The sequence below is a fragment of the Aythya fuligula genome, chromosome Z (assembly GCF_009819795.1).
Source record: "Aythya fuligula isolate bAytFul2 chromosome Z, bAytFul2.pri, whole genome shotgun sequence".
Classification (NCBI taxonomy): Eukaryota; Metazoa; Chordata; class Aves; order Anseriformes; family Anatidae; genus Aythya; species Aythya fuligula.
The window spans coordinates 84,409,978-84,551,552 of NC_045593.1; the positions used below are offsets into that span (position 1 = coordinate 84,409,978).

The 141,575-nt window shown below is 41.8% G+C and overlaps 3 protein-coding genes across 5 annotated transcripts; 1 reads left to right on the forward strand and 2 right to left on the reverse strand.

Annotated features, from left to right (window-relative positions):
- The first annotated feature begins 29,706 nt into the window (after nt 1-29,706).
- CAST (calpastatin) lies at nt 29,707-91,255 on the forward strand. 3 transcript variants are annotated; one of them, XM_032205403.1, is made up of 30 exons: nt 29,707-29,790; nt 35,079-35,141; nt 41,929-42,000; nt 58,785-58,844; nt 63,225-63,275; nt 64,578-64,634; nt 64,792-64,908; nt 66,501-66,608; nt 67,057-67,158; nt 67,653-67,733; nt 67,833-67,886; nt 68,496-68,591; nt 68,764-68,856; nt 69,426-69,527; nt 70,623-70,706; nt 71,470-71,517; nt 73,066-73,170; nt 73,452-73,553; nt 77,954-78,055; nt 79,091-79,174; nt 79,986-80,033; nt 80,158-80,253; nt 80,820-80,918; nt 82,077-82,178; nt 84,170-84,262; nt 85,150-85,203; nt 85,671-85,760; nt 88,620-88,694; nt 89,927-89,993; nt 91,085-91,255. In XM_032205403.1, the coding sequence occupies exons 1-29, from the start codon at nt 29,758-29,760 to the stop codon at nt 89,975-89,977; spliced, it is 2,322 nt and encodes a 773-aa protein (XP_032061294.1). In that variant the 5' UTR covers nt 29,707-29,757; the 3' UTR covers nt 89,978-89,993; nt 91,085-91,255. The 3 variants fall into 3 exon arrangements, with proteins under 3 accessions (XP_032061294.1, XP_032061295.1, XP_032061296.1); XM_032205404.1 differs by lacking the exons at nt 29,707-29,790; nt 35,079-35,141; nt 41,929-42,000 and adding an exon at nt 47,471-47,571 and having other exon boundaries at nt 88,615-88,694; XM_032205405.1 differs by lacking the exons at nt 29,707-29,790; nt 35,079-35,141; nt 41,929-42,000 and adding an exon at nt 47,471-47,571 and having other exon boundaries at nt 58,788-58,844; nt 88,615-88,694.
- Nucleotides 91,256-94,082: 2,827 nt separating this feature from the next.
- On the reverse strand, nt 94,083-110,185 carry ERAP1 (endoplasmic reticulum aminopeptidase 1). Its single transcript, XM_032205402.1, has 18 exons — nt 109,732-110,185; nt 109,067-109,205; nt 107,496-107,630; nt 106,794-106,914; nt 106,278-106,432; nt 105,612-105,725; nt 103,932-104,063; nt 103,255-103,386; nt 102,998-103,081; nt 102,481-102,638; nt 101,902-101,981; nt 101,441-101,624; nt 98,447-98,603; nt 98,175-98,359; nt 97,251-97,412; nt 96,206-96,346; nt 96,017-96,098; nt 94,083-94,714 (listed from the first exon to the last, which is right to left on the reverse strand). Exons 1-18 carry the CDS (start codon nt 110,169-110,171, stop codon nt 94,568-94,570), a joined length of 2,748 nt encoding a protein of 915 aa, XP_032061293.1. The 5' UTR covers nt 110,172-110,185; the 3' UTR covers nt 94,083-94,567.
- A 12,565-nt stretch (nt 110,186-122,750) lies between these two features.
- On the reverse strand, nt 122,751-140,724 carry LOC116500987 (endoplasmic reticulum aminopeptidase 1-like). Its single transcript, XM_032206348.1, has 6 exons — nt 140,714-140,724; nt 131,036-131,174; nt 129,396-129,530; nt 128,694-128,814; nt 128,178-128,332; nt 122,751-122,924 (listed from the first exon to the last, which is right to left on the reverse strand). The coding sequence occupies exons 1-6, from the start codon at nt 140,722-140,724 to the stop codon at nt 122,751-122,753; spliced, it is 735 nt and encodes a 244-aa protein (XP_032062239.1).
- Between the last annotated feature and the right edge of the window lie 851 nt (nt 140,725-141,575).

Consider the following 141,575-nt stretch of genomic DNA (forward strand, 5'->3'; position numbering starts at 1 on the left):
GACTTTTGTAGTGTTTTCTTTGTAACCCTTTTCTATTTCTGAATTATAAATTTTATTTGTCAAGATATCTTAGAGTATGGAGTTTTTTATGCCTCTTAAAGACTATGCTCCTGTTTGTCATTCATCTTTCCAATATGTAAGATCAGTTTTCTCTGTCAGCATGGCTACCTGATATACCCTGTACTTTGCTTTTGGGGGTGGGGGCAGTAGTTTTTGCCTAGTAACTTTTTTATTATTTTAGTATGGACTACTGAAACTTCTACCTCTCATGAGGCATAAGTGAAAGAATTTAGAAACTTCTAGGAACACTTTTTTTTTTTTTTTCCCAACTATTTAGAACTATTAAAAACAAACAAAACAAACAAACAAATAAACAAAAGCAAACAAACCCTGAGGTCAATATATTTCTTTTATTTTGTACTCTGGAGGAAAAAAAATGAAGAAAAGTGAAAGGCAAGTTGTGCTTTTTGGTAAAGTGCTTTTGCTATATGTACACGTGAAATTAATACCATGTTTTAAAGCATTACTCATTCTTCTCTACAGTTTAATTTTGCCTTGATACAAGATTTTATTAGAATAAATCTAAATCTCCTCTTTTTCCTGGTGGACACAAATTCAGTAACACTCAACAAACATAGAGTTCCTTGGTGAGCAGGAAATCAAACAAGTGGATCAATCTCATTATGTACACCCAATAACTGATGCAGAATCTACTTTGTTGTACTAATCATTTTTAACAAAGTATACAACAGAATCAGGCATTTTCCCAAAGCAGAATGCTATGAACCCAAATCACACATTTGCAAGATTTAGCAGCTGAATGTAGAGAATTAACATTTCTTTAACTGCCCTCAGATTATAAGTCTCTATCACCAGGCATAAGCATACTGAGTCATGAGAGGCCATAATCACCATTGGAAGTCTTTTTTGTTTGTTTGTTTTTGTTTTTGTTTATCATGACTATTCTTTGGCAGCCTTGTGGGACCATCTGAAAGTGTCTGCTATATGGCCCACCAGGAAGGCTGGCTGCCCTCACAGTAACGTGTTCGGAGCCATCACATCCAACCAGTAACCATTTCTATATGAAATCATTTTTATTTCATTGAGGACTAGATTTATCTTTCATAAACATGAATTTGTTTCTCTTATCCCATGATCTGAAAATAAGTTGGTAGTAGGATTGCAGACGTATGGCTGTGGATCCTCCCCAGCTATCGAGTTTTGCTTCCGTTGATGCTTCTTAGATCTTGTGTTTTATAACTGGCTCAAAGGCAAGTGCTCTTTTTCAGTACATGGTCTTGACTGACCAGATTATTCACAGTAAATTTGCTTATACTAAAGCAAGAATTGCTGTGCCTTGGGCATGTAGGACCAGAAGAGAGCCTTGTATGCCCTGAGTGCCTAATTGGTATGTGTGTGAAATGAAGGCACAGTGTGACTGGGAACAGAGAAGGCTAAGGCTGTCTGCCAGTCCTAAGAAAATAAGGTGCAATGAAAACCTTTAGAATCCCTACAGTGATGTGTTTTAGTTTTCATTAAAAAGAATAGAAGTCAAGGTATGTGTATGGTTACCTTCATTAATATTAACAGCCATGGAGGGTTTACTGGATATCTTATCTTCCCTTTAAATAACAAATAGAGCACCTTTTTTAGTCCTCTGAAGCCCCCAGGTAAATTCAGGCAGGAGGACAGTGACACTGCTCTCAGATAAATGTAAAGGACAGTCACGTTTTAGCTTGCTAAGCACATCTCTTGTTTTCCGAGTATTACACCAATGAAATTCCCATTTGCCCAATGTAGAACATTCATTTCCTCATGGGTTGTTGCCAATTATTGGAAAGAAATGATCAATAAAATAAAATTATGGGATTCATGAATGTTAAAAAGTCATGCATAATTTACAGAGCATTTTTAATTCCAACATGCTGGAAGTTAGTCTGGTATACATGTAAAAGACCATAGCTACTATGCACTGCAGATGTTAAGAAAAACAAGTTGAATTACTGCATTTGGTTAAGGTATAGAAAGTATTGTCCTGATATTTTTGAAACAATCAGGAGATACAGACATGGACAAAGATTTATGACTGTGATTATCTTTCTGCTTGCTGACGTAAATTAGCCTTCTGGGAAACCTAAGTTATTTCTCAATATGCTTTTAATGGTCTGAGTCAGAACTGCAGATGATCTCTCTCCTACAAGGGATTTATAGTAAAAACAAAGGTGAGAGCTTCCGTTGCAAAGGACAATAGAAGTGGGAACAGAAATACTTCGTGGGTGTTAGCTCATCCTTCAGTGTGTCACAGGTGCTACTGCTAAGCAAACATGACTCTAACATGAAAATAAAGTGTTTACTTTTCCATCTGGATCAGGCTGATGATTATTCCAATCATTGACATTATCTCTGCAAACAAGGAATTATGCCTCAAACTGACAATGCAGGGTTTTCAAGGCAATGGAAGGTTTTTTTTGCCTGAGATCATCCGTATGTTCCAAACCCCATGTCAAGTGGGTTGAATGACCGACGTACTTCTGCATCTCTTTTTCCTATTAATACTATTATACCTCCAAATTTGTGTATGCTATCTGCCCAGAGTCCCACCACACACGACCCAGCATTGCAGCAGATGCTGCTTTGTACAAGGTTAGCAATTCTGGCAGTCATGACAAAGATAGGAGATGAGGGACCCATAAAGCCTGAGCAGTCTGTGTTCTGGAAAATTCATTTCTGTCCAGATGGTAGACCAAGAGGTTTGCCCACTTTTTCTATTCCTTCCTGCTGTAACTATTGTCCTTATAAGCATGGTAAGCATGGCTGCAGCTGTGAGTGCATGAATGGGCTTATAAGACCACCCCTAAATGCAATGAATAAGAAGAAAGCTGATAGAAAATATTTAGATATGCTTATCTTTCTAACAGTGGACATCTGCTCTTATGACAAACTTCCTGGATAATTTGCATAGTATATAGCCTCGACACAAAAGGAATCACAAACGTCATAATCAGATGCTAAAGCAAGAACGATAAAATAGCATGGGGCAGCTGGGAACATTGGTAATTTATATCTTGGCCCTAGATGTTGCTGTTATTTGCCTGCTCAAGGGCAAAATGTTTTAAGAAATGGTGCTGGGACATTTTTGCAAAGTGCTTCTGTTCCATTACAACATCATAGGTGGACTAGAAAAGAAAATTAACTTCAGATTTTCAGGTTTTGGCTTAAAACCAGGTGATTGGAGAGCCTTCTATGCTTTCTTTTTTTCAAGTAGGTAGACTTTGGCTTTGGTTCAAGAGACCCTTATAGGCAATCCATTTCCAGCACTTTATCTTTTCCTCACATCTGGATCTCACAAATCCTGGTGATGTTGCACTGGTAACACACCAAATAACTTGTGCACAGCTGCTGAGTATGTAGCTTTTGTGCTGAATGAATGGTATTCACCCTAGTAGAGGTGCTCCTGGCATTGCTTACTAGAACCTAATAAATACTCATCTGCGTGATTTGAAGTCAGACCTTTTGCTAGTCAGACCTCTGCCCTGTGCTCCTCCTGTTTGTGCCCTGCCTTGCAGAGGCTTCCCTGTCCTAATGCAGGGAAAGAGCCTTCACTGCCAAGGGAGACATGGGGGTTCTTGCACTGCCTACAGGCACTGCACTTGCAGCGATGCCCAGGGGCAGTGCCACATGTGTTCTCAGATTGAATTAGTCAGTTTTAATTTGTGCACTAATTCAGTGAGGTCTGTTCTGCTCTTCTGTAGTTTAGCTTGTTAATGACTCTGATCAAAGTTGTTTTCATGTGAAGAAATTCTGTTTGGACTAGAAAGAAATTTGCTTGGACCCTTAGTATGTTTTCCTTCACTTATACAACAAGTTTCCATCTGGTCCTAGAAGAATCATAGAATCATAAAGGTTGGAAAAGACCTCCACGATCATGTGGTCCAACCATCACCCTACCACCAATGTCACCCACTAAACCATGTCCCCAAGCACCACGTCCAACCTCTCCTTGAACACCCCTTGGGACGGGAACTCCACCACTTCCCTGGGCAACCCACTCCAATGCCTGACTGCTCTTTCCAATCTAAACCTCCCCTGGCACAACTTGAGGCCATTCCCTCTAGTCCTATCACTTATTACCTGTGAGGAGAGGCTGACTCCCAGCTCCCCACACCTTCCTTTCAGGTAGCTGCAGAGAGCACTAAGGTCTCCCCTGAGCCTCCTCTTCTCCAGACTAAACAACTCCAGGTCCCTCAGCCACTCCTCACAGGACTTGTGTCCCAGGCCCTTCCCCACCTTCATAGCCCTTCTCCGGACATGCTCCAGGGCCTCGATGTCCATCTGGTAGTGAGGGGCCCAAAACTGAACACAGCACTTGAGGTGCAGCCTCACCATAGCAGAGTACAGGGGGACAATCACCTCTCTGCTCCTGCAGGCTGCACTGTTCCTGACACAAGCCAGGATGCCGCTGGCCTTCTTGGCTACCTGGTCATGCTGCTGGCACATGTTCAGGTGAGCATCAGTCAGCAAACCCAGATCCTTTTCCTCTGCACAGCTTTCCAGCCACTCTGCCCCCAGCCTGTAGCACTGCATGGGGTTGTTGTGCCCCAAGTGCAGGACCCAGCACTTAGACATGTTGAACCTCATCTCATTGACCTCTGCCCATTGACCCAACCTGCCCAGGTCCCTCTGCAGGGCCTTCCTACCCTCTGGCAGATCAACACTTCCCCCAGCTTGGTGCCATTTGCAAACTTACTGAAGGTGCACTCAATTCCCTCATCCAAATCATCGATAAAGATATTAAAGAGGATCGGCCCCAACACAGACCCCTGGGAAACACCACTGGTGACCAGTCGCCAGCTGGATTTCACTTCATTCACCACCACTCTCTGGGCCCAGCCATCCAGCCAGTTTTTAACCCAGCAAATAGTGTATCTGTCCAAGCCACGGTCTGCCAGCATCTCCAGGAGGATACAATGGGAGACCATGTCAAAGGCATTGCTGAAATCTAGGTAGACTACATCAGCAGCCTTTCTCTCTTCCATCAGGAGGGTCACCTGGTCACAGAAGAAGATGATGTTGGTCAGGCAGGACTAGCCTTTCATGAGGCCATGCTGGCTGGGACTCATCCCCTGGTTGTCCCACATAAGCTGTGTGATAGCAGTCAAGATGACCTGTTCCACCACCTTTCCTGGCACTGAGGTCAGGCTGACAGGCCTGTAGTTCTCCAGGTCCTCCTTAATACCCTTCTTATAGATGTCTGTTACATCAGCAAGCCTCCAGTCATCTGGGATCTCTCCAGATGACTAAGACCACTGATAGATGATGGAAAGCGGCCCAGCAATTACATCCACAAACTTCTTCAGCACCCTCAGGTGAATTCCATTCAGCCCCATGGACATGTGACAGTCCAGGTGGAGCAGCAGGTCTCTGACAGTTTCCATCTGAAGTGTGTGTGGGGGAGGTTGTTCTTCTGCTCCCTGTCCTAGAGTTCCATGTCAGGAGGCTGAGTACCTCAAGGATAAGTGGCCTGACTAGAAAAGACAGATGTAAATAAGGCATTAAGAACCTCAGCCCTTTCCTTGTCCTCAGTAGTCATGTTCTCCTCTGTGTCCAGGAAAGGATAGAGATTCTCCTTTGTTCTCCTCTTGCCATTAATATATATATATATAAATGTTTTTTGTTATCTTTAACCATAGTGGCCAGGTTGAGCTCGCACTGGGCTTTAGCCTTCCTGATTTTCTCTCTCATATGCTGGCAACTTCCTTGTACTCTCTCCAAGTTGCTTGCCCCTTCTTCCACTGGACATAAACTTTTTTTCTCCCACATAAAAAGCAAAAGTTCCTGGTTCTTCCCTGCTGGTCTTCTTCCCTGCCAGCTCATCTTAAGGCACACAAGAACAGCCCTGCTCCTGCACCTTGAAGACTTCTTGAGGATCATCCAGACTTCCTGGGCCTCTCTGCCCTTCAGGACTGACTCCCAAAGGACCCTCCCTACCAGTGTCCTGAACAATTCAAAGTCTGCCCTCCAGAAGTCCAAGGCAGCTGTTTTACTGATGCCCCTCTTGACTTCACCAAAGTACTACACATTTTAAAAAATCGCCCCAAAGGGAATGGTGAGGAATTTAACTCAGTCTGTAAAGTTTGCTTTTGGTGAATTATTTATTTATTTCTCAGGAAAAAAAATAGAGACATGCTCTCCCTATCACTTACAGGGTCCCTTCTGATGGAGCTCCTTGTCTTCTCCTGTTCTGCTGAAGCATGTTAATGCAGAACAAAGACACAAAGCAGTCCATGACTGCCAGACATTTCCTGATAGCATCTGCCTGGCCTGCTGGAGGGTAATGAAGATAATACTTCTTTTGGCTTACCTGAGTCTTTGTGCAATAAGCTCAGTGCTTCTTGTTATAGAGCACTGCTCTGCCACAATGCTGTGTGGTACTAGATGAGAAGACTAGGCCAAAGTTAGTTCTTACTGGTCATGGTATTTGTTGCTGTTCTGGAAAATAAAAATAAATAAATAAATAAATCCTTTCCCTGTATTGGTTATCTTTTATAACTTATGCCTCCTACTGATACCTGTAAAGCATGTGTCAAAGCACTCAAGACTTTTATGTACATTAAACAATTTTAAGCACAGAACCCATTATTAACCCATTATTCAGATGAGAGAGGAATGCTTGCACTGCACTCAGGAGCACAGTGACATTGCTGGGTGCTGCCAGAAGCAGGATTTGCTGCCTCCTTCCCTATGGCTGAGACAAAAAGGGCCAGTGCTATGACGGGCAAAGCCATCACACAGCTTCTTGGCTGCTGCTCTTCCCGCTCCAGACAGGCTGGGGGAAGGCAGATGGCTCCCACAGTTTGTCTTTGCTCCTGGCACAAATGAGGGAAAAATTGTGACTGTAAAACATTCCACATCTTTTTACCTACGGTTTCCAAATCACTGCAGCTGTAGCTTCACAAGCAGAGTGTATAGAGAACAAATCATCTCACATGAGAGGGAAACTTTTCCCAAACCGATTTTCTACAGACATTTTATAAAACACTAAAAGTTGTCTTTCAGTAACATGCCCCAAAGGTATATTGAGAAAACATAAGCAGAGATGCAGCAAAGATTACTTTGGGGTCCTCCCGGTCCTCCTAAATGCAATGGGGTATACATGTATGTTACAGATTGTGGAGAACCAGTTTCACTTAAGATTTGGAGTAAGCACTGCACAGCTTTTTCATGGTACAAGTACAATTTTACTGTACTATTGAAGACTGCATAGCTCTGTCTGAACTGTGCCTGGAAAGGGTAGAAAAGGCCACAGATGTTTTTTAGATGTTTGCAGCTTGACAGAACACAGAAACTGGACAAACAGTCATAAAGAATTCTTAAATGAAACTGGTGCAAAAGGCATGTTAACAGACTGGCAGCAGAGATGATGGGCAGTGCAGGAAGAAACATGTGGCAGGAAGGTGGCATGAAAGACAAATTTGAAACCCTGTCTCCACAAAAATCAGAAGAAAGTATTTTGCTGACTTTTGTCAATCAGGACTTCATTTTTGAACCAGACTTTTCCTGAAGTGAACTAGGCTTGCTATGTTATGTTCAGTCTGAGAAACCACATTTTGTACCATTTTTGTCAAGACTGGATGCAACTGTAACCAGCACGACTGCTTGGTGCTCATGTGCACACACACACAAGATGGCAGGATCAAAACCTCTGTACACTGCTCTGCTCCAAGTCAATCTGTGGTGCCACTGATCCCTACTGACTGTCAGTAGCACTGTGCCCACTACACACCCAGGTGAACCTGTCCCTTAGGGTTTGACTACAACTATGGCTCCACAGACAGTTTAAGCCTTCTGTGCCAGTTGCTGACATTCCTCTGATCCACCTGATTATTTTCAGATGTTTGGCTGCCAGCATAGTGGGAGGGAAGTAAGTACAACTGCCCATTTTTAACAGAATTGTTGTTTGTACATCATCCCATCTGAATTCAAGACTGTTGCTATGACTGTGAAACAGACATGTCCTTTCACATGCACTAAACAGGGATGTTCACCACAGACCCTTCAGGGTAGCTGGACAATAGAATTAGAAACTCTCCCATGGTGTTCTACAGGAGAGGGTTAGGGAAGAAACCACTGTGGCAGCTTACAGAGAGACTGTTGGTGTTCTGCTAACAAGCCATGAATGTACACCCTGATAGGCTGGTGAGTCGAACAGATTATTCTTGCTCCTACTTAGCAAAATGATCATCTTTCCAAAGATGTGACAGCAGGGAGGTAATAGCTTCACTCGTCCAAAATAACATTTTTATATAAAACAAAATGAAACCAAACCAAAACAAAACAAAACAAACAACATTCCCCCTCCCACCACCACCACCACCACCAGCACAAACCCACATGAATAGTTATAGGCGTATTTCCACCAACAGGCTGGAGTGTTTGCAAAGATCCAGAAAAAAAATAAAAAAGAATAGCTTGGTATCAGCCACTCTGTATCAGGAAATACATTGTAAGATCAGCTGTTCTTTTTTTTTTTTTTTTTTTTTTTTTGGTGCAGGAAGAGATACAGGTACCATTAACAGCGGAGATTCCTGAGGAAAGATTTTCAGAATAAAATTTGTTCTGGAATATAGTCCCCATGCCTGAAAAATTCAGATCACCTGCAGATATAGTAGTTAAATTCCTTTGATCTCTAGTTTTGTTGCTTCTGTAGGATGCAAATGATAAATGAAGCTTCACAATAGAACCTGTAGTGGTAAATAATGCAAAGCTGATGCAAAGTAAAGATGCAGTAGGTATTTATGCAATTGGTGTTAATGTCACATTACATGGGAAAACCTCTGCTTTTGACAGGAAGGCATAATGAGAACTGATATGAGGTTTCTCATCTTAATTTGAGGAACATCTCTCAAAAAGTAGTTTGTTCAAGAGAAGTACTTCCCACATTGGTATGTCCTTTTTTCTTTTCTTTTTTCTTTTCTTTTTCCTTTCCTTTCCTTTCCTTTCCTTTCCTTTCCTTTCCTTTCCTTTCCTTTCCTTTCCTTTCCTTTCCTTTCCTTTCCTTTCCTTTCCTTTCCTTTCCTTTGTCAGAAACACTTGTATTACTGCAAGTGTTAGAAACCAAGGAATGCCATTAAACTGTAGTTCCAGGACGAAGGTCAGACTCATGTGCTTCTGAGAGATGAACAGCTCTAATTCATCATTGTCAAGCACCTTGGAGGCTCTTCCTCAGCAGGTATACTACTCACCTACTTTTGGTAGTGTGTCCTCTTTGAGGATGGCATAGGCTGTCTGTACTCTGAATCATCAGGTTAATAGCAACAACTTTCCTTCACAGAAGCCACAGTTCATGACCTGCTATTACCAGAGGGTTCACATATGACAGAAATGCAAGATTAAGCCTCGTCTAAAAGGCAGCCAAAACCCAAAGCAAAACTAGGGAACAGGAAATCTTGTCTAACATGTTAACTATTGCTAAATGTATTTATTTTTCTGAATAGTGTTCTCATAAAACAAACTCTATCTCATTATTTTAGCCTGGTTTCTGAAAGACCTTTGAACCTTTTGAAAATCTGTTTTCAAAGTCTGTTTTCATTTTTTTGTCTAGGTATAATGAGAAGGACAACAGACAGAAAGAAAGCCATATGAACTATCCATAATAGGTATATCTCCTAGCTGTTATCAGTTGCCATTATAACTGGTATTAGTTTAAAGTAAAACTTTCAGGGATCATGTTTTATTAGGTTCCAGAGAATGTCCTGTTAAGTTTCTCTCCTATCTGTATGTTTTGACGTCAAGAAGGGCATTTTGACATATAAAAGGCTGAATCTTCTCCAGATGTCTCTCATGATATCTTGCTTCAACCTTAATGTAAGTCAATAAAAAAGAATCAAACAAAAGGCACAACACTATCGAAAAATCATCCCTAGGATAATGGAGCAACTTGTTTTACTGGATTTAACCTGTGACTTTTTTTTACTTTTTTTTTTTTTCTTAAATTTTAGAATTGCTATTTTTGTTCCCTAAGAGAGCACAAAGTCTTGTTGAGATGAACAGAGTTTGTGTGTCAGATAGCTCATTCTCTCCCCATTTTCCATCTGCTGGAACTCCAGCAGCTTGTTCCTGATGAAATGCTGTCACTGGATAGTCACAGATACCGTGGAGGAGCACATTCGCCTGGCCTTAACTTGCAATGAGAAAAATTCATTTATCATGGATATGTGATGATTCTGACCAACTAGGGATAACATGCAATTGAAAAATATATATATATAAAAAAAAAAGAATTCTGTATTTATCCTAGATTATCACAGTGTGTCACCCTTGCTCCATGTGTTGCTCTTCTAGGTAGCATCTGTAAGGAGCTGGAAAGGTGAATAAACCATCTGCACAGCAGAATAGTTTTCATTTTGGAATTTGACCTTCTTTATCAGTGGCTTGTTTGCTTTTGTTTGTCTATTCTTCTCTACAGGAGAATATGCAAACACTGGAAAAGTGCTCAAAATCCTTACATATGTATATTGACAATTCCTTGTTCTCTAAGCATACAAATAGCTGCAATAAAGGCCTGAAGCATGTATTAAAAATACAATATTGTTACAGATTCCAAGAAAGGTAAATACACTGAAAATACTGACATATAGCCATGATCCATTAAGGCTACCATGCATCTATCAGATTCCATGCTTCTTACTTGCAGGACATATGAGCTTCTGGTGTAACCATGAAAACAAACAAACAAAACCCGAGCAGAATTAATCAGATTCTTCATTACATGCAAATGGTTCCATGCAAGCTAAATGCAAATTTAGTTTCAATGCATTTGCAAGTGCAATGAGGAGCAATTGTAATGACAGCCAGAGTTAGAGTCATTCTGGGGGAACAACCTGTGTGGTACAAATGTGTTATTTTCACTTGGTACTGACACTATATATAGCTCTCCCTCACTGCAGACGTTTTCTTTTTCATTCACAAAGAAAAAATTGCTTGAAAATAGTCCCATCTGAATTATTTTGAACTGTTTGCAAAATAGGCATCTTGTTACATTTTGCTTTAGGAGATAATTCAATTTTTATTTTAAGGAACAATATTGGTTGGCATAGTGCTTTTACCCACTGAATTCAGGCTCATTTGAGAGAAAATGACAGTTTTACTTTGAGTTTTGAAAACTGGTCTATGAAATTGAATCAATAAATTTGCACTGGATATGTAGTGGTGATTTCCTCCCTGTTGTTAATGCATAGCATTGAACAGATACATCTCTTAACTAAACAGAAATAATGCCACAGAAAGGCTAGGAGTCTAAAGGAAATTGCTGATAATATATGACAAGGATCCTCGTTGATTTTTCTAAAAAAACACATTATTCTACACAAAGTCAAGACTAAACTTAGTTTCCTGGTGAGATATAGTTACAACATATTTTCACTTTACTGCATGGCTCTGGTGACTACAGCTACAGACATATGCAGTTCATTTGTCCACCTCCACAAGAGACAAACAGAGCTATGGCAGAAAGTACAAGCCTCTGCTGCTCCACATGGCAGCATCAACAATCTGCCCACAGACCTCTCTCTTTGGATAATATAAAATTATTCTATGGATTACTCTGTGTTACCAGTGTCATCACCTTTTCAGCCAGTCCAGCCTCATTTTCCCATCTAGACCGCAGTAATGGTTATGTGAACCTGGAGAATTGTTGTTTTACTAGAATGTCATTATATCTATGGAAATGCTTGGTATGCCAGCCAAAGGTAGGTACTTAAGCACATAGACATAAAGTACTACAGACACTGAGGCCAGGGAGATATGAGATGCTTGTGAAGACTTTTAGCCAGCCTTTGGAAATTGTTGATCTGCGGGTGTAGCAATGTCTCTTTCAGCAAAGCTAAACTGGCTCCCCGGGGAGCCCAGAGACTCCCCAGAGACGTCTGAAGCCACAGCTGCTGCTGACAGAGATGCTTTCAGGTAGCAAGAGATGAACTGAAGAAGGTGCATGCTGGAGATGGAGGGAGCCATGCCTCTCACCAGGCTCCAATGAGATGTCCTTGTGACATCCACCTGTCATCTCAGGTCTTCTTGCAGCAGCTGGCCCCAAAAAAGATGCAGCCCAAAGAAGAAGCTGTCTGGGCCAGGAGAGCATGTGAATTTGTTCCCTAGTTTCTTTAGAAAGACAGCACATATTCAAGGTAATTAAAGGACTTTTCACCATAGACATTTGACTATATGCGCAAATGAATAGGAACCTACCGAAAGTCCTAACTAACGATTTTCATTAAGAAATCATCATTATGGAATTTTCAGTGAGGTAGGCTAGTAAGACAGCAGGAAAACATATTAAAGAACAACCTGACTAGTGCAGACAAATGACTGTAATAACAAACAACTGCAAAAAGCCTAGGAACAAAATCCCAGACTGTGCAAGTCCCTTCTTTTAATGTCTTCAAACCTTATGTTGCAGCAGGATTAAATCCCTTTTTCTCCCCAGCGTATACATCTTAACGGAAGACTTATTGAGACAGAATACGTACTGTGGCAGAAGGCTCTGTGTGACAGCAGCAAAACCAAGTTTTGCTAATTGCCCTTCCGAGCAGAATGGTACCTTTTCTATGCCCAGACATAATCAGGTGTCTCCTCCAGCCTCTCTGTCCACCCTATGGCCTGGGCACCAGCACCAGGCAGCAGCCTGCAAGGGGATGCTGCAGCTCGCAGCGGGTGGCAAGAGCCAGCACAGGGTCTGCCCGCACCCAGCAGTGAGTTGCCATGGCTACAAGGTGAGCACTTTGGGGAGAAAACGGAAAGATGAACACTGGCTGGGCTGCCAGTCAGCAACCCACCCTTATTACAAACCAAAGCTGCAGTATGGCCTTGCACAGGGCAGGCAAGGGAAGGAGATGCTCCAGCCCCTTTGGAAGCTGCTGAGCACTGTAGGGTGTCCAGCTTTTGATGAGCCAATGTCTGTTTCTGCATGCAGATGAGGCTCTAGGAAAAATGATTGATTTATAGCTGATGAGTTCATTTTCTCTTTCCCTCACGCACACTGTTTAGCCTTTGAAACTTGGTTAAAAATAGAGGAAGAAAGGTTACAGTGCCAAGGAGAGATCAGAGTTTTTTCACAGTAAACATTACAGAATCTAATGTTACAAATGCAGCCCCTCTGCCTCTCCCAGTAAGGCAGCAAAGAGCCTCTTTCTTCCCTAAGTTGGATTTCCAAGCCATGTTTGCTGCTGGCTCTTCAGCAACAGATATGTCTGACATTGTCATGCTTGCTTTCTTTTTTAATACTGATTTTTATAACTAGTTTGAAGGCCACAAAAACCACCATTGCACTCATATAGAGTCTTTCAGTATAGGATGGGGAAATCTAGTGTGTGAGACTGAGGCTGAATGCAAAACACCACTGGTGCCAACAAACAGCAGATGAAAAATGCCACGTTTCTTACTCTGAAAGAGGATCACTCTGCATAAAAAAAGTAAAATCATTCTGGGTTACCTGGACTGAAAATCATGCAGTATTTCGTTGTTGGACCCTTTCTGGTACAATCCAATTTCTCACATTGAGCCCTTTTTGCTACAGGGCTGAAGTGGGAGTGCCCTGCGCCCCTGAGAAGCAGCACAAATTGACCCAGGACTTCTGGCAGGAATTTCAACCCCTGACTGAGTGCAGCAATGGTAGAGCTGTGCTACTGGCAAGTGACAGAATTTGGAGGAGCATGAAGGTCCCAAGATTACCCATATTTTATGCCAGAGTGTCAGTGGCAGCAGTGGAGATTCAAGCGTTTGTGCGAAAGATTTCAAAACTAACATCTGTCCATAAGAAATAACAAAAGAGGCAAAACTTCAGGAAATCTTTTGTCAGAAGAAGGAAAATGCAGTGAAAATATCCATGAGCTCTTTATTCTATTTATCCATTTCCTCTCTTCTTTTTTTTTCTCTAACCAGAAGTTAACTGGACCTTGGTTCTCTGAGAGCATCCACCTCCCTTCAGGCTGGCAGCAAAAATCCCTAATAAGTGCACAGCTACATATTTTCTTGCCCTATTTCTCTTCCTTCATGAGTGAGAGGAGCAGGATGCACTGACTTGCCCAGCAGCCATGTCACTTTTAAATTGTCTCCTTGTAAACTTTTAGTTTGCCTCTGAAAACCCCTCTCAAAGCTTTTGTTTGCTGGGGCCGCTGTCTCCCAGAATATCTCAGGACTGAGATGGATTACTTCATATCACCCAGGAATAAACCTCAGCTTTGTCACTGTCTTATTCATATTTGATAGCATGAATTGCTAACAGGCTTAAATTTGCATACTAGATTAATCACATGCTGTCTTCCTGGTCTTGCCTGAAAAATTTTACAATGTGTCAAATTAAAGTCTACGTGGATTAATTTCACACTCAAATTTTTCCTTAATGTATGTTTAATTTTCATTTTAATGGAAATTAATGCTGAGTACAGAAAGGTCAGGTGATGGACACATTGCTGCGTTGGAAGGGAGAATGGGAAACAACACAAAACTTGCATTTCTCACACAAGCACACAGTTTCTGCAGGCTGCAAGGCACACTGTCCAGTTGGATGCCAATCTGCAAGTGAAACCTGTAGGAAGGTCTTTTGGCTGAAATCACAGAGATCCTCAGCAATACACAGGGAGCACTGCCCAGGATGAAGACAGCTTTGCCACAACTGTCCCTCTCCTGCCCTGGCTGCCTGTTCCCCCGGGGCCAGAGTTGCTGGGAATTGATGCACCTCTGTCTCTCATTCTGTGCTTCCCCACACTTCTCTTCCTCTAGACCTGCTGACTTCACAGCATTGATGCTAGTGCAATAATTAACCCAGGGTAGATGTTTCCCTGAGTACCAAAAAACAGAAAAAGTCCCAAAAATGCAAAAGGTGGGTGAAGCATAGAGATCTGACAGTAAGCTAGGACAAGAAGATTTTTCTGCTAAATCAAGCAGACATTTTTCTACAGGCTTTTTTTCTAATATGAACTTGTACTTATGTCATGTATGCAGTCTCTCACATCTCCTGTAACAGTCAGGCTGAGGAAGGTTAGGACTGCAGCAGTCTGCAACTGTTGACAGAACATCTCAACAAACTACAAAGGCTTTGTGTGGCATCTTGTTTTTCTGTTGTTTGTTTGTTTGTTCTGTTTTGTTTTGTTGCTTTGGCTTGCATTAGATGGCAAATAATATAGCCGCATGCAATCTTGTTTGCTTCTAAAAAAAAAAATTTGACAATGCCTTCACTGCAGCTTATGCAGTTTATCCCTGTTTATCCCTGAAAATCCTACCTGGGGAAGGAAGATCCTGGCCAGTTTTCCCCCAGTCTGTCGATAAAGAACTACAAAGGAACTCTGCTTGTTGCATTGCAAGTGCAGTATATTGGATTCCCTGGGGAATGTAACCCCAAAAGACCTCAAGACATGCAGACAGAAAGGACTGGAGGTTTTCCAGTGCTTTAAGTAAACTTGGACAAACACTCAAGCTGAGCAGCAAATCATACCTGAAGGAATACAGTTAATTTATTGTTATTATTGTTATTATTAATTACTGGACTTCCCTGTACAGCAGTGGGTATGCCCTCCTCCTGCAATTGCCCCTGGAGGTTACTGTTCCTTCACCTGGACAGCTCCCACAAAAAAAGGGAGGTACTGCCTGCAAGCAGGTACCCCTGGAAATCCCTCCTGGGGAAAGGATGTATCACAGCGCATTCTAAGAACAGCACAGTAAGGAATCTGAGTCTGACTAGGAGTCAAAACTTTCTTTTAGAGAGAGAACAGCTGGAGAGAAATTTGGTGGAGCAGCCTTTTCCCCAACTCAGTTGTAGTTCACCAGGAACTCCTCAGACATCAGTCCTCCCTTGTCAATCAGTAGCAGCCCTAAAGGGTGAGTGTCAATAGAAATACACCCACATTGTCCTTGACCCTGCAGTCTAGGCTCTCTCTCTGGGGCAGAACAGAAATTTACATTCAGGAAGGTACAAGAATGGCAGATTAGGTGGAAAATAACAAATTCCCTGCTCTGAAACACAGTCCGGAGAGAAAAGTACTACGCAATCAGAGAATCCAAGAATCAGAGGAGGCACCAGGGAGAGGTTTGGGTTGAGCACTGAGTTCCAAAGTCCTGCCATGAGCAGGGACATCTGCTTCTAGACCAGGTTGCCCAAAGCCTCACACAGCCTGGACCTGAGCACTGATAGGGATGGAGCACCCACAGCTTCTCTGGGCAGCCTGTGCTGGTGGCACACCCCCCTCAGAGTAGAGAAGTTCTTTCTAGCTCATGTAAATCTACCCACTACCAACAAACGATTCTGGCCATTTCCCAAAGGCCACAGCAGGCTTTCAGTCCTGGCATGGCAGTGCCCTGCTGGCAGCTGCAAATGGAGCAGAGGATCTCCAGAAGGCTGCTCCAGACTCCAGTCCTTGTCCCTCGGTCTCTTGTGCCCTTTGCACAGGATCCTCCAAGACTTGCCATCCGATGTCCTGGGGCTTGCCCCAAGCCAGCCCATCCCATGGCCATGGCCAGCAGGCTGGCAGGGGGCACGGGAGCCTGCCCCCTTTTTCCTGCCCTGAGCCATAGTGACTGGGCCTCGTTGACTGGTGGCACGGTGACACGTGGGTTCTGGGGTGCTGCTACAGCCCCACCAGCACTTGTGGGCCCAGTGGTGTCCTGAGGAGGACCAAGGCCATTGGGACTTTTTGCATTAAAGGTTTAAGTAATTGGAATTGATGTCCAATTAACTCTTATAATCCAGTCATGTTCGGGGTACTGAACTATCACGTTTATGGATTCACAAATATCCTCACACCCTCAATTTAGTAATGTTCCATGAACTTCCACAGCTACACTTAAAGTGTTTGATCACGTTCATCGAGAACTATCATGGTTATATTTTATGAGTAGTACAGCTTATTAAAACAACAGGTTCACAGGTTCTTTGGATTGCCAGTGATAAATTCAGTCTGCAATGCATGTGCAAATATCAAAAGTATGAGTAATACAGGCTGGCTACAAACATGTTTAAAATATATGAAACGACTCTATAGAGATTTCTAAGTTTCCCAAAGAGGCACTTGGTATAACCAAGTGTTCAAATCTTACCAAAAGGCATCCCAATGAGGAGAAAGAGGGGATCAGCCCATCAACTGATTGCACAAGTCAGAAGATACCTTATGCAATGATATCTGTCCATTTATGATGGCATCTTTCCTAACCTCTTCAAAGGAGAAAGGAGAGGAGAGGGAGAGGGGAGAGGGCAGAGGGAGAGGGAGAGGAGAGAAAAAAGAAAGAAAAAGAGTAAACACAACCATGACCTCATCAGATGGCACATGTTTCAGCAATTCAGGAGAAAATACGGGTTGAATGAACAGACTGTGCCAGAATCTCTCTCTTGCCAGTTTGTGTCCTGTTTATAATTAATACTAAATACATTTTAAAATATTAAATGGGCTGTGCATTACTGGTATTTCAGTTATTTTCATATGGTCTTTTTTGTATACTGGGAAAAGTGCCTCTCTCTGCATCAGATTTCAAGTGCAATCAGTGCTGAAGTTAGAGCCCTGCAGATAAATATGCTAGCACAAAACATCCTCTCAAAGGAGTTTTCAACCTTGGAAACTACTCCTCTGGTTGTTGATCAGATTTTATTTATTTATTTTTTTATTTCTGAGGCACCCTGCAAGTCTGATCAGTTCATCTGGACTATTTCTAAAGAAATGAGGTACACAGTGCCCTGTTTTCTATTTGAAAAGTTATATTTCTCCCAGGCAGCACAAAAATTCACAAATGCACAAGAGACTTTTATGAAGTATTTTTCTAAAAACACACACATTGAAGGACAACATGGAAGCTCATATTTCAGTTTAACTTCTGATAGCATCTGTGGCATGAATCATCACTGTTACATTGCTATGTTTTGTCTATTAAAAATTAATTGAAGACTGTGTGTAATTGGGATGCATTTGACAGAGTCAGATTGTTGTTTCTTGGTTCCAAGGACTGCAGATCTTTAGGACAGGTAGTTTCCAGACATGTCTCTCTCCTCATGACTTGAGATTGGCCTGCACACTGACTTTCCAGTCCGTCTTCATCTGCTGCTCCTTTTCACAATACTACTGTGCTGTGCCTTAAGTATAAAATCATGTCATTCCCTCTACTTTCAGCCTCAGTATCCAGGAGTGCACATCTTTGCATATAGCAAGATCTCATAACTTTTCACAAAAACTTTTTGGCACTTGTTGAGCAGGCTGTTCAAATAGATGGGAAAAAAAAAAAAAAAAAAGACACCCTCAAATCCTTACTTTCCCCTATAGTGGTAGGAAACCAGATGCCAGTGTTTAGTTATGCTAAATGAAGACAACAGAACATAATTTTAAGATTCCTACCATTCATTTTTCATTGCCTTTTGTCTTAAAATTGATATAAATAATGACACACACTGTATCTGAGTGACGGGTGCAAACTAATTTAAGAAGAGCAGGTACAATAATTAAAATTTTATCGCTGTCAAACACAGAAAGGATCGGCTTCCTTGGCAAGAAAGAATCACATACCTTGGAAAGTATAAAGATGGAATTTCTGCTGTACGACACACGTGGAGCGAACAGCTTCGCACGGAGCAGGGAAAATGCACGCACCGATTTCCGTGCTAGTTTCTAGGAAAAGTGCCTCTCGCCATGCCGTTCCCAGCAGGTGGCAGTGCAACCCCAGCGACCTTTCGCCTTCACTTCGTTTTAATTTATACTAACTAATTTCAGGAGACTGAAGTTTAAGACTACTTTACTTTTAGAGTGACTGTCGCTGGTGCCTCTGCATGCTCACACTATGGTAACATTAAACGGGACTGTATGGATATAAGAGGATTTTTTACCAATCTTTCCTTATTTACCAATCTGTTTATGAAGCTTCACTGAGGGTACTTACAGAGGGCTGACAACGTGCTGAGGAAAAAAAAAATACATTCCTACAACGTGATAGCTTCACTTGTTTTTTTACCAAGTTTTGCTGCTGTGGAGGGGAACAGCAAACGATAAGTTCAGGCAGCAGACAGGATGAGATGAGCAGTACAAGGAAATGAGTCACAGCCCCAAAGGGAGGAGGAGGGAGTTCCCAAGAGAAGAGGCAGCAAAAATCAAAGCCTGTGCACTGATTGGGGCATCCTAAAGAGATGGAGATAGGAGCTGAGGCCAAATGTGCCACACGACAAGCAAAACCCAGTATCATCTTGCAGCTGATGTGCAGAGCCATTTTTGAGCACAGGAAAGGACTGTGTAGATCTTACAGCTTAAATACCTCAGATTTCATCATTCTTCCCATCTTTGAATATTTCTCACTACAAGGGGTGCTTGAGACTTCCAGATAGCATCATGACATCAGAAAAAAAAGCACTGAATAATATTATTTAACCAAACTACTGCATGACAACTAGTTCATCCTGTTCTGATTCCTAGTGGGTTTCAACAGGGAGCAGCTGAGACCAGGCTACTAATCAGGGGCTATTCACAAAGCATTTAGGAGATGAGGAAAAGCAAGCCCATATGTGCCTTGGAAGGGCCTGCATTACTTGTAGGACATTTATAAGCACCCTATAAGCCAAAAAGAGAAGAAAAGCACTGCAGTGAAGTTTATCTGGCAAAATCTAGAAGGGGCTTGGCTGCTATCATAACAGCCAAGGGCAATAAAGGCTGGTACCTCTGGTGAGGATTTGCTGGACAAGCTGTGGTGTAGCCAGTAGCTTTTCGGGTGTCTGGGTGCATGTGGTGGGGAGGAGAGTGGGAGGCAGAACAACCCCAAACTTGCCCAGACATGCTGTGGTGCTTTGCTTAGGGTTTCCCACCAACCTGATTCTCTAAAGAGGGGGGATTATCAGGACTTGGATGTCTTGACTTAAACTGCTCCTTTGCATTTCTTCACCTACCTGAGGCCTTCTCCCTTGGAACATTTACTGGTGCTGGTATCTGGAACTAGCTCACTAAAAGCACCATTGTTGCATAAATAATGTTTTTCTGAGCTTCATCTAAAACTCACCAGGGGCAGTTGGAAACTATTATTGCAACAAGCTTTGAAGCAGGTTCCTGGCAATAAAAAGTGACTGCACTTCCTCTGGTTATGCCAAATTTTAAGTGGCAGAGGAAAATTTTCATTTTCCCTGGAGCCTGGAATAGGACATGTGCACTTGCCCTCAAGAAGTATGTTTGTTTGTTTTTTGAAGTGCAAAACTATTGTCAGTTTTAAGGGTCTTATGTCGGGGAACATTTATTTTCTCACTTGAGGCCATTGTTTTTGCCACATCTGCTAATCACGCAGCTATTCTCTAGCTTATTGCTCCACCCCCTATGCTGCTCTGCAGTTGGCCTACTGCCTCACCAGCGCAGAGCAGAGCAGATTTGTCACCCGACATCTGCAGACTCTGAATCACAGCAGAGATATGAAGCCAGTGGAGAATTTCTTGCTCTGCCATCCAGCAGAGACAAGGCTGAGGGAGAGATTTGCTTCCCAAGCCCACAGTCCGGCACAGCTCCGCTGCAAGGGGGTTTCTCTGCTGCTTGCTCTGGAAATTGGGATGTAACCCGGACACCCTGGGATGTGGAAAGGCACAGGAATGGACTACTTGTGCCAGGGAGGTGGCTGGGGCAGCCAGGCAAGTTTCTGCAGAACAGGCCTGGGCAGGGTGCAGCTGTCCTGGGCCAAGTAATCTCAAGTAGTGCAGGATGAAACAAATGCATTTCCTCAAGGAGAGTACTTTGCTCAGATTTTACTGCTCTTCTACCCTGCAGTTAATCGAAACAGCTTTCTTTTTGCAGCTCTGGGGCTATCTGTGTCCCAGATGTGCCAGCACTGATGAGTACAAAACATAAGTTCTTGCCTACCTCATATGAGAAACCCAGTGCCTGTGCTAGCCACCACATTGCTGCAGTTGCTGTGTATTTGCAAGTGGAGCTCATGTCACATGCACGTGGGAGGCTTGGGGCAGCCTGTGCTGTGCAGCAAAGGGCATCTGAATATCTGTATAAAGCTGTCTGGATGGATACTGCTTGGAGGGTATCACAGTGGAAGCTTGGGCAGCTGGGCTGCTGGTCTCCTGCAGCCTGGCTCAGAGGTGCAGCATGTTATTCTGGATAGAAAAGGTGGATTTGTAGTTCTGTGATGTGCTCAGGGCTCTGTTACTTCTGTAATGTTTTGCAGATCAGCTGGAATTAACTCATACTGGACTTCTGCACTAAGCAGTTTCATGGCAGAACAACTCTTTGCACTCCTGTACTGCAGCCTGGTCCTGAGCACACATGGCAACAGGTCTCACTGCAAGAGACAGCCACCCACAGCGCATTGCAGCACAAATGTGAAACTAATGCATGGCTTAGAAAGGAGAAGTACTCCCAGGAGGGAGTGGTGCAGTCTGTGAGGAAGTTTTCCGTGCTCCAGCACCATTAGTGCCACATTTGCTCTCAGGAGCATGAGCTGGAAGGATTGCCACTGTGAGCAGGGCTACCCTACAGCAACATGCTGCAGAGGCTCTTGCCCAGTCATTGCTGCTTGGCCACTCAGGGGAATCAATGGTTTGTTGTGCTATTCTACAGCTACAGAACATCTGTCATCAGTTCCTAAGGGGGCAGTGACTTCTTTAGTGACTGAAACACAGTGAAACTAGACTTAGGGATGCAGCAAACAGTGAGGGCTTCTTTTCCCTGCACTGAGCGCTGTAGTCCTATTTCCAGGTGCTCACTTACCTCTTATTGTGTTCAGCATTAGTGCTTTCCTTCTTATTCTCATTCTCATTCTCATTCTCATTCTCATTCTCATTCTCATTCTCATTCTCATTCTCATTCTCATTCTCATTCTCATTCTTATTCCTTTCCCTTTCCCTTTCCCTTTTCTTGTTCCTTTTCCTTTCTCTCTCTCTCCTTTCTCTCCTTTTTTTTTTTTTTTTTTTTTTTCCTATTGTGAAAGGTGTTTACCACCTTCAAAACAGCACACAACTGTGAAATATTTGTCACGTTACCCATATTTCTGTTCAGACCGATACCATTTTCTTGTTTCCCACACTTTTGAAACAGGAAAAAAAAAATCCTACAAAACATTGTTGCAGTTTTCCATAAAATGTAGTTTTTACTTTGACTTCCTATCTTCCTATCTGTGGTTTTGACTGGAAGCTATGTAGGTTTTTTTTTTGTTGTTGTTTTGTTTTGTTTTGTTTTTTGAAAGACACAAAGAAGAAAAGACTGGGACAGGAGAGATTCAGTCCTGTACAGAGTGTAGAGTCTCCAGTGAAGAAGAGCTTAAACTATGCAACCCAGCAAACATTGGAGCAGGGCAGTAATGGCAAAGTGTCAGATGGCCATAACTGATTCAGGAATGTCATGCTGCAAGCAGACCTCTGCTTCGGAGACATAATGATTAATATTAATTAATTAATTAAGCAGCTTGTATCATGTTAATCTCACTTCCAGATCCAAGTTTGTGCAAGACAAACCAGAGAGTAACAAGGCTGTTAAATGCATGACAACACGCACTAACCCCAATGCAGCCAGCAGGAGGTGATTCAGCAGTGCGGTGCTCACCTGAGGGGTGGCATTGTCTTCTCTCATTCCTGTTTTCAGGAGTACAGTCCAACTGTGATCAGAAATGTAATTGACAAGATTTGATTGATTTTTCTTACTCTAGAATGTAACATGTAGATTATTTGTGAATGTGTGTAAAATGTGTATATGTTTGCATGAATGTGTGTCTGCATACTAATTCATTTTGCACAGATAACTATGCCCATATGAAAGAGCAGACACTTAGATGAAAATGACAGGTTTCTCATGGTCTGCATGCCAGAGAGGGCAACTTATATAACAACATTTTTCTTCATTGTTGATATAACCCTGTTTTTAAGCTTGATAATCAGAACAGAAATGTGGTGTGATGGAAAGTGCTGTGCATAAACAAAATTCAGGGTCACTGCCTTTGTCCACTACAAGCACCCTGTGTGACCTTAGACTTTCTCACTCCTCCTGAGCCTCCGTTTAACAATAGCAAAGGCAAAAGCCCCCCCTTTCTTCAGAAAGGCTTGTGAACAGATGAAAGCCTGTGGGATTCACAAGCTGCCATGGCAGGTGCGGCATCCCTGCAAGAAGGACAGGTGTGCTGCAACTCACAAGAACAGACAGAGCAAAGCATTATAATTTCCTTCCCTATCAACAGGAATTTCTCGTTTGCCCAAGGTTTTTATATAGCCTGCCGCAAGTGCAGAAAGAAGCATTATGGAAGTACTTCTGCAATTACTAACATCTTGTTTCACAGTCAGCTGCAGAAAATAAGTAAGAATGAGCATCAGCTCCCAGCCATCACAGCACTGAGGAAGAGTTTTTAAAATGCTAGTAGGAAGAATATATACGTATATATATATTCAGCAAGGTTTGAAAAAGAGAATTTTGTGTTTTCTAACCAATGGTAGTTTGTGCAGTGCATGCAGGGCTGCCCTCCTACCAGCATGCTTCTGCAAGGCCCCAAGGACCAGCCACAAAAATGACCATCTTTTGTGGTGCTGAATGAGTCAGGGCCACCTTGAACTGCTGCTACTCCTGGTAGCTACAAGTCAACACCAAAGCAAGGGCTCAGGCTGTGGCTGTCCATTATGAAGACAGAGCAGAGGTACGTGGAAAAGCTGTTTTTCTCCCTTTTCTGATCACTGCCTGGCCTTAGAGATTTTCTAAGATTTCTGCCAAAATTCCATATCAAGGTTAATATTCTGTTATATAATTATAAGTAATTATAACTTTCACTGCTATTTTGCTGTGAATGATTATTATTTGATATTCAGTCTTTAGTCTTTTATTTTACCTGGGATTCATGGTTAGTGTTCTAGTGCATTATATCATAGAATTGTGTAAAATCATTGCAAGGCAGACACACATACATACATAGACACACATATATATAAAAATATACGATAGATATAAAAACATATATGTTATGTATAAATACACTATTAATAAATTTAACATATAAAATATTCCAGTGTTGGTTTTGTTTTTTCTTTTGAATTAGTTATAAACTCTACTTGCATCTGTCTTGGGCTTCTTGAGCAGTAATTGCAGATGGATCTGTGCATAGGCAGGTGAGAAAGAGAAAACATAAAACAAAATAGATAGAAAAAAGACAAAATATATCATGATGTGGTGGCACTTAAAAGCTTATCTTTGTTACCCTGGGATGGCCCAAGGCTAGTCACCCACAGAAATGATTTACTGCATCATTACAAACCAATGCAAACAACGTTTCAACTTGTTTTACAGGATGTGTTTTCAGAAAACTGCTGTTTTTCATAACCCTGCCTCTGTTAAGTCTCTAATAATACCGAGAACCTCAGGATGAATTTCCTCTAGAAATGAGTATTTTTTTTTTCTTAGAAAGATGGAAACACTGTGTCCAGAGTGGAATTAAACGTCAGTTCCTTTCCTTTCAAGACATTGTCCCAATGTCAAATGGAGATTAAGACAGAAAATGTCCAGGAAGTAAATGAAAGCTTTAAACTCTCACCTGGATTTTATGATTTGCAAGATAAGGCATTGGCACAAATAAAAACAGTTTGTTAAATTCTGCATGGTGAAAATGTACACTGTGCTTAAAAGGCATGTATTTGATTTCACTAGCATGGTTTTATACTGATTTTAAGACTTACTGGTCTACAAATACTTTAAAAGGTAGTTCTAAACACATGGAATTTTTTCATCTCAGATTACATGGTACTCTCAGACTTCCTTATGAGTAGTTTCTAGTTATAAAGTAATCTCAGATTTGAGAATCTGAGACTGTGGTCATTTTGATATGTACAAATACAGCATTCAGCCAACCTCCTCTAGGATTATAGAAGATCAGAAACATCAAAGACATACATTTTGCAATAATTTTATAATTTGCTTTACACTTGAGAGAATATAATTCATCTCAGGAAAGGTCTTTTTAGATAAAACCAGCAGACAAATGAGCTGCAGGTTAACCACTCCTGCATAGTTGCAATGTTTGACATTCATTAGGGTAACGCCTTGCTCGTCATACTTCCTTTTGGACCTCACTTTAGAGTCATAACCTTGTACAGTTCATATCTATATCAAACCCAGAGAAAGGCCTGCATTTCAGTAATTTATATTGAAACGAATAAATGGCTTGAAACACACATTCCCAAACTGTTTCCCATTCAATGGCTAGAAGTATTTGGGGAATATGGTGGTCTTTATCTTAGTTGCCTGGAACCTCTGCTGACTCCCAGAACTGACTGCACTCTTTGGTTTGTGCACCAGATAGTGGCTGTGGTAAAAAGAAAGTGCTTAACACATGGCAGTGGAATAAAATCTTATGTCATGAAGCTTACAACGTGTATTTATTTATTTATTTATTTATTTATTTTCATTGACAATGTGATGCATTCTGCTTAAGCTTTGGGATTTTCTCTATTTCAGTGTAATGTGCTTCAAACCACTGAATAAATAAAAGCATTTGTACCTATCAACCAAATTCAGTTCTAATGATTATTGAAAGTTAATTTCAAAGTTTTTTGTTTGTTTGTTTTAAATTAAAGACCAGATTAGCATTTTGTGATTTAAAAAATAAAAATTAAAAAAAAAAAAAAATCAAGGAAAGCTATGGAATTAATAGTTATTTTGGCTGGTGTAAGGTTTAAGACTTCTGCCTGTGCAAAGCAATTTTCTATTCAGCAGAGGGGTGGAATCCAGCAGGAAATCTTCAAGCCAAACTAAATGAACAGAAGGTGATAGAATTTATATGACAAAAGAGAACACTTATGATGTGTAGAAAAATATGGACATTGATATATACAAAAATAAATACTTATTTTTCAGTAATAAAAGTTTGAAATATTGCTTTACAATGCAAGGATTGCTTTACAGTGCAAACTATTTGCCTGTACCAACAGATAGGATGTCTGTAACTGAAAAATCCAATTTCCATATACCAAACATTTTGTGAACAAAAGCAGTAGAAGAAGAAATGAAATGTACGTTGTCCATCCTTGTTACTGTTAGTGTGTGAGGACAGGGTGGGACTACATGTATCTAGTGGAAAAAGAAAGAAAGAAAGAAAGAAAGAAAGAAAGAAAGAAAGAAAGAAAGAAAGAAAATCCTGCAGTGGCCATAAGAAAGAGATGTTATGTTTTTTGGAAGAAGAGAACAGAAAGAGAACTTGTGAGAAGAGTTGCTTGGTCAACCAGAAGAAGAGGAGGAAAGTGGGTAAGTGAGTAACTTGTCTGGTTTTTATACTGATTTCTGTACCTTTTTTAAACTGTCACAGATTAATATCCAATTATATGAGAGGTTATGTATTTCACTCGTAAATTTGTTGAATGACTAGTAAACTTGCAGCAATTATGCAAGTTACATTATATTATACAAGTTACATTAATATTATACATATACTTGGCAAAAAAAAAAAATCATTGGATCCTCAGAAGTTTGAGAACCTTTTTATTCATAGGCATTTGACATTAACTGCAGCCCTTTGTTTGAGTATGGTAGGGAAACATGAATCTGTGATTCTGATTTCCAGTTTTAGTCTGCCAATACCTTGAATTTAATGTAAATGTGTCCGTACAATGCATATCTCAATGACTGCTAAAGACATAAAACTAGTGGTTTTTAAACACTTGTTTACATTACACATTGTCACAGTAAAGAACCTGTGCTCCTGACGGGGCTGCCTGCTCTTGCTCCGGCTAAGATACATTGAACAAAACGTATGCCTGGGCTACCCATCATCTCTTTTATCTGTTTCTGATCAGTCCTGTGCAGAACTACCAGTGCCATGTAAAATCTTGGCAGGCATCCGTGAGTTTTCTCACTTGCACATGGCAAGTAGAGATGCTGTGAAGGAATAATTAGAAAATGCAACAGGAAAACAAACAAACAAACATAACTTTCAAATTGCACACTTGTACAATACTGAAAGCGTCATTTTTTCATGACTAAAGGTAACAAGTATCAGAGTGATTTGGATCATTACTAGCAACACCTCCACCCAAATACCCAGACTGTACCCAAATGAGTAAACTTTTTGACTGGTGCTTAGGTGTGCAGCAGTTCAAGATATGCCTTAGGCACCAGCCAGCTGAGATGACTTCTGTTATGAGAACAAGTACCTGCTTTTTAATTCTCTGGTAAACATGTGGAGTCTACACCCTTAACATGTAAAAGTTATATAAGCTAGTTAAGAATAAATTATGTGCAAAATGGCCAAATAACAATGGTTTCCAAATCAGTGGCAAACTAGAGAAGGCATCTAATAGAGAAAACTGTGCATCCCACTTCTCTCTAAAGCACAACTTCTTTGTAAGTCTGGAAACTGGTCAAACTGCAAAGCACTGCAGGCACACACAGCAGCTGCAAGGTCTGGATTAAGCAGCGGGAAGGCTCTGCTCCTCCCTGCAGCTATCCTGTGCTCAAGGGCATCTGTCACACCTCGCTTGCTGGGGTAGGGTGCCATTTTAGGCATGGTGTGTTAGAGGCAGGCTGAGTCCTTTTGGAATGTGTGGTCTGTGTTTATATACAGCAGAGCTGAATGCGATTTCTGACAGCTGCTTCAAACTTCATTTTGATGCCTAGCTTCTTCCTGGGCCAGCTTTAAATTGACATTATGCTGGATCAGCAGAACCTTCAGCACCTAGTACGACGCCAGACAATGTCACCAAGTTTTTTACCATTACTGCCTTGTTACCATAACACTCCACAACTTCAATCACTGACAGCTTTGCCTGCTGCCACAAGGCATATAGCAAGAGAAGGGGTGAAGCAGACAAAATGCTTCCCAGAGCACTGTGTCAGCAGGGAGGGTCCTCTGCCTGCAGCTGTGGAATGCAGTACTCTCTGTCAGACCTGTTGCAGTGACCACAGGTAAAGCAGCACACAAAAGGCTCGTGCAAAAGTAATGCAGCGAATATGTCTCTTGCCCTCATCTCTCCTGGAGCACCTTGTCTAGATGTGGGGCCCTGTAAGGTGCTCCTGTGAAGGGATGAAAGACAAGGACTCCTGATGGCTCCTGAACAGGAGACATTTATTGCCCTTTTTCACTACTACATATACTTTCCCATTAGCACCATGTGCTGTCCACACACCCGAATCTGTCATACAGTTGGTTGTATGACCCTCAGATACATGCCTTGAGACTCTCAGACACATGCCTTGAGCCAGCCAGCAATTGGCCATTGCCCAAAGCTCACCCTTAACACTGTAGCCAAGTTACTTTATCTCAACCTTGCTCAAGTTTTTGTTTCTACCGCTTGTTTCCTCATCACCTCTAATTCAGGGACGTGGGAAACAGCGCAAAGCCACCTGCAAATTCCTTTCCCACACCCCTGTGTAATTGCTTTATATGTCTATGGTCAGATGCAAGACAGAGTTCAATCAAGTGCTATGTGCTTAAAATTTTAGGCAGGTGACCTGCAGAGTGGAAAGCAAAATGCATATGTGCTACAGCCCATCACTTCAAAGGCCAGCTGTGAGTCTGCACTGAGTACAGAGGTAAACAAAAAGGAAAAGCAGGGATTACTTTAGGCAGGTGACGTCTTTGAACCATCCTGGAGGTTCAAACCTACATTCTGGAGGTTAAAGCCATTCTCCGAAGGCCTTGAGAGACCCACCTGCATCCACGTGTCTCCTCCTATCTGTCTGTGGAGGGCCTGAGCACTGGCTGGGGCTGCTCCCCACTGGGTGACTTTGTCCTGCTGCCTCTTTCAGGTGTCAGGGTACAGCTGCTGAGGGGGTGAGAAGTCCCCCCAAACCCATTGGCTTCCTGCTGTTGGCACACACGGCCTCCTCACACGTGTATGTGTCTAGGAACCACTGCTGATAATGCTTCTTTGAAGCAGTTCGTCCAGGCCAATTGCTGTTCTACCCAACCAGCTTACATCTGGGAAACCTGGCAAAGATTACCTTATCTTCCCATTTCCTCTACCCCAGCTGTGCACAGACAAGACCTGGGAAGCCCAGGCAGGCCAGACGTGCTGGTTCACGTACATGACCTGTGTGTGAGCACGCATGGCCCCACACACAGCTAGGCACACCAGCTCACAGGCAGCTATTGTGTTTTGAACCCCTGCTTGCTGGAGGTTGACTTTATCGTATTATTTACACCATTCTTGCCATAATATTTCAAGAATGTTTATTTATTTACTGCATTGCTTTGATTCGTTCCTTTGCCAAGGTGGAGGCAAACTGCTTTCTGTCGGCGGCCAGTTTCTTGTTGCAGCCACACAACCACAGGAGCAGATTTGCCCCAAGTCTGTTTCCTCCAGGTGCAGGATCACACTGTTCCTTATCACTTTTTATCACTGTCACTTGGACATGATCCCAGTCTTCCGGGCGCAGTATCACATGCACAGAGGATTTATCACTCTTTCATCAGCGCCACTTGGTCATGGCCAACCTTCCAGCAGCTTTGCGTGACCATGAGCAATCCCTGACGGACTCGGAAGGGGATTTGGGCACCGTGTTTCTGGGCAGTCTGAGATTATTTCTGTCAGGCTGGTGGCCGGGGGAGGGCGGTGGGTCCGAGCCTCGAGTGCCGGCGACTCAAGCCCCCGGGGCGGGCGTTAACGGCGCCCAGGAGGGCGAGCAACACCCCCCCCCCCGCGGCCACAACACCCTCCCAGCGATCCCTCCCCAAAAACCACCCCCAGAGCCTGTCCACACCGCCCCGTCCCGCCCCGGGGCGGCCGGAGCCCCCCGCCGCCACCGCCCAAAGGGGGAGGAAGAGGCGGGCCGGGCTTCGCCGAGCGCCGACATGTCGCAGCCGGGGCCCAAGGGCGCCGCGGCGGTGAGTGGGGAGGGGGCGGCGGGGTAGGGGGCAGCCGCGGGGCCGGACCCCGACCCCGACCCGCCCGCTGCCCCCCCCGGGGCTCCCCGGCTGCCCGCGGCCGCTCCCCAGCCCCGCGGCCGCCGCCCTGCCCCGGGGCCCGGCGGCGGGCGGGGCGCGGGCGGGCGGCTCCGGGCTCCGGGCTCCGGGCTGGGGGCGGCGGGCGGGGCGCGGAGCCCGGGCGAGGCGAGGCGAGGCGAGGCGAGGAGCAGCGGCAGCGCCATGGCTTTCGCTCGGTGGTGGTACGCCATGGTAAATGCGGGGCAGCGGGATCGGGGCCGCCGGGCTGGGAGGAGCAGGGAGCGGCGAGGGGAGTGCGTCTGGCTTTTTTTTTTTTTTTTGTTTTTTTTTTTTTTTTTTTTTGGAAATGTGCTCTGAGCTGCAGGTACCTGACGGAGGTGCCAGGAATAGCTGAGCCGCAGCTCTCTGATGGCTCCGTGTGGCTGAGCTCAGCTTGGGTCACTGTTTGTCAGCGCGATGGGTCCTGTAGTTGCTTTAAAAAGTCTTTTAACTTATTGCTCCAATGAGGAAGCAGTTGGTCTTGCAGTGGAGTGGCGAACAAAAAAACAGCGCTCTGCTAAAGTGTTAAAGAAAGTATGCGTCATGTAAGCTAACTTCTACAGAAAACACCAGTTTAGAAACAGAAAACACCAGTTTAGTTTATTTCCTGAACGTTTAAAGAGGTAAAAGGAATCAGTTTAGGTTCTGATTGTGCTTTGATCGAAGTAGCTCGGTTATGTGGTCAGTAATGTTTTCAAGTGTCATTCTTTGCGTTAAGTCAGATCGGGACAGTGTGGTGACGCTAACGGAGGGTCAGAAATAGGAAAGTTTGGGAGTGGCTGCACTAAGGGACGGCAGGGACATTAAAGCTGTTGAATCCAGGGTACAGAAAGATACAAGGACAACCTTGCTACCAACCTTGCTTCCCAGCCTTGTTCAGGTAGGGAAGCTGCTCCCCCACGTGCTGTGTGGGAAGTCAGCACTCACAGCTACTGGCACCAGAATGTTGCTGGCTGTCCTCTGCGTGAGACTGGTGTTCACCCGTGTCCGCTGTACACCTGTCACACAGGGCAGTTTCTGCCTGCAAATCTAACATCTGAAAGATGGTCTAAAAGACAAGGAAGTGGAGCAGAAGTGAAAGAGACAAAAAGACACATAAGAAATTCAGCGCTTGTTTTACCTTTTTTTTTTTTTTTTTTTTTTTTTTTCTGGTTGGTGTGTGTAAAGCAGAATGTGATGACTGTAAGGAGCATATATCTTTCACCTGTCCATTCCATTCATTTCTCAATGCTTGAATGTAGCTCCCTGATGCACCCCTTTCCAACTGGCAGTTTTCTTAACAGTGTCAAAGATGTGTCTAGGGGGTCGGATTCCTATCAGCATAAAGCAATTGTCTTCTCTAATACCCACAAGGCAAAATTAGTTGACTTCAGCTGAGAATGTTGCAAGTAGACTTCCCTTCTTACCCAGTTATTGCATGTGTCGTCACTGCAGACGTCTGAGATGCTGTGCAACATCTTTGAACCGAAGGGACTCGTGGGGTTTGGAAGGAATGTCTTGAAGCAAGACCTTTAGCTGAATTCTGATTTTTGCAAGTGCAGGCTGAGAATGCAGTTATGCCTTCAGTTTTTTGCTTGGTGCTTTTTGCTTAGGTCAGTTACTTTATAGCTTATGACTGCCCTTTGAGTTGGAAGATAAAGGTGTGTCTACGAAAGAATAGTGTTCTGATGTTTTTGTGCACTGTAGAGCATGGTGAAGATTTTGGGGTAAACTTTGTTGCTTATGTTACTTCTTCATTTATTTTGGCATAGATTTTTTTTTTAAAGATGTTGTGATTATGAATGTTGTCCTCAGGCAGTAAAGTTGCAAAATATTCTGGACCAATTTAATTTTCCAACAACTATAAGGAAGTGTTATGAAGTCATCTGGTTAAATTTAAAATCTAACTTAGTTGTATCTTAGCTATTTTCTTACTGTGGAGCAGGAGCTGCTGCTGCCTACTAGTTTGGTTATGGATTTTTTTTACCGTGTACATACATTTCTTTGGCATTGTAACAAAAGATGAGCAGGGGAAAAAAGGACAAAAAGCTCAAAGAAAAAGCAATCTCTCTCACCTATGTGGGGATGTAAAGGAGCAAGTCATGTGTACCTTCCCAGAACAACTTAGCTTGCTAAGCAAATTGTTTTATTTATTAATTTATTTGTATAGGCTAGAAGATTTAAAGCTTGGAAGTACAGACAGACAGGAGCTGTTGAAGGGAATTTGTAAAATAGGGTCCCTTCTCATATCTTAAGCCTGAGCTCTTTAAGGAACCAGTGTGATCTTCCTAGAAAGTATATGAGATAATTGTGTGTAACTAGGCTACCTCCTCAGGATGGCAGGTGAAAATGAAGTAATAATTCCATACATTGTTTGATTATCAGAGGGCGGAGAGCATCAGTACTTCATATGTACACAGTGCATGACTCCAAGTGACTGCATAAAAATTACTTTGGGTGGCTTATGTCCATATGTGCTTTGTTCCAAGTGTTAAACTAAACAGTTTTCGGATTGTAAGTCAAAACCTCAGTATTGTAGATGTTGTTAGACATAGCCTTCTGGTGTCCCTCATGGATATGGAGCTGATCTGTGTGAGGGGTGGCTGAGGGAATCCTGCCGGTCCCCTTGTCCTGTCCTCTACCACTGTACATGACAGCCTGGTCAGGTGGTGGGAAAACAGCTCTGACAGCTGAGAGGGGATGCTCTGAGCTCCAGCCAGCTGCTGGGACACACTGTAGCAGTGCAGGGACTGGTGCTTTATTGATGGTGTGTTCCCATCTGGCACAGGTTTCCTTGGTGTGAAGATGAGGAAATGGAGTTAGGGAGGAATTTGTCACTGCCCAGAGTCTGCTGTACTCAGTAGGAATTAGATAAGGTTCCTGCTTTCTGTGACTTGAAAAGTTTAAAATAGATTGGGAAAAAAAAAAAAAAAAAAAAGGATTATTCCCGACTTGAGTCGGTGTTACTGTTTTCATAGCTGTGCCCAAATCTGAGGAAACAAACCAATGAAAACAACAAAATACATGCAATGTACAGGAAGGCGTGCTTGCTTTCTTGGCCAACCTCCATGACAATAGTTATGATCCCCCTGAGATGCCAGCGAAGTTTAGCATGCCATGCAATATGCTTTCGCAATTGTGTGCAAGCTGGATGTTGTCTATGTTGGTAAGGGCTGCAAGTGGACTCAGCTTCTAATGTGCTGTGGTGAAGGGTCTGGAGGGGAAGATGAGGAGCAGCTGAGGTCCCTGGGTTTGCTCAGCTCCAAGCAGAGCAGGCTGAGGGGAGGCCTCATGGCGGCCTGCAGCTCCCTCACGAGGGGAGCAGGCACTGAGCTCTGCTCTCTGGGGACAGCGACAGGACCTGAGGGGACGGTATGGAGCTGGGACAGGGCAGGGTCAGGCTGGGGGTTAGGAAAAGGTTCAGCACCCAGAGGTGGTTAGGCACTGGGACAGGCCCCATCCTCAGGGACGTGGTCACGGCACTGAGCTCAATAAGCATTTGGGCAGCGCTCTCAGACACAGGGTTTGGTTTGGGGTGGTCCTGTGTGGAGTCCTGAGTTGGACTCAATGACCCTTGTGGGTCCCTTCCAACCTGGGATATTCTGTGATCTTATAATGATATGCCATTCCATTTAGGAACAGAGCCTAGTCTACCCTAAAAAGTTTTGCTGGGCAACAGAACTAGGTCCCAAGCCTTGCAGCTGTGCTGCCTCTGGAGTCACCATTTTGTCAGTGAACGCATGCTTACTGACATTGCTTTCATGGGTGTGCACGTTGCGTGTGTGTCGCATGCTTTTGCTGTAGCAATAAAAAGCGCAGATAACTAGGTTAATTGTGCCTGTACTGAAAGCACTATTATAGGGCTGTGAATCAATTCACCTGTAACCTGAAAAGACAGCCTAAGTGGTTTGTTTTTCCACTGACAAGACAAAATTGGAGTGTGAGAGTAGTACTTCCAATTTTAAAAACTTGTCAAGTGAACCCCAAACTTATTTTAAAATCTTGAATTATTAGGGGTTGTTTAAAACAATTCCTGAAATTTTTGTTTTGTGCTATCAAAATAGAAACAGTTAAGAGACATGGTGCTTTTTTTCCCTAGTTTTATTTGTTCACTCAGCTCTAGTGTTTTCCAAACCTTTTTGCTGATGTGCTTGAATAGATTCCAGTTGAAGATAGTGCAGTGATACACGATCATTACTTTCTCTCTATAGCCATGTGAAGAAAATGGTGTAGGAACTCATTACTTCAGTGGCTTTACTTTGTTACTTTTCACTGTTTACTTACTGTTTACTTTGTTACTTTACATAACAAAACCTAACAGCTGTGAATCCTCATTCTCAGATGTCTGAGTTGCTGCAGGAAGCTATACTAACAGAGATACTAGATAATAGCTTTATAATCTTGCTTCTTACATTCAAGGGAAAAGATCTTGCTTTTTACATTGATTTTATTCTGAGATTAAGCAAAGAATTTTTTTGAGGGGCCATACTCACCATTTTCAGAGATGCACACAGTAAAGCTTGTTTTGAATACAATGTGCTTGCTGAATAAACTGTTATTTTGTCTATTGCCACATGTTGGGAACAAATGGGATCGCATGTCAATTTAGATGAAAACAAGAAGTTTAATGTCTTAGATGGATTGTAAGATACAGTAGGATTCAGAAGGAACTAACGTGCACCCGTGCCTGAACTGTAGCAGAGTTTTTATATACCGACATATGAATCCTAGAAGTTGTAGTAACAGATTTCTCCCATGCAAGGAGGTCTGGGCATCATGAGTATTTGAGTGGTTCTCAGGAAAGTTCAGGTGTTGGAGTGGATGGTGATGATGGGACATGCAGTGTTGGTCTACTGAAGCCAATGGGACTTGACAGCATTACTGAAGCAAGTATCAGAGAGCACTGTGCTAATCAAGAATGAGTGATTCTATGAATGGTGGTATCTTCCTGAACGTTCCACAGGAACAGTCTTGTTAAATGTTCTGCCATGAAGGTCATTTCTTTTCAACCGATTTTACTTGAAGTTATATAGCATGTCATTTAGAAATCCTGTCCATTAGCAAGAAGGGAAAGGGAAACTGTGTTCCATTCTGTCGTATCCTAGTGGGTGAAAGTGATCATACGTGCACTAAGATATTTGGGACTTTCTCTGCATAGAAAATATAATTTAAGATCTTAATTTTTATACATCTGTTTTCTCTATTTACAGCAAGGTGACAAAAAGGCAAGTGAAGCTTCTTCCAAATCAGGACAGAAAAAGGCAGAAACAGAGGTAAATTCAACTGTTCAAATATATTGGCAAGAAAAGTTTGGTAATGCAATTCTTCTGGTACAGATTTATAGTGAAGTGGTAGTTTTCAGATAAATAACTAGTGACTGTAGTCACATGTAATTAACTCCATGAACGTGTAGTTTTTTCTTGTGCTGATAAGCAGCCTAATGGAAATACTTCTTTGCTGTTCTCCTTTCCTAAATACTTCATGCTAATATCAGTGGAAATTATCTCTGGATTTGTCTGTTTTGCAGTGTAGGCACACTTTGGTATGTATCTGATGGTTTTGGCTTTTTCATTGTCCAGAAGCAGAGATGAAGTAGAGTGCACTGTGGCTCTTCCAGCCTTGTCCGTATACTGGATTATCTTCAAAGGGAAGATTCATACACAAATTTTGCACATCTCCTTGACGTTATGTGCAAAATCAAGATATGTTGATGGAAATATGTGCTCAGTACTGTGTTTTCCAAAAATACTTGTTTTTGGAGATGCTTCTTCAGGAATGGATATTTAGTGGTCAAGAGTCTATGACAGGCTGTAAGGTTGAGTTTACAGCAGGCGATTTTATAGTCTGATCAGCCAGTGTTAAAAAGCAGAACCCGTGTGGGTTGCAGACAGTGTTAGGAACAAGGTCACCCTTCTTGCAGCCTCCAAAGCTGTTAGCCATGCAGAGAGAGTGTGCTACAGTGAGTCATGCTGGTAATGCAGTTGAAGTAGCAATTCAGAACCTTTGCGCTATTTTTCCAAGAGTTTGCAACGCAATGTTTTTGTTTAAAAGATGGAAAATATTCCTGTAGTCTTCAGTTTTTGAAGCAGAGATGTGTCTGTAGATAGCTGTGGATGCCCATAATTAGAATAATGAGTTTGTTCATCTTGCTCCTAGAAGAGCTTGTGTAAATGATGCACAGGATAAAAATGGTAAGGAAATGATATGATATTTGAAAAGCTCATGTTCATATTAAAGGGAAACTTTTAAAAGCCCATCTACTCATTGCTTATCTGAAATTAATAAAAAAAAAATGACCTTGTCTTTCACATTTTTAAAGTATGCAGTCCTCAAGAAGTAAGAGATAATGCGTAAGGCTTTGAAAATGAAGTCTTCAAAGGTCTGACGCTGGTTTGAATAGGAGACGCTAGTTAGCCATAACATCAAGGAGAATTCAAAATGAGTACTGTCAAGGTGTAGAATAGCCTTTCTTCTGAAGCCTACTGAAGCCCTTCCTTCTTGGTGGCTTAAAAGTAGACTGAGAAAAGCTCAGCAGATTTACTGTACATGGAAACCTACTTCGGTAAGACATGTTCTTGCACAGAGAGGTGGTGTTGAGACACAGGGTTAGAATTGCCTTACTTAAGGCTATCCTACTGCTCGGTAGGAGAGAAGAGAAACCAGGTCAGCATGTACTAGGCTGGCGCAAGCAGTACTAGTGTAGCTACTAGTACTAAACAGCTTCCTCAAAGCTCAAAGGGAAAGCCATGAACATAAAATCAGTGAAATATGGATCCTGCTTTTCTTCCTGCATGGTGTCAGTAGCCTAGCTGGCGGCAGTAGGCTGTGTCTACTCCCCTACAAATTAATCTTTTACAATCCATTTTCTACTGCACTGAAGAGGCTGATGCTGGATTCACACAGCTAATGCATGCCAACAGACTGACAGGAAGAAACAGTGAGGAAGTGAATTAAGTGTCTGTTTCCAGCAACTTGCATTCTGCTTGATGTCTGTCTTGCCTGGGAAGTAGCTAAGCTTGGTCCTTCCCAAGGGTCCATGTTAAATGTAGTCTGTTTCATTTCTGAAAATAAAAACTAAGATGTGGCCTTAGAGCAACATGCCCATTTTACTTGAAACTCCTTCATGGCAGCCAATGATGGTTACTTGGAAGTATGTTGTTTGCACTAATATTCGGTACTATTTTGTCTAGCAGGTAGAGAAATATGATGAAACTATTTGGTAAGGATAAGACTATGATTTCCTGCTCTACAGGGCAATGTTCCACTTGGAAGGATTGATCTTGTCTGTCTCTTTATTCTGTGTACGTTATCAAAGGAAAGACACCTTCTTACTGACATTCAGTTGCCTCGTTTCAGTAGTGCTACTCAAGCTTCAGGTCAAGATGAAGGCAATCTGCTTACCATGGAATTGGTCAGCTTTAGGTTGAAATACGCATAATTTGTCAGTCTAGCAATGAAGTATAGAACGTATAGCTGTATACAGTGTCTTGTACAAATACACAAAAGACTTGCTGAAGGGACAGAGCTGGAAAGTTCAGGTGTGTTAGAATAAGTAAGTGAAAGGAGATATAGGTATCTCTTTATCAACGTAGTCCAAAGTCAATGTATTCATGTGTAGTGGTTGTGTTGGGCACTGTTCACGGACAAAGATTCAAGTCACAGGGCATATTCCTGAACTCTTTATATCTTGCTTTTCGGAACCTTTAATTTGTGAAATTTGCATTCTGAGAGAATCAGACACTTGAGAATCTAAATCAGCTTTAATGAAATGTTTTCATTGCTTGCAGTGGTAGAAATTGGCATAAAAGAAATGATCATTACAATTTGCATCATGCCTTTGCAAAGTGTATAGCAACTTTCCTTTCTTCTCCTTTCCTCTTGATGTTTCAAGCCGTTTGCAGTTTTGGATGTGAAGTTTTAGCAAGTGAAAGGCAACTGGTGTAGTTTACCTCTTGATATCATCTTCACTTTGCATGTGCTTTTCCACCAGTTTCACATCACTTTGGATCTTGTATGCAGTCAGGGTATTAGTGCTGTATCAGTTTTTGGATGCTAGAAGATACAATTCAAGGGAAGATTGGACAAATTCACTGCAGAGAAGCCCAGGAAAGTTTATAAAATACACTGCAGTTAAAATCACTGGGACATACATTGAGTCTGTTCTCTGAGAATGCATTTATAAGGTCTATCTGCATATGTCTGACCTATTTTTACATCACTGTTTTTGTTTTCTTTTGTACACACTGTTGGCTACTGCTAGAGAGAGGGAAATGGGTTGTGTGAAGCTTTGGCCAAACTCAGCAAGGCAGGTCTTGTGACCATGCAACTCCCTGTAACACGCTGTCATGCTGCTGAACACTATGTTCAGTATTGCCAGGGCTGCTAGTGGAGGTGAAGGGTTAGCAAAAGAGGGAAACTCTTTTTATGGGAAGCTGGGCTAATCTGATTCCAGCACAAGTCCTAATCCTGTCCTAAACTGCTACAACGCATTCCAAAGTGATGTGCAGTTCGGTTACATTTGCAGGGTTCATGGTGAGACAATTTGTGTTAGATACTGTATGGAGCTTTTCTTTTAATTATACTTGGACATAAGGCATGATAGATAACTTTGAAGTGTGGGCATTAAGTGCAGCAATACTTGTAGAAAGAATAAAGGCAGTAAATTTAAATTCAGCTGCCTGTGATTCAGATTAGCTAACTTTGGAAAAATTAAGTTCTGTTATTTTAAAAATATTTAGGCTGAAGTGTACTTCACTACGTAATTTACAACTTTGATGTAAACCAAACACTACCATTGTGTGCAATTGTGGTTGAAATGCTCTGTTTTGAATAGGCTCGTTCTTGTGTTATTAACTGCACAAAACCTGGAAAGAGCTGTTGTCTTGCTGTTGTAGAGTGAAATACCACGGTGAGCTTCTCTATCAGTCTAAATTTCTAGTCTGTGCAGCACTGCTGTCTCAATGTAAAAATGAAGTATTAAAAGGAAAAAAGTCGTATGTTTTAGGAATTTGAGGCCCCAGCTTAGAGTGTGGGAATATTTTAACAGAGACGGTGTGAGATGATCTCTTTCTAACACATCCTGCCATCTCAAGCAATGCTTTCAACAGTGTAGACAAAACATACGCCACGTGTTTAAATTCATTTTTCTTCACTTAGCACAAAATACATTTTTTTTTTTTAAGTTACATTTATGTACTGTTACAGATGTGTTCATATTTTAGAAGCCACTGTAGATGAGATCTCTCTGTTCCTTGAGTAATGGTTAATGGGAGAAGGTGGTCTCTCTATGGGGAGGTGTGGCTCTTCAGTGGATCCCAGAGGGAAGCTAGGTGCCACCACCTCCTTTTGGTGAGAGGAGTGCCTGCCTTTAAGTGCCCTCAGAAGGCTGACACTCCGCCCAGCACTGAACCTCAGGGCTGTCTGGGGGCCCAAGGGGAATAAGGTATTTCTGATCAATCCTATGCAGAGAAGTGGAGTGATTTGGGGGAATAAAGTACTGATTTGTTTGCCTGTTTTTTTTCTGCTCTTTTTTTCTTTTCTGCTGTCTTTTTTTTTTTTTTTCTCCCTGTGGTCAATATGCAAAAAGTAGTTAAAAAAATCAAATTATTCCAGTTAAGTTTTGGTATTACTTTAGAGCTGTTATGATGCGAGATTCCTCTCACCCTAGGAAGGAATATAGTGGTTTTTGCTCATGTAAGTTATGAATCAAAGATTGAAAGTTGTAGGCTGAATTGTAGGCTCAGGGTTGTTAAAAGCATTTCCTGGACAGAGATTGCATATTCTTTCCTCCTGTGATGATTTTGTCATAAAAGAAAACTACATTTGTATGGGAAAATTTGCATATCAAAGGGATATGTATTTCATCTCTGCTTTATTAAACATGGGGCAATTAAGATTGTTTCAGAACAGAATCAGTGTTACGGCTTTTCTTTTGAATCTGCTGCAAATAATGAAGAATAAGTATCTGTAAGTATCCGTATGCCACAGCTTCATTCCTTCATACACAGCCCTGTACAGGCTGCTGATTCTTCTAATTTGTTTTGGAAAGAAGGTGTGCTTTGATAATTTGCTAGGTGTGTTGTTGCCATGTTGGAAATGAGGCCTGAGTACACCTGCAAGGTGATTCCATAGCTGACTGGGTCTGAGACTGCCACAGGAAAAAAAAAATACTCTCCTGCCTCAAGGAGGGGGAGAGGATGGGAAAAGCATTGATGGTTTTGGCGACAAAGGGCATAGGAGCTGGTGTGCCTGGAAGCGTTGTGCTTCCCGGTATCCTTCCCACGTACAGTCATTATTTTAATAAGCCTAGAAGGATAAACCTACTAGTTTGATGTTGCCATTTTTGTCTCCTTTTAGAAATGTCTTAAGGGGTAGATAGCAAAGAGGTTGGTTTTGAAAGATGACGTTGGGAACTAACAAGTATTACTCAACCTTTCATGTTCAGTATTCAGCAGAGGATAGAAATCTGGTGGTGTGGTATATATTCCATGTAGCTTATCTCCAGGTAGCCTTTCTTATTCAACAGCAGAAAATACAGCTTATTTTCCTGTTCTGAACACCACAAACCATGATGTCCCAAGGCAAGGACTGCAATTTCAGCTGAGTTTCAGGTGCAAATAGAGAACTGTGGTTCTGAAGACATACCCAGAATCCTGGTTGCTCTTTAGATGTCTGCTCTTCTTCAGAAGACGTTTTTGAGAGCATCTGTAGGTACGCCTGGTCTGTGGAGTCATCTACTGGAGTGAGCGGCGGGACCACCCACTGGTCTGTACTGGGCGCCTGCAGCTGGGCAGGCAAGGTCCTGGCCAGAGCTGCTGGGAGAGGCAGCCATGTCCTTGCACACTTTTAAGGGGGGAAGTCACTGTTGCTCTTGTGTTTTTTTTTTTTTTTGTGACACACTGTGAAGTCCTACTTGGGTGTTGTTTTCAGCATGACCAGTACTAAGCATGGGATCTTTAAGGTAAATATCCTCCTGCATGTCAGGGTCTGTAGAGTTGATCCAGATTTTTGTGATGTTAGTCTATGTAAATGGCCACAAAATACAGCCCTCTGCCCCAGGCTCTGACTGGAGGTTGACAGAGGAATGTGCAGCTTTATTTATGTGAGATGCTTTCCTGTATTTTTGGAGCTAAATTACAAGGAGAACGTGACATGGAAATAACCTTAGTACAAAAGACTCTGAGACTACAGTCTGTTGCAGTAGCTATTGTAGGATCATTTGGAAAGTGTGTTTCTGAATTTGAATGCAAGTTTGCCAGTAGGATCTCCTGAGCCATCGTTCTGCAGACTTCTCTCCTGTAGGGAATAATCAGTGTGATCTTGAGTTTCCACTTGTCAGAGAAAATGGCAAAGTCTTACCCATCTGCTACCTCCAAAGACCTTATGTTTTTTGCTGTGTTAATTACTAATGACCGATTCTTCCAGTCTTTACTATGTATGACATAGGCAGTTGCTGAGTTGTTCCAGCAGTACTTAGGGGTCCTTGCTAAATAACAGTCCTGCATTAATGCAAAAATGGAGGTTCAAAGGGGATGTCCTATTTTGTTTCTGTTGCAAGTTTATTAATTAGCTAGGAACGCCATTGTTTTGCTCTCACGTCTCTCAACTTCCCTGCCTGAGGTATAATATCAACCTTCAGTGTTGCTATTCAAGTTATTTCTGTACAGTGGTAGCATACCCATCTTATTTTAATTGATACTTGTCATTAAAGTCTTACTCATAAGTTGTCCCTGCTTGTATATATGGCTACTGTTGGTTTAACTCTTTGTTAAAATGAGTTGCTCTGCCACAGGAAATAGCACAGACTTAGGTTTATTCTATGAAACAGTACTAGAATACTCAGCCTATTCTGTGCTGGTCAAAGCCATCTGAAATAAGTCTATATGAATTGAAGATACATAACTTACTGTTTGGATGACTTACCTTTTTAAAATGTAGTGATGGACATTTTTTTAGTATTTAATTTTTAATACTATTTTTGAGTCTACAGTTTAACTTGGCTTTCCTTTTTCTTCATCAACATTTCTGTTGTTTATTATGTTCCTTTCATTTATTTTGCAGAAGAGTTCAACTAGTGCTAATGTCACTCAGCCCCCCAAAACACAGACAAGCGGAGCACCTTCTACTGTCAAGGTAATGCATAGTGACTAAATGGTCTATTTGAAAAATGAAGAGAGTATGATGTTAGTTCATCCCCTTCACTGGGATGGAAAACGGTTTGTTTGCCAGCATTTAGCATCACTAAGAGATGATTTTTGTGTCTTGCTAGAAATTGTAGTGAATGAAAATAAGAGAGGAATGCAAGTCAGCAAAAGGCAGGTATTAGATGTTTGAGAAAATAGACTTGGAAAGTGCCTTCCCTTTTAAGAATGCTTAGCTAGTTTCGTAGTTACTTTAAAAAAAAATAAAAAATCCAGTCCTGTTGATATCAGTGGCAAACTTCATTTGACCATGGGGCTAGGATTCTTTTTTCCCACTCCTAAGTACTGTTCATGTGTTTGGATTCTTTTTATTCAGCAGGAATAGAAAAAATCAAAAAACTGATAACTTTCTTTGCTTTCGTAGCCAGTGGAGCAGTTCAGTTGTTCAGGAATTTAATATAAGGAACATTATAAAGATGAATGACATATTGGAGTGCAGTTGGTACTCCATGAAGAGAAGCAGGCTTTCTTAAACATGATGAGGTCTTGCAAAATGTTCAAACAGGGAGTTGAGAAAACATTTTTTGATGGTGGTCACACGTGAACTGATGGCTGTAGTTGGTGTTGTCACAGTTAGGTGCATATTCCATACCTGCAGCTGTCCCATCTTTTGATTTATATCATCAGCAGCAAGTATTTCTGCAGCTAGTATTTGAACAGCATTTTCCATTTTCTTAATCAATACTTTTTTAAAAAAAATAATTCTCACAAAAGACACTGCTATGCTACCTAAATAATTATTTCCCTCTATTCAATAAGCAGCAACATAAGAAAGGGACAACAGCATTTATATCCTTGCAGCACTTTTGTCTATCACTTAAGGTATCCAGGCATTTTTGCTGATTTTCTTTCTGTTCATCTTAGCTTGCCAGTACCTTTTTCAGTGTAGTAGTTCATGTGATAGCTCTACAGAGAGGGACTGTTTCTGGGTTGTTTAGCCTGGAGAAGAGGAATCTATGAGGAGATCATACATACCAGCCTGCCAGTACCCAAAGGGGGTACAGCAAAGCTGGGGCACGACTCTTTGTCAGGGAGTGTGGGGATAGGACAAGGGGTAATGGCTTTAAACTAAAAGAGGATGGGTTTAAATTAGATATGAGGAGGAAAATCTTCCCTCTGATGATGGTGAGGCACTGCCATAGGCTGCCCAGAGGAGCTGTGCGTGCCCCATCCCTGGAAGTGCTCAAGGGTAGGCTGGATGGGGCATTGAGCAACCTGATCTAGTGGGAGGTGTCCTTGCCCATGGTAGGGGGGTTGGACTTGGGGGTTGGACTTGTAAGATCCCTTCCAACCCAAACCATTCCAGGATTCTGCAAAAAGTAATCTTTCTGAATAACAGTTGCTGCTGCATAATTTCATGAAAGCTCACATCTGATTTGCTAACTAGCATTTATGTATTTGTTTCTCTTTTTGTTTTATTTCTGTTGTAAGCATATCTTCTACAGCAAATGTGTATGGTACAATTCCTGTGATCCTATTGAGAGAAACAACTGGAAAATAGTATACTGAAAAAAAGTGGCTAAAAGCAATTGCCAGATATTGCTTTATGTTATTAGCTTATGACATCTTAGGCTATGTATTTTCTTCATTACTGTATGCTCCTCTGGTTTTTGAGATGTTCCAAAATATTTGTTTGTGAAGATTATGTACTGGAAAAATATTTGCCTCGTGCTATCATAATTGACTCTTAATCAATGGCTATTTTAAATTTAAGCTTTTTACTTCACAGTGGGCCATGACTACCTTTCTTCAGTTAGACTACACTTTATTTTAACTGTATCTTTTAATTTTTACAGCTTCCTGACATCCTACAGTATTATTTAATGTAGAACATGGCCAATTAATTGTTCTGTTCATGTAGTTTATGTGACTTCTTTATGTTTTTTTTTGTTGTTGTTAAATAGCATTTGGCTAGATGTATTCTTTTCCACAGTGTCTTTAAAAATACCTATTCAAAAGAAACATTGTGTCGGGATTTTTTACATGCATTTTACAGAAAAGGAAATATTCATTTCAAAGGCAAGGCAACCTTTTCTATTTTGCTACAAAACTAGATCAATTCCTTTAATGAAATCAAGAGCATTCCAGCATATTTTCTGACAACTTTGTGATTGCTGCTGCTTCTTTTCCCTTCCTACCTTCCCCCCAGCTGTACCTTAAATGTGTCCTAAGTGTGAAATCTCTTGGGATTTCTTAATTATCCTAATTGTTTTGTTGGTCAGTAATACTTCTCATTAATGTACATTGTCCAAGATGAATTAAGGAGGGGATGAGGGAGATGGGGAGAGTGAGTGAGAGCTGCTGCAGCTGTTCAGCCTTTTAATCTACTCTTACCCTATGGTGGAATTACTTACTGTAAATGGAACAGATTGTTTTTTTTTTGTTTGTTTGTTTTTTGTTTCTATATTATGGCCTGATTCCTTGCCTGTTAGTAAGTAAGTAGTAACAGCTGGCTTTTGTTCTGCTTGGGTTTTCTGTTTCCAATTTTAAAGACACAGGAGCCTTGTTTAATGCCACAAGACACTTGTTTAATGCCTGGCTAATACCCGGGTAGTTTAATTTTCCTGTGTCTGCACCTTGTAATGCAAACCACTCCTAAGAGTAAGTGTTCATCTGTCTGGATTCATTTTCTGTGTATCTAACCTGCCATTCTTAGCGCTATGCGTTTATCCCTGCGTTCTTTATTGTTCTGCTCTTAAGCTGCTGTCATTGCAGCCAGTATTTACTCAATGGCATATGCTCAGTGTCTTCTTATTCAGGTTGTAGTTGGTTGCCTGTGCCTTCATGTGGTGGAAGGAAGAAGTGCTGCCTCTCTACTCCTTTCTCTTGTATCTGTGTGGATTTGCTGTTCTCTATGACATTTTGAAGCTCTTCACTCTTTGTTTAGGAATAAACTATAGCAAGCCTTTCTTCTGGTTTTGATGTAAAGTTCTGTTCGGCTGTTGTATTGTACCAAGGTATCTTCAGTAAGCATATGCTTTCTGCAGAACCCTGTCAGATAATTTGAGGGGAAAAATAAAGACTCAGTAAAGGTTGTTAATACTTGCTGGTTGCTGGTGAGCAGCTTCTTCCATGTATTCCTTTGCTGCAAAGGTGTGCAAACCAGGAGGTCACTGCAAAATTATTAACAGGCGATAGCGAAGAGGAAAAACTGAACTAATGTCCTTCCAGTTCCAAAGGTGCCTTACCAGCACTGGTGTATTTTCTTTTATGGTCTTTCACATTTTCTTTTTAAAATTCTATCACCAGCAGGAATGCCAAGTTCTAGCTTAGCATTCAGTCATAGCCAGAAGACCCTAATATTTGAGAACAGCTCAATCAAGCTGTCCTTCTTGGATCTTTGTGTTCTTGTGAGATAACTATACTGATATCAAGTAGGCTTTACAGTTGTTGTTTTTTTTTTTTGTGTAAGGACTTTTTGGTATTGCTCTTAGTGAACTCAGTGAAACTTCTTTTCTTTTTGTTGCTGGCATCAGTAGTTTAGTGAAGTGTGCGTGACTGTCCATGTTAGTTCCATGGACAGTTTATTAAAGCGATGCTAGCAGAATTCAACAACATTGGGAATGCATCATGTATTTTTATTTCAGACTTGGCTGATCTTGAATATATTCAGAGGAATCCTCTTGATCTTAACAATGTAAGAAATTTAAGCTGACTTACTTCCAGTTATCATCCAAATTAACACTATTTTGTAAGGGATTCAATCTTATTTTTTGTGCAACATACAGGAGAGCAAGAAAAAGAATAGTATCTAAACATCGTTGAACAAAGGCTGTGCTATTGCTGCAGTAGACTGGAAATTCTCTCAGAAGTCTGAATATCAAGACTATAGTGAAAAGTGATTCCTACTACTGTTGTATTTGCTGAGATTATTTCTTTTATTATTATTATTTGCTATGTACCTTATTTAATTGCCACTAAATTCCTATTTCTGGGAACTTTGCACAAACCCATTGTTGTGAAGAAAGACATTTCGGAGTAGTGGACATTTGAAGTTGCAGTACTGATACGGCAGGTCCAAAGAAATGTGCAAATTTATTCCTGACTGTGTTGCCAGTAAAACGGTGAAAAAGGGTCAGATGGTCATCTCTAAATTTTGGGGTTATTTCAAAAAAGATCTACAATCTTCAGTTTCATATTGCCCTTAGAGCAGCTGATTGCAGAGATACTCAAATTATGAGTGCTTTGCAACACTGGGGTGTCTTCTACAAGTTGCTCTCACGGTTTTACCAATGGTTACCTTGTATTTGAAAAGCATGAGAACTGTGTCAGTGTGGATGACAGCACTGGTTTTCTCAGTAGCAGAGGCATGCTGAAAATGGACCACAACATTAAAAAATGGAAAACGTGTGAATACAAACTGTGTGGAAGAGCTGGCTTCATGTAAAGCTATGGCATGAAGCTTTGGTCAGCAAAAGTAATTGTCACTTTTGAAAAGTAGGACCATAAAAGAAGCCTCTGATCTGGACAGTTACACCTACAAAAACTACAACTTGTAATGCTCTGCAAGGATATAAAATTAATAATATGATCAAAAGCAAAAATGTCTATACTTAACTGAGCAAAACAGTGTATTTTCCTCATCAGCCTGTGTCATATCCTTGGGTGTTCTCCCTCTACTTCCCTTCTTGAGATGGGTTTTGTTTTTTGTTCCATTGAGGTAAAAGGCATTGAAGCTATTATGAAAAAATGATGTTAGTAGTGTGAAGTCTTTTTCTTTAAATATACGCAAATAAAAAGACTTCCAGATCATGTGTGTTGAGAATTTGATTCTATACCAAAAAAATAGCTTAAGAGCAGGTCACTTTTGGTATTTCAGAAAGCTTCAAGTACTGCCTTTTAACTTCTGAATTAATGTTTTGGATTTTTTTGGTCAAAATAGTGGTCTTAATCAGTCCAGTTCCAGTGGCTTTAGCTGGTGCAGCCATCTGATTTCATCTGAGTGAAACTAGTTATTTACCCTGACTCCCCATGTAGCCTGTCGCAGTGCAGGGAGGTGCTGGCCCCCAAACCCACAGTAAGTGTCGGTCTCGTTTAGGGGGGTGGGTGGGTTTCTTCCCTCAGCACCCGTGCCACGTCTCAGTGGGCGCAGGATGAAGGCTCCTCTCTGGGAGCTGACGGTGACCCCACTGAGAGCTGCACCCTTCGCACAGGCCTCATGCCCCTGGCCTGGCCGTGCCTGCTGGGGAGCTGGCTCCTGCCACCTCCAGGGGTTCCTCTGCAGCCAGAGCAGGGCTGGGGTGGCCCTCCCTGTGCCACGGGCACCGGTCCTGCAGTGGCGTGTCTGCCTTGCTATCTGATCACTTGCTGGGTAGCAAGGCAGTGCCTGCCTTGCCCGCCCCGCACGCCGACGGCAGCAGGCGCGGCCCTGCCAGCCAGCACACGGCCTCTGAGAGGGCTTGGCTGGTGCTGTGAAAACTGAAACCACAGCCTGCCGGGCACTGGTGAGAGAACAGCCTCACTGGGACGCTCGTGCTGGGAGCAGAAGGCCCACCCGTACCAAGTAAGCTAGCTGTTCTTACTGGCTTTTACTTCATGTTACCACCTGCTTTGGGTTAAGTCGCATTCTCGTTGTACTTCTCCTTTTTTCCGTCTCTCTCTTCCGTGAATTTTGTGGGCTCAAATTAGACTTGCTGCTGACTTCCAGGGCTTCTGACGTGATCCTTTCATCTGCAGGCTTGAAGAGCTGTCTGTCTGTAGAGAATTGGCTTGTTAAAATAATTTTACGTGTTGCCAGCAGTCTTTTTAGATGCTAACTCTTTAAGAATGCGTGTGTTGTGAGTGATACAAGAAGTGGTTTACATGACATAGCAGAATCTGGAATAGGAGCGAGATGAGAAAGAGCTGACTCTTTAAGTATTATTTGAGTTGTCCTGTATTTACTATGTTGAGGCTATGTTGTTGTTGTTGGTTTTAGTTTTTTGTTGTTGTTATTTTGCATTGCTTTCAGCCTATGCTGTCCTCACCTCAGAACCCCATATAATTTTTTTGGCACATAAATGTAGAGCTTGCTATGCCCACAGCACATACAGAACGTTGCATAGTCAGGGTGTGGTGACCTGTAAGAGCTATTTCTTGGGCAAAGTATGTTTAGGTGTCAACACCACCTTGACAACAAGTGATCGTTATACCTAAATCATGCTAAAATTTCAGATATATAAAACCATATGGGAAACAAAAATGTCTTTTACTAAATTGTATGTTACTGTTGTTTCTGTACTAGTAGAAATTAGGTAGGTGTTCCTTCTGTTATGCCAGTGCTTGATCAGACCTACTGCAAAATGAATCTTCTGATCCATAGTCATGAATGTTTTATGTTTGGTCTGAAAACAAATACAGAAAACAGGATCTAGTTTCTAATGTGAAACATGAGTGTTAGTATCATCCCTCCTTCTCATTTTTGCCTCTGGAGAAAGCGAAAACAATGTAAATGACACAAAGTTCTCAAACATTGCAGAGACCCTCCGGTCTTTAAATTATATTTTTTTCATGAGTAGTTTTGTCATTCTTGCATTTTTATTTAATTAAGATAAAACATGCTGGATAGCTTTTTTTATAAGTCGTTTTCCAGAGTAGTTGTTACTGTCAGCCTGTTAAATAAAATGCTGCCTTTTTTGTTTCTGTTTTTAAGGGAGTGGTTAAGTATGACAGACACAGAGAACTAGCCAGAAAAGCCTTGTCCTGATCTTAGACTTCCAGAAGGGTTTGTCTCACAGATGATTCGTTCTGCTAGTGTTGTCTTGCAGAGCTATTGCTGTAACTTTGCTCCCCAGGTGGACACTCCCAGTTTGAAATCTGGGAGCAAAGCTGTGTTGCATTTAGGTGGTGGATCTTGAAGGACTGGAAATGGGTGTGGAGGAGAAACACAAATGGAAACCCCCATCTCCAGAAAGTAAAGGAACCACTTTTGTCAGTAAGCCAATCCTCAGTGTGTCATCTTCATTTCTGTTCTTGTTTTCTTGAGCGAGAAGAACCTGGACTTGAATAAGGTTGTGACTTTGTCCATATTGTCTTCTGCAAAACGAAAAATCTAATAGGAAGACAGGGAAGTTTGTAGCCTTGTGAACTAACTCCTCAGGAGCTCTTCAAGGCTCAGAGGCCTTACTGACCCTGGAAGAAATAATCTTTATGCATTGCTTCTTAGAAGTGCTAAAAATTTTAATCCCCAGGAATGTAACCTGTATGACATATGACAGGATGAAGTGGAGATGGAAATTTTAGATTTTTCAATTGAGCAGTAATGTTCTTATTCCTACAGAGCATGCACAGGACCATTATGAAGCAGTTTTTTATGTGCTTGAATTCAGAGCCCATTCTGGAACAATAAATGCCTCAGTATGGCTACTTTTAAGTAGGAATAGTGAATCAATGTTGAGTTTTTACTTTTTTTTTGAACAATGCCTACATGAAGGTTAGGCAGTGTTACTTTTATATGATATTTTGAGAGCAAAAATCTATAGTTTCTTGTTCAGGTGATTTTTGTTTGTTCTACTGTCTTATTTTTCCAATCATGTGGGCAGCAAATACCCTTGTGGCAATGCATGTATCACTTCATATAGCTTTGTTAGTAGTATTTTTGTTCTGAATCCTGAGGGTGAAAAAAAATAAATCTCTTATTCAGTATCTCTCAGTAGTTCTTGTGACCAATAGCTGGCCATTATGAGTATTGTCTAGTCTGATTATTGTAATAAAACTAGTCACACTCATAATCTTGGAGGTCTGTAGTTGTATGATGAAGTCCTCTTTTAGATAAAAATTTTAACTTTTTAACCCCAACATTTTAAAGACTGATGTCTCAGTTTGTAATTCAGTTTCTATTCCTGCCCTCCTGAGGCAAGGCTTTGCATACAATCCCTGGGTCATACTGCACACCAAGTGACACAAATCCTAGCTGAACTCAGCAGCTCTGTGTGGCATGTGGCTGGCACCACATAGCTTGTTTTCCTAGTGTTTTCTTATCAGCCTTCCATTTGCTGCTGCAGATAGCTGTGGAACATTCTGCTGTGTAAAACCATTTACAGAAACTGCCACAATGTTTACAGCTAACTATTAACTCTTTGCAGGACAACACTGTATATTAAAACGTAAAGCTGAGAAGAGGGATTTTGAGCTACCTATGAAAAAGGAGAGCTCTGCTACCGTGATGAGTATGTACTTTACTGTAATGCAGTACTCCCTTGTGCAGAGTGGGAACCTGAGAAGAGTGCTGACAGTATTGACACACTGCTTCTCATACTTGAATATGACTGAATGGAAATAAAATTCCTGTATGTGCCAACTTGTAGAAGTTACTGTGATAGAAACAGGAGTTATCCAAAGGCAGATAACTGAGGAGCACATTTTAAGAAATTGAAATGGGGAGTATAAAAACAAATTTTTGATGTCAAACCTCTTTTCATGACACTTCTATATGTCCAATGGGGAGTTTCACGTGGGATTCAAAAAAGTGGCTTTTCGATTATTTCTACATGCATAGCCGATGGCACTTTCATGTCAGGTAACCCATTCTGGGATATAGTGAAACTACCAAGTTCACTATCAAAATTACAACAAAATGAACATCTTCAGCAGTGAACAGTAAGCATGAAAGCAAAATGCTTTTTACTTGCCTCATGCTTTGACTGGGAGAACCTTTCCAATGAAACAAAGCCTGGTGATGGAGGGGTATGATCTAGATTCAAAAGATGAACTGTGTTGCAGTCTGTGCTTTTAACTCCATTTAAAGGTTTTTAAGCATTAATGTTTAATATCACAGACTGTGATATTAAAGCTGTGTTCTGTATTCAGAACACTAGGTACATACTGGCTTTCTTTCCAGATCAGGAATCTTTTGCCCACAGATCAAACTGTGTGCCTGTTAAGATTCTTCATGTTTAGGTACCTTGCATGTTCTATGACTGACTAGCAAACTATTTTCTTCTACTTCCAAAACAGGTAAACAACAACAACAACAAAATGTGGAAAATATTAGACATAGTAGGAGATATTAACAAATAAGTGGTCATTTCCTCTTACCTGTGGGGTAGTTCTGAATTTTTCTATATTAACTTCCTGCATATGAGTAAGTATAAAATGAGGTGTAGGAAGCTTAAGAAGAGTCAAATGGCACAAGAATGTTCTAAAGTTGGTTGGCATTCACTTCTTTGGGTTGTTTTTTGTTGAAGTGTAAGCTGTTTTGGAGTCTTAAGAGTGATGTTAAAATAATAAAAAATCATACCAGTATGAAGCTTTGGGTTTGACATAGGTTGCTGAAATCTCATAACAGTCACCTAACTCAAAGATGGTTTGACTGATCAATGTCTAGGTGGTACAAAGCCTTGTATTTCACTTTGGTGTAAATATATTTCTAACTTCATTCAGAGATTGTCCTTGATAACACTTTATTTTGTGTGACCAAACTCAAATATGAGTAGATTATCTCAAAAAACCACTGCTTACATCGAACCTGTTACTCTAAGTCAGAGTAGTATGGTTAATCAGCTTTAGCTGATGCATCAAAATATAGTGGTTAAGTATTGCCAAGTTTCTTTTCTGTGCTAAAATGGCCTAAATATTGTTCTTGTATGCAAGAAAACAAGAGGTGTGAGTCTGTGTTACGAAACTTGACTGGCTGAATGCCCTGTGTTCCTCAATAAATTTAGCACCACTTGAGGCTCTGGGAAAAGAAAAGAAAACAAAACAAAACAAACAAACAAACAAACAAAAAAAACACAAAAAAAAAAAAACAACCACGAGCTATTCAGTTCTTCCATTTCTTCGTTCAGACAAGTGTCTTTTAAACATTTTTCATGTCTTTGTTTCATGAGAAAATGGATTTATTCATTTTTTCTATGCTCTTTTAACATTTCTAAATGATGGTTGCTTTTGCTCTATTCATATTTGCTGCAAATATTTATTCCCAGAATGCAGAATGAATGAAATTTCAGGGTTAGTCTCTTCCACAACAGTAATGAGGATCATCTTTTCAATGCAGTTTTTGCAGGGAGACAGTGTTACTGCTGGTCTTTGGTGGGTTTTCTCTCTGATCTTTACAGCTGAGTTGGAAAAGAAGTACAGACATAATCCTAGTGCTTGTTATCAGTACTGATATTGTGTAGGAGGGCAGTATGTATGGAGTCTGAAGGTCATCAGGTAGAAAATCCTCTTCTGGAGTGCTCGTGCCATCATCCAGAGAAGTCCAGATGTGTCTTTGCCAATGGCTTCACCCGTCACCTCCTTGCACACAAGGTCTTCTCCTGGTGGTGTGCTTGTTCTCCCTTCACCTCCAGCAAGCTGTAGTGCTGTTTCAGCTCAACGCCCAGCAATTGTACCTGCTGAGGTTTCTTCATGATTCTGCAGGTAAACATATTTTATCTGTACTTCAGTTTATTCTTCATGTTTGCTCTGAACTGTGAATGCACATTTGAAAAGAGCAAATCTATTTCAGTGGTCTTTAGCAGTGTGGGCTTTTCCTGACTTTTTTTTTTTTTTTTTTTAAATGGGGCCTTCAAAATATTTTTCCTGTTCTCTTTGTCAGGTTTTGTAAACGAAGGTATTTACTGGTAATAGTTTTTACAGACTTTTAGATTGTATTCACATGTACTGACTTTATGAATGTTAAAAGCACAGGACGCATCCCTAGAAATGGTGGTTATTTCCTAAGATGAGTATTTAAAACAATGCATATTGTGGAATTCATGCTTTCCTGTTTGAATTTTTCAAACTGCCTATTCAAATGAATCATAATGCTTGCAAGCTTGAATCCTGTTTTGCTTGCTTTGCTTTACGGTATCAAGTGCAAAGGTAGAGGGGCTTTGCTGAGTCAGGGCTTTAATGAATTTAGTATTGTCTACCAACATTAGTAAATAACTTTAAATTACATTAAAATATGGCAACAGGAAAAAAGAAAAGTACAAACAACTGTCTTTAAGGACTGTACTTTTTTTTTATTCCCTTTTGAAATGTCATGGAGAGCAGACATTATTCACTAAAACTGCATGTTACACATTTCAGCAGTGATAATAGGCTTTATAAGTGAAAGAGCCATGCTGTTAGTTACACATAATAATGTAAGTCCTTAGAAGTTCCAATGCAAATTGTTTATAAAGGAAAGTATGCTGATTACTTCAGTGAAGAAACTCATCACAACAGGACAGCATAGTTTGTATATATATCATATAGAGTAGGCGTGTTTTGTGTAAACATACTGTAGACTTGGTAATATGCAGGTACTAACTGGAAGCCTATATCCTGCTATTCCATATTATTAATAAGTTTTTAATATTAAACCTCTGCAATATTAACTGAGAGCCTGAGATCTGAGAAGGAAATACCGATCTCAGGTGTGTTTTTTTTTTCCTTCTATTGAACAGATGTTGTTTTTCATAGTAACTTAATAGTGAAACTGTTTCTCTGTAAGAACAGTAATTACAGAATAATTGGATATTTTCAGAATTACTTGGGATGGGAAATGCCACAGCAGCATTCAAGTTTGTAACTTTTAAATCAGCTATTGTATCAATTACATTCTTAACAGTATCTATAAAGAGGCCATCTCAGTGCTACATTTTTCCCCAATGTTAAATCATTGCCTGTATTAGCTACAGTGTAGCTTTAATCACTCACACATATGAGACAGAAATATGCGCACACAGAATTATGCAGATTTTAGCTCAGATCACATCTTGCAGCTCCCCTTGGTATATGGAAAATGAATGGAATTGTGTTCATGCCACAGACTGTAATACTGATTCTTTGGCATGAAAGTATGTGGAAGATTGTATGTTGTCTTGCTTGCATTGTTATGAAATGCATCGTTAAATGCACTAATGGCCTATAAATGCCACTCATGGCCTACCTCCTTTCTGGTAAAAGGCTTCTGGTACATCTCAGGGTGGAAAGAGTTAACCTGTAACTACTCAAATGGCATTTTACATTTCAGTGAAATAACTCATTACTTTTTTGCAGTTCTTCAAACAGCATTTGTTGCATGTCTCACACATGCTGTGAGTTGGAAACAGAACCATTCACATAAACAAAAAATCTTCAATCAGACCAATTTTTTGCCTGTATTGCACAGCTTTAATTAAAGTAACCAAAGGCAGTTTACATTTACACATTCAGTTGAAACATATTTATGTATTACTGTTCTGTTGCGTAGGCTGGTTTTTCCCCCCATGATATATCCTGTAAGTTAATAACATTGAAATAATGAAAATTTTGTTACCTCGAAGCCCAAGAAATAGTCCCAATTCATATGTATGAGAGGCGTGTAAGTCCAAGAGGGTACTCAAGTAGCTCTTCAGCCTTCTATCCTAGGCCAAGCACAGCTGGATGACCAAGCAAACATGGACATAAGCTGGTCCAAAGGCTTCAGGGCTGGAAATGACAGGTTTGTCTTGGTACCCATGGCTGTGCAGTGACTGTTTGCAGAAGAAATGTCTTTGATCTTTAACTTGAGATGTTCTTTGCTCTAACAGTAAGTCAGGTTCTTGCTTTCCCATTTACTTGGCTCTTACCAGAGGACAAAATGTCAGGTTCCATCATCCCCATCATCCTTTTCCTGTGACATGCACAGCCTTCACACTCAGTTTTTCAGTTTTTCCCCCAAAACTTGTCCTCAAATCTATGTGTCATTTGTGCTGTAGTGCGTTAGTCAAGCTGATCCTATTACTTGTCTCAGAGAAGTTTAAGCTGAAAATATGGAAACTTATTCCTGTATTTTACATTTGTGTTTGTAATATAATGGTTACAGATTTTATCGTCATTCTCCTTAGTTTCTTCAGGCAATAGTATCTCAAATTGTGGCACTGTAAAATTGCAAGTTTTTCTTATTAGTGCTGCTTGCATATCCTTTGTTGTTCAATTCCTTTTCTTTTTTGTTGTTGCATCTGATCTTCAATCTGAGAGCAGCCTATCAGAGATACTCCAGGAGCTGCGCTGGGGCCTCCTTCTTCCCCTCCCCGCCTTCTCCCTGGCTGAGTGCACGTTTGTTAGCTAGCCCTGCACACTTATCTCCCTGTTTCAACCAAGAAAATAACATCCAGGGTACTGTGAAAAGTAGTAGTCAGCATGTCCTATGGAGATTCTCTTATTCATTATGCTTTTTTCCATGTTTCAATGTATGTAGTGTTAGATAGGTTTTGCATGCGTTCTTTTTTGATTCTTTTTCTCATTTTGTCTAGGTGTTTGTGTATTGGTTGTTTGGTAAATATTTTCAGCATCTCTTCCATTTCTGAATTAGCTAACTGGTAAGTTGTGACTTGATGGTACCTTTTAAGGGCTAAGCAACAGCTGTTTGCAGTCTGAGGAATCTTCTGTGTGTTTTTCCAAAATTAATAGCTTCAGCTGACAGTAGCTGTTGCTCCATTGTGTGTGGTGCAGTTTCAATGATTTCTAGCTTGTAGTACCTGAGACCTGTCATGGATTTTTCACCTGCTGTTTTGTTTTTCCAAAAGACATCTACATTCAATTCCCTGAATAGTTAGTTATTTTCTTCTGATGTTTGTCACCATTCCTCTCTTTGCCTTCACTTGTACTTCCATGTCTCTGGAACATGCATAGTGACACGAGATAAGTTTTTGACAGGCTTTTTTTCTTCTGGGTTTACCACCTGCTTTCTCACTTTCGACACTGTTCTCTTTCAACAGCAGCATAAAGTCTGTCCTGTTAATTTGGCGGATTGGTTTTGGAGCTCCAGTGATAGTGGCTGCTGGGCTCTCTGGCGGCCAGCTGGCTGCGGGGGGGAACCATCTCCATCCACTCCCTGATGGTGACTTCCCTGCATTTGCTGTGGACTTCACGTCCTCCCCCAACCCACTCTGGGTGCTTTGGGAGCCATGCAGCAGCCGTCCCCCAAGCAGGGAGCACCTGGCAGCCCCCCTCACCCCAGGTACTGGGGCAGGACCCACACGGGTGCAGCCGCAGGAAAATCCATTGTCAGTGCTGATGGCTGATGCTCATTTTCCATCTGCTGCAGGCTCTGTGCTCTGTGTCTGCAACAGCGCAAGAAAAACTGCTTTTTCTGACAGGGCGTGTGCGCGCCTTTCCTGCTGTTGCCCCCCAGCCCCGAGGGCAGCTCCAGCTCTCCTCGCTCGTGCCTATCTATTGGGCTGTTCAACCTTTCCTGTTTGTTTTGGACAGGGCTGCTCTGGCACCAGTGGTGGCAGGCGCTCGCCATCCTTTCGCATGAGCAGGGCGTGCCGTGCTGAGGTGTCCGGGAGCTGTGCGTCAGGCAGTTTTTGTGCCAGTTGCTAGGCAGCACGTTAATATTTACCTCCCAGCCTGGCCTGGCCTGCCTTCGTGTGCTGCTTTGGCAGACAGCTTCACCCGCTCCGCAGCCCCACCGTCAGCCCGCAGCTCTTGCAGCACTTCCCGGTTGCCTGTTGTGGGCTGAGGCAGGCGGCCCTCAGCAGAGGAAAACCAGAACATGCCACCGTGAGGAGTCATCACCCAGAAAGGACTTGTGGGAGTCAGGCTGTTCTTTTAAAGGCTGCGCAGTAGTTATGAAACAAGCATTTAGGCTGTGGCAGCTCGCTCTCGCTGCAAGGCTCAGTGTGCTCACAGTGAGCACTGAAGGGCTCGGAAGGACAAAAGACCCTTTTCTCCTTCTAGTGGCTCTGCTGGCAGAGGGCCTGTAGGTGGAGAGGGAAAATTTAAAAGGCATGAGTATGGAGGAACACAGGTGAAAAGCACTGTGTAGATGAAATGAGGCATGCTGTACCCTGGGTAGCCGTAGGACCTGGCAGTATGGTGTTGCCCTGCAGGCAGAGGTGGTATGTGGCAGGAAAGGCCCTGTGCTCCCCTCAGTCTCCCCAAGAAGTGATTTTATTTCCCCATGCCAACCCCACATGTTTACAGGGGAGGACAGCTTGGCCTGCACCATGATCAGTAGCCATGTATATAAACTCCTTTCTATCCCCCAGCTGTTCTTTTTCTTCCTTGAGCATTTAAACTCCTCATCTCCTGCTAAGTTCCTCCTAATGACTACTGTTCAGCTGGGTAATGCAGAAAGTAGAACCTGGTTTCTTTGGGAGGTTTTAACTAACAAACAGAGCTCTAAAGATGCTCTGGGACAGACCCTTCAAATAGGATTGGCTTCCACCTAACACCTGACAGTAGCCAAGCACCAAAGGCTGTCGCTGTCAGCAGTGCAGCAGCACTGGATCTCTGCAGGTTGTAGTGGTGCTGCTGCAGCGCAGCTTGGGGAAGTTTTTCAGTGTATTGCAAGGAAAAGGCTCTGTGTGGGAGTTTCTGGAGGGGAGGAAGGGAGAAGTTTCAGATATCTAATAAATAAGTCATACTGTGTGGGAAACAGAAATGTATCTTTACAAAATGAATAGGGACTAGGATGACTAATATGAAGGTATAGAACAGATACATATTTTTCAGTCATGTAGAAGGAATTTGTGTTTCACGAAGAAATAAGAAAAGAAAGAAAAATCTGTTATAGGGCAAAATAAGAAATATGATGTTGCCTGCAGATTACTTGATAATAGATAGTGATAAAGTTGTTTACAAACATTTGTTCTCTGTCCTGATGTAGGCGGCTTTATACATTCTCATGTATGTCTTCACCCATACAAAAGTTCTTACCTATTATGTGATCAATCCATGTGATATACATATATAAAAAAATAAATTATTATTTGCTTACATTTCTGTAGGGTGGCAACTGCAGATTCTCTCTAGTATATATTTAGAGTTGTTAAACCTCTTAGCAAGTTATGCAAGATACTAAATGCCTTGGAAGGGAGAGCACAGTATAGTTGTCACACTTTGGGAAATTGGAAAAATTTCTGTGTGGAAATACAAGGCCACACCAGGTATGGAATAATTTGCAGCATCTAAGTTCTTTCAGACTATACATGCTTTAATACAGCAAGTAGGGTGGCAAGCATCTAACAAAAAAAAAAAAAAAGCCTAGAAGGAAATGTAATTTGGGCTGTTCATTTAAATGCAAACCATGAATGTGTTGCTACAGTTGAGCTTGCAAATACAGCTTTAAGCAGAGGAACAATAAGGAAGATAGGGAGGTAGTGTTACATCTGTATAAAGTATTGATGAGAATTAAAATATTTATTTCTGGATTATGAAGTTTGATACAGTCACAGCAGAAGTAAAACATCTGCTGTTCTCAGGTTAACATCCCTGAAACTAGGAAGCTGGACTGTTGGCAGCCCTTCTGAAAGGCTTGCATGACATGCACAAACACTTCTTGGTGTGTGTTACATGGAAAGTAACTACTCCTTCTCGTCTCAATGTGTTTCAGCTTCCAATTTAATATTAAATATTTTGTGTGACAGTAATAAATCCAAAGGTATATCTTTATAAAGAAATAGTTTTATAGTTTAACTTAGATTGTAGTTTTATACTAAAACTTTTATAGTTCTTTATAAAGAAATTTGAAATGTGAAAGAATCCTGCACAGTGGGTATGCATAATGCAGTACAAGAACAGGATTTGAGTTTGTTTTGGCATCAAATTTGCTTTTGGTACATGTCAGAGGGGGAGAAAAAAATGTTCTGAGAAGATCTACAGTCGAGATCTCACATGATCATATAGTAGAAATACAACTAAGACATAAGATACAAAATGTGAACTTCAGTATGATTTTATTCTTTATTCTTGGTTGTTTATCTAAAGGATTCAGGCTCTTTATGCTTGCTTTATATATGTATGTATACCAAAGTGAAATTCATTTTTTTTCTTTTTTTTTTTTCTTTTCTTTTTTCTCAGAAGCAGTCCCCCTCTGCTGATGCATCAAAAACACTCACTATGAAGCCATCTGAAGTAAAGGTATGAATTCCTGGGAAACTCATGCTTCCAGCTAAGCACAAATATATAAAAACAATGAAACTTCTTTTTCCATACTTTGATACCAACGAACTTTACTTTGTGTATTTCTCATCTACAGCTTAGTTTCTTCATCAAAAGCTATCTAAAAAAGGCTGTAGAAAGTACTCAGAATTTTAGGAAAACAATAGCAGCTTTTAGGTCATGCTTTGTGACTTGCATATTGCTCCCCCTGGTGTTATTACAGGGTTATTCACCTAATCATAGTTTCACATGTCCAAAGAATTGAGGTCTAGTTTCAGCCTTCAGTGTTTGCACAGCTGCATTTTCTCCTAAATCACACATCTATGGCTGCCTCGCAGCATCCTTGCCTTTGTTCTTTACACTTGTTTTCTGTCTTAAATTATGATTACCACTTCTTCAGATTAGAAGCTATGCTTTGCTGGTTAGAAGAGTCATCCTTTAGTTTTTAGAAGACAGCCTCTTATGCCTCTGTTGCCTGACAAAATTTATGAATATTTAAGCAAACGATTGATTCTCTTCTTCCATTTCCCATAATCACAATACTGAAACCAACAAAAATATTGAATACCAACCTCGGCCAGCAACAAACTGTGCAATAGTAAAACTTAGGATTGTCTGCACCTTGTGTAAATACAAGTTAAGAAACACTTAGAGTAGTGAGGTTAAAAGAGGCATCTGGATGTCATCTGGTCTAGCCTCCCCTGTCAAAGCAGGGACAGCTCTGAAGTTAAGTGAGACTGTTCAAGGCCTTGCAAGTTAAACCCTAAATACCTACAATAGTGCAGATTGCACAGCATCTGTGGGTAGCTGGTATTGATGTTTTGTGACATTTTAATGATGATTCTTTTTCCTTTTATCAAATTGGAAGTTAATTTGCTGTCATTATAGTGTCTACCTCTTAGGATGGTCTAGCCCCATCTTCTCTATATTTGAATTTAGCCATTAGACCACCTTCAGCCTTTTAAAGCCCTTTTCCTGTACAGACATTTGTGACTTAGGCTTGTAGCAGTGAGCTGGATGATGATCATCATTACTAGTTGTTGTGTTTGCGAGCAAATTCAGTTGTATTGTTTGCAGCTGATGCCGTTCGATGTACTGTTGAACCCAGAAAACTGTCTAAATGTAGTTAGTCTTTTACCTACTTAGGATTTCAAATAACTCACAGAAGAATGTAGTAAATCTTTAGTTAGTTCTTTAGAACTATTGTTTGCAAGATGAAACAGAACTACAGTAGCAGAGGCATACATTTCAGGGCTGTGAGACTGGCAAACACAAACCCCTTTTTGAAACACTGTCCTGCACTCACATGTGTGAGGCAGCAAATGTTTTCTTTTAATGTCTGTTGTGTTATCAATGTCTTTTGTTCTGCTGGATTATGCAAGCTATCTGCATTCTGACAGTAGGCTTTTCTGCACAGACATAGTGAAAGCTACAAGACCTTGCAACATTTCTTACTGTGAACTTATGTCAAACTAACAATTCTTTCCTAATTGTCTGCTGCAATCAGGTCTCACTTCTCTTTCTTAGAGTCTCTCTAGTGTGCCACAATTCTTAAAGATGCTCTGGACCTCTCTCTGACCTCTGAGCTTCCAGTTTTGTATACAAATATTTTGTCTTGAATTAGCTCTGATTTTTTGCCATTCTGAGAAAGCTGTGAGTTACTACAGCTGAGCAAGGAATGTGGAATTGTTTTGTAGGCAAAACCCAAAGGGTTAGGTGGAATGGTCTGAAGAACAGGGTGGACAGAAGGCACCTTGTGGCTTTTGCTGGAGGAGAAGAGGAAGTAAGGTGCTGGTACTGCCACTGAGAAAAATATTTCCTGTTCAACTTTCTGCCTTTTCCTAGTACACACGCTTGTGCAACTGCAATGTAAACTAAGTAGCAGAACTGAATTAGCTTAAGAAAAATTGTTGTTGTTGTTTGAGGCTATTTTTCACTTTCCCAAGCCAGTACAGAATGAGATGTCTCAGGTACTGAGACAGTACAGGTGGAAACAGGCAACAGAAGAGGAAGTAAGACATCTTTTCTCTGTAGGATTTTTGTGTACACTGTAAACTGATGCTGTGGCTTCAAATTGACTGCTCATGATAGGTGGTCTTTAAAGGATGACTGGCAAAGGATGACTAAAGCATTCAGAGTAGCCTCTGAATATGTAGCCTCATACTAAAAGGACATCTCATGTCTGACTCCTAGCTTTAGCATAAATGCATCCAACCTTCTTGAGCTAAAAGCTGAGAAAAGCTAGGATTACCTTTTCAATATAGGATTGTAATCAACTGGGTGTCTGTGTCTCTGAGTTAACCATATGGTAGTCATATAACAAGGACATATGAGTGGGAGCACATAGAGTATGGCCAAACCGGATAAGTACTGTGTTTTAAAAAGGGTAGACATCAAGAAAAAATCCAAAGGGGAAAATCAGGGAGGTTAAGTGATTGTTACTGTTGTTGTTTTTTAAAATTTCTTCTTAAATTTTCCCACCTTTGTCCCTCTTCTCTGTCAGTATTTTGCTTTTCATGACTTGCTCTTTCTGGTATCAAACATCCTGTGGCAGTGTGTTCTCTTCTGTGGTCTGTAGCCTCCAGACCTCTGCCCGCTTATGCCTGTATGTGTTCACAATTTTACAACCAAGTGTCTGTGGTTTAGTGTGTGGGTGTGAATACATATGATAAAAAATGATAAATAGGTTAGGCAAATTTCTTCATGTAGTCAGTAGCTTGAAGCTGGATGTATTCAAATGGCAAGTTGGCAGCTGAAACAGGAAAAAATTACAGAACTATGAACAAATGTAAATTGAAGTCATTGAAGTCTAATCAAATGTTATTTGGTTGCTCACTGACTTTCAATAGGCTTCTGGGAAAAAAATATCTATTGTTTGTCTCTTAATAACTTCAAATATGCTCAGAGTATTAGTCAGATAGAGGGGATAGGGAGGTTTTCCATCCATGGCCACGCATTTCCAGAGTTCAAAAGTTCCATGGCTGAATGTGGACACCATGCCATGACCCAGAGTGCAGGTGTCCCTGGTAAGCTGTGGAGCAAATGGTTTGGGTCTGAAGGGACCTTAAAGATCACCTAATTCCAACCCCTTCTGCTGTGAGCAGGGACACTTTCCCCTAGACCAGGCTGCTCCCAACCCCATCCAGCCTGGCCTTGGGCACTGCCAGGGATGGGGCAGCCACAGCTCCTCTGGGCAGCCTGTGCTGGTGCCTCACCACTCTCAGAGTAGAGAAGTTGTTCCTAATATTTAATCTAAATCTACACTCTTTCAGTTTAAAACTATTACTCCGTGTCCTGTCCCTACACACGCTGACACAGAGTCCCTCCCCAGCTTTCCTGCAGCCCCCTTTAGGCATTGGAAGGCCTCTATAAGTTCTCCCCAGAGCCTTCTCTTCTCCAGGATGAAGATCCTCTCCACAGGAGAGATGCTCCATCCCTCTGTTCATCCTTGTGGCCTCCTTTTGACTTGTTCTAACACTTCTGTGTCCTTGTGGAGGGACCCTAGAGCTGAGCACAGGGCTCCAGGTGGAGTCTCATGAGAGCAGAGCAGAGGGGGACAATCCCCTCCCTCGCCCTGCTGCCCACGCTGCTGTTGGTGCCGCTCAGGGTACAGGTGGCTTTCTGGGCTGCAAGCACACATTGCTGCCTCATCAACCAAGAGCCCAGGTCCTTCTCCTCAGGGCTGCTCTCAATCCATTCTCTGCCCAGCCTGTATCTGTGCTTGGGATTGCTCTAATTCAGATGCAGGACCTTGCACTTGGCCTTGTTGAACCTCATGAGGTTCTCACAGGCCCACCTCTCAGGCCTCTGGATGGCATCCCTTCCCTCCAGCATGTGGTCAGTGCCACACACCTTGGTGTTCTTTGCAGACTTGCTGAGGGTGCACTTGGTCCCGCTGCCCATGTCACTGACAGGGATGTTACACTTCTTATTTTTATTTCATATATAACTATAATTTAAGTTTTCAGTGTTTGTTCTTATACATTTCTATTACTATTAATTTAGTGCTTACTGTACTTTGACTTGGGGTAAATGGCAAGAAACAATTTTCTGTCATGGCAGTGGATAGTATAAATCAATCTGCTTATTAGGTTCATTTAATGGCATCTTTCCCTCTTTTTTCAGCGCTCCATATAAGAGGCGCTTGTGTGTATCTGTTTGCACTGACTGCTCATAGTTTGCTGGAATGGGATCTATGCCAGATTTTTGTTAAATTGCAACATCGAAGCACTGTGTACTAGTTATATAGCACGTGTGGTAATGAGTGCGAACCTGTCTGGTATTTTTTTGGTTATTTCTAGTGGTCAGCTTATTAAAGTCTATTAATCTCTGTCTGAATGTATGTTGTTTATATTTCAGTCCACACCAACAACCAAAGAAGAACCTGGAAAAAATGCACAGTCATCCAAGGTACATACTTAACTTACAGCTTTGGTGATCTTTTGCACTTTGTTCTTTGACTAACTTTGAAGTGATAGGTTAAAGTCTTTGCTTCTACTGTGCTGCATAAGGCTGCTGCATGAGTAGTAACATATCCATGCGCAAAAGAGCTATGAGCTAACAGGTATGGAAATACAGTCTTTGGGGAAACAGTATGCATTATTGTTTCAGAAAAACTTAACTTTTGAGGTAACTATCTTGGAATATATATTGTGCTTATTTAGGTGAAGGGTGGCAGGAAGACACAAAAGGCTAGTGTTTTCATTTTTCCAGATAGCAGTCTTGGGACACAGTGTTGAATTTGCTTAGGCTTCAGTCCTGAACTCTGGACTTTTCCCATCGTTTGCTTTTATGCAACTTTATATGAAAAGAAATAAGCAGTAGCCTAAACTGACTGTGACATTGTAGGGACGATTTAACTTCCTTTCTTTTTTTTCTCCGTTCACTCTCTGTATTTACCATTCCCACTTTCAAAAAAAAAAGGAGGAAAACCTGACTTACAACAAAATAAAAACATCCCAAGTGTAAAAAAATAAATAAAAAATAATAACAAAAAAAATCCCTTACCCCAAAAAAACAAAAGCCCCAACCCAAAAGGTCAAAGTTACTGCAGTCTTAATTTGGAAAAAAAAGGGGGAAAAGGGTAATTGGCCAAGGAGACATAGTTTAGCAAGAATAGGTAAGAAAAGTTAATTTGCTTTTCAGTTTTGACTAGCTGAAAACATAATTTTAAGTAACATCTTTTAAAGGATAAATGGCTGATAGAGAATGGAGTAAGCATGTTTTTCTCCTCATACAGTACCTAGATATGGCTGGACCTGTGACTTTTTCTCTAGTTAAATGTGAACTATGCATTCCCTGTGAATACAGTTTGAAAGATAAATTGTCTGCCCCCTCTAAAGCTGGATGTGCATGTGTGTCTGTGTGTAGCTGGTTAAAAATAAGAACTTCTTAAAAGATGGTAATTTTCTAAATGTGGGTGTTGTGTGTCTTGAGTCTTATTTTTTCCTGTTAAAATAAACTCTAGGAAGGTAAGCATTCAAAGGATTGTCACTTCAAAGTGTATATTCTGGGCAAGAAATGCATCCTCATTTATACAGCCCAAATTTCTGAATTTTGGTCAATAAGAGGAATATTTTTTTTCCTATCTACTGATTTCCAGTTGATAAAAATGTTTATTTTTTGGTATATTGATTGAACAAGTGTAGATCATGTTCTCTAGCATTGAATCATGGTAACAATAAATAATCTTAACTTCCTGTTTTATGACAGCCAACAAACTCTCAAAATAACCAGCCATCTGAAGAGAGACAAAAAGAATCCAGTGGTGTAAGTTGTATATTTTTTCTCTCTCTTTTCTTTCTCTTGAGGGCTTCTTGTGATATTTTTCATCTTTAATATAAAAAAGCAAAAAAACAAACAAACAAACAAAAACAATGGCCCCAAATTATTTCCCTATCTAATATTAAAAGCTATTTCTCTACAGGCAAAAGGACAAATTACACCTTCTGTGATAACAGCTTCTAAACCAACTAATACAGGAAAGGTAGCTGCAAGTCAAGCTGAGCAGCCTCCACAAACAACCTCCAGAGAGGCAGCACAGGTATAGTAAAAGTAGCAATCCAATTCTTATTATTTATGTTACTGTAAATGTTAGAAATGCACATCAAGATGCACATCTTATGCTGAATATTGTCAAGCAAGACTGAACCCCCAAAAGTCAAAATGTAGAAGAACTGAGAATCTGTCTTGTGTTTAAAAGTGCACATAACAAACCTCTTCTTGTGCTGGTCTAAAATCTGGAATTTCTGAAACTTTAAATTCTACACACAAATTAACACCCTGAATATACTGAATCCAGCTAACACATGGTAGTGGTAATTGATAAGGATTGGCTGCAAAGCTAGATAGTGTTGGTAGTTTGTGCTAGTTGTTTGGTGATCCTGACATGCATCTGGCTTCACATTGCCTAATACACTGTGGCTTTTATTCAAGCAAGCAACGTGAAGATTATTACAGCTGTGGCCCTGTTTTAGACCTTTTCCTGTATGTTAACATACTTAGGGCTCCTATATCATTCATGCTAGCTTTTTGCAGATTCCTTGCGGCTACATGGGGGTGATTGGTTCCTCATGATTTTTTTCCCCGCCCTTTCACTACTGAAGGTGAGCAGAAGGGACTGGTCAGTCACACAAATGCTTTGTTTATTTAAGCACTGCCAGCATGGAACTGCTTTACCTGTGCAGTTTCAGACATGTTTGTAGTAGTAGCATTTGCTATGCACAGGTCAGCAGGTTATCTGTTTGCAGTAGGACAACCCATACCACATGACTGCAAGGTTGGGAGGAGGGTAGGAAGACAAAGTTTGGGGAAAAAGTTTGGGAGGGATCACTTCAGAGAGGCAAGTCTGGAGCAAAAATGTATGGTAGAGTCAGGATCTGTGTCTTTTGGTCTTCTGGACTGCATGTCACCAGACAGGGTAAACAATGCCAGAATACTGTGAAGAACTCCTGCTGCTCTGTTACAACATAGATTTTCCTCTTATTTTTTTCTTTTTGTAGTAAATGTGAATGTCGCTAATGCAGAAGTCTGTATTTTCTATTGATGTTTCTCTATCACCTAACTCTCTGAAGTAACAGTAGGCAGTTTACATTCTACTTATATGAGCAGTATTTGGTGCTGGTTTTAATGGTGTATTGAGGACTACCTTCTAGATGTAAATCAAAAGCTTTCTTCGTGATCATTTTGCACTGCTAATTTCTTTTGCTGGCAAGGTAAAAGAGGTAAAGTTCAATCTTAAAATTGAATGCTTTTTGCATGCAAGGTCACGTTGGAAACAGGGCATCTATGTAGTATTGCAGGTGGACAGCAAGCTCATTCCGCTGAAGCATCTTGATGCTGTGTGGGTGTATTAACTAGTTGCTGAGTCCAAAAAAATAGGTGCAGTCTCTGAATTTCACCTTTTAGGCTAGGTTCAGTATCGTCATGCAGACTGCAGTTACCTAGCTTGCCCTCAGCCAGTAGGTAGAACTAGCTTATGTTTTTTATTCAAAGTGCAGATGAAGAGGAACAACAGATCTTCATGACTGAGTAGAACAACTCTGTTTTACTTTGTGTTGTCTCCAGAATTTTTAATGAAAGTTCACATATATTATCACATAAAGTGATTTCTTACATTTTCTCTTATTTCTCCAGCCGAAGTCTGAAAAGACATCCACCACAGGTGGTGCAGCTGATGCACGTGCTGTTGGCGCAGGTGCTGTTGCAAGTGCAGTTACTGCAGCTGATAAGCCAAGCACTGAGGTTGGTAAATACAATTCCAGATAAATGCTTCACCTGTATTGACCTCAGAGAATGTTTCAGAACAGAAACATTCAGAAACAGAAGTATTTATGGACAGATGGTAGTAAAAGGACTACCTGAAAAAATTGGTAACCAACTAGTGGCATGTTATTTCCTTTTTATCAGATAGCATTTCTTCAGAATCATTTTTAATACAAGTAGTATAAAACTAATACCATCTTGAGTTATATTTCTGCATCAGCTGCCACGTAAATACGAATGATCTTGTTACTGGCACTGGGAAATGAGTTTAAGAACAGTTCTTGCTGAAAAATTTTGCAAGTGCTGAACCTGCTCAAATCTTTTGGTCTAGTTTCCAGGAATTTTTGGTAGATTCACCAGATGATTCAGGTTTTGTTTTTCTTTCCACAGAATGATACTTTTTATAACACTCTTCTTTATTTTTCAGACTGGTATGGATGAGTCAGCACTAGACAGTCTAATAGATACACTAGGTGGACCTGAAGAAGATGAGCCTACTAGCCCAGTTTACACTGGTCCAGAAGTTACGGTATTTTCCTTTTTTATTTTTTAGAAGATTCATCTCTCAGATACGTCTGTAGTTGTTCACTATTACATTGACCCAGTAATTGTCTCTTTGATCTGCTAAGAAGTAAAATAAAGCTTGAACAGTTGCATTTTAGTGGTTTTCAGTAATACAGAAATGGTGTAATTATGTATATATCACAGTAGGAAATGGTTAAGTGTCAGCAAAGTTGCTTTTTGAATTGACTTCCAAGCATGGTCTCTAGCAGATTTACAGAAGGCAGTAATGGAGGTGTAGGAGAGCATTAAAGAACCTAGGAGCTTTCATATCTACTTGCAAAAGAGTAAAACATTGAGAATTTAGGCAAGAATGCATACTTTTCTGAGTTAGAATGGGAAAGTAACAAAAGGGGGATTAGGGTTACTTGCTTAATACAGTACTGAAACATAGCTCTACGTTAGAAATTATTTTCTATAAACAGGAGTACAAAAACATTGATGTGTGCATTCTTTTCAAAGGAAGATATTTCTTCACGATACTTAGAAGAAATGGGAAAACGAGAAGGTAGTCTCCCTCCAAAGTATGTTGAACTGCTGAAGGTTAGTGAATTAATAAAATAAAATAATTCTTTGTCCTTGCTTTCTTTCTTTTTATATGTTTTTGTTTCCCATTAATTACGAAAGTAATTATCCTTTTAGAGCAAAGGAGATGGAAAAGATGGAGGCCCACCAAAAGCAGATGACCAATCTGAAGTAAGACTTTTTTATTTTTATTTTTTATTGCAGGGAGAGAATAACCCAGTTATCATTGGATTCCTTGGAAAATCAAAGTGTTGCACGTCTTCCAAAAATTCCATGAAGTAGGAGAGGGTTGTGAGCTGCCAGATAACACAGATATTGATAAAACTAATAGAACTGGGCATAAGATGGTGATGTGTGGTTTTTTGTTTTTCTTTTTTTTTTTAAATGAAGAGGTAGGAACTCTAATGATACTGACAGAAACAAGTCAAATAAATAAATGCTTATAGAGGTATTCGGCATAATAATAACAAAGGGAGGAGATAGTGGGCATAATAATAACATAGGCAGGAGATAGTAGCTGTGCATACAGGAATCTCCTAGTAATCTTTTTAGCAAAAAGTACTTCAATTTCTGCACTTAGCAAGATTATTCTGTTAGCCAGTTTAATTTGTCTGTTTGTTCAACATATAAAAATAAGAGCATGTCTGAAAAATGAGTGAACAGCTGAGGGAAAATATTATCTGATTAACCATGGAACATATTCAGATTCTTAAACTGAGTTTGACAACTTTAATATTTGAACTTCAATAATCATAACCTAGCTTGCAATTTCTTCTTCAGAAACCAATGACAGATGATGAGCTTGCAGATGCCCTGTCATCTGACTTTACGTGTAGTATTCCTTCTGCTGAGGAAAAGAAGACAAGTCTGACAGAGGTATTAATTCATTTTTTTTTTTGTCCATGAAAGCTTTTATTGCAATGAAGTATTTCTGTTACTATCTTAACATCTTACTTAACTCTAAAAGCCTGTTGACAGTTTTCCCTTCCTTTTATTTTTGCAAATATGCCTGTAGTTAAATTTGTCTCACTTTGTTCTTATGTAAAAGAAACAGAGTAAGGATGGTGAAACCATACAAGCACAAGCAGCAAGCTCAGTCAAGACTTCAGTTCCTCCTGAGAAGAAAACAAAATCAAAAGAGGTATAGAGGTCTATCTTTTGACCAGTTACCTTCTAATTAAAATTTCAGTTTACAAACATGTCATATGTATGTGTGTCTGATCTTAGAAAGATGCTTATCGTCTTCATTTTCAGTTCAAAATCTCGACTAGCCCAGAATGTACGGGAATAATAGGAAATGTGATTGCTCAAACTGTACAGCATTTTGAAGATCAAATCTTGATGGGTCAGATAATTCTCCTTCTCCATTCCTCTGCAGAGTAACTGTTCTTTCATCTGGAGACAGCAGAGGAGTAAAATGTGTTTTTGTGAAGTTGTTTAAAATCTGAACATGGTTTCATTTTCTTGTATTTTACAAACCACTCATTTTACCACTCTTTCTAGAGTTATACTGCCCCATCCCCAAGGGAAAATGTTTTGATTTGACTGTGCTGAGCTTATCACAAAATACACCATATGCCACCAAGTAGAGAAGACCAGTGTTGTGCTTGCTGTTTCTTTCATACATACCATGAAAAATATATGTATATTAAGGTCTGTGTCAATTTAAAGAAATAACAACACGATTCTCATTCTATTTTCTTAATGCAGGAAATGAAAGAGGATGCAACGGAAGCACTTATGGATACTATTGGTGGACCTGAACCTGAACCTGAACCTGAAGATGTTACCACTATTGTAGAAGTGTCAGAGGTATAATCTTTCTTTTTTCTTCTTTTTTTTTTTTTTTTTTTTGTCCAACAGCTTTCAGAATCTCCCATGGAATCATAGTTCCTTTTTGTTGGGTAGTGTACAAATGTGTAAAATAATGACAAAGCAACTTCCGTATCAAAAGCCTAAGGAATGTCTGAGTCCAGTAGGATAAGGAAAATAAGAAATTACAAAATCCCAAGTGGATACAGGTAGAATAGAATATAATAAGACAGTCTGCAGTATTAAAGTATTTCACTTTTTGGCTATATAGGCACCTTTCACACGGGGTACAATTTACATTAATCTTTTTTTTTCCCTGCACATATTTGTGGCTTTTTTTTTATGATGGATGTTCTACTTTTGCCACTAAATATTGTTGCCTTTGTAACTTGGGCCTTGCCTTTTGCTGTGTCTTCTCAGTCTTTTGTTTTTCTTCCACAATAAGATTTCAACAGTAGCATTATGTTTGCAAATTAAATTGCCTTTTAATTTAGTTTTTCAGACTCTGCTTGTAACCCTACTAATCTCGCTTACATTCTCCTGTCTTCACTTACAACTCAAATCAGGCAAATGACAAGGAAATAGTAGAAAATCAGTTGTTGCTTTAAAAAAAAAAAAAAAAGGTATAGTTGAAGTTTGACACAAAAGTTCATGTTGTGTTGCAGATTTGGTCAGTTTGGGCCTTCAGATATCTTAGTGAATGCACTGCTTAATGATGGGAAAATACAGAATTACAGCTTGTATAGTCAGAATGATATAATCCAGGGAAACCTAAGAACTTTGAACATCCTGAGAAGTCTAAAAGTACTGGCCACGAAGTGACAGTTCTGAGCAGAGCTTTATGGATTTAAAAACAAAACAAAACAAACAACCTTTATTTATGGCATTAATTCTTAAGCCATAATTATTTTACCACAGAAATTTGATAGGAGTAAATTAAGGAATTTGAATGTCTTCATATATGGAATAATTTTGTCTTGCTAATACTTCTTTAAACATTAGGCTGAGCAATCTTGATAGTGATGTTGCGTGAATTGTAATTTTTCATTTCACTAAATAATATTTTTGTTCTTTTTTTTTTTTTTTTTTTTTCAGGCAAAAGCTAAAGAGAAAAAAGAAAAAAAGGCAGGAGAACGTGATGATACAATACCTCCAGAATACAGGCTAACACCGGAGTTGGTATGTTTTTCTAAACTCCATTGCTTTGCAAATAGTGCAGCTACCTCTGACACTTTACTTGGTCACAGACAGGGAAAAAAACACGGGGAAAAGAAGCAGTAGTAGTTTTCAACTAAGATGGCTTTACCATCTTGGTGATTCTTATATCTAGTTTCATACCCTTCTTTTGTGAGGAAGATTTATCCAGGGTTAAGCCAACTGACAGTAGAGCTGAGATGTTTCTGTGTAGTTCAGTTTCACTTGCAGAATTGGAAGTTTTTGTGACGGTTGTTAGTATAACTGACGTTAACAAGATTGGCATATAAACTGTGCCTGCTGGAGCTGTGTGAATGGAGTAGTTTTACCCCTCAATTAGAGGTTTCACAACTGCCCAACTATAGGCATTAAGATTTAACCCACTATTAGTACAAGCATGAAAGATTGTCTCTTATATTCAGAGCGTGCTTTTCTACTGGATTAAATTCTGCTGTTTTACTATGGAGTTAATTTCTGCTGCATGGTGATACTGATAAGAATGAACAATTTTTCTTCAGTTTCTTGGCCCATTTGTACTCTTTTAGCATTATTTTTTTCTTTTGGTTTGTTTTTAAATCTGCTCACCTGGTGATGTAGCAATTCCATTTGCTTAGATGAACGCCTGTTACTATGTCACTGATTCCATCTGGTGTCTCTCATTTATATTATTATTTTGTTACTGATTATGGAGTATGACACCTTATAACAATGGAAAAATGTCAGTAATACATACTTTCTTCACTTTTAGGATAAAGATGGAAAACCAATATTGCCAAAGCCTGAAGAAAAACCTAAGGTTAGAAAACTGACAATACTTTAGGAGTGTGAATAGATACCCTGTTTTCTCCCCCCTCTGTCATCACTTCTCTGTGCCATTATGTAAGTCTCTTAATCTGTGTGTTTACTTCATTGCACAAAACATGCTAATCTGAAGGGTGAAGTGGAAGCTATTTTTGCTGAAATTCATGGACTGTTAATGAAGAGATCATAGTAAGAAATGGATTTAGAGATTACTAAGGCATTAGAATTATCGAAATGACTGCTAACACAAAGAAAAGCTGTATCAAAGGGTTTGTTTAGGGTATCCTGTAGAAGTACACTGAAGCTGCTGAAGGACACAGAGAGAGTTGAGGCAGGCTTTTCTGTTTTCTTGACAAGTAGTCATCAGATGTAAAGTAATACAATAGGAAAAAAGGAAAAAAAAAATTGCAGTCATTTTCCTAATCACAGGGAACAACTTGGATTTCATAAGAATTATCTCCGTCGTGGCCTAGAAAGTGCAAAATAGATTGAACAGATGAAAAGGAAAGCTTAAAGGTTACTTGAAAACACACAGGAAGAAAGCAAAAAAAAATAGGAAAAGGAAAGGAACTGAATAGAAATGAAATGAAATATTGTGAATTAAGGAGTGCTGCCAAAATATCAGGGCTAGAATTGGAAAAGTACAGTTAGCAAAAATGAATGTGAAGGTCAGGACCAATCTGAGTAAGAATGTAACAGTGCATTTGTAACAGAAATGTATTATTCAAGCTTGAAGTATGGAGGAATGCAAAGGTGGTGACAAAAAGACTGTCTCTATAAATTTGTGTCTGTCACATTATAGACATTCAGCAGTCTGAGTGGGTGATGTTTGAGAGCTGCACAGAGGGCCACCTGCCAAACATATCATAAGGAAAAAAAAGAGCAGCTATGCATTGAGGGAACCAGATACTAATGTTAGGAGACAAGTCCTCTTGTTTCACAGGGAGCATAAGACAAAAGATGTCCAGAAAGAAAAGTTACAAAAGAGCATGGTAGGAATTAAAGAAGGTTGGTTGATAGTTTGACTGAGATTCAGAGCCAAAGCAAAACAGGAGATAAGCTCAGAATCATGAGGTGTTATGGTAAAAGAATGAAGGAGTTAGCAGAAGAATAAGTATTCCTTTGCTCTTCTACCCCTGTCAGTCTGAGACACAAGTATCATTGAGTATTTGATGTGTAAGTGAATGCCAGGAGTATCTATCTTGCACTATTGTTCTCTGTAACTACTGTAACGTTCTCTACATTATATGTAACTCTACATTATATGTAATGAATGTAACGTTCTCTACATTGTATTCTCTGTTGGCTTTTTATTCTATATTGACTTTTAATAACAAAGCAACTGACTCATTTTGGAAAAAAAATATATATATTTAGTTCTGTGCGCTGTGAAATTCATGTTGTTGGATGTGACTGTGAAAGGTTATTTTAGTGCAGGCTACAAAAGTTTGTTTGCTTTCCAAAAAGTTGAAGTATAATTCTTGGAAAAATACATTAAAAATAGACAGTGAGTCACCCGTAACACGTATGTCCTTTTTTGCAGCCTTTGAGTGAATCTGACCTTGTTGATGAATTTTCAAAAGACTTTGCCTCCCCTGCACAGCCTGCAGAACAATCCAAACCACTGAAGTCCAGCAGCACATCCAAAGTATGTCTCTCTAGTTCACATAAAATCCTGACTCTGTCAGCTTATTTACAGCTGGATGATGCTACTGTTCATTCAAGAAAAAATGTTTCCTTTCCTGTTGCTTTCAGTGCATTACATCAACTCTGCTTGTAATTTAGTTCTTAATAGAATGATAACTATCTTTAAATTCAGATTTTTTTTCATTATTTGGTACTGAACTTAAAACAAACAAATAAAAAACAGGTATATTTGGGGTTTCTGAGCATATTCAGTAAAAATGCAGTGCAACTGTTATCTTTCAGAAATCATCAGCTCCTGAGTCTGCAAAGACTACAAAGGATGAAGTAGTCCCTCGTGCCACAGCCTGCACTGTGCAGTCTTCAGCTCCAGCATCTGTGTCATCAGTGAGTAGTTAGTCTCAGCGGGAGCTAAAGGAAAACTCAGTGCTTCATTTATGCAACGGTATAGCATATTGTCAAGATGGTTATTTCAGGATGATATACATGTACTCTTCCTCAGTAGAGTTGAGTTATGAAGGATGGGTGCTTGCAAAAAATACAATAGAATCATAGAATAACAGAATGGTTTGGGTTGGAAGGGAGCTGACAGAGCACGCAGTTCCAACCCCCTGCCATGGGAAGGGAAACCTCCCACCAAACCAGATTGCCCAAAACCCCATCCAGCCTGGCACTGCCAGTGATAGGGCATCCACAGCTTCTCTGGGCAGCCTGGGCCAGTGCCTCACCACCCTCAGAGTCAAGAATTTATTCCTTATACCTAATCTAAACATACCCTCTTTCAGTTTGTCGCTCCATGATAAGGAATCCCTTTTCTGCCTTTTCTATAGCCCCCTTTTAGGTACCAGAAGGCTATTTATAAGGTCTCCCTGGATTCTTCTTTTCTCCAGGCTGACCAACCCCAACTATCTCAGCCTGTCTTTGTAGGAGAGATGCTCCAGCCCTTGATCATCCTCATGGCCTCCTCTGGACTCATTCTAATACTTCTGTGTCCTCCTTGTGCTGGGACCCAGAGCTGAATGCAGGGCTCCAGGTGGGGTCTCACGAGAGCAGAGCAGAGGGGGACAATCCCCACCATCACCCTGCTGGCCATGCTGCTGTTGGTGCAGCCCAGGATACGGGTGGCTTTCTGGGCTGCAATTACACTTTTCTGGCTCATGGTGAGCCTGGAGAACAAGTCCTACGAGGAGCGGCTGAGGGAGCTGGGCTTGTTCAGCCTGGAGAAGAGGAGGCTCAGGGGTGACCTTATCGCTCTTTTTAGGTACCTCAAGGGAGGCTGTAGCGAGGTGGGGGTTGGCCTGTTCTCCCACGTGCCTGGTGACAGGACGAGGGGGAATGGGTTTAAGTTGAGCCAGGGGAGTTTTAGGCTAGATGTTAGGAAGAACTTCTTCACTGAAAGGGTTGTGAGGCATTGGAACAGGCTGCCCAGGGAAGTGGTGGAGTCACCATCCTTGGAAGTCTTCAAAAGACGTTTAGATGTAGAGCTTAGGGATATGGTTTAGTGGAGGGCTGTTAGCGTTAGGTTGGAGGTTGGACTCGATGACCTTGAGGTCTCTTCCAACCTAGAAAATTCTGTGATTCTGTGATTCTGTGATTCTCATCAACCAACACCCTCAGGTCCTTCTCCTCAGGGCTGCTCTCGATCCATCTTCTGCCCAGCCTGTAGTTGTGCTTGGGATTGCCCCAGCCCAGATGCAGGACCTTGCAGTTGGTCTTGTTGAACCCTGTGAGGTTCACACAAGCCCACCTCCCAGACTTGTCAAGGTTCTCCTGGATGGCATCCCTTCCCTCCAGCATGTTGACAGTGCCACACACACACATAAAGTCTGTAAACTTTATGAGGGTCTCCAACAAAGTTGTTAAGTAGTGCTAGTCCCAATACTGAGCCCTCAGGAACACCACTTGTCACCGGTCTCCAGCTGTACATTGAACCATTGACCACAACTTGAGTGCCACTATCCAGCCAATTCTTTACCCACTGAGTGGTCCATTTACCAAATCCATGTCTCTCCAACTGAGAGACGAGGACATTGTGCAGGACAGTGTCAAATGCTTTGCACAAGTCCAGGTAGATGATGTCACTTGCTTTTCCCCATCCACCAATTACGTAACCCCATCGTAGAAAGCCACCAGGTTTGTCAGGCATGATCTGCCTTTAGTGAAGCCACGTTGACTATCATCCCTCACCTCCTTATTGTCCATGTGCCTTAGCAGAGTTTCCAGGAGGATTTGCTCCATGATCTTGCTTGGCTCAGAGATGAGTCTGACTGTCCTGTAGTTCCCCAGCTCTTCCTCTTTCCTTTTTTTAAAAAATTGGGGGTTATGTTTCCCCTTTTCCATTCAGTGGGAACTTCACTGGACTGCCACAATTTCTCAAATACAATGGACAGTGCCTTAGCAGCTACATCTGCCAGTTCCTCAGGTCCCATTGACTTGTGTGCCTTCAGGTTCCTTAGATGGTCTTGAACCTGATCTTTTCCTACAGTGGGCAGTTCATTGTTCCCTCAGTCCCTGCCTTCTGTTACTTGGCTGTGTGACTGGAGCTCTTGCCAGTGAAGACTGAGGGGAAAAAAGTCTTTGAGTACCTCAGCTTTCTCCATATCATGGGTAACCAGGTCCTCTCTTCCCTTCAGCAGAGGGCTCACTTTTTCCCCTTGTTTTCCTTTCATCACTACTGTACCTATAGAAGCCTTTCTTGCCCTTGATGTCACTTCCCAAATTTAACTCTGTCAGTGCTTTTGCTCTCCTAACCTGATTCCCAGCTATTTGGACAGTGTGTCTATGTCCCTCCCAGGCTACCTGTCCTTTCTTCCACCCTCTGTAGGTCTCCTTTTTCTGCTTGAGTTTGTCCAGGAGCTCCTTGTTCGTCTATGGAGGCATCCTGGCATTGTTGCCTGACTTCCTCTATGTTGGGATGCATCACTCCTGATCTTGGAGGAGGTGAATATCCTTGAATATCTAACAGCTTTCTTGGGCGGGCCCCTCTGTCCTCCAAGACTTGTCCCATGGTACTCTACTGAGCTGATCCCTGATAAGGGGATTAAAAGCAGGACAAAAAAAAAAAGACCCTTTGGAACATTTCAGCTGTCTGTGGATCTCTGCAAAGGAGAACTCTATTTACAGAGCAGACACTGATTTGTGTTCCTTTACACAGAATCATAGAATCATTAAGGAATCATTAAGGTTGGAAAAGACCTCCAAGATAATCTGGTCCAACCATCCTCCTATCACCAATATCACCCACTGAACCATGTTCCTAAGCACCAGGTCCAGCCTTTCCTTAAACACCTCCCAGGGATGGTGACTCTGCCACTTCCCTGGGCAACCCATCATCCCATTCCAATGCCTGACTACTCTTCCTGAGAAGTGATGACTTTACACTGATGCATAGTGTAACTTTTTACGTAAGTTTCAATATGTTTAATACTTGAATAAATTAAGACAATTAATTGAAATCAGAATCTGGAATGAAAACCAGAATTAGCTGCTACTGAGCAGCTACTAAGCCACACCATAGCAGTCTCAAAAGACATAGTAAGTGTACAGCACATACATATCTGAGATATAAAAATGGTAGAAAAAGTGGAAACATTAAACAGAACACAAGAAGAATAACACAGAGGACGTTCCCTGCTTAATTGAGTTGTTTCTAATGTTCTTCCTCAGGGAAAAAATGATGTGACATTTATGAATTACAAGACATTTCAGCCAGACATTTACAGAACACAATCCTATCCTAAAACATGCAATTTTTAATTATTAAAAGGAATGCCAGAAAAACTGCTTAAAGCATGTTTAAGACAAATGCAGACAAAGCAGATACTGAGAAAGCTGGGCATAAAGCACAATTTAACAAGCTTACCAGCATTCTGTCCTTCAAAGCTTTACATATCAAGTCAAAGCACTGATAATAATTCTTATTGTCCCCAACTTGCCATTAGAAAACAGAAAACTGACATCAGAATAACTTTTCTAAACTTTTTTTTTTTTTGCCTGTCCTCTGCCAACTTCTTTAGAATCTGCATCCTTATCTAGCTGATTTGGTAACTGATGGTATGGTAACCAAATTTTAGCTCTCAGAAGAATACGGGGAAGTGTGATGACTTGAATATAGTACAGTATTTCTGAGGGCAGGCAAGTGTGGAAGCTAGCCAGAGGACTTACATACCAGCAAAGTAGGATGGAAATTAAGATTTTTCTTGCAGTTTCAAAGCCAGAAGACAAAACAATTTCTTCATAGATTTGGACCGCAAAGTAGGCATGGGAATCAGAGAAACTCTCAATGCCTTCTCTAACAGTATTAGTATGTTTCAACAACTTGTCATAGACTCTGAAAACCCTGAAACAAAATAATGATGGTATTTAAAGATCAGGATTTATATTTATCAACAGGGATGTTTGGAGAAGCCAATTAACAAAGTACATCTTAAAACCCAGCACACTGCTATTAGTCTTTATTTTAATAAAGTTAATCATGGGTACAAATAAAATGATCTAATACAATCTCTAATACGATAAATTGAATAAAGGCATAAAAATCCAATAGTTCAAAGACAATTCATGTTCTTGTACTAAATCCAGTGACTGAGTAATAAGCACCTTGAACTCAGCAGGTCCCATTTATGTGGACACAACTGGGAATGGAAATGTTATAGATTTTTAGTTTACTTATCAGATTTTATCTCTACTAATGTGTGGCTGTCAGTTGTAATGTATAAACAAGTTTCTTCATTTGCTGGTGAATTCCAGGCTAAGAATTATATATTACTATATTGATACTCTTGTAGGTTGGTCACGTGACAGATGAAGCACTGGAAGCCTTGTCCAGTAGCTTAGAAAAGAAGAAACCTGATCCAGAAGAAAAGAAACCTGCTGTGGACAAAGTTAAGGTAGGAAATAATCAGATCTCAAAAATACCTGGTTGATGTACTTATCTTCAGTTTTACTGTATTTCCACAGGCTAAAGAAGTTGGAGATAACATTGTCACTTTTTAAAACAAAATTTACTTGTGAAACCAGTTGCATTCTATTTAGGAAATACTAGTAGGATTTGAATAGTGAGTACATTTTCTTAATCTTTGTGTCTATAACAGTACTCTACTACATTATCTTCCCTCAGCTTCTGGAAACCAAATTTGCTTAGTGTCCTACTGCTGAAACAATACAGAGTTAACATGCGCATCGGAGGTAGTGTGTAATTTAGTCCATTTTCAACAGGAAACATGTTTATGATAAGTTCTTTAAATGAAAGAGTGCATATACAACTTGTTTTTTTTTGTCATTGGTCTTGTTATTTTACCATGGAGCCTGAAGTACATCACTGGAATATGCATACTCCGTCTAAGGGAATGCTGTTTGTAGCCACAATCTATTATTTTATTTTTTCATTTTTTACTCAAGTTATTGAGCGTAGCCACAGAGAAAGGATTTTATAATATGCTGGAACTGTGTCAATAAGAAGTTGTCAAAGTTAGCTTCACTACCTTTTTTTTCCTGCTCATATTCCAATGTAACTTGTATGGGGAGGAGTCCTTTATCAATCTGGCTACTGCATTCTTTGTGTAGGCTTCCTTTGAATGCCAGTTCAGGTAGCTGTTGAATGCATTTGAAATAAAATCAAGAATTATGACTCAGAAGTACACTGCTATTTTGCCATTGGCCCATGCTTGTCTTAACTCTGTTGGTCTTCGTTGTAATAGGTGGATGTAATTCCTCCCACCAGATGCAGGAAAAAACAGGAAGACAAATGAAGCCTTTTTCAAGAAGGCTCTCTGAATTTCCATGACTTTTTTTCATTTGGCGGTGGAATTGAATTAGATTAATTGGAATCAGTAGAATGAAGACACTGAAAGCTTGCTTATGCATTTCTGTTGAGATGTGGTTATTTAGTTTTTATTCATACTATTTTTATTTTGCCTTAAAAGGAGAAAAACAAGCAGGAAGAACACAAAAAACTGGGGGAAGATGAAGAAACAATTCCTCCAGAGTACAGATTAACAAATGCAAAAGTAATTCACTTACTATGCTATTTTAGTCTTTAGACACCTTTCTTTCTTCAGTGTACATGGTTGAAACTGGAACTCTTTCATTTTGAAATGTTTATGTTTACTTCAGACATTTTTATAATATATAAAAATGGTGTTTTGTAGTTCCTGAATATCTGACATCTTTCATTAAATGCCTACATAGGCACAGAAATGGTTCAAATGCAAGTACCTACATATGAGTAATTTTGTCTGAGATTAGTTCCCTGAGTCTTTCATTATCTTTTTTTGCTGTAGAATTTAATAAATTATGATTAGTTACAGCTGCTGTTCAAAAAAAAAAAAAAAAAAAGGCAAACCAACAAGCTTCAAGTTGGTATTTTTACAGACATCACCATATAACTCACTTGACATAAATGGGTTGCTTAGTTATAGCCAGGACTTGCACAACACCTGCCACAAATGCCAGTGTGAGAAGACATGGCCTTCCTGGACTCTACATCCAGCAATATTGCTATAAATCTGGAAGGTGGGGTTTTTACTTAATTCTGCTACTTCCATGGCAATTGAAGCACAAAACAGGGAGGCTCAGTATCCAACACACATCGCTTTTAAGCAGTCATTATGTTTTTAAGTTACAGGAGTTTTTGTTTTGTTTTGTTTTTTAAATGACACTTTGGATAACAGTAGAAAATGCTAGAGGTTACTGGTTAGATCATTTCTTATTCCTTGTATATAGTGCTGTCTGTCATTAAGTCGATTCTCTCAGAGTTCTTACGTTGCATTGTCATTTAAGGACTACTTGGATTAATACAAGAGGATTTTTCTTTTGTAGGATAAAGATGGAAAACCACTGCCACTAAAACCTGAAAAAGAGTTCCAGGTAAAAAAAAAAAAAAAAAAAGTGAATATATATGTATTTGGAATGCTGCACTAATTAATTACTTAATTTTAAAATGGGGATATACTGTTACCTGATGACATTTTTTTTCTCTTTTCAATGATAGCCAATGAGTGAAAATGATTTGTTAGAGGGTTTGACGCAAGGTTTTTCCTGTTCTCCAGCACAATCTGCACCACTACCTACACCAAGTGTAAAAAAGGCGAGTATATTTGTTTTCTGAAAATGTTCTATTTTCATGTAATTTCAGTAACCCTGAGGTTTTTGAGTTCCCTTAAATTTTACATAAACATTCTTGAATAAATATTTTTTTAATTTTGTTGCAATAAAATAATAGAACAGAGAGCAGGACTGTAATAATAACAATTTAAAAAACAAAACAACAAAAACACACCTAGGTAAATTAGCTACTATGTAGTGCTATGTACTATGTAGTGCTTGAACTTTAAAAAATGTTACTTAGAGATGTAGATGGTCTTGGTGAAATCTTAGTTCCTCTGAAGTTCTACAAAACTTGCCTTTGACTTAGCTGTGCCAGGGTTTGACTCGGTAGTTGAGATGCAAGACTGAACACGAACAAACTGAGATGCAAAACACCTGCACTGTGCTTCTCAGGAAGGGGTTTCACTCTGAAATAAGTTGAGCTTCAAAGTAAAATAAAGTCCTTGAAATAAACTGTGGAGGCATTGCATTTCAAATGCATGGATTTTGATAAACATTTTTCTCTTAATTCCTCTCTATTAGTAACAATGCTGTGTCTTGTTTCAGAAAACGAAGGAGGGTAAAAAGCCTGGCGATTCCTCAGATGTTATCTCTGCTGCTACAGTTTCCTCAGTGCACTCAGCAGCTTCTCTACCTTCAACATCAGTAAGCAGCATTTTCTCTAGATACTTATTTCAAAGAAAGGAAAGTCTGAAGAGAGAGTGTGATGAGGACAGTTGCACAAATATAGACTGTTGCAAAGTTAAATGATTTATTGTAAATGCTGGTTATTGAGGGGAAGGAAGATGTTTCCTGTGGAGAAAAAGTTTGAGGCTTTATTGATTCTTCATCTTCAACGGAATGTGAAGACTGTTCTGTCTATTTCGTCTTAATACCACTTAATGTTGTATTTCAGGCTGCTTTTGAAAACTCCTTGCCTGCACTTGGAAAAGGAGGTGCCCAATCCTGTACTGATTCCTCCAGAATTACAGAGGACATTAGCGGATTTGTGCATTTCACTTCTATGGGTAGATGCAGATAGTTAGCTATGTGCAAGTGGTTCCATTTTTAGGCTTGGGCTTTTAAGTGAGCCACATCGTTCTTTTTCTAGTTAGATAATAACAACATTGCAAATATTAATAGTGTAGTCATCATCATAGTGGCATCTTTTAGGCCTGAAAATAAAGGAATTCAAGGTCACTGAAACTACAAGCAGTTCTATGGCCTCTTCTGAATACCGTTTTTATTTAGTTCCATTGAGCAGTAATGTTGCATGTCTCTACTTTTTCCCATCTTGATTCGTGCAATGAGAGCTCCCTCTAGTGTTCTGAAAATGAAATTTAAAGCTCCTCCCACCTGCGACATTAAAGATTTTTTTTCTGGGCAGTGTTTGAACAAAAGTCCTGTGAATTAGCAAAAGACCATATATATTGTGACAATAAAATGTTAATAAGTTTTAATTCAGATTTACACTTGCAGATTTACAACTAATCTGCAGCGATAATGATGTTTGCAAAATGAATAACAGCTACAAAACCCAAACAAACAAACAAAAAAACACAAAGCAGTATTTTAACTGTTCTCATTAGGTCAGTTTTGTAACAAAACAAAGCCATTCAAATCAGTTCTGTAACCCCTACTTCAAATTGTGTTCTCGTAGGTCTAAATATTCAGATATCTTTTGTTATTACTACATTGCAATTAGAAAGGAAGAGCTGACCATTGTTCACTGAAGTTGTTGGTTCATTAGTTAGTATTTATATTAGTTTGAAAAAATCTTTTTACAGCAGATTTGCTTTCACAAACATATTTATACTTTATTAGGCAGGAAAAGAGATGGATGAAGCCTTGGATCTCCTGTCTGATTCCTTGGGACAGAGGGAGCCTGACCCTGATGAGAACAAACCAGTTGTGGATAAAGTAAAGGTAACAAAAAACATTCTGAAATTTTGCTGGCTGAAAACAGTTGAGAAATTTACCTTATTTCTTAAAGATTTTTTAAGAATATAGAATATTGAAATGCTTCTTATATACTCATATGGGTATATGGCTTATGATTTTCAGATGCAGGAGGAAGGTTACTAGGAAAAAAAAACACACTGATGTTGTCGTTTAGGCAAATTAACCATTGTTTCGTGTTGTTTTTTTTTGTGATTTTTGTGAAAAAATGTTGAATTGTACACTTCAGTGTACAGTTCAGTATAATTAACTCCAAACTTTGGAGTTAATTGCTGAAATATTACAGCAAATTTGCAGTAATTTGACTTCAGTGCCTTTTACTGTCGTTATTTATTTTTCAAGTTTCTCCTCTGACATTTGTTTCTAAAATTAATTTTGTGGCTTTTTTTTTTGTCAAACTTGATTGATTTTTATAACCAAACTTGATTGTCTTTTATAACCCAACAGGCATCAAGTTCATCAATGGACATGTTCATTTAATCAGTTTTGTTTTTCTGCTTGTTTGTTTCTGATTGATTTGACTTCATTTGGTCTCCCTTCTGTCTTTTTTAATTTAATTGTGTAAAAGCCTTTCTGCTAATAAGGAAATCCCATGCATCTCTGCATAATAATGATAGTCACAGTAAACTGAAATACTTAAAGGATTGTTACTGGGGTAAAATCACCATATGCTGCCAATGAATAAATTTAGCAGGAAATTAGGTTTCTAATCTAAGATGAGGCCCCAGTGTGGTGGTGATTGGCTGCCTAATGTAGGTTACAGTCTGGTTAGTGTTGTCCCTTGTTATAGGAAGGTGGTGAGTGCCTGATATTTGAGACGTCTGCAACTCCTGTGCTTCAGTGGTAACAGACGTGTAAAAGCTCAGCTTTCATGTGGTGGTGGTGTTTTTTTGTTTGTTTGTTTTTTTTTAAGGCATAGAAAATGTTCATACCAGATTGCATTTCTTCAAAAAGAAAGAGGAGTTCCTTAATACGTCTGCATTTACACATACAAAAAAAAATTCTTCATCCCTGTGCTTACAAGCTATTTGCATCTAAACCAACTGTTGTACTTGGCATGGTATACTTGACAGGGCTTGAAGAATTATAGATGGAAAAATAACCTTAGTGGAACCGCTTCCAACCTTGATGTGTTTTTTTGGAGCTTGTGGTGTCATGTCTTGTAGTTATGTTGTATTTGAAAATGACTCTGGCTCCTAAGCCTGATAAAAAGCATAGGCCAGATGTTGTGTGGGCAAGTGTTCTGGGTTATGCTATAAAGGTACACAGATGCATGGCTCAGGTACTACAAGAATATAATAATATATTACAAGCTGCGCCAGCAGGGGGTTCAGACCAGACATCAAGAAAAATTTCTTTACTGTGAGGGTGGTCAGACACTGAAACAGGCTTCCTAGAGAGGTCATTGCTGCCCCATGCCTGTCAGTGTTCAAGAAGTGTTTAGGCAATGACCTCATAAATATGCCTTAACTTTTGGCTAGCCCTGAAGTGGTCAGGCAGTTGGACTTGATCTTTGAAGGTCCCTTCCAACTAAACTATTATGTTCAACGCTGTTATTTGGCATAACTCTTTTCTTTATGTTGGGATGCTGCTGCATATATGCATGTTTAACTTACTAAATGTCTGCACCTCTTGAGAGCTAGTAATCTTAAACTTTCAGGCATGAAACATGCTTCTTGGTGAAATGAACATATTGGTCTTTTTCCAGTAGTTCTGAAATTTTAAATTCAAAAAAGGCAACTGTCCTCATAATTTTTTATAACGAACACTTCAGCGTACTGTTTTCTAATGTTTCTAACATTTGTCAACCTAATTGGGCAAATACCATATTTATCAAACTGTTAAATGATGTACAATATACAACTAACTATGCATTAAGTATGCAGTTGCATATTAAAACCTCAAAGTAGCAACAAAAGAGCTAAGTATTCAAGTTGTTTAAAATTAAATGCTTTCAGGAAAAGTCTAAATCTGAACACAGAGACAAACTTGGAGAAAGAGATGATACTATCCCACCTGACTACCGAGAACTTCTGGAGTCAGGTGACCAGGTAAGGAAAAACTCCATTAATTTTTATTTAATTACCTCACTGCAACACTAGAAATTTGTGCATACGTGCCAGTCTCCCTGTGAAATTACAGGGAGAACAGTGAAACTGAGTAAGGGAGTAAGTGTGTGTGCTATATTTATTAAGGTTCAACACATAAACACTCTGTTCTTAGAGAAGCTGTATATATCTGTGCAAGCATTTGATTAAAAACAAACAAAAAAAAACAAACAAGTAAACAAAAACAACCTAAGGTGTATATGTGTTGTTTTTTTTAACTTTTTAGAATTGGACACTGAACAAATAACAAATAAGTCATTTTAACCACCTAGTAGCAGTCAACATCATGGAGGTATGGCAGTACAGGTTTCAGTTATGCTGTCTCATTTTCTTAGGTATTCCAGAAAACTAGGTAACCAAAAAAAAGGTGTCACCTTTTAAGAAGCTTGGTTTATATTCTCCCACAGACAGGAGCTAACCATAGGTAAAAATGCCTATTCCTTCCGAGCAGCTTCATGGTTAAGGACAAAGAATATATACAAGTATAACCTTCATGGTATACGTGTATACCTGAAGCCCTATGGAACTGACATTCACTGTAATGACTGACCACTCTAACAGGGATTCGGTCATTTCTAGACCAAAAAACTATTTTTCCAGTAGACTACAAAGACAGACAAAATTGCAGACATAGTCAAGTAACAGAGCATGAAAATACATTGTGAACTGGATTGAACACACAGCTTAAGTAATAAAGAAATCAGTACGGAATGGTTCAACTTTCATGGTGATCTGAAAGTTCCCTATTTAATGTGTGTAAAAGCACGTGATATATCATAAAACTAATCTGACCAGATCAAAATGAGAATAAATTTTTTATTATTTCCAAGGGTAAACCTGTAAAGCCAACTTCAAAGGATGCTTTGAAACACAAAGAACAAAAGGTAAAATTTGTTCTCTTTTTGTTCTTAGTTTGTTTTGTGCTCTGATCTTTTTTTTTTTTTTTTGAAGCAGTGTCAATTGAAGGCTTAAAGTTTGCATTATTGCAAACTCCATAAATGCTATTGAATGCAGTAGGTAATAATAAAGCTTTTTTACCTACTCAAAGGGGTAATAGTAATTTTTTTTTTTACCTATTTAAAATAGGTGTACACACTAAAACTTTTAATAAAAGTAACTATTCGTTATAAATGGGCAACTGTGGTATTAATGCTAATATCCAATATTCAAAGACATTGTGTAGTTTGGAAAGATCAAATACAGGTGTCTCTGTTCTGACAAATGTTTAGAGCTAAGATATATAGATATTTAAATAAAAGGATAGTTAAGCCAGTTTTAAATGCCCGAAAAATTAATTTGGCTGTCAGAAAGTAGTGCATACTGTATGACTTCAGAATTAACGTTATTGCAGAAGCCTACGGATGAGTCTGCAGCTATCGATGCTCTATCAGGTGACTTTGATACTTTTGCAAATGCTCCTGCCAAACCACAGCACTCAAAGGTAGGACATTTACTGCTAATAACTTGCAAAATAAATAGTTTTCCACTACTTAGTAAAAGTTTTATTTGCTGTAGCTCAGTTTAGGTTTAGAGTTATCCTCTTTGGAATGTGCTGTCAAAATTTAATGATCGTCTTACTGTTATAAGGAAGTTTGATGTGTCTTCCTGAGTACTAAAGGAAGGAGGCAGGCTTGGGGTATTTGGTGTCTTATGGAGAAGTAAGACAAGCTTGGAGAAGTGATTTAAGCAAAGAATTCTGATTAACATGTTTTGTATAAATTCAAGTGTCAAAAAAAATATGTAGAGAAATCTGTGTTTAATACGGCATGCACTATCTAGAAATGGTTGTAGGCTGGAAATGAGAAAACAGTTCAAAATGGTTTTCAGAGAAATGCTAGGATTAGAAAAGAGTTTTAGGTATGTTAGGGAAAATTGTATCACCAAGAAGAAAGAAGAAGGAATGGACTGAAGAGGTTTTGTAATGATAAATGTAGTATTTGTCATAGAATCATTTTAAATACCTGTCAGACTTTTCCCAGAGAAGTGCTGCAAATGTGAGCCTATATGAAGTGAGTTAGCAGTGGTAGCGGCATGAATTTGGAGGTCCGCCAACATGAGGATGGTGTTATGGTTGGTAGAGATGAGTGAGAAAGGATGGTTGTGCTGGAAAAGAGTATGAAGAAGGAGACAGATTTGATTGATAAGAAGCAAGACTGAGGCTTATTTTCTGCTTGCTCTCCATCATCCTTAACCTGGCATTTGCTACCTTGAGCTTGGACAGCAGAAGATGACTTGAATGGCTGTGAGACATCCACTGTGCCTGTTGTCACAGGGGAGGAATCTACAGTTATCTTACAAGATTCCTTGGTAGAGGAATTTCTGGGGCAATTGGTGGGATGTTGGAGCTGAAGTCCTGGACTCCTTGTTTTCCACAAGTGCTCAAACTGTAGTTAAGAATCAGTAACCACCTCTTTTTAGCCATTTGTTCTCTTACATGGTATGTGACATGCATGTTCTATCATAGGCACCGGTCCCTCACCTCCTGACAGAGGCAATGGTGAACAATTTTTTGAATGGTGAAATTTTGTACCCAGATGGTTAAACCAGCTGCAGTTGTCTCTAATCTGCTGCTAACCTCTGCCTCTCTGTCCCTGCCTTTTTCTTGCGGTAGTGACTTGCCTGCTTCCAGCAAGGAAAAGGAAAAAATAAAATAAATTGCAAGATAAATGAAGCTTGAATTTAATACATCTTTGAGCAAGCCAGTCTATTAGTAGTGAAAAACTAAATCTCTTGGACAGATAGAGCTGTGGAAGCATAACCAATTCCCCAGGGAAATTCTGCACCAGCATCCTAAGCTTACACTAGTTGCTAGTGTACCTACATGTACTTACTAAGAGTGTATTTTAAGTTTGTTCATACTTAAAATGTTGCTTATAATCATCTGTGCTTCTGTGCTTGAGTTTGTTTCCCCAGGGTGGGATTAAGGGGAGGAAGAAGCCTTGAAAGGAAAAGTTCAAATCAGATTTAACTCCTGGGAGAAGGTAGCTGTTTCTAAATCTCTCTCCTGATCATTGCAGAGTGGCAAAAGTTTGCATAGTCATCCAGTCCCCATAGAAAAATGTACGTCTTTTATCTTCTGGTTGGTGGGGATTCCAGCCTTTCCCAGGGTGCCCACGTATTACAAGGAATGTAACTAAAGGACTTACTACAAGTGTTGAAGTGTTGCTGCCTAGGAGTATTTGAAGACTGTATAAGAAATTGATTTGTTCATATCAACTCTCCCGCAATGTGTTCTGTTAACCTTCTCCTCAAGAGGGGGACGAATTCCCAAGAGTTTACCTTGACACTGCATCCTGAGACAGCTTATTGAGGTCTAACTCCCAGATCCCCCGTGGGAAGGTAGTTCTGAAAGGCAGTGGAGTCCAGGAAGGATGGACCTTTTTTGAGAACAAAGTCAAATACATAGGAACTGGCCATCCCAGCGTGCCAACAGCTGAGCCAGCAGGGGAGAAGACCAGCCTGGCTGAACAGAGCTTCCTAACAAGCTCAGGAAGAAAAAAGTTTGTGGACTCTGAAAGAAGGGGCAGGCAACTTCAGAGAGTTATAGAGCTGTCGCTAAATTGTGCGGGGACATACAGAAGAGCTAAAGCTCACCTAGAATTCAGGTTGGCTAGTGCAGTAAAAGACATCCAAAATGCTTTTATAAATACATTACCAGCAAAAGAAAGACTGAGTAGAATCTCCATCCTTTGTTGGATGTGAGGGGAAACATAGTGATGAAAGATGAAGAAAATGATAAGATAATTAATGCCTTTTTTTGCCTCAGTCTGTATTAGTAAAGCCAATGATTCTCAGGGTACCAACCCTGGGAGTTGGAAGGTTGTGATGGGGAGTGACATGGAGCCCCTGTAATCCCATGGGAAACTGCAAGGTAACTCCTACATGTTCTGGACGATTCACCCAAAGGTACTGAACGAGATGGTTGAAGTGCACACCAAGTCACTTTCAATAATTTACCAGCAACTCTGGCTATCCAGGGAGGCCCTAGTTGACTGGAGGCTGGCAGACATGCCTCCAGGTGATAGAAAGGGCTGGAAGGACTTTCCAGGGAATTACAGGCCTGACCTTGGTATCAGGACAGGTTACAGAGCAGGTAATCCTGAGTGCTGTGACACGGCACCTGTGGGACAGTATTCAACACGGATCCGAATTCCAGCTTTATGTGGATTAAGACAGTAGCTGTATGTATGCATCTTGTATCCATACACTAAAAATAATGTGTTATGACAAATGTCCAAGTAGGAGTCATCAGTTATCTGATCTGTTTGTAATTGTAATTATTTTTTTCTTTGGAGTGTAGGACAAAAGTGGAAAGGAAACCATCACCACTAAACCAGCACCAAAGGAAGAAAGAAAACCCAAGGATCCTAAAACGGTAGAAATATATTAAAATATGAACAGTCAATGTTAACAGACACTGTAGTTGAGAAAGACAAACAGATGAAATTTAGATTTATATGACATAATAGCACTCTGGGGAGAATTATGAGCACTATGTCCAATTTGGGACATTTATGTTAGCGTGTACATAAGAGAGAAGCACCTGCCTATTTCAAGGGAGGTTTTGGATAAATGGGGACTAAAACCATCATTATTTTGAACTGAATACATTCTTGTACAGTGGGGTCAGTGTATGTTCCACAGTATGCTTATTCCCATATTTGCTATCTAAAACTCAGACTTCACTGTAACTGCCTCTGGATCCCTATCACTTCTCTCATTTACCTCTTTATTCTGCAGTGGTTTCTCACCTCTTTCCATTTTTTCATCTTTTTGATTTCTAAAACCCAATGTTCTGCACTCAGCACAAGAGGTGCTCCCCAATAAGCATAAACATAAAATGCTAATACTGGAGTATCGTGTCAATTTCAAATAACAGAATTCTGAAAGTTATTAGAATGTATTCTTTCTACTACATGTCCTTTACTCAAATTTTTATAATTTATTTTAAAAAATGAATGAAATCAAAGCTTACATATATTTGTAATTACGCAAAATGAATCTATGGAAAAAGGAAAGCAGTTGTTTCTATAATTTAAAAAAAAAAAAAGGGGGAGGGATTCAGGTAATGATCAAACTTCTTACATCAAGTTGTTCTTTCATAGAATATGTGCACATAGATGTCTGAATCAGATGGTAACATCTATCATGGAAATTTTGTTTTATAAACTTTAAGTGATGGGATTTTTGTTTACTGTGGAATGGCTATTACTTTTGTGTAGTAACAGAGGTCTTAAAGTTTTCAGTTTAAAATTGGAAGGTCTTTAACTCTTCTTCAGAAGGATGTGTTGTTTTTTAAAGGTTCTTTATAGTGACTGGATTACTTAAAAAGAATTTAAAAAAGCATTTTAAAAGCATTTAAAAAGAATTTGAGAAATAGGGAATGAAGAAGTCAGCCATGGATCTTGTTATTTGAAATAAAGGGACAGAGGAAAAATGGATATATACCATAGAAGATACAAATATTCTTTTTGAACCATCTGAATTTCAAATGCAGATCGTATTTACATCTGAACTATAATTTCTGATGATATCTCTCACTGCGTTATTTCGATTTTAGCTTAGTTTAGTTTCTTACTATCTCTTACTTCTCTTGCTCTTATGTAGGCAAAGGGACGGTCCTCCAGCAGCAAATCTGAGAAGCAGAAAACGAGCTAAACGTTAACGTTACTGGGTGAGATTTCTTCCCTGTTCTCTGAGCTACCATAAAGATAACTCTCGCTAGTGTTACTAAAGCTAAATTCTGTAACAGTCTTAACTAAAACCAAGATGTGCGTAGAGAAACTCTTACAGAAAACACTTGGAATGACTTTGAAATTCAATACATAATCCTATGCAGAAAAGGCCTAACTATTTTTTTTCATCCTTTGTCCCTACAGTTTGTACAAAATTACCTTCTGTAGCTAAATTTATCTAAATAGAGGTAATTTTAAGAATTACAAAGCATTGCATACTGCTTCCCTAGTAAGACCTTTTACATAGAATTTATATAGACTAAGCTCATTTCAACTGGTTGTTTTCCTCTTTAGGACAGTGAGGTTATGTCTCTACCAGGCTAATTTTGGAACAGCATCCAGAACACATTTAAAAAAAAAACCAAAAAACAAAAAAAAAACCCTCACAGCTATGCTGACAGGTATAGCAGGTCTCAGTGTTCTGTTCTTGATTTTCCTGGCACAAATACAGCCTCGTTCAGTGCACATGTTCCACTGCCACTGTGTACTTCTTTTTGTTCAGCTTGATCACACCTGTAATGCAAATAATTAGTCTTTCCTCATCATCTTTAGTTCATGAAAGTATCATAACCACACTGATGCCTGATACAAGTCCTTTAGGCAAGAGAGTTTAATGGGGTGTGCAGGAGAAAGCTAAAGGCACACCTAAAGTATGTCTCCATTCATCTGAGTACTGGCCAGGAGGGCTCTAATTCCAGCCTTCTGAGTCACATGCAGAGGAGCTGCTGCCCTCTGTCTTGAGAGGCAGATTTGATTCATAAGAGAGCATCGGTAATTAGATGGAGCTAAATCCAGTCGGAAGGTTTAGGGAAGACCAAGATGCATCATTGCTTCGTATCAGCAGTGAACTGCCAATCTTACTGCAGTATCACTTTTGGAAAAATTATCTCCTCTCTTTTGATATTTCTTCTTCCTGGATTTATTTCTGTCACTAGATATTTGTTTCTCATTATCCTTCACAGATGTAATTTGCATTTTTTCCCAAGTTAATATTCTTAACTCTTTCATTTCTTTTTTTTCTCCCCCTCAGGATCTTGACACTTGATGTGAAAAGACTTCTTTTTATTGGGGATAATTATTGCTGAAGAACAAAGCTGATGCAAAAAGCATGTAGCTATTCTAGATGTTTTTTGTACAGTGGTATTTTCTGGACTTCTTTCATGTTTTCTGTTTTTCCAGCAGTAGATTAAGATTTTTTTTCCTAGCCTTTCACTTTACTGTATTGATATACTTTTTTTTTTTTTTTGTAATTTTCTTCAGATCTCAGTGGGAAAGGATGCTTTATATTTGTAAGAAATATATTTCAGAACCTAATAGCAAAGCCAAAAAAAAATGCAGACTTTTGCACATAATCTCCACATAGTGCCTCTAAATCTCCCAAGAAGTCTCATGTGCTAGCATTTTTAGCATTGCAGTGAATATATTAAGCATTCTGGAATATAATGAGCTTTAGTTATCATCAACCCACCTCAGCATGGCTGTATACAGTCTTTCTTAAGTTCTTGGTAAGAAACCAGAGGTAAGCTGTGGTTATCCAAAGGACAAAAAAAAAACTGGGGATTAACTGCTTCATCAAGCGCATTCTAATAATAAAGCAGGTATTTTTGATGATGCCTTAGCTGCTGTTAAAACAACTGCAAAATGACACCGATAAGGATTTTTTTTATTTCCAACTGCATCTGTACTGCTCTTGTATAATTTCAGAAGTCTCCTGGACTGAAAAGATAAAAATTTGCTGTGTACCACTGACATCATTATCATCACAGAACAGAAAAATAAAGTACATAAGCCTTAGCGGATATTAAGAGAAATTCAGGTTGGAAGACGGACGTTTTTGTGTTTGCTTTTTTTTCACTATTTCTAGTCCTTACTTCTGTTTCTCATACTCCAGAAGGGACTGCGGAAATAAAACAAAAATTAATGCAGTAAGGAGCATTGTATTCACCTGGTCTTCAAGATAACAGGCAAGAGCGGGCCTCTAGTATGTCTGTTACAGGTAGAGCTTTTGGGACCTAGGTGTGCCAAGTTCTTCCATTTGTTTTTCTCTGTCTTCGTAATAATTAAAACATCTTTTACACATCTTACACACGTACTGCTTCACCATTAGTTTACAGAGGAAGATCATACTAGGGCCAATATTTGTAATGATTCCAATAGCTGATTCTAGAATGTAGTGTGGCAGACAGGTGGCCTTGAGATTTATGTTGGAGGATAAACAGAATTTTGACTCTACTTAACAATCTGTACTGAGAACCTGTGTCACACTAATAAAGTTTTTAAGAATGCACTCTGTTTGTAACTTTTTTATTTACTACAGCTGTTAATGTGAACAGATACAGGAAGGCGAAAGAAAGCTCAGAAATTGGCCTGTTAAAACTGAATCTAATGTGTTTAAAAAGCATTGGCAAAATACTTGTCAGAGGTGCTTTATGAATCCCCCCAACAATCTGATCAAGCTCTACCTGCAGTTTTCCCCCCCCTTCCCTTTGATTTCTAATGCTATTTAGAAGCTAAATAGGGCCAAATGGGGCTTCAGGCCTGGAAGAGCTAAACGGGTATGCACAAGTATTTTAAGAAACAAGATGAAGTGACTATTTTGCTGAAAAAAATCCAGTTAAAATTTGAGACATAATACATACAAGTGGTTAACGGTCATTCTCAAGTGACAGAAGATATATTTTCTTTCAATGAAGTTTTTGAACTCTGCAAGCATCCCTGTAAGTGTTAAGATTCTCTTGTCAATGTACATAATAATTTCAGTACTATGTGATTCTAGCTTTGTTTGCAAGCTTTCTTCTTGATGCAAACATCTACATGTCTAAGATGTTTGTTAATGATTGATTGGTATGAAGTGACACAATGAAATCTACTGATGTACTGTGGGAGAAATACCCTGTCACCATACCTGTCTGTGAATAACTGTCTTTGTCCCACAGAGAGGGGTGCAGTGTATCTAGATACATGCTTGAAACTCCAGACTGATTAATTGATTTTTTTTTTTAAAAAAGGGGGGGGGAGGTGAGGGGACTGTGTTATGGGGAAGTCTCAGAAATATATTTCTTCTCCCACAGTTGAGAAACAAAAGTAAATCCCTGCAGCTCAAAATGAACCAGTTAAAGCAGAAACCAGCAATGTAAGTTACTGCTTACAATAGCAAAAGAAAAGAACATACACACAGAAATGAAGCACTCTATGTAGAAACATATAAATATTGCTTTTTATTAATTTGCCTTCTCAGTTTGCTCTGAAACCTTTTTAAAGCAAGCAGCAGTCATCAATATCTGAAATAGTCGGTCTCAACACCTCCTATTTGTTTTGCAGTAACTGAAGACTAGATAGTTATCCAGACATCCCACCACAAAAGAAATTACATTTTAGTCAAGCTGTGTACCTGTCTACTACATCACACAACAGTGCAGTACTATAGTAGCTTTGCAAAGTTTCACTGTCATTGTATGACAAGAACTAAACATCAGCTGTTCATTAGAATGCAAAACTTGAAAGTCAATCTGAAAAATTCCTAAATTTTGGTAAACAGGGTACACAGCCTTTTCAGAATGCATTTCCTTAATGTGCTATGAGGTACAAGATTCCTTATATGTAAATGGCTAGAGAAAGCAGAGGGAAACTTTTTTTCCTACAATGCTGTGACAGAACTTTTGTCCTTCAATAGTAGAATTCAAAAGCCTTTCTGAGCTCTCAGAATGAGATATTATTTCTAGCAGAGAGAAAAGGGAACAAGGCACAATTGAAAGGTTATGATTATTCCACCTCATGCTTTTTTTTTTTTTCCTTAAGTCTCAGTCTTTGTTACAGTTGCTGGCTGCTTCAGCCAGTAAGGAAACAGCAGAGAAAATAAAAACTAATAAATCACATCGAGGCTATGTTTGTCAAGGCAAAGAAATCAAGTGTTTTAGGCAATTACAGTAATAGTTGGATTTTCTTTTTTTAATACTAGTACTGGAACTGAGGAATTTTATTAGGTGAGCAGAGAAGAAATTCATTCACTAGTGGGTCTTTAAAATAAAATAAAATTAAAAAAAAAAAAAAACAAACTCCAAAACTTCAGCTCATTTCTTAAGTAACATAAGCACATAATAACATCTTCTTAGCATATAATATTCATCAGTTCTCGCAGTAATTAGCTTACAATCCTTAGAGATAAGAAATAACGCTCATTACAAATGACTATCTCTCCTCTTAAACATCAGTGAGTAACTATGGTAGCTGTTGCGCTTCAAATCAGGTGTAAAAGGAATAATTAAAAGCAAAATTTCCAGCTAAAATTAACTGATTAATCGTCTAAAATAAGATTGAGATTTTTCTGCACACAAAATGTATGCTCATTTCCTTAACATTACCTAAAAATACAACAATATTTTCAGTCGACAGCAAGAAGAATAGTGCAGACCTAGCGCGCTTCTAGAGAAACTAACTTAAAATTGTTCTGCTGCTACTCCTATGAATTTTCAGTGCCTTACAATTGTTTTTGACAAAAATAAATTATCCTAATTCATAGGTGATTCTTTTGCAGCCATGTTTTGATATCCTCAAAATTTTTATCCATCCATTGTATATTGTCCTCAATGGTTTCAATAGCTTGTTGGATGCAACGAAGCTGTGCACTTTTTTCCTCCAGAGAACTGAAGAATTCTTTCACCTGTTGAATAAAAAAATGTGGAAGGACAGCTGATGAAGAGGCAGCAGTGTCTCTTAAAGAGTAGCACGATAAATGACCTGACATCACCACCTGACATGAGAAATTATCTTCAAAATTTCAAAACCTTCAAAAAGATACTGACTCAATCTCACAAACTGATGAAGATTACATTTAACATCAGATTACAAAAAAGCAGCTGCAGGAAGTGACAAACTGTTGTGCAGGGGAATCTGTCTGGTTCTTGCTCATTCAACAACCACATGGACAGCAGTGTCTGTCTGTGTATAGACTTCCCCAGAGAAGAAAATGCATCCCCTACTCTGCCTCTTGGCTGCTCCGTTGGTAACACACCTTCACTGGCAGTTCAAGTAATGTCTCAGGCTGTGAACTGAAACTGTCCCTGCTGATATACACGGGATGCAAGATGCAAATAGTTGTACAAAGTACACAAAAGGTACAAGTAGGATACATGGAAAAGAATTGCTGGATTGTCTCTCTCCTTATACTTGCTGTCTGTCTGCCAGTGTGTTTGCAGAGACTCTTATGTCATAAGTCCTGCAGATCCCCCAGAGAGATGCACAGATATTCTAGGTAGGGCACAGAAATGTGCCTGCAGCCTGTGGCACTGCTATAGCATTCTATTGACACACTGTCAGAGTCCATTTGGATTTAAAACAAGTGGTGAGAATGAAGTACAAAAGAATGCACTGCTCCTTATATTTCATTTTGTACTTAATATGGTCATATAATTTCTGCCTGTGTTTTGACCCAAACCAGGAAATCTGGATTTCAGCTTCCAAAAAAATGGTCGGGGATCCCATTTTAGGACTTTGAATCTGCACACTGGCCAGTCTTGGTTTTGTTTGTTTGTTTGACACTGACAGAAGTGGAATAGGTGGACAAAATGATTATCATATGTTGACATCCAGAAACATGGAGAATTCTCCCTGGAGCAGCAGACATAGAGCACACTATCCTTATCACTGCCCTTCAGACCACTTGGTGAGAAGACCTGCTTTTGCTCTTATTTTTCCTCAGTACACTCCAGAAGAGAGCCACGAACATTACATACACATACATACATGAATACTCTGCATCCAAGTCCACTGCTTAAACATCTTTCTCCTTTCTACTGGCTTAATGCTCTGCCTCAAGGAGTTAAGCTCAAGGAAAACACAGGATATTATTCTTATACTTCATAACTAGTCATGCTTTTAAGATGTTAAAATTTAAACCAGAGTTTTGTTTCAGTTAAACTACAACTAGTTTTTAAAACCAGAACAGCTAATCTGAATGGCTTACCTGTGCAAGCTGTAGCCTAGTCGAGTACTGATTCGTCACTCCAGTGACAATGGTTGCTATGGAACTCGAACCAAGTTCAAATCTGTCAAAAAGAATAACCTACACTTAGAAAACATACAGTTTGGTAGAAAATAGCATGTAAAAGTATAATTGGGTACAGGCAGCAGTGAAACAATGCAAGTTCCTTACTTTTCTACTAATTTCTCCCAGTTTTCCTTTAAAAACGTCCACGCAAGATGATAGCCAGATGGGTTTTTGGCAACATACACAATAATGTGTGGAAGATCCTGAGTTTTTATGATGTCACCACGGAGACCTTGATCCAGTAACCTAAGAATTAATAATACATATGGAAGTTGTTTAGACCAGTAGATAAAGATAAAAATGACAAATGATTACTTGCTTAGTATTTTCTACTGTTTTATAAAGTTTGCATTTCTAAAGGTCCCAACACTGTTGGGTTACTTCCAATTTTTTACAATGTATATCCATCCTTCCCATTCCTATTACTTTCATTTCATTTCATTTCAATTACAACTATTTAATAGACCTGCATGCTGAATATAAATTATAAGAACAGTCTACATTTTGGTTCTATTCAAAAGTTTCCAACTTAATAGGAACCTCTCTAATCCCTTGTAGGAAATAAATTTGTTCTACACTGTCAGTGGAATATTCAGTCCTTGCAAACTCCTGACTAACATGTCCAAAGAGCAGCAAATACAAAAAATAACATTATGAAACAGCTACATAGCTACAAGCTAAATGAGAGTGAGTTCCATAGAGAGAGTAGTTCATAACCCCCACCAGAAGGCAGAAAGCAGGTTTACAGAATGCAAGCTTTGAAGGTTTGAATATCTGAAAACTTCAGTAGCACTCAATTTTCTCAAAAGTGAGAAAACACATTTTTGTAAGAAAGAGTATATACACCTATAACCAAAATAACTAAAAAGGTAAACAACGAAGTGTCTGTCAAGCAAAGACAAGGTATCTGGGTAGGTTTATATTTCATCCCAATTTGCTGCTGCAATGCTGAGCACATTGACTCCTGGCACTAAAACCCTTAAATGAAATGCTGCAGCCACTTGCTCTTAGTGTATAAAATCTGTAATGCATTTTATAAATCCTGAAATTCAACACGTATGTAACAAGACCGAATGATACTAGTTCCTGTGTCAGTATGTGGTTATTCACCCCAAAACACAATTCTCTTCTTGTGTAACACACTACTCACCACTGAAGTTTATCCTTATTTCTGGTGAAGCTGAGAGCTAATTCAATTCTACTTTTATCTATGCTGAATGAGTGCTGTCTGTATTTACTAAGGAGGAAATCCCAACCTTCAGATGTTTGTGCTCCAACAGCATACACTGCTGTCTTCACATCAGCTGGCAAACTACAACAAATTGAACACCAAGTTACTCTCCATGTCATATTTAGGAATGTTTGCAGAAATATAACCTCAACACCATCATACATCAACTCACATAATAGACAGTTTCTTAAGAAATACTAGTCCTTCATGGGTATTAGTGATCCTTCTTGCTGGGAAACAGTTAAATATATCAGGCTGTATCACAACAGTGTTCCTGACCTGGAAATGATTTCCAGAAATATTTCACTCATTCCTTTATTTTTTTTTTCCTCACTTATTTTGTATATTCCTTTCCCATCTATCTCGTATTTAAGATAGACGATGGATACCAACATAGTCTTCTATGGCCTGCCCAGAACAGTCTCTCAGAGATGTTTTGGAGGGTATTTTAGAGAGAGTTCTTATGTCATATTGAGAAGCACAAATTACACAGATGTCATGAACAGCAGCTACCTATTTTTATAGAGCAGTCTCCAGACAGATACAGAAGGGAATATATTTATATGTAATTTTCACTTTTCTAAAAAGAATTTTTCCAAGAATTTTTTCACGTATCTGAGAAGACAAGCTGGGGAGTACTACATGACATACGTGCTAGCTTGGGTATATAATGTTCACCAGCACGGGAAGGAAGTGATGAGTTAAAGTATGAGATACAGAACTAAAAAGACTAAACTTCAGATTGCTAAGAGGACTCCATTTCATCTCTTTCTGTAAATTAACTTTCCTATAATTAAAGTATCAGAAAAGACACTACAAGAAAAAGTTATTTCCAAAACAGACCTCAAGGTTCCATTGGATTTCTGCCATTTCAGAAAATACTCCTCTGCTTTGTCCACACATGGCTGGTATCTGCGCACACATGCGAAGAGCAGCAGGGACTGCCGAAGCATTCTTTCAGACACTGAGCCGTCATCACTCCAAAGCTGCTTGTCAATTAGGTCTTTAAATAAATTGACTATATATTCCTAAAATAAGACAATAAAAATTATATATAAAGCGCTTTTTACAAGGTGCAGGCAGAGTTACGAAACTCTAGATACTTAAAATGTTACCTTTAACTGTTTTTCTGTATCATCCATATCCCGCTTCTCCATCAGCTTGTATATAGGAACCAACTCATTCATACCTTGGAGTACAGGCATGATTTGTGTTTCCCGTTTCAGGTATAAAGTCAAATCTAAAGCTTTAGAAATTGGAATTTTTTTTATTCTAAAGAGAAGAAGGGGATAAAAGAAGTTGCAATTAAGCTTACAAAACAAAAGCAAAATCCAAGACACAGTTTTTTAACTTTGTTTTTAGAAGTCAAATGCAGCTGAGCAAATAACATAAGCTATGAAACATAATATCTAGTCTTTGAACTAAGAAATGGACTGTAAGGGAATGTTATCAGTAAGACCCACTTTCTCCCCTGTCCCATGGTCATCAAAGCACTGTCTCTCTCTTGCTGTCTCCTCACTTTTCTCTATTTAGCACATACAGAAGAAATCCAATCACTGAACATATTTCCCTTGTAACACCTTTCTAGCTTGATGTGCAGGTACTTAATCTCTTGTAGTAAAACCTCACAGCTATAATCCCAGCTGGTTCTTCACTTTAACTAACAGCTCAAGCCTTCTGTGTCTTCCAGGATGTACCTCAATTATTTATTACAAGAAAAAATAGAGAAAATGCAAGAGGACTTATTTCACTTTATCTTGGTAATTTTTTTATCCTTCTGTGAAACATTTTTTCTGCTTCTTTCTGCCCATGCTATCTCCCCATATGCATTCTTATTTTGTCCTTATTCACTTTTCTCTTCTTCAAAATACAAGTCACCCATCTTAAAAGGAACCAAGTTTAATGCAATTTGCATCTCTAATTGTCCCTTCTTCTTTTCTTCTCTAAGCAATCTTTCTTCAGGCTCCCCTTTTCCCTTCAAACTTTGAACTATAAAAACCTTTCTTCTACTGTCCAGATAAAAAAGCTGACTAGCCCTGCTGGCATCTCTTTTTGAGCTGCCACCTCAGATTCACGTGATTGTCTTCCAGCTCTCCTTACCACCTTTTTTTCTGGAGTGCTGTAAGATCAGCAATTAATGCATTCAGTTCTTTGGTTCTCTTTGCTTCTCTCAGTATACACACCTGTTCCAGTTTTGTTTGCAAACACCTCTAAGACACATTTTTTTGTAATAACATCCACAGAACTAAGACTAATCATGGCTATAATCACATCACATTTTTATTACTGTAAGAGCCTTGTTTCTAATTGACAAATAGAAACAGTGTCTTCCCAGGAGCAAAAACACTACCCTACTCCATCACTTTACACCAGCATCTTTCCACTAGCATGTCTGTATTGAGCATGACCTATTTTTACTCCCCTTTCAAATCTGTTCTGTTTTTCATCTGTGAAATGTCGTGCTAAGAATTTAGCTTCTGATCATCCTCTGGTGTTTTCTGCCATCTTCTATCTCTGACTTTCAGGTTTCTAAGTGAGTATGTTTCTCCCTGCTCCTCACATTAAAAGGAAGCTCTTCAGTCAAAGCTACTAGTCAAAGCTTGACTGGTCTTCTTCCTCTGGTCCCTGCTTAAAGGTTGGCTTTGCTGTATTGTCCACATCAGAAATTAGGCATGTATTGAGTGCCATAGCTCTCTGTTGTACGCTGAACTGAGCTCACTGAGCAACCCTACCTGGGGCTGTAATTTTGCCACCTTTGACTGTAACCTTTATCTGATGCAAGTGCAAGGGACATCTTGTTGTTTTTGTTGTTTTTTTTTTTTTCAGTTCAACAAGATACAGTTCAACTGAGATATATGTCATATATATATTCAACACTGAATATAGCAGGTCTTTTTGCAACATCTCATCCTGGAATGCCTACTGGAAAACAGTCTAAAAACCTCTGCTGAATTACAGAGTAAGAGATTGTATGCCCTACCACCTACTCAATTGCCTTTTTGCTCACCAACTGGACCAGGGAAGTCATAATATTGCTTCCATGCTCCCCTTTCTTGAACTTGAGAGAGAAAGCACAGCTACCTGTGATGCAGGACAGGACGAAGATTTGACAGTACTAGAGAACATCAGTATTTCCACATAAACGCTCTCCTAGCATTAGCTCATTTGCAAAATCTTGACTGAGAGATTTAATAGGTTGCATGAAGATGTGCTGATGACCATTTCGGGTACTTAGAAGAACAGTTGTAATCCAGACACTAAGTGTCTACATCGACTGAGCTTCCTCAGAAGCTAAAATTTTAGCAGAAAATTATATGAAGAAAACTTTCAAAGAAAAATAAAGTTTTATCAAAAACAGATATATGCTCCATTTTGTATGCATTCATTAGCCCAATGTTAGCAGCAGAAAAAATACCTTACAAAAAAAATACAGTAATGCTATAAGCTCTGACAGCTCCATCTGTTAACCCATATTTTTCACTTAACCAAAGGTGTGCCATGTTTACACTCTCAATGTCTTCATGGTGTAAAAGTGTTACTAGTTAAATACACGCTACTGAGAATTAGTGACAACACATTAAGAAGAATTACCTTATCTTAAAGAAAACCTTAACTTGCAAATAGGATGTGGACTCAGTTTCTTAGTATTTCTTGTAATTCTAATAATCTCATGAGAAAGACCTCATTACCACAGTAAACAGGTCATTATCATCAATAGTACACATGTTTTTGCCACTTCCCTGTGAAAGTTGAACTCAGAAGTTACAATTAAAAACCATGTGACACTAAGTTAACACAGCAAATGCAGAATTTCACTGAGAACTTCACTCCAAATCTCACTTTTAAAAACAAGACTCAAATAGTGAGTTACATCCTGTTTCAAACACTTCACAGACCATGAGGATTATTATGTCTTCTTGTCTGTTTCATTAAATATACTTGGATAAGGCCACTGCAAATGAGAAATCCCGGGTTTACATTGCTGTAAGCAAGAGAAGAACATGCTCCTATTTGAATGATATAATGAAAAATGTATATGTAATCAACTTTAGTGGTATAAACTCATGAATGCAGTTTGTATTGTTTTTGACTTGCACAGAATGCCTTACCTTACAAGCTGGAATATGTTGTTAATGAGACTTGCTCTGTCATTGTTGCTAATCGCTGTATGGTTCTCTTTCAAAAGGTTGATCAGATGATCCCATCCATCATCTTCATAGTGCACAATGTAATAACCATTCATGTACGCATTGAATTTGATCCATTCAACCTCTTCCGGAAGAATAATGACATCTATAAACAAAAATATAATTCCTTTTTATTAGTGGTTCAAAATCACTCTAATATTATACCCAATAATAGTCTAATTTCAGAGATTTAAATAAAACTATAACATGAATCCTGAATATACTAAGAGATTATTATAGCAATGCAATTGAGATGACAAAAAATCATTTATCTTGTACTAGTAGCTGAAGTTGTCAATTCAGCAAAAAACACCTGGAAAGCTAAAAAGCTTACAGAAAAACTTTGAATAAATTCATCACCTATAATTAATCAAATAAATTACCTGTTTTAGTTGTCATCAAAAATCTTTGCACAGTGTCAGCTTTACTCGTAATGTAGGTTAGTGGAATGTGCCACAAGTACCTAATGCAAAACAGAAATTTAATGAAAGAACTCTGCAAAAGCTTCTCCAACCTGGCCCAGTCTAACAGCTGATGAGTATCTTTTACCTGCAGGATGAGAGCAATGACCTGCACTCACGTCTCTGTTTTGGTGCAGAACCACATGCACCTAACTAGCCCTGATTTAATTTGCCTGGGAGATCATTAACAGCAAAGCTACAACAATATGGACCTTCAGCCTAGTTCCACTGGCGTGTTCCAGTGCGAGTTCACACAGCTCACCTAGGTGCCCAGCCACCGTAGCTGTACAGCTACCAGTAACTTGGTCAGGCACACCAGGTGTAGCCACCTGTAACTACTGCAGTGGTAGTACTGTCTTGATCTGCACAGAGAAAGACTCACATCCAATCAGTTCAAGGAGCATTCCTTAAGAAACAACAGTGAAAGCTATTATTGTATATCTGTGTTTGCCATAGGTGAGTATTATGGTTTGTGGGCTGAGATTTTCCCATTTTCTTTACCCGGTGGATGAATGGGAATCTGTTCCCTTCATGTAGTGCTCCTGCTGCAGGTGGACATTCTTTCCTCTCACTGTGACAGTTACCAGGGGAAAACCTTTTTGCAGTGTCCAAGTGTTCATCATCGCCTTCACATCAAGAGTCTCTCCTTTAGTCCAGTGCTGTTTGTTGGTGAGGGAAAAAGAAGATACGTAAGAAGAGGAGGAAGATGGAGTGCATAGACAATGAATTTAGTAGCTAAGAACTTCATAAAAACTGCTGTAAATTTGTAACCTCAGCATAGTTAAGTTTCGATTGGAACATGGGATATCAATGACAACTCTGGCTGTTCTTTTTCGGGACACTTTTACATAGTTAGTGACATCTCTTTAAATAGTGCTGTTTTCCGGTCAGTCCTAGGCACAGAGGTAGGATTTCTGTCTGTACACAAACCGATGCCACAGCACAGTATAGTAACATGAGAGGACTCAGATAAATACCAAACTTTCAAATACTGATGAGTAAAAAACTAGATGCTTACTGCATTTGAAGATGACTGTTGGTTCCTTCTGCAAAAGCCATCACCTTGTTGTTCACTTTTATCAGTACCTACTGTGGGACAGATCTGTAGAAGAAAGTTTTGGTCATCTGTTTTTGATATCATTACCATAAGTATTGGTCACAAGCCTCATTAATATACTACAAAAACACACTATTCACAAAAAGCTATGAAATTTGGGGGGAAAAAAAAAGTAAAAAAAAAAAAAAAAAAAAAAAAAGAGAATAAGAAATACTTGCATTTGTCATACTGTTCCACAAATCTTCATTTTTTGTGTTCTGATAGCTGTACTTCTGCAGGTACTGCACAAGTCCAGCTTTAAAAACATCATCAGTCAGGTAGTCCTTCAACATATTTAATATACAGGATCCCTGAAAAAAAGTGTGACAAAATGTTTACAAAACCACTCCCTAGACAGCAAGATGCTTCTTTCAGAAAATTTTCAGCAGGCTAACCTAAACAGCAGTTCAATTTTGTATGTCTGTCTGATGAGAAATATTTGGGTTTTATATATATTTAAACAGTAATTTGGATTTCCTTATTTCCTTAAATATATTTTGGATTGAGTAAAATATGCTATTATTTTTTCAATTACTATATAGAGCAGGCTCCAATGAAAAACGCTGGTTGGTTTAAGCACCTAAAATAATGTTTTAATGTTTCAATTGATACACAATAGATAAGAAGGGGCAAAAACCTCCTCTTTTTATAGATGGAACAGGAAACCACAATTTGAACTACATGCAGGAGTTTTGGACTACGATTGAGATAGAATATAAAGATCAAAACAACATTAAAAAGTATATTAACACCACGGTTCAGGGATGTTTTGTATAAAGGACTGACTGAAATCAGTACAATGCAGACGTATAGTACAATCAGTACAACTGAGAATGAAATCAGTTACAGATTTTACCTTCACATAAGAAACATCATCAAACATTTCTAAAATTTGAGCTGGATCTTCCACAGGAGTAGACACAGGATGTGATGAATTTAATGCATCCACTTCCATGGCATCAAAACAGTTTGATAAGAAATAATCTTCCTAATAGGAGACAAAAATGATTATTACTACCAAAGTTTGCTTAGTGACTACTGAATTCCTATTAGTTCATATTTCAGTCCATTCTACATGATGTTGAAATCCCATAAGGAAAGCCAAACATATCTTCGGTTTCATTCCAGAGCCTGGAAGGGAAGGGAAGGGAAGGGAAGGGAAGGGAAGGGAAGGGAAGGGAAGGGAAGGGAAGGGAAGGGAAGGGAAGGGAAGGGAAGGGAAGGGAAGGGAAGGGAAGGGAAGGGAAGGGAAGGGAAGGGAAGGGAAGGGAAGGGAAGGGAAGGGAAGGGAAGGGAAGGGAAGGGAAGGAATATAGAGAGGCAAACTGCCTCTACCCTTCTAAACCAACTTTAATACTCCAGCTAGTGAGACTTAAAAATAACTCCAAAAAGACATGCACACGTTCCAAAAGTTTGATGACAAAATGAATGGTTAGTAACCACAAAACAAACCAAAGGAAAAAAAAAAAAAAAAAAAAAAAAAGCAAATGATGAATTCCTTCATTATTTTTCCACTGCAGTTTTATGGCAAGTTTCTGCATAGATCTTCCCAGCGCACTGTTCGTTTCAGTACTTTGAACTAGTCATACTTGCAAAGTTTCATATATTGAACGTGTGCTAAAGCTAGCGGAAGGATTTGGGGGTCTTCGTTAGGATTTAAGTCTGACTGTACATGAGGGAAAAAAAATATATAATTTCATAGAATCATAGAATACCCCGAGTTGGAAGGGACCCATAAGGATCATCAAGTCCAACTCCTGGCACCGCACAGGTCTTCCCAAAAAGTCAGACCACATGACTAAGAGCACAGTCCAATCGCTTCTTCAACTCCGACAGGCTTGGTGCTGTGACTACTTCCCTGGGAAGCCTGTTCAGGTGTGCAACTACCCTCTCGGTGAAGAACCTCTTCCTGTTGTCGAGCCTGAACCTCTCCTGCCACAGCTTGACACCATTTCTGCAGGTCCTATCACTGGTGATTACAGAGAATAGGTCGGTGCCTGCCTCTGCACTCCCCCTTGTGAGGAAGCTGTAGACCGCGATGAGGTCCCCCCTCAGCCTCCTCTTCTCCAGGCTGAACAGGCCCAGTGCCCTCAGCCTCTCCTCATACGTCTTCCCCTCTAGGCCCTTCGCCATCTTTGTAGCCCTCCTCTGGACACTCTCCAACAGTTTTGCATCCTTTTTGCACTGCGGTGCCCAGAACTGCACACAGTGCTCGAGGTGAGGCCACACCAGCGCAGAGTAGAGCGGGACAATCACCTCCCTTGACTAACTAGCAATGCCTTTATACTTTCCGAAGTCTAAATAGCTTTTGAAAAGAGAATATACTTTGATTGCAATCATTAACTTCCATCACCAGTTTTTGAAGTAATTAGATACAATAAAATCAATATTCTTACCCTTCGAGTTAAGATCAGACAGTTCTTTCAAAGGGAAAGCAAAAACTATTTCACAGCACAAACATGCTTGGCCTTCACCCTTACAAATTAGTGGACTTAGAATGCAAATATAAAATAAAAATACAGTAAATGCTGCTTACAACTTTCAGTTCTGGATGGGTAATGTTGACCGACACAAACTCCATGAATTTTGCAAACCCTTCATTTAACCACAGGTCATTCCACCACTCCATGGTAACTAGGTTGCCAAACCACTGAAACAACAGCAACAACAATTTTAATTTAATTACACGGTTTTTCACAAAAGCTGCTACTGACTGATATGAAATTGAATTTATAGCATGTCACTGACATTTAAGGCACATTTTTGTAGTAATGCAGCTTACTCTGGCCTCTTTCTATTTCGTTTCTTATTTTAATGGTAATACTCTACAGCATGGGTTTCCATTACAATTCCATGAAACTTTATAAATAAACCAGGTTTGATAGGAGAGCCACGCATAAACCTGTAACGATTCTTAACTTTTTTACCTATATTCACGGCTTGCAATTAATTTCAAGGGTTAGCAATGGTGCAAAGTCCCCAGAGCACTACAGCTACTGAACTATACAGATTTTGGTTACAGCCCTGCATGTCTATGAAGCCCAACGAGACTTTATTGGGAACAGTCGCGTGATTCACGGATGAACACCCTCAAACTGAAACAGCTCTTTTCAGTCTATATTCTCAAATATCTCTCCATCCACACAGCTGTGACCACTTTGTGGGTCCCTTCTGATCCTTTATTGTTGCTCCTAAATCTCACCTGATGAGCCAGTTCGTGGGCTATTACCATAGTAATCCAAAGTCTAGAAGATGCTGAGGATTTATCAGGGTCATACAACAATGCGGATTCCCGATATGTGGTCAATCCCCAGTTTTCCATAGCACCAGACTGGAAATCAGGAATAGCTGCTAAATCTGGTGGAGGGGGGAGGAAGGAGGAGGGGGGGAGGGAAGCATTAATAAACTGCTAGGATTGTTTGACCCAGTAAAGAACCCAGTCACCTGCTCATCCCACTTCACAACAGCTCCCACATCACACCTTCTTTAAGGCTTCTCCTAAATGTAACAGCAAAAACATACCTTTAAAAAGTCCTCTATAGAAGGATTTTCCGTTCTCATGGAAGCTTTTCAACATACTCTTAAGTTACACGAAGCAGACAGTTTAAAAACATGGGAGCCAAAATTGTCCCAGTCTTACCTAACTCATTGATTTTATGCAATTTTACTCTCTATTCTTAATGCTATTCTTGAATACATTAAATTAGGTAACACTTACCTTGTTTAGGTAAGGGATATGAAATGCTGAAGTAATCCTCATAAAAGTCTAAAAGTTTTACTGCCGCATCCAGGGCATAATCAGCTTGGTGGATCTTCTCTGGTACCGTGTATACAGAAATCTACAGTAAACAAGCAGGCAGTATTTAAATGCCAGCATCAAAAGTTTACAGAATTTGTTCTTTAACATAGGTACGTGAGTGGTCATGAAAAGTGACAGAAGAGCACATACCTAACAGCTTTCATACAAAAGTTACTTTTAAAAAATACAGATACTGATATGTGCAAAATTAGAAATGAGAATTTTACTTTATCCTCCAGAACCACCATGCCTGTAAAAGGACATCTATACCTTCCATACCCTACCAAGACAGAGCTGTTTAACTACCACTGTTCTATTTTATTCCTGATTCTCCAATAAAACTATATTTAATTTCCTTTTAATCAAACAGTCCTACTTGAAACAATATTACCAATGAACGTAAGTATATAAAAAGAAAGCATATTACCAAAAACGTTTGGAATTAGTAAAATTAGTCTTAATGCAAACTAATAATCCAATTACAAAGTCAACGTTTTTCTCTCCTCTCGTTCATGTCAAACTTCACAATGTATAAATCCAACAATTTAGCTTGAAAGTACACTATATGTTTCCATATAGATTTTCTTATAAAATAAGCTCTTAGAAAATCAGAATAGTTACATTAACTCCATGACTGGATATTTTGCTGATGGACTTGAAATCGGAAACAATAAAGGCCACGAGGTAGGTACTCATCTTGACACTGGTATCAAAATGGTCTTCAACAAGCCATGAATTTATATTCACAGTCTTCATCTAAAAAAAGACAAGCACAGCTCATCATCCGGTAGTACCTCTAAGGACTTTGGCACCAAAAATCAATGTGTTTCTTTTCAGTTTCACTAAGACAATTTTAAAGACAAGTTGGAAAGAAGTCAACCCTGTGCCAGCCTGTCCCCACACAAAGAAAACAGAAACATACAGGTAGTTTCACTCGTAAGTGTTACTTCAACATTGCTAAAACTAGATAAAGATACTCATTCAAAAGCTTTAATTTTCCTCAGTGTCTGCCAGCACATCGATCTAATTAAGATCACACTTGAGTTGATCAGAAGTTGTCTAAATCTAAACATCACTTGTTACACATGAGAGAAATAAACTACTCCAAACAATGACTCAGCTCTCTCAGATATCTATTTCAAGACAAAATGAGTCGCCTGTTAGAGTTTTCCCTTTTGATTCGCCTCAGGTAACTAACTTACACTTGGAGTATATTTAGCCACATTGGAATACTAATACTGGCACCCACAATTCATTCATTATTTTATCCACTTTTCAATGCAAGAACTGTTTTGTTTGTTAGTTTGTTTTTAACCAACTTCCAAAAGACTTCATTTTTTTGAAATGTACTTGGTGTATGGGGAGGCGTTGTTCCCTCATTTATAAGGGTTAGTTTCCTGGCAAATCACGAATCAACAATGCAGAAGAATTTGTGAAGAATCTCTTATGCACAGAGTAAGACCAAATGTATGACATGTGACCCACCCTACATACGCCTACATCTTTGTAACTGCAAACCATATTTGTAGGTATTACACATACTCCACTTTCACAGACATTTTTTGAAGGCCAAAATAACCTTTTTTTGTTGTTGTTTAATATATATATATTTATATATATATATATATATATATGAAATAATTAATACATTATATATAATATAATATATAATATAATAATATATATAATATATAATAATATATATTATAATAATACATATATAAAATATATAATATAATAATATAATGTATATAATATAATAATAATGTAATAATATATATAGATATAATATATATTGATATATATTAATATATATTTTTATATATATATATATATATTATATATATAAGGTCCTGAATAATATTGTGTCTGTATTCAGATACATTTTAATATTAATTCTTAAAATCTAAGACAAAGACTGAAAGCACTTTATGAGTAAAATAAAGGTTAGCGAGATTACATTGTTCTCAAACCACTGCAGAGAACAGGAACCCCTAGGATGCAACATCTGTTGCATTCCTTTATAACTGTGTATCAACACTACCAGCAATCATTTACTCTCAGAAAAGAACTGACATAATCTTTAGCTCAATATTCCCATGAACAGCAACTTCCTAGATATTCTCTTCTCCTTTTACTTTCTTTTTTAAAGGTCATCAAGCAACAGCACAACATTGAATGTATCCACCTACAAGGGGCATATTGGACAGCGCAAGGTGCTTTGGTTCCCTCCTAATCTTAACTGAAAATCTGGCTTTGAAAGCTGGTTCATCGAAACACGGGAAGGCTGTTCTTGCAAATGTTGGCTCAAAATGCGTTGCTGCGAGCACTCTAAGGAAAAAAGAGAAAACCTTTAGTCCACATACCTTCATATGCACAGTGTTCACCACCTTGTGTGAAAATCAAGTAATTTCACATTTATGAGATAATTTAAGTACTTTCAAAATCTTTGGCATGCTAAGAATTACCATTTCTCAATCTGTGGTGGGGAACAGAAGTGGATACATAAAGCTTCTTGACCAACCCCCCTGATAAGGGGTTCTGCAATAAGAGACAACTTGTCAGAGCCCAGCGAGTCCCCGGACTCTTCCTCTCACATCACTGCAGGACGGCTGGACGTGTCGGTGGATTAAGGCCTGCTAAGGCTACAGCCAAGAACCCCACGGCTACCTGAAAGAATGGCAATCTCTGCGATATCCCATTATATATACAGTCTCGTGTGGCTTTGTGTGTGAAAGGAACCTCAGCCACGGATAATTTCAAAGAGAAATTACAAAGCAGCCGACAACAAATTCTAAAACCAGTTACATGTGGTATCTACAATGACATTTCTACTAATGAAAAAGAAGAGGATTACCGGAGTTCTCCTGCCTGGGTCCTGTAGGTGCTTTTGTAGAAGCCATGGAAGGAGTCGGAGAGGTTGGCAGTGTACTGGATGGTGACGGTGTAGTTGTGGCCGGCCCGCAGCGGCTCGGCGGCGAGCAGTGCCACCTGCTCCAGCGCCTGCTGCTCCAGCACCCTCGCCTCCTGCGCCCCGATGGCCGCCCTGGCCACGTGCAGACGCTTGCTGTGCAGGATAACGGCGCTGGTTTGACGGGTGACGGTCAGCTCTATGGCAGCTGTCCCCGTGAAGGTCTGCGTGGTGAGGTTCGGGTGGACGAGGAGCTGGTAGTGCAGCGGGACGACGTGCTCAGGTAGCCTCACCTTGTCCCAGGGAAACGGTGCGCTGCTGTCCCCGCCAAGGCCACCGCCGATGGAAGAGGCCACCACGGCCAAGCCCAGCACCACGGGCACCATGGGGGCGGCTGGGCGAGGCGCTGCCATTTTGCACCTAGCGCAGGGAGGAGGCAACGAGGCCGCCCTGCGCCCGCCGCCTCATAGCAGCCCCGGGACCCCAGCCCCCGCTCCGCGCTGCCGGCACCGAGGCAGGAGGCTGGCACCGAGAGAGCCCGAGGCAGGACGGGGACACCGAGAGGGAGCAGGACCCAGTCGGAAAGCGAAAGTGAAAGAGAAAGAAGCGAAGCCGAGCGGGATGCGGGGCGGAGCGCGCCGCCGCCGCTCATGGAAGCCGCGGGGGGGCGGAGAAGCCCGGCCCCAAAGCAGGGGCTTAGGGTGTGAGCACTGCCCTAAGGAAGGCGTGGGGCAGCACAGCAGCTGCTCGCTGAGCACCTGTTGTCAGGACTGAGTCCCTCTCTCAGCAGGGAAGCCCAGAGCACGGTACGGCCGCGCCTCTGGCCAGGCTGCGGCTGGAAGCACCGCAGGAGGCCGCCTGCTGCAGCTGCCACACAGCGCAGGGTGCCGGGCACCACGACCAGGAGGCTTTTGGAGATCTCCAAAGAGATCTCCGCCACCTCTCTGGGCAGCCTGTGCCTGTGTTCTGTCTCCCACGCAGCACAGAAGCGCTGCCTTGTGCTCAGGGGGAGCCTCCCATGCTCCAGATTGTGCCCACTGCCTCTTGTGACACCACTGAGAAGAGCCTGGCTCTTGTCTTCTCTTCACCCTCCCTTCAGGTGTTTATAGACATTGATGAGATCTCCCTGATCTTCCGCTTCTCCAGGCTGAACAGCCTGGGCACTCTCAGCCTTTCTTCTGATAAATAGCAGAGATCATCTTGGTTGGACTCTCTCCGCTACACTCACATCTGTCTAGTACATGGAAGCCCAGAAAAGGACCCAGCTCTCCAGCTTCACACAGGGCTTCGCCAGCCATCAGCCTTCCTTGCTGCATGGGCACGTTGCTGGCTTATGTTCAACGTGGTGTCCACCAGGAACCTCAGGTCATTTTCTGCCAGGCTGCTCTCCAGCAGGGTGCCCATAGCATGTCCAGGTGCCTGGGGTTGTTATTCCACAGGTACAGGACTTGCCACAGCTCCACGAGATTCCTGCCAGCCTTAAAGGAGTCCTTGCAAAGGAGTTCAAATGAAAATACGCTCTGTCATCACGGTGGGCTGGTCCGTTCCAAGCGTTTCTAACCACTCCTGTGGCACAGAAGTAAGTTCCTGGGTCCATGTGTACCACGGCTGAAGGACAAAACCACCCAAGGAATGCTGGAAACTCTAGGATGACCAAGGCAGATGACCAGAGCAGAACAACTACCAAAAGAGTTTCTCACCCTGCAGAAAGAGCAGATCTCTAGTAAAGGACAACAGGCTCAGATATCTCTGCAATAAGAACTGACAATGGAAAAGAAGGTCCTCGGTGGTGGTGCTGGTAACCTCTCCGCAGGAGCATCACCAACATCAGGATGAAGGTACAATTTGAGATCTCAGATACAGACCTGCTAGCCTGGTAGCCCGATCTTTTTCTTCTCACAGAATCACAGAATTGAAGGGGTTGGAAGGGACCTGAAGAGGTCATCGGGTCCAAGCCCCCTGCCAAAGCAGGTTCCTCAGAGCAGGCTGCCCAGGGAGGCATCCAGATGGGCCTTGAATATCTCCAGAGAAGGAGACTCCACAACCTCCCTGGGCAGCCTGTCCCAGTGCTCCGTCACCTGCACCATGAAGAAGTTCTTTTGTATACTCATGTGGAACTGCCTGGGCTCCATTTTGTGGCCATTGCCACTTGTCCAGTCCTCACAAACCACTGAAGAGAGGTTGGCCATGTTATAAACATAAATAGGATCCCTCCCTCAGTCTTCTTTTCCCCAGGCTGACCAGACCCAGGTCTCTCAGCCTTTCCTCATAGGGAAGATGCTCCAGGCCCTTTATCATCTTCCTTGCCCTCCGCCGGACTCTTCCCAGGAGATCCCTGTCTTTTTTGTCCCGGGGAGCCCAGAACTGGACACAGTACTCCAGGTGAGGCCTGACCAGGGCTGAGTAGAGAGGGAGGATCACCTCCCCTGCCCTGCTGGCCACTCTCCTTTTCATGCACGTCATGATCCCATGGGCCCTCTTGGCCACGAGGGCACAGTGCTGGCTCATGGTCAACCTGTCGTCCACCAGGACCCCCAGGTCCTTCTCCTCAGAGCTCCTCTCCAGCAGGTCATCCCCCAGCCTGTACTGATACATGTGGTTGTTCCTTCCCAGGTGCAGGACTCTACCCTTGCTCTTGTTAAACCTTGTTAGAAATGTTTTAACAATTTGTGTCAATAAAGAACAGTCCTGTCTGCCTCTGGGCCCTGCACTGGCAATTTAATTCTTGAACCACAGATGCAGTTGTGAGAGTGGGTAGCAAATACGAGTACTGCTGGCATATGTCTGTCTATGAGGAAGCCCATTCCTTCTTGTACTTGCTGCTCATCACTGCCCCCACTCAATATCTCCCTATCGAATTAATGTGATTCCAGCAGGTAACCTTACTTCTTCTAATGTCTTAGCCAATTCAGCATGTGTTGGTGCAGGTCTGTGCTTAAACCTCTGGGGTAAATGAGCAAAAAATGCTCTATTACTTCCAAAGTAAAAGCAAATTTGTCTTGTCCCTGCCATGGTAATGTGACCAAAAGATATCTCGAACACCAACGACAGCCATCCTTGAAATCCTGCTGTATTAAGCAGATTAGGTATGTCAGACAGACTGGGTGCTGTGACAGTCAATGGTTTAGTAGCTGCATTCAACTTTCTGTAGTTTACTGTAAGCCATCATGTCCTTAACACTTGTAACTGGCCGTACTGGAGAATTAAAAGGGGAATGGATTTTTTTAACAGTTTCCCTCTCCACCAAATATTTTGTTAATTCACCTTTCACTGTCATTGCTAATACTGGGGCCAATCCCTTATTATACCCACACCAGAGGCTCAAACAGGTGCAGGAATCACCTCATCACCTACTTTTTTAAATTATTACCCTCATGGTCAACTCAGGGCCAGGAAGGTTTGACAGACCACCATTGTTCCTGTATGTGCTGGATTGGTTGTGATAGATTTAATTTTGTCCATAGTAGCTCATGTGGTGCTATGTTTAGATTTTTAATGGAAGTAGTGCTGATAACAGACCAATGTTTTAGTTGTTTCTGCGTAGTGCATACACGGAGTCGAGTTCTTTCCTCTTCCCAGGCTGCCTGCTAGCAAGTTGACTGGGAGTACAACAAGAAAAATTTTTTTAATCAACATTTGGTGTGATTTTCAGTATCACAACTGCTATGAGGACTGCAAGAAAAATGCTTGCCAGGTTTGCAGCATAATACCATTAGCCTGAATAAGTTATAAGGCAATAGAAGTCCCCTAGTAAAGAACGGTGTAAATGCCAAAACTTAATTGGACAAGCTGTTTCCTCCTGTGAGCAGATTATTCAGATTATTTCCTGTATTTCCTGTAACTGAAAAACAAACAAACAAACAAACAAAAACAAGCAAACAAACAACAATGTTTACTCCAAAATTTATCCATTTTAAGTAGAACACATACTTTAAAAGTCTGTTTCTGCTACAGTTATGTGAAAGATTTGATCCCAAGTCTTCATTCTATACAGTAGAATAAAAAAAAAATAAATTTCAAAGGACAATTTTCAGCTTCACATTAAGGCCGGAGTCCACCTCATCTTGTAAGTCTCTTCTACCAGGTTAGAATATCACCACTAACACATTGGTACAATTCCTCTACAGCTAGTCAGCTCAGCTTTTGACATTTTTATTCCAATGGGACAGGAACTGATTCACTTCTTTCAAAGTTTGTGAAAAGTAATTCCCCCACGCTTATTTTATAGCCTGGCTGAGCGATGCACTGAAAGTTTTCCCTCCGCTATCAGAACATTTCAAAGCACGGAGTTCAGCCAGTGCATGAAATCTGTTGTTCATCCAGACATCTTTAGGGCGAGTCTATTTTGCCTTTCAGAAATTCATAAGGATATCAGCATGGTAGAAAATATCAATAAAGTTTAGGAAACACAATGAAAGGAGGAAAAAGAAAAGGCAAATTTGAGCTTCAGAGCTGTACTGACAGATCTGAAATTCTGTGGGGATTCCGTAGGTTGGAAAAGCACAGCAAAACTCACGCCTGAGAATAAGGGACCATGAGGCTGCCAATACGCTAAGGTTACTTACTGTATCAGCATGCTTAATTACAACAAATTAACAACATGTATTTCTTACCTCTGATATTAATTCCGATATACTCTCCCTGCTCTGGTTGTGAAACACGGAAAGCTCTGTCACGCGGTCCTCGTCCAGGTGTCCCTGCTGCAAGAACACGCACTACATTCAAGCATGAGGCTTTCAGGTTGTCTCACCGAGACACATCTGACCATGACACTGTTGTGATATGCCGCAGGCGGAGTCCCTAATTATCCAAGATTTCACATTTTGTATTTTAGTTAGCATCATGGCTAAATGTTGCCGTGAGGAAACGGAGAAAGTCACACAACTTCAGCAACTTCAGCATCTCGGCCCTCCTTGGTGAGAGGTTCTGAACTCACATAGGAAAGGCTGAGTGCAGATGAGATTTTTCACTTGAGTGGAAGCTACACTTTTATCTCTTCTTAAATATGCAAAGCTACATCAGGCATGCACGTCTTTGCCAGAGCCGCTTAAAACTGACGGTGCGTGTGCAACAAGCTGTTCTTTACCTAGACAAACAGCGGCAGCCAGTGGCCAGCAGGAGGCATTGGCAAACAACTGAGAGACGGTCAGGACAAACGCTTTCAAAGAGGTCAAATTGTTAGCCGAACAAGCAATTCTCTGAGACAGAGAAATGAGATAAACCATAAGCACGTCCAACATGCTTGTATGAAAACTTGTGTTTTGCTCCATCATGGGTTCCTTTCCACGGAGGAAGAATTTCAATCTTGTCTTCAAAAACCCATTAGGGAGATCCTTAGAAATGCATTGTAGGCAATTTCACAATGCTCAGGGGTTGGGGCCCTTGCTCAGTGAGGAGGGGCTGAGGCAAAGATGTTTGGTCAGACTGCAGAGGAGCCTCAGGGCAGCCTTCTCGTAACTACAAGGAGGGCAGCAAGACAAAGCCAAGCTATCTCAGCAGGGCATGGTGCGATGATGACAAACAGCAGGCACGGTGGTACAAATCACCAAAGGGAGATGGCAATTCTTTGGGTGTTATATAAGGGTGTTCTGGTGTCGCACAGACCTTGCTGATGCTGTTTTAAAATAATTAAAAAAGCGAGGTAGGAATTAAAATTAGTTCACTTATTGCGAACCCAGAAGAGTGGCTATTATTAAATTGGGAGAGAAAATACAGCACAAAGAGGCTGGAGATGAGAATGGTTGAATTAAAGGGCAGGGGAATGGGGAGAAAAAGAAACAAAAGAAACAATAAGGCCGCGGGGAAGCGCAGAGAGAAGGAAAAGGAAATATTCTCTACTTCCCATCAACGAGCGATGTTCAGCCATGTCCTGGGAAGCAGGGCATCAAAACACGTAGTGGTTGTTGAGGAGGAACAGCCCCCTGCCCCACGGGAGCCCCCCTGTTTATTGCTGAGTGTGGCATCAGCTGCTCTGGAATGTCCCTTTGGTTGGTTTAGGTCAGCTGGCCTATCGATGTCCCCTCCCCATCACTTGCCCACCCCCATTGATTTCTTTTGATGAAGTGGCCAACCATCTGGTTGCCCAAGGGAAGCCAGCTGATGCCACCTGTTTGGCTTTCAGCACAGCTTCAAGACTGTTTCTCACTGTCTCCTTCTGGACAAATTGGGCAGCACACAGCTAGAGCAATGCATAATGCGATGGATGAACAAGGGGCTGACGGGTCGCGCTCCAAGGGTTCTTGTAAATGGGGTTGCATCAGGCTGGTGGCCAGTCATAGGGGCTTGTGCAGGCCTCCATTTTAGGGCCTGTTCTCTTCAGCGTTGTCCCGACTGACTCGCATGTAGGACTTGAGGGCATATGGAGTCCGTTTAGGCATGATGCTAAACAGGAAGGAGTGGCTGACTCCATCGAGGGGAGGAAGGCTTTGCAGAGAGACCTTGACAAAGCAGAGAGCTGGGCAATCCCCAAGCATATGAGGTTTAGCAAGAGCGAGTGAGGGATTCCACGCCTGGCAAGGGGCAACCCTGGCTGTATGGACAGTCAGGGGGACGAGAGGCTGGAGCGCAGCCCTGCAGAGAGGGATCTGGGCGTTTTGGTCGATGGCAAGTTGAACGGGATTCAAGCAGGGGCCCTGGCAGCCAGGAGGGGCAACAGCATCCTGGGCTGCCTCCAGCACGGCATCGCCAGCTGGGCGGGGGCAGGGATTGCTGTGCTCTGCTCTGCGCTCTTTCAGCAGCGCCTCGAGTCCTGTCCTGGGTGCACTTTTGGGCAGCACACTAACAGAAGGACATCAGGTTATTGGAGAGTGTCCAAAGGAGGGCTTCGAAGTGGTGAAGGATCGGGAGAGTAAGATGGATGAGGAGCACATGAGGTCCGCATGTTTGTTCAGCCTGCACGAGACTGAGGGGAGGCCTCATGGCGGCCAGCAGCTTCCTCACCAGGGCAGCAGAGGGGCTGGCGCTGAGCTCTGCTCTCTGGGGCCACTGACAAAACTCGAGGGAATGGCAAGGAGATGGGACAGTGGAGGGTCTGGCTGCAGGCGAGGAGAAGATTGTACACCAACACGGGGCTTGGCCACTGAAACAGGCCTCCCAGTGAAGTGGTCATGGCAGCCAAGCTGCCGGGGTTCACCAAATGTCTGGCAAGTGCTTTCAGACACGTGCTTTGGTTTTTGGGGGTCACCCAGAGCGCTGGGCTCTGAGGTCACCCAGCGATGGGCTGTGAAGTCAGCCAGCAATGGGCTGTGACCTCACGGCCCTCGCTGCTTATACTGGGGCGCCGGCAGAGCCTGGCCCAGCCTGGCTCGTGCCTGGACTCCCGCTGAGCGTGTGTGCGAGGCTTGGAGTGCCGAGCAAGGATCTCTTGGGAGATTTGTTGGAGCTGTGCTGTGGGGCCATCGGCAACTGCTCTCGGTGCCCGTCCCCGCAGCCAGTGCCTGCGTTTCCCCGGCCCTGCCTGGCTCAGGCAGCCGGGGCTGTGGAGGGAGTGCTCGCAGCAGTGCAGGTGAGCTGTGCGGGGACACGTGCCCCGGGGCTCGGCTTGGGGTTTTGTCCTGCTGAGGGGCCGGGGCACTGCCGCTGCCTGCCCTGGCTCAGCCACTGACCCTGACCTCTCTCCTTCTTGCAGCGCACATCAGCTGTCGCAGCGGTGCCAGCCAGGGGAAGCAGCTCCCCATCTGCAGCTCTCCCCAGCCCGCTGCAGCGAGCCGACACCATGGCAAGTGAGGCCCAGGACATCACTTGCCCTGTGTGCCAGGGGGTCCCCAAGGAGCCCAGCTACGTCCTCCCCTGTGTGCACCACTTCTGCTTCGGGTGCATCATGCGCTGGGCCAAGAGAAGCAGCACCTGCCCCCTCTGCAGGCAGCACATCACCTCCATCCGCTACTCCATCTGGGCGGAAGACGACTTCCTGGAGGTGCAGCTGGCCCCCGATGCAGAGGCGCAAGACGACAGCCCCCAGGACGAGCAGGGGGCTGCAGAGCCCATGCCCCAGCCTGCCGTGAGAGGCCTCCCGCCCGAGGAATGGGCAGCCCTCTTCAGGGAACACCTAGAAGTCCTCGGTCCGCTGCGCTCCTGGGTGCGCCAGCAAGCCAGGGAGCTGTTCGACGCTGCCTGGTGGGACCAGGACATGCTGGAGGCCAACATCGTCGCTTGGCTGTGCCGCTGTGGGCTCGATGAGCACGCCTTGGTGCAGGAGCTGCAGCCGTTGCTGCAGGGCCACACGGTGAGCTTTGTGCAGCGGCTCATCTCCATCATGGAGGAGACGTGCAGCGAGGAGTTCCTCGAGGAGCTGGGCTTCCTGGAACCGCGTCCTGCCAGCCAGCTCTACGTGTACAACGGCCCTGAAGTGGACCTCGAGGGCTCCCAAGACACCTGGGAGCCCGAAGACAGCCCGGAGGCCACCTCCAGCCCTGCTGCCTCCCCCCGGGACACTCCTGTCACCAGCCTGCTCTCCTCCAGCAGCGCGGAGGATTCGGACATCGAGGAGCTGCCCAGCACCTCCAGTGCCGCCCTGCCTGGGGGTCCTGGCCACCCGCGCGCTGCACCCATGCCTGAGGAGCAGGAGGAGCTCTTCTCAGAGCCTGAAGAGGAGGAAGCAGAACAGGCTGCGGTGCCGGGCACAAGCCACGGGCCCTCTCCTCCTGGCCAGGGCAGGGACAGCTCACCTGGGGGGCCGCGGCGCCCCTCGAAGAGGAGAGCCGACAGCGACCCGGACTCTCCCCAGCCCTGCAAGAGGCCCCCGCGCCTTTAGCAGGGCAAATGTGGTTGTCATCCAAATAAAGAGTTGTGACCCTGCCACAGACAGTGTCTTGGTCTTCTTCATAGAATCGCGGAATCCTACAGTCATAGAAATGTCGAGTGGCTCAGGTTGGAAGGGGCCTCAAAGACCACCTAGTTCCACTCCCCCTGCCATGGCCAGGGGTGCCACCCACTGGATCTGGTTGCCCAGCCTGGTGATGGGCAATGCCTGCCCACTCGCTCAGGACCCACAGATCCATCTCCTCAGGCCCCCTGGCCTTGCGCATCACCATGTTCCTCCTTCCCCACCCTCCCCCAGACCCCGCAGGGTGCAGAGCAGCAGCGCCGACCCTCCCAACATGGCCGCCCCGCTGCGCCTCCCTCCCTCCCTCCCTCCCTCCCTCCCTCCTTCCCTCCCTCCCTCCCGTTGGGCGCCGTGCTTAAATGTCCGTGTTTGCACTTTTAGGTGGGTTTGCAAAGGTAAAGCTTGGACGACATCTTCTTACCGGTGAAAAAGTTGCAATAAAAATCACGGACAAGCTTGGATACGTAAGAAGAGGAGGAAGATGGAGTGCATAGACAATGAATTTAGTAGCTAAGAACTTCATAAAAACTGCTGTAAATTTGTAACCTCAGCATAGTTAAGTTTAGATTGGAACATGCGATATCAATGACAACTCTGGCTGTTCTTTTTCGGGACACTTTTACATAGTTAGTGACATCTCTTTAAATAGTGCTGTTTTCCGGTCAGCCCTAGGCACAGAGGTAGGATTTCTGTCTGTACACAAACCGATGCCACAGCACAGTATAGTAACATGAGAGGACTCAGATAAATACCAAACTCTTAAATACTGATGAGTAAAAAACTAGATGCTTACTGCATTTGAAGATGACTGTTGGTTCCTTCTGCAAAAGCCATCACCTTGTTGTTCACTTTTATCAGTACCTGCTGTGGGACAGATCTGTAGAAGAAAGTTTTGGTCATCTGTTTTTGATATCATTACCATAAGTATTGGTCACAGGCCTCATTAATATACTACAAAAACACACTATTCACAAAAAGCTATGAAATTTGGGGAAAAAAAAAGAAAAAGTAAAAAAAAAAAAAAAAAAGAGAATAAGAAATAGTTGCATTTGTCATACTGTTCCACAAATCTTCATTTTTTGCGTTTTGATAGCTGTACTTCTGCAGGTACTGCACAAGTCCAGCTTTAAAAACATCATCAGTCAGGTAGTCCTTCAACATATTTAATATACAGGATCCCTGAAAAAAAGTGTGACAGAATGTTTACAAAACCACTCCCTAGACAGCAAGATGCTTCTTTCAGAAAATTTTCAGCAGGCTAACCTAAACAGCAGTTCAATTTTGTATGTCTGTCTGATGAGAAATATTTGGATTTTATATATATTTAAACAGTAATTTGGCTTTCCTTATTTCCTTAAATATATTTTGGATTGAGTAAAATATGCTATTATTTTTTCAATTACTATATAGAGCAGGCTCCAATGAAAAACGCTGGTTGGTTTAAGCACCTAAAATAATGTTTTAATGTTTCAATTGATACACAATAGGTAAGAAGGGGCAAAAACCTCCTCTTTTTATAGATGGAACAGGAAACCACAATTTGAACTACATGCAGGAGTTTTGGACTAGGATTGAGATAGAATATAAAGATCAAAACAACATTAAAAAGTATATTAACACCACGGTTCAGGGATGTTTTGTATAAAGGACTGACTGAAATCAGTACAATGCAGACGTATAGTACAATCAGTACAACTGAGAATGAAATCAGTTACAGATTTTACCTTCACATAAGAAACATCGTCAAACATTTCTAAAATTTGAGCTGGATCTTCCACAGGAGTAGACACAGGATGTGATGAATTTAATGCATCCACTTCCATGGCATCAAACCAGTTTGATAAGAAATAATCTTCCTAATAGGAGACAAAAATGATTATTACTACCAAATTTTGCTTAGTGACTACTGAATTCCTATTAGTTCATATTTCAGTCCATTCTACATGATGTTGAAATCCCACAAGGAAAGCCAAACATATCTTTGGTTTCATTACACAGCTGGACAGGACAGGACAGGACAGGACAGGACAGGACAGGACAGGACAGGACAGGACAGGACAGGAAAGGAAAGGAAAGGAAAGGAAAGGAAAGGAAAGGAAAGGAAAGGAAAGGAAAGGAAAGGAAAGGAAAGGAAAGGAAAGGAAAGGAAAGGAAAGGAAAGGAAAGGAAAGGAAAGGAAAGGAAAGGAAAGGAAAGGAAAGGAAAGGAAAGGAAAGGAAAGGAAAGGAAAGGAAAGGAAAGGAGAGGAAAGGAGAGGAGAGGAAAGGAGAGGAGAGGAAAGGAGAGGAGAGGAGAGGAGAGGAGAGGAAAGGAGAGGAGAGGAAAGGAGAGGAGAGGAAAGGAAAGGAAAGGAAAGGAAAGGAAAGGAAAGGAAAGGAAAGGAAAGGAAAGGAAAGGAAAGGAAAGGAAAGGAAAGGAAAGGAAAGGAAAGGAAAGGAAAGGAAAGGAAAGGAAAGGAAAGGAAAGGAAAGGAAAGGAAAGGAAAGGAAAGGAAAGGAAAGGAAAGGAAAGGAAAGGAAAGGAAAGGAAAGGAAAGGAAAGGAAAGGAAAGGAAAGGAAAGGAAAGGAAAGGAAAGGAAAGGAGAGGAAAGGAAAGGAGAGGAAAGGAAAGGAGAGGAAAGGAAAGGAGAGGCAAGGAAAGGAGAGGCAAGGAAAGGAAAGGCAAGGAAAGGAAAGGCAAGGAAAGGAAAGGCAAGGAAAGGAAAGGCAAGGCAAGGAAAGGCAAGGCAAGGAAAGGCAAGGCAAGGAAAGGCAAGGCAAGGAAAGGCAAGGAAAGGAAAGGCAAGGAAAGGAAAGGCAAGGAAAGGAAAGGAAAGGAAAGGAAAGGAAAGGAAAGGAAAGGAAAGGAAAGGAAAGGAAAGGAAAGGAAAGGAAAGGAAAGGAAAGGAAAGGAAAGGAAAGGAAAGGAAAGGAAAGGAAAGGAAAGGAAAGGAAAGGAAAGGAAAGGAAAGGAAAGGAAAGGAAAGGAAAGGAAAGGAAAGGAATATAGAGAGGCAAACTGCCTCTACCCTTCTAAACCAACTTTAATACTCCAGCTAGTGAGACTTAAAAATAACTCCAAAAAGACATGCACACGTTCCAAAAGTTTGATGACAAAATGAATGGTTAGTAACAACAAAACAAACCAAAGGAAAAAAAAAAAAAAAAAAAAAGCAAATGATGAATTCCTTCATTATTTTTCCACTGCAGTTTTATGGCAAGTTTCTGCATAGATCTTCCCAGTGCACTGTTTTTTTCACTACTTTGAACTAGGCATACTTGCAAAGTTTCATATATTGAACGTGTGCTAAAGCTAGCGGGAGGATTTGGGGGTCTTCGTTAGGATTTAAGTCTGACTATACATGATGGAAAAAAAATAATTTCATAGAATCATAGAATACCCCGAGTTGGAAGGGACCCATAAGGATCATCAAGTCCAACTCCTGGCACAGCACAGGTCTTCCCAAAAAGTCAGACCACATGACTAAGAGCACAGTCCAATCGCTTCTTCAACTCCGACAGGCTTGGAGCTGTGACTACTTCCCTGGGAAGCCTGTTCAGGTGTGCGACTACCCTCTCGGTGAAGAACCTCTTCCTGTTGTCGAGCCTGAACCTCTCCTGCCACAGCTTGACACCATTTCTGCAGGTCCTATCACTGGTGATTACAGAGAATAGGTCGGTGCCTGCCTCTGCACTCCCCCTCGTGAGGAAGCTGTAGACCGCGATGAGGTCCCCCCTCAGCCTCCTCTTCTCCAGGCTGAACAGGCCCAGTGCCCTCAGCCTCTCCTCATACGTCTTCCCCTCTAGGCCCTTCGCCATCTTTGTAGCCCTCCTCTGGACACTCTCCAACAGTTTTGCATCCTTTTTGCACTGCGGTGCCCAGAACTGCACACAGTGCTCGAGGTGAGGCCACACCAGCGCAGAGTAGAGCGGGACAATCACCTCCCTTGACTAACTAGCAATGCCTTTATACTTTCCGAAGTCTAAATAGCTTTTGAAAAGAGAATATACTTTGATTGCAATCATTAACTTCCATCACCAGTTTTTGAAATAATTAGATACAATAAAATCAATATTCTTACCCTTCGAGTTAAGATCAGACAGTTCTTTCAAAGGGAAAGCAAAAACTATTTCACAGCACAAACATGCTTGGCCTACACCCTTACAAATTAGTGGACTTAGAATGCAAATATAAAATAAAAATACAGTAAATGCTGCTTACAGCTTTCAGTTCTGGATGGGTAATGTTGACCGACACAAACTCCATGAATTTTGCAAACCCTTCATTTAACCACAGGTCATTCCACCACTCCATGGTAACTAGGTTGCCAAACCACTGAAACAACAGCAACAACAATTTTAATTTAATTACACGGTTTTTCACAAAAGCTGCTACTGACTGATATGAAATTGAATTTATAGCATGTCACTGACATTTAAGGCACATTTTTGTAGTAATGCAGCTTACTCTGGCCTCTTTCTATTTCATTTCTTATTTTAATGGTAATACTCTACAGCATGGGTTTCCATTACAATTCCATGAAACTTTATACATAAACCAGGTTTGATAGAGGAGCCACGCATAAACCTGTAACAATTCTTAACTTTTTTACCTATATTCATAGAATCATAGAATCATAGAATATCCTGAGTTGAAAGGGACCCTTAAGGATCATCAAGTCCAACTCTTGACACCGCACAGGTCTACACAAAAGTTCAGACCATGTGCCTAAGTTCACAGTCCAATCTTTTCTTAAATTCAGACAGGCTCGGTGCAGTGACCACTTCCCTGGGGAGCCTGTTCCAGTGTGCAACCACCGTCTCTGTGAAGAACCCCCTCCTGACGTCCAGCCTAAATTTCCCCTGCCTCAGCTTAACCCCGTTCCCGCGGGTCCTGTCACTAGTGTTAATGGAGAAAAGGTCTCCTGCCTCTTGACAACCCCTTGCGAGGAAGTTGTAGACTGTGATGAGGTCCCCCCTCAGCCTCCTCTTCTCCAGGCTGAACAGGCCCAGTGACCTCAGCCGTTCCTCGTACGTCTTCCCCTCAAGGCCTTTCACCATCTTCGTAGCCCTCCTCTGGACACTCTCCAACAGTTTCATGTCCTTTTTATACTGTGGTGCCCAGAACTGCACACAGTACTCGAGGTGAGGCCGCATCAGCGCAGAGTAGAGCGGGACAATCACCTCCCTTGACCTACTAGCGATGCCGTGCTTGATGCACCCCAGGATACGATTGGCCCTCCTGGCTGCCAGGGCACACTGCTGGCTCATATTCAACTTGCTGTCTATCACGACCCCCAGATCCCTCTCTTCTAGGCTGCTCTCCAGCGTCTCATCGCCCAGTCTGTACATGCAGCCAGGGTTTCCCCATCCCAGGTGCAGGACCCGGCACTTGCTCTTATGGAACTTCATGCGGTTGGTGATCGCCCAGCTCTCCAACCTGTCCAGATCCCTCTGCAAGGCCTTTACGCCCTCATTTGAGTCCACAACTCCTCCAAGTTTGGTGTCATCAGCAAACTTGCTCAAAATACCTTCTATTCCTACATCCAGATCGTTTATAAAAATATTGAAAAGTACCGGCCCTAAAATGGAGCCTTGAGGGACCCCACTGGTGACCGCCCGCCAGCCTGACACAGCCCCATTTACCATAACCCTTTGGGCCCTGCCCGTTAGCCAATTGCTCACCCATCGTATGATGTTTTTATTTAGCTGTATGGTGGACATTTTGTCCAGTAGGATCCTATGGGAAACCGTGTCAAAAGCCTTGCTGAAGTCCAAAAAAATCACATCAGCTGGTTTCCCTTGGTCCACCATACGGGTGATCTTATCATAAAAGGAAATCAGGTTAGTTAGGCAGGACCTACCCTTCACAAACCCATGCTGGCTGGGACCAATGACTGCTTTGTCCCCCAGGTGCGCCTCAATAAGTCCGAGAACCAACTTCTCCATGATTTTACCAGGCACTGACGTGAGACTGACAGGCCTGTAATTGCTAGGGTCTTCTTTCTGACCCTTCTTGAAAATCGGCACAACATTTGCCAGCTTCCAGTCTACCGGGACCTCTCCAAATTCCCAGGATCGTTGAAAAATAATCGATAGAGGTTCCGTGATGACATCCGCCAGCTCTTTCAGCACCCGGGGATGAATCCCATCCGGACCCATGGACTTGTAGGGATCCAGGTGGAGTAGCAAATCCCGCACACGTTCAGGGTCAGTTGGGAGTTTGTCATCCCCACCATCCCGGTCCTCCAGCTCAGGGCACCCTGGGTCCCGAAGCCCATCATCGGCATTGAAGACAGAGGCAAAGAAGGCGTTAAGCGTCTCTGCTTTGCCTACGTCATCGTCTGTGAGGAGACCTTCCCTATCAAGGAGCGGCCCTATGTATTCTTTAGTTCTCCTTTTTCCATTTACATATCTAAAAAAAACCTTTTTATTTTCTCTCACAGACACAGCCAGCTTCAACTCTAGGTGTGCTTTGGCCACTCGAACTTTCTCCCTACAAACACGAACAGCATCCCTGTATTCTTTCCATGACGCCTGGCCCTCCTTCCAGTAGCGAAACACTCTCTGTTTCCGCCTAATCTCCATTAGAACATTCCTGGTTAGCCACGCCGGCCTCCTGCCCCGCCTGCCTGACTTGCGATATTTTGGAATTGCCTTATCTTGTGCTTCTAGGAGGCATCGCTTAAAGAGTGACCAGCACTGGTGGACATCGAGGCCTTCAAGAGCAGTTTCCCAGGGGACCTTACTGACTAGTTCCCTGAGCAGCCTGAAGTCCGCTTTCCCCATATCTAGGGATGAGGTTTTGGTGGCACTTTTCCTTCTGTCACCGTAAATTTTGAACTCAACCACTTCATGGTCGCTATGACCAAGGCGGCCACCAATCACCACATCTCCCACCAGACCCTCTCTGTTTTCTAGCAACAGGTCTAGGAGGGCACCTTTCCTAGTTGGCTCCGTTAGCACCTGCACCAAGAAGTTATCATCTAGGTGCTTCATGAACCTCCTGGACTTGCTCGTGTCAGCCGTGTGGCACTCCCAGTTAACGTCCGGCAAGTTGAAGTCCCCCATAAGGACAAGGGGAGTTAATCTCGAGGCCTCTCTTAGTTCTGTAAAGAATAATTTATCGGCGCTATCATCCTGGCCAGGGGGTCTGTAATAGACTCCCACAACGACATCCACTTTATTCGTTCGTCCCTTGATCCTTACCCAGAGGCTCTCAACTTTGCCATCGCCGACCTGAAGTTCCACACAGTCCAGCCCCTGCTTCACATACATCGCCACCCCACCACCTCGCCTACCCTGCCTGTCCCTCCTGAAGAGCCTGTAACCATCTATCGCAACACCCCAGTCACAGGACTCATCCCACCAGGTTTCGCTTATGCCGATGATGTCGTAGTTGCGGGACTGGGCCAGGACTTCTAGCTCATCTATTTTATTCCTCATACTGCGTGCGTTTGTGTAAAAGCACTTCAGGTGCGTCTCCTTACACTCAGCACCTTGTGGATCTGACCAAAGGACCCCACTGGCACACAGCCCCTCTGATTCTAGCGTACCATCCCTTAGGTCTTCACTGGCGCGCCTGGTTTTAGCCCCTTCCCCCTTCGACTCTAGTTTAAAGCCCTATCTATCAGCCCTGCCAACTCCTGACCTAAGATCCTTACCCCTCTCCGAGAGAGGTGCATCCCATCCGGTGCCATCAGGCCTGGTGTAGCGTAGACCTTCCCATGATCAAAGAAACCGAAATTCTGCCGGTCACACCAGTCTCGAAGCCACGAGTTTATGCGAACAGTACGTCTTTCAGCTTCGATCCCCCCTATCGGAAGGACAGAGGCAAACACCACCTGCGCCCCTGATCCTCTAAGTAGTCGCCCCAAATCCCTAAAGTCTCTTTTGATCGCCTTCGGACTTCTCGTTGCTACTTCATCGCTACCAGCCTGAAAGACCAGTAGCGGGTAGTAGTCAGTGGGCCGTACCAGGCGTTTGACTTTCTTGGCAAAGTCTCTCACCCGAGCCCCAGGGAGGCAACAGACTTCTCTGCGGGTTGGGTCCGGTCGGCATATCGGTCCCTCTGTCCCTTTCAGAAGGGAGCCCCCCATAACAATAGCCCTTCTTTCTTTTTTGAAGGATGATGTGGTAATGCGACGTGTAGGTCGCATTGTCTTAGGCGCCCCCTCCAACTGGGACGGGTGTTTGTCTACTTTGTCATTTAGATTGTCTTGCTCTAGTCCTTCATATCGATTATTTAAGGGTAGATGAGAAGGTGAGGTGGGCAGAGAGAGGGCTCGCCTACCACCCCGAATAGGCACCTGCCTCCATTCCCCCCCTTGATCTAGGTCTCCTCCCGCTGCCTGGCAGGAGGAGGGAACCTCCGTCTTCTGCATAACAGGAGACGCCTGTGCTGTGGCAGGCTCGTGAGCCTGCCTCAGAGAGGGTAGAGCGCACCTCCACCAGTCAATTTCCCTCTCTGATTCCCTGATGCTCCTGAGCCTGTTCACCTCCTCCCGGAGCTCCGCTACCTGGCTGAGCAGTTCTTCAACCTGGGCACACCTCCCACAGGCATACCCACCACTGCTGTCGGAGACCGACAGAAGGCTGGGGCACACTCTGCAGCCCAGGACCTGGACGGCTGCATGTTTCCCCAAGCCCTCCGTCTGAGTAGCCACACTGGCGACCGTGGCTGGAGATGCCTCACGAGATGTGGAGGCCACGGTTTTCTGCCTGGTCGATACCATGGTCAGGTTCTACGCAAGCAGGTTACAAGCACCGAAGGGAGAGGCAGCTGCAACAGAGCGACAATGGGCCCCCCGCTCGCCCTGCCCGCGCGAACTGCCGCGCAAACTGCCACACCCTTCGACGTGCCACGCCCTGTTTGCCCGTCCTGTTCGCCGCGCTCCTGGTCGCTCGCGCTCCCTAGGGGCAACTTTTAAACAGCCTGGGAGGGGGCGCTGCTGGCTCCGCCCTCGCCTCGTCAGCCTCCCTCGCGAGGACAGCCGGGTCCCGGCGGCTCCCCCGAGTGGCCTCGATGCCGGACAAAAAGCCCTGCCCGCCTCGGTCCCCTGCTCCGCTGCAGAACACGTCTGCCCCGGAGCCGATCGCCTCAGCAAATGGCTCTAAAACGGTGGCAGCGCCTGATTTAAATAGCCCGCCACTGACGTTGCTGGCTCCGCCCTCGCCTCGTCAGCCTCCCTCGCGAGGACAGCCGGGTCTCGGCGGCTCCCCCGAGTGGCCTCGATGCCGGACAAAAAGCCCTGCCCGCCTCGGTCCCCTGCTCCGCTGCAGAATACGTCTGCCCCGGAGCCGATCGCCTCAGCAAATATTCATGGCTTGCAATTAATTTCAAGGGTTAGCAATGGTGCAAAGTCCCCAGAGCACTACAGCTACTGAACTATACAGATTTTGGTTACAGCCCTGCATGTCTATGAAGCCCAACGAGACTTTATTGGGAACAGTCGCGTGATTCACGGATGAACACCCTCAAACTGAAACAGCTCTTTTCAGTCTATATTCTCAAATATCTCTCCATCCACACAGCTGTGACCACTTTGTGGGTCCCTTCTGATCCTTTATTGTTGCTCCTAAATCTCACCTGATGAGCCAGTTCGTGGGCTATTACCATAGTAATCCAAAGTCTAGAAGATGCTGAGGATTTATCAGGGTCATACAACAATGCGGATTCCCGATATGTGGTCAATCCCCAGTTTTCCATAGCACCAGACTGGAAATCAGGAATAGCTGCTAAATCTGGTGGAGGGGGGAGGAAGGAGGAGGGGGGGAGGGAAGCATTAATAAACTGCTAGGATTGTTTGACCCAGTAAAGAACCCAGTCACCTGCTCATCCCACTTCACAACAGCTCCCACATCACACCTTCTTTAAGGCTTCTCCTAAATGTAACAGCAAAAACATACCTTTAAAAAGTCCTCTATAGAAGGATTTTCCGTTCTCATGGAAGCTTTTCAACATACTCTTAAGTTACACGAAGCAGACAGTTTAAAAACATGGGAGCCAAAATTGTCCCAGTCTTACCTAACTCATTGATTTTATGCAATTTTACTCTCTATTCTTAATGCTATTCTTGAATACATTAAATTAGGTAACACTTACCTTGTTTAGGTAAGAGATATGAAATGCTGAAGTAATCCTCATAAAAGTCTAAAAGTTTTACTGCCGCATCCAGGGCATAATCAGCTTGGTGGATCTTCTCTGGTACCGTGTATACAGAAATCTACAGTAAACAAGCAGGCAGCATTTAAATGCCAGCATCAAAAGTTTACAGAATTTGTTCTTTAACATAGGTGCGTGAGTGGTCATGAAAAGTGAAAGTAGAGCACATACCTAACAGCTTTCATACAAAAGTTACTTTTAAAAAATCCAGATACAGATATGTTCAAAATTAGAAATGAGAATTTTACTTTATCCTCCAGAACCACCATGCCTGTAAAAGGACATCTATACCTTCCGTCCCCTACCAAGCCAGAGCTGTGTAACTACCACTGTTCTGTTTTATTCCTGATTCTCCAATAAAACTATATTTAATTTCCTTTTAATCAAACAGTCTTACTTGAAACAACATTACCAATGCACGTAAGTATATAAAAAGAAAGCATATTACCAAAAACTTTTGGAATTAGTAAAATTAGTCTTAATGCAAACTAATAATCCAATTACAAAGCCAACGTTTTTCTCTCCTCTCATTCATGTCAAACTTCACAATGTATAAATCCAACAATTTAGCTTGAAAGTACACTATATGTTTCCATATAGATTTTGTTATAAAATAAGCTCTTAGAAAATCAGAATAGTTACATTAACTCCATGACTGGATATTTTGCTGATGGACTTGAAATCGGAAACAATAAAGGCCACGAGGTAGGTACTCATCTTGACACTGGTATCAAAATGGTCTTCAACAAGCCATGAATTTATATTCACAGTCTTCATCTAAAAAAAGACAAGCACAGCTCATCATCCGGTAGTACCTCTATGGACTTTGGCACCAAAAATCAATGTGTTTCTTTTCAGTTTCACTAAGACAATTTTAAAGACAAGTTGGAAAGAAGTCAACCCTGTGCCAGCCCGTCCCCACACAAAGAAAACAGAAACATACAGGTAGTTTCACTCGTAAGTGTTACTTCAACATTGCTAAAACTAGATAAAGATACTCATTCAAAAGCTTTAATTTTCCTCAGTGTCTGCCAGCACATCGATCTAATTAAGATCACACTTGAGTTAATCAGAAGTTGTCTAAATCTAAACATCACTTGTTACACATGAGAGAAATAAACTACTCCAAACAATGACTCAGCTCTCTCAGATATCTATTTCAAGACAAAATGAGTCGCCTGTTAGAGTTTTCCCTTTTGATTCGCCTTAGGTATCTAACTTACACTTGGAGTATATTTAGCCACATTGGAATACTAATACTGGCACCCACAATTCATTCATTATTTTATCCACTTTTCAATGCAAGAACTGTTTTGTTTGTTAGTTTGTTTTTAACCAACTTCCAAAAGACTTCATTTTTTTGAAATATACTTGGCGTATGGGGAGGCGTTGTTCCCTCATTTATAAGGGTTAGTTTCCTGGCAAATCACGAATCAACAATGCAGAAGAATTTGTGAAGAATCTCTTATGCACAGAGTAAGACCAAATGTATGACATGTGACCCACCCTACATACGCCTACATCTTTGTAACTGCAAACCATATTTGTAGGTGTTACACATACTCCACTTTCACAGACATTTTTTGAAGGCCAAAATAACCTTTTTCTCTTGTTGTTTAATATATATATATATTAATATATATATATATAAAATATATATTAATAATAATTAATATATACTAATATAATATATAATATATTATATATATAATATATATATGTATAATATATATATTATATATAATATACATATAATATAATAATATATATAATATGTATTATATATAATACATATATGTAATATATAATATAATAATATAATATTTATAATATAAAAATAATAATATATTAATATATAATATATATAATGTATTATATATTATATATTTATATATATATTAATAATATTTATATATTTATATATATTCTATATATATAAGGTCCTGAATAATATTGTGTCCGTATTCAGATACATTTTAATATTAATTCTTAAAATCTAAGACAAAGACTGAAAGCATTTTATGGGTAAAATAAAGGTTAGCGAGATTACATTGTTCTCAAACCACTGCAGAGAACAGGAACCCCTAGGATGCAACACCTGTTGCATTCCTTTATAACTGTGTATCAACACTACCAGCAATCATTTACTCTCAGAAAAGAACTGACACAATCTTTAGGTCAATATTCCCATGAACAGCAACTTCCTAGATATTCTGTTCTCCTTTTACTTTCTTTTTTAAAGGTCATCAAGCAACAGCACAACATTGAATGTATCCACCTACAAGGGGCATATTGGACAGCGCAAGGTGCTTTGGTTCCCTCCTAAACTTAACTGAAAATCTGGCTTTGAAAGCTGGTTCATTGAAACACGGGAAGGCTGTTCTTGCAAATGTTGGCTCAAAATGCGTTGCTGCGAGCACTCTAAGGAAAAAAGAGAAAACCTTTAGTCCACATGCCTTCATATGCACAGTGTTCACCACCTTGTGTGAAAATCAAGTAATTTCACAGAATCACAGAATTTCTAGGTTGGAAGAGACCTCAAGATCATCGAGTCAAACCTCTACCTAACGCTAACAGTCCCCACTAAACCATATCCCTAAGCTCTACATCTAAACGTCTTTTAAAGACTTCCAGGGATGGTGACTCCACCACTTCCCTGGGCAGCCTGTTCCAGTGCCTAAAAACCCTTTCCGTAAAGAAGTTCTTCCTAAGATCCAACCTAAAACTCCCCTGGCGCAACTTAAGCCCATTCCCCCTCGTCCTGTCACCAGGCACGTGGGAGAACAGGCCAACCCCCACCTCGCTACAGCCTCCCTTGAGGTACCTGTAGAGAGCGATAAGGTCGCCCCTGAGGCTCCTTTTCTCCAGGCTGAACAAGCCCAGCTCCCTCAGCCGCTCCTCATAGGATTTGTTCTCCAGGCCCCTCACCAGCTTCGTCGCCCTTCTCTGGACTCGCTTGAGCACCTCCATGTCCTTCTTGTAGCAAGGGGCCCAAAACTGAACACAGTACTCGAGGTGCGGCCTCACCAGAGCCGAGTACAGGGGGACGATCACCTCCCTAGCCCTGCTGGCCACACTGTTCCTGATACAAGCCAGGATGCCGTTGGCCTTCTTGGCCACCTGAGCACACTGCTGGCTCATATTCAGCCGACTATCCACCATCACTCCCAGGTCCTTCTCTGCCTGGCAGCTCTCCAACCTCTCGTCTCCCAGCCTGTAGCTCTGCAATAAGCGCCCCAGGTGCAGGACCCGGCACTTGGCCTTGTTGAACTTCATGCAGTTGACCTCAGCCCATCGCTGCAGCCTATCCAGATCCTCCTGCAGAGCCTTCCTACCCTCGAGCAGATCAACACGCGCATAGCTTGGTGTCATCTGCAAACTTACTGAGGGTGCACTCGATGCCCTTGTCCACATCATCGATGAAGATATTAAAGAGGACCGGCCCCAGCACCGCGCCCTGGGGGACGCCACTAGTGATTGGCCTCCAACCGGACTTGGCTCCATTCACCACGACTCTTTGGGCCCGGCTATCCAGCCAGTTTCTAACCCAACGAAGTGTGCGCCAGTCCAAGCCAAGAGCAGCCAGTTTCTTGAGGAGAATGCTGTGGGAGACGGTGTCAAAAGCCTTGCTGAAGTCAAGGTAGACCACATCCACAGCCTTTCCCTCGTCCACCCAGCGCGTCACTTTGTCATAGAAGGAGATCAGGTTCGTCAAGCAGGACCTGCCTTTCATAAACCCATGCTGACTGGGCCTGATCGCCTGCTTGCCCTGCAAGTGCTGCGTGAGGACTCTCAGGAGGATCTGCTCCATGAACTTCCCTGGCACTCAGGTCAAACTGACAGGCCTGTAGTTTCCCGGGTCTGCCCTCCGGCCCTTCTTGTAGATGGGCGTCACATTTGCTAGCCGCCAGTCAACTGGGACCTCCCCCAATCGCCAGGACTGCTGATAAATGATGGACAGTGGCTTGGCCAGCTCCTCTGCCAGTTCTCTCAGTACCCTTGGGTGGATCCCATCCGGCCCCATCGACTTGTGCACATCCAAGTGCCGTAGCAGGTCACCAACCAGTTCTTCATGGATGGTGAGGGCCACATCCTGCTCCCCATCCCCTTCCACCAGCTCAGGGTACTGGGTATCCAGAGAACAACCGGTAGTGCCGCTAAAGACTGAGGCAAAGAAGGCATTGAGCACCTCCGCCTTTTCCTCATCTCTTGTAACTAAGTGCCGTGGTTCCGCTCGAGTGGGCAGCCGAGCTCCACCACAGCCGCTCCCTCACTCCCCCTCCTCAAAGAGGAATGGGAGAAAATATGTGAAAAGGGCTCAAGGGTTGAGACAAGGATGAGAAAATCCCTCAGTAATTATTGTAACGGGCAAAACAGACTCGGCATAAGGAGATAGTAAGATTTATTGCCTATTAACTAACAAGCTAGAGAAGTGAGAAACAAAGGAAAGAAACCAAAAGCACCTTCCCCCCATCCACCCTCTTCCACCTCCTCCCCCCGAGCGGCGCAGGGGAACGGGGGAATGGGGGTTATGGTCAGTCTACAGCGCTTCTTCTCTGCCGCTCCTTCTCGGTCACTCTCGTCCCTTGTGCTGTGGGGTCCCACCCACGGGATGCAGTCCTTGATGAACTGATCCGGCGTGGGCTTCCCACAGGCAGCAGCTCTTCCAGAACTGCTCCAGATATGGGTCCGTACCACGGGGTCCATCCCTCAGGAGAAAACTGCTCCAACCTGGCTCCCCTATGGGCAGCAGCTCCTGCCAGGTCACCTGCTCCTGCGTGGGCTCCTCTCCACGGGCTACAGGTCCGGCCCGGAATCTGCTCCGGCAGGGGTCTTCCACAGGCGGCAGCCTCCGTCGGTGCAGGGCCACCTGCTCCACCGTGGTCTCCTCCACGGGCTGCAGCGGGGGACCCTGCTCCACCGTGGTACTCCATGGGCTGCAGGGGGACATCCTGCTTCACCATGCTCCTCACCACAGGCCGCAGGGGACTTCTGCTCCGGCGCCTGGAGCACCTCTCCCCCTCCTTCTACACTGACCTTGGCACCTGCAAGGCTGTTTTATCACTCCCTTGGCTCTCCCAGCTGCTGTGAGGCGCAGCGTTTTTTTCCCTGTCTTAAATATGCTCTCACAGAGGCGCAAAACAACATCGCTTACTGGCTCAGCTCTGGAAAACAATGGGGCCCTTCCCAAACATGGGGCAGCTTCTAGATCTTTCTCACAGAAACCACCCCTATGGCCCCCTGCTACCAAAACCTTGCCACGTAAACCCACTACACCAAGTTTCCCCCCGCAGCCAGTAAAGGATGGAGATTCTCCTTAGTCCTCCTTTTTGTGTTGATGTATTTATAGAAACGTTTTTTGTTATCTTTAACGGCAGTAGCCAGATTGAGCTCCAGATGAGCTTTGGCCTTCCTAATTTTGTCCCTGCACGGCCTCGCTACATCCTTATAGTCCTCCCTAGTGGCCTGCCCACTATTCCAAACATTATAAACCCTCTTTCTTCTCCTAAGATCAAGCCACAATTCTCTGTTGAGCCAGGCTGGTCTTCTTCCCTGCCAGCTCGTCTTTGGGCACGTGGGAACAGACCGTTCCTGCGCCATTAAGATTTCCCTCTTGAAGAGCGCCCAGCCTTCCTGGACTCTTCTGCCCTTCAGAACCGCCTCCCAAGGGACTCCACCAACCAGTGTCCTGAGCAGCTCAAAGTCAGCCCTCCGAAAGTCCAATACAGCGGTTTTACTGGTCCCCTTCCTGGCCTCGCCAAGAATAGAGAACTCCACCATTTCGTGGTCACTCTGCCCAAGACAGCTCCCGACAATCACATCCTCCACCAGTCCTTCTCTGTTTGTGAAGAGAAGGTCTAGCGGGGCACCACCCCTGGTAGGCTCACTAAGCAGCTGCGTCAGGAAGCTATCTTCCACGCTCTCCAGAAACTTCCTGGACTGCTTTCTCAGGGCTGCGTTGTGCTTCCAGGATATGTCAGGGAAGTTGAAGTCCCCCACGAGTACAAGAGCTGACGATTTCGCAACTTCTGCCAGCTGCCTGTAGAACTCCTCATCAGTCTCCTCATCCTGGTTCGGCGGTCTATAGCAGACCCCGACCAGGACGCTAGCCTTGTTGTCCCTGCCGATCCTAACCCAAAGGGACTCGACCTTGTCATTCCCAGCCTCGAGTTCTACAACATCGAAAGGCTCTCTAATATAGAGAGCCACAGCACCACCCCTTCTGTGCTGCCCGTCCCTTCTGAAGAGCTTATAGCCAGGCATTGCAGCACTCCAGTCATGAGACTGGTCCCACCACGTCTCCGTGATGGCAACCAAGTCGTAGCCTGCCTGCTGCACGATGGCTTCCAGCTCCTCCTGTTTGTTACCCATGCTGCGCGCATTGGTGTAGATGCACTTCAGCTGGGCCATTACCTTATCCCCCGGCCTTGCCATTGCTCCCCCTGGCACAGCCCCAACAATCCTTGCTTCAGCCCCATCCCCCTTCCTACCTAGTTTAAAGCCCTCTCAATGAGCCCTGCCAGCTCCTGGCCCAGGATCCTTTTTTCCCTAAAAGATAGCGACCCGTCTGAGGCCATCAGGCCAGGTGCTGAGTAAAGTGCCCCATGATCGAAAAAAAACAAGATTTCTGCGTTGGCACCAGCCCCGGAGCCACGTGTTTAACAGGTGGGCTTTCCGTGTCCTCTTTGTTCCCCTCCCTGCCACCGCAGGGATGGATGAAAACACCACCTGCACTCCCGCTCCATCCACTAACCGACCCAGCCCCCTAAAGTCTCGTTTGATAGCCTTCAGGCTTCTCTCTTCAATGTTGTCACTGCCCGCCTGGACTACCAAAAGAGGATAATAGTCAGAGGGGCGTACCAGGTTGGGAAGCTTCCTGGCAACGGCCCTGACCCTGGCCCCAGGGAGGCAGCACACTTCCCTACGGGTAGGGTCAAGCCGACAAATAGGGCCCTCTGCTCCCCTAAGAATAGAGTCTCCAACAACAATAACCCTCCTGTCTTTCTTGGTGGAGGCAGTCCTGAGGCGTGGAGTCGACCTCCTCGCCCTAGGCATCCTCCTGGGCCCGACCATCCTCCCTCTGCCCGACGGCTACAGGGCAGGGGGTCCACCCCCATTTGGGATGTCTCACCTCGGTACCTCTCCTTGAGGCCCTGCAGGGAGTTACTCCACAAGTCTATCTCTCGCTCACACTCCCTGATGGCCCTCAACCTCTCCACCTCCTCCTTGAGCTCCGCCACCATGCGGACCAGGTCATCCACCTGCTCGCACCTCACGCACGCAGTTTCTCTGCCTCCCGCCGATGGCAGCAACAGGTTCAGACACTCCTCGCATCCGGTGACCTGAACTGCTGCATAAATTTCACATTTATGAGATAATTTAAGTACTTTCAAAATCTTTGGCATGCTAAGAATTACCATTTCTCAATCTGTGGTGGGGAACAGAAGTGGATACATAAAGCTTCTTGACCAACCCCCCTGATAAGGGGTTCTGCAATAAGAGACAACTTGTCAGAGCCCAGCGAGTCCCCAGACTCTTCTGATAAATAGCAGAGATCATCTTGGTTGGACTCTCTCCGCTACACTCACATCTGTCTAGTACATGGAAGCCCAGAAAAGGACCCAGCTCTCCAGCTTCACACAGGGCTTCGCCAGCCATCAGCCTTCCTTGCTGCATGGGCACGTTGCTGGCTTATGTTCAACGTGGTGTCCACCAGGAACCTCAGGTCATTTTCTGCCAGGCTGCTCTCCAGCAGGGTGCCCATAGCATGTCCAGGTGCCTGGGGTTGTTATTCCACAGGTACAGGACTTGCCACAGCTCCACGAGATTCCTGCCAGCCTTAAAGGAGTCCTTGCAAAGGAGTTCAAATGAAAATACGCTCTGTCATCACGGTGGGCTGGTCCGTTCCAAGCGTTTCTAACCACTCCTGTGGCACAGAAGTAAGTTCCTGGGTCCATGTGTACCACGGCTGAAGGACAAAACCACCCAAGGAATGCTGGAAACTCTAGGATGACCAAGGCAGATGACCAGAGCAGAACAACTACCAAAAGAGTTTCTCACCCTGCAGAAAGAGCAGATCTCTAGTAAAGGACAACAGGCTCAGATATCTCTGCAATAAGAACTGACAATGGAAAAGAAGGTCCTCGGTGGTGGTGCTGGTAACCTCTCCGCAGGAGCATCACCAACATCAGGATGAAGGTACAATTTGAGATCTCAGATACAGACCTGCTAGCCTGGTAGCCCGATCTTTTTCTTCTCACAGAATCACAGAATTGAAGGGGTTGGAAGGGACCTGAAGAGGTCATCGGGTCCAAGCCCCCTGCCAAAGCAGGTTCCTCAGAGCAGGCTGCCCAGGGAGGCATCCAGATGGGCCTTGAATATCTCCAGAGAAGGAGACTCCACAACCTCCCTGGGCAGCCTGTCCCAGTGCTCCATCACCCGCACCATGAAGAAGTTCTTTCACGTGTTGGTGCGGAACTGCCTGGGCTCTGTCTTGTGGCCCTTGTCCTGTCCCTGCTAACCACTGAAGAGAGGTTGGACAAATCCCACTGTTTCCCACACTGAAGATATTTGTAAACATTGGTAAGAGCTCATCTCAGTCTTCTCCAGGCTGAACAGACCCAGGTCTCTCAGCCTTTCCTCATAGGGAAGATGCTCCAGGCCCTTTATCATCTTCCTTGCCCTCCGCCGGACTCTTCCCAGGAGATCCCTGTCTTTTTGTACCGGGGAGCCCAGAACTGGACACAGTACTCCAGGTGAGGCCTGACCAGGGCTGAGTAGAGAGGGAGGATCACCTCCCCTGCCCTGCTGGCCACTCTCCTTTTAATGCACGTCATGATCCCATGGGCCCTCTTGGCCACGAGGGCACACTGCTGGCTCATGGTCAACCTGTCGTCCACCAGGACCCCCAGGTCCTTCTCCTCAGAGCTCCTCTCCAGCAGGTCATCCCCCAGCCTGTACTGATACATGTGATTGTTCCTTCCCAGGTGCAGGACTCTACACTTGCTCTTGTTAAACCTCGTTAGGAATGTTTTAACAATTTGTGTCCATAAAGAACAGTCCTGTCTGCCTCTGGGCCCTGCACTGGCAATTTAATTCTTGAACCACAGATGCAGTGTGTCCCAGTCTCCCCCTCATTCTAGTCAATTTATCAAGTCTTCAGAAAATACTCCTCAAATTTATGAACCTGTTTGCCTTTGTTATTCCAGACTTCTATTTCTAACAGTTACAGCCTTTTTTTGTCTTCTTCGAGATTAACTTAACACTGCTATAGGTGTGACTGTCCCCGTGAATGGCTGGTGAGGAATGTTTTAATTACTGGTGAAGTGTCAGTAAGAAAGCTGTTTGTGTTTGTATGAAGTCTTTGATGCCTGGGGGTTTCAGAACAACTGATAACAACTAGTGACTGTTATGGGATACTATGCAGGCCTCTGATATCTGGCCAGGTGGCCAAGAGATTAAGAAGAAGAAAAAAAAGAAGCTGAAGGACGGCTAGGAGACAAGACCTGCAGGGGATGCTGTATAAACTTGACACAGTGCCAAGGAGTACAAAGGGGAAGGACAAGAAAAAGTCTTGGAGAGGAAGACTACGAGCCTTCAGCATGAAAGACCCCTAGAGACCCCCAGAGGGACCACCAGAGACTGATGCGCATGCTCCAGTAGGAGGGACTGGACCCCGGAAGCTAATTATAATAACCTGTTTTTTTCAGAAGTAGTAATGAATATGTATTAGTCTAGGAGCATAAAAATCAGCTGCTTGATGTAACTGGTGTGCGTCCTGGTGGAGCGGAGACCCCGGTGCACCCAGCGCTGTTTGCTTACCTCTATTCTTTTAATAAATCCTATTTTTTTATTTAATCCTATTTTGAAGACTGAGCCATTTCGAACAATCTCATTTGGTTTCTTCCTGCCCAGCTCTCCAGCCTGTCCAGATCTCGTTGTACTCAAAATTCTCATTTGTACTTTCTGTAGTGCTAGTGTTATCCTTGTGCCATTTGGTTGGAAAGGTGAATTTGAGAATTTTGTTGATATTATGTTGATATTTTGTTGACTCTATGTTCGGAATATACCCCTGGCCATTCTTGGGTAGCTTCTTAGCACACTAATCAGTACAACTGCCAGCAAGTGCAAACAGTTGTGAGAGTGGGTAACAAATATGAGTACTGCTGGCATATGTCTGTCTATGAGGAAGCCCATTCCTTCTTGTACTTGCTGCTCGTCACTGCTCCCACTCAATATCTCCCTATCGAATTAATGTGATTCCAGCGGGTAACCTTACTTCTTCTAATGTCTTAGCCAATTCAGCATGTGTTGGTGCAGGTCTGTGCTTAAACCTCTGGGGTAAATGAGCAAAAAAATGCTCTATTACTTCCAAAGTAAAAGCAAATTTGTCTTGTCCCTGCCATGGTAATGTGACCAAAAGATATCTCGAACACCAACGACAGCCATCCTTGAAATCCTGCTGTATTAAGCAGATTAGGTATGTCAGACAGACTGGGTGCTGTGACAGTCAGTGGTTTAGTAGCTGCATTCAACTTTCTGTAGTTTACTGTAAGCCATCATGTCCTTAACACTTGTAACTGGCCGTACTGGAGAATTAAAAGGGGAATGGATTTTTTTAACAGTTTCCCTCTCCACCAAATATTTTGTTAATTCACCTTTCACTGTCATCGCTAATACTGGGGACAATCCCTTATTATACCCACACCAGAGGCTCAAACAGGTGCAGGAATCACCTCATCACCTACTTTTTTTAAATCATTACCCTCATGGTCAACTCAGGGCCAGGAAGGTTTGACAGACCACCATTGTTCCTGTATGTGCTGGATTGGTTGTGATAGATTTAATTTTGTCCATAGTAGCTCATGTAAGTGCTATGTTTAGATTTTTAATGGAAGTAGTGCTGATAACAGACCAATGTTTTAGTTGTTTCTGCGTAGTGCATACACGGAGTCGAGTTCTTTCCTCTTCCCAGGCTGCCTGCTAGCAAGTTGACTGGGAGTACAACAAGAAAAATTTTTTTAATCAACATTTGGTGTGATTTTCAGTATCACAACTGCTATGAGGACTGCAAGAAAAATGCTTGCCAGGTTTGCAGCATAATACCATTAGCCTGAATAAGTTATAAGGCAATAGAAGTCCCCTAGTAAAGAACGGTGTAAATGCCAAAACTTAATTGGACAAGCTGTTTCCTCCCGTGAGCAGATTATTCAGATTATTTCCTGTATTTCCTGTAACTGAAAAACAAACAAACAAACAAACAAAAACAAGCAAACAAACAACAATGTTTACTCCAAAATTTATCCATTTTAAGTAGAACACATACTTTAAAAGTCTGTTTCTGCTACAGTTATGTGAAAGATTTGATCCCAAGTCTTCATTCTATACAGTAGAATAAAAAAAAAAAAATTTCAAAGGACAATTTTCAGCTTCACATTAAGGCCGGAGTCCACCTCATCTTGTAAGTCTCTTCTACCAGGTTAGAATATCACCACTAACACATTGGTACAATTCCTCTACAGCTAGTCAGCTCAGCTTTTGTCATTTATATTCCAATGGGACAGGAACTGATTCACTTCTTTCAAAGTTTGTGAAAAGTAATTCCCCCACGCTTATTTTATAGCCTGGCTGAGCGATGCACTGAAAGTTTTCCCTCCGCTATCAGAACATTTCAAAGCACGGAGTTCAGCCAGTGCATGAAATCTGTTGTTCATCCAGACATCTTTAGGGCGAGTCTATTTTGCCTTTCAGAAATTCATAAGGATATCAGCATGGTAGAAAATATCAATAAAGTTTAGGAAACACAATGAAAGGAGGAAAAAGAAAAGGCAAATTTGAGCTTCAGAGCTGTACTGACAGATCTGAAATTCTGTGGGGATTCCGTAGGTTGGAAAAGCACAGCAAAACTCACGCCTGAGAATAAGGGACCATGAGGCTGCCAATACGCTAAGGTTACTTACTGTATCAGCATGCTTAATTACAACAAATTAACAACATGTATTTCTTACCTCTGATATTAATTCCGATATACTCTCCCTGCTCTGGTTGTGAAACACGGAAAGCTCTGTCACGCGGTCCTCGTCCAGGTGTCCCTGCTGCAAGAACACGCACTACATTCAAGCATGAGGCTTTCAGGTTGTCTCACCGAGACACATCTGACCATGACACTGTTGTGATATGCCGCAGGCGGAGTCCCCTAATTATCCAAGATTTCACATTTTGTATTTTAGTTAGCATCATGGCTAAATGTTGCCGTGAGGAAACGGAGAAAGTCACACAACTTCAGCAACTTCAGCATCTCGGCCCTCCTTGGTGAGAGGTTCTGAACTCACATAGGAAAGGCTGAGTGCAGATGAGATTTTTCACTTGAGTGGAAGCTACACTTTTATCTCTTCTTAAATATGCAAAGCTACATCAGGCATGCACGTCTTTGCCAGAGCCGCTTAAAACTGACGGTGCGTGTGCAACAAGCTGTTCTTTACCTAGACAAACAGCGGCAGCCAGTGGCCAGCAGGAGGCATTGGCAAACAACTGAGAGACGGTCAGGACAAACGCTTTCAAAGAGGTCAAATTGTTAGCCGAACAAGCAATTCTCTGAGACACAGAAATGAGATAAACCATAAGCACGTCCAACATGCTTGTATGAAAACTTGTGTTTTGCTCCATCATGGGTTCCTTTCCACGGAGGAAGAATTTCAATCTTGTCTTCAAAAACCCATTAGGGAGATCCTTAGAAATGCATTGTAGGCAATTTCACAATGCTCAGGGGTTGGGGCCCTTGCTCAGTGAGGAGGGGCTGAGGCAAAGATGTGTGGTCAGACT

Bases quoted from the DNA above. Each gene is read 5' to 3' on its own strand.
- CAST (XM_032205403.1), top strand. From the start codon at position 29,758: ATGTCGCAGCCGGGGCCCAAGGGCGCCGCGGCG. The intron at 58,845-63,224 runs GTATGAATTCCT...TTTATATTTCAG, and splicing joins TGAAGCCATCTGAAGTAAAG to TCCACACCAACAACCAAAGA. The intron at 80,919-82,076 runs GTAAGCAGCATT...ATACTTTATTAG, and splicing joins CTTCTCTACCTTCAACATCA to GCAGGAAAAGAGATGGATGA.
- ERAP1 (XM_032205402.1), bottom strand. From the start codon at position 110,171: ATGGTGCCCGTGGTGCTGGGCTTGGCCGTGGTGGCCTCTTCCATCGGC. The intron at 109,206-109,731 runs GTAATCCTCTTC...TTTTTTCCTTAG, and splicing joins ACCCAGGCAGGAGAACTCCG to AGTGCTCGCAGCAACGCATT. The intron at 106,915-107,495 runs GTAACTATTCTG...TGTTTACTGTAG, and splicing joins TATCCAGTCATGGAGTTAAT to ATTTCTGTATACACGGTACC.
- LOC116500987 (XM_032206348.1), bottom strand. The intron at 129,531-131,035 runs GTAGGTGGATAC...GTCTTTTTTTAG, and splicing joins CGCTGTCCAATATGCCCCTT to ATGAAGACTGTGAATATAAA. The intron at 122,925-128,177 runs GTGAGATTTAGG...CTGTTGTTTCAG, and splicing joins CCCACGAACTGGCTCATCAG to TGGTTTGGCAACCTAGTTAC.